Source organism: Salmo salar, chromosome ssa02 (assembly GCF_905237065.1).
Source record: "Salmo salar chromosome ssa02, Ssal_v3.1, whole genome shotgun sequence".
In the NCBI taxonomy this organism is placed as follows: domain Eukaryota; kingdom Metazoa; phylum Chordata; class Actinopteri; order Salmoniformes; family Salmonidae; genus Salmo; species Salmo salar.
Genome location: NC_059443.1, coordinates 9,249,081 through 9,355,000, shown reverse-complemented (window position 1 = coordinate 9,355,000; position 105,920 = coordinate 9,249,081). Strand labels below are relative to the sequence as shown.

Here is a 105,920-nt window from a genome sequence, read left to right as displayed (position 1 = left end):
TCTTCCACTCTCTCTCTGGGTGAATCAGCTCATCTAGAAACGAGTGTTTCCTAGTCATGTGATGTGGGTCCATGTACTTGTTGTAAACAATGGGCTCCTGTCCTGCACCAGGGTCAGGGTAACCCCTCTCTGTCTCTTTCTGTCCCATGCTGTCAGTGTATGAGTCAGAGTGGTAGGGGCTTCCATGCTTCTCTCTTATAGCTTGGCCTCATTCATTCCCTTTTGCAGGACAAAATCCAATATTAACATCTAACATCATTCAATACTTCAGAAAAAATGGATCAAGTCCCTTACCAAAGTAAATGTCCCAGGTTTCTTATAACCCTCTGAAACTGAAAGGTTTCTCAGTTACCGCCCTCTGAAACTGAAAGGTTTCTCAGTTACCACCCTCTGAAACTGAAAGGTTTCTCAGTTACCGCCCTCTGAAACTGAAAGGTTTCTCAGTTACCGCCCTCTGAAACTGAAAGGTTTCTCAGTTACCTCCATCTGAAACTGAAAGGTTTCTCAGTTACCGCCCTCTGAAACTGAAAGATTTCTCAGTTACCTCCATCTGAAACTGAAAGGTTTCTCAGTTAACGCCCTCTGAAACTGAAAGGTTTCTCAGTTACCGCCCTCTGAAACTGAAAGGTTTCTCAGTTACCGCCCTCTGAAACTGAAAGGTTTGTCAGTTACCTCCATCTGAATCTGAAAGGTTTCTCAGTTACCGCCCTCTGAAACTGAAAGGTTTGTCAGTTACCTCCATCTGAAACTGAAAGGTTTCTCAGTTACCTCCATCTGAAACTGAAAGGTTTCTCAGTTACCGCCCTCTGAAACTGAAAGGTTTCTCAGTTTCCTCCCTCTGAAACTGAAAGGTTGCTCAGTTTCCTCCCTCTGAAACTGAAAGGTTTCTCAGTTATCGCCCTCTGAAACTGAAAGGTTTCTCAGTTATCGCCCTCTGAAACTGAAAGGTTTCTCAGTTACCGCCCTCTGAAACTGAAAGGTTTCTCAGTTACCGCCCTCTGAAACTGAAAGGTTTCTCAGTTACCGCCCTCTGAAACTGAAAGGTTTCTCAGTTACCGCCCTCTGAAACTGAAAGGTTTCTCAGTTACCTCCATCTGAAACTGAAAGGTTTCTCAGTTATCGCCCTCTGAAACTGAAAGGTTTCTCAGTTACCTCCATCTGAAACTGAAAGGTTTCTCAGTTACCGCCCTCTGAAACTGAAAGGTTTCTCAGTTACCGCCCTCTGAAACTGAAAGGTTTCTCAGTTACAGGTTTATAACCTTCTGAAACTGAAGGGTTTATCCCCTAAGATACATTTTAGTGGACGCTCTTATCCAGAGTGACTTACAGGAGAAATCAGGGTTAAGAGCCTTGCTCAAGGGCACATTGACAGATTTTCACCTAGTCGGCTCGGAGATTCAAACCAACGGCCTTTCGGTTACTGGCCCAACGCTTTTAACCTCTAGGCTACCTGCCGTTTCTCAGTTACATGTTTCTTATAACCCTCTGAAACTGAAGGGTTTATCAGTTACATGTTTCCTATAACCCTCTGAAACTGAAAGGTTTATCAGTTACATGTTTCCTATAACCCTCTGAAACTGAAGGGTTTCTCACTTACATGTTTCCTATAACCCTCTGAAACTGAAGGGTTTCTCACTTACATGTTTCCTATAACCCTCTGAAACTGAAAGGTTTATCAGTTACATGTTTCCTATAACCCTCTGAAACTGAAGGGTTTCATCAGTTACATGTTTCCTATAACCCTCTGAACTGAAAGGTTTCTCAGTTACATGTTTCCTATAACCCTCTGAAACTGAAGGGTTTCTCAGTTACATGTTTCCTATACATTGGGTTTTTCCCCTACAGTAGATGTGTATTCATAAACTCTTTTTCTTACTGTGTCTGACGTTGTTTCCATGTTAGGGTATTCCTGATGGTATTTGCTGTAAATATCCCTGAAACAACTGCATTCTTCCTCCATCTGGCATCTCAGTGACCGTACTGACCACCATACAGACACCAAATGATTCCCCAGACTATGGCCACCACACCACAATGCACTGGCCCGTTCAGAACAATCCCAGAACAGACACATCTAAAACCAGCCTGATCAGGCGACTGCATATAGAAGATACATTTAGCAGAGGCTTACGCCATAGCTGAGGTTTAACTGTGAACACATGACACAAAACAGATGATTTTCTGATGATCTCAACCAAAACACTTTGAAATGGATGAATCTGTACTATAGAATAAAGTTGACCAACTAAAAGGTACTTTAGTTTATTAACCTTATCGACAGAGACAATACACGCTGCTGAACCTTTCTGTAAATCTGCCATATTTAGCCAGCTGGCTGATGTTCAACTGTATTCCCTGAAAATGCTGAAGTGGTGAGTCTTCCTACCCATGCTCCTCCTCTCCAGCGAGGTGGGGAGTCTGATGACAGGTTAAGTCAGGTAAAACAGGCCTGTCTCTCTCAGCACAGCCTTATGTCTGTCTTTACTGGCAGACAGTGATTTCTTCTCCTCCAAGTCAAGGGGATGTAATTCCAGCCCTGTCCTCTCCTGTACAAAGAGTCTGTATAGGGGTGTCAGTCAGGCTTACTGATGGCTTCCACATCCAATATTCACCAGGCCTGCGTCCGAAATGGCGCCCTATTCTCTATATAGTGCACTACTTCTGACCAGAGCCCAGTGGGAATAGGGTGCCATTTGGGACACAACCCAGGTCTTCTTCCAACCAGTGGTAAAACTACACAGGCCTGACTGGACACATGCTGGCTTAACACAGAGCTGCTTTAATAGAGCTGCCTTAACACAGAGCTGTTTTAACATAATGCTGGCTTAACACAGAGCTGCTTTAATAGAGCTGCCTTAACACAGAGCTGTTTTAACATAATGCTGACTTAACACAGAGCTGCTTTAATAGAGCTGCCTTAACACAGAGCTGTTTTAACATAATGCTGACTTAACACAGAGCTGTTTTAATAGAGCTAACTTAACACAGAGCTGCTTTAATAGAGCTGCCTTAACACAGAGCTGTTTTAACATAATGCTGACTTAACACAGAGCTGCTTTAATAGAGCTGACTTAACACAGAGCTGTTTTAACATAATGCTGACTTAACACAGAGCTGCTTTAATAGAGCTGCCTTAACACAGAGCTGTTTTAACATAATGCTGACTTAACACAGAGCTGGTTTAACATAATGCTGGCTTAACACAGAGCTGCTTTAATAGAGCTGCCTTAACACAGAGCTGTTTTAACATAATGCTGGCTTAACACAGATCTGCTTTAATAGAGCTGCCTTAACACAGAGCTGCTTGAATAGAGCTGCCTTAACACAGAGCTGTTTTAACATAATGCTGGCTTAACACAGAGCTGTTTTAACATAATGCTGGCTTAACACAGAGCTGTTTTAACATAATGCTGGCTTAACACAGAGCTGTTTTAACATAATGCTGGCTTAACACAGAGCTGCTTTAATAGAGCTGCCTTAACACAGAGCTGTTTTAATAGAGCTGCCTTAACACAGAGCTGCTTTAATAGAGCTGCCTTAACACAGAGCTGCTTTAATAGAGCTGCCTTAACACAGAGCTATTTTAACACAATGCTGGCTTAACACAGAGCTGCTTTAATAGAGCTGCCTTAACACAGAGCTGCCTTAACAAAATGCTGGCTTAACACAGAGCTGGCTTAACACAATACTGGCTTAACACAGTACTGGCTTAACACAGAGCTGCCTAAACACAATGCTGGCCTTAACACAATGCTGGTTCAACACAGAGCTGCTTTAAGACAATGCTGAGTTTAACACAGCGCTGCCTTAACACAATGCTGGCCTTAACACAATGCTGGTTCAACACAGAGCTGCCTTAACACAATGCTGAGTTTAACACAGAGCTGCCTTAACACAATGCTGGCCTTAACACAATGCTGGTTCAACACAGAGCTGCCTTAACACAATGCTGAGTTTAACACAGCACTGCCTTAACACAATGCTGCCTTAATACAATGCAGACTTAACACAGAGCTGCTTTAACACAATGCTGGCTTAACACAGAGCTGGCTTAACACAATGCTGCCTTAATACAATGCAGACTTAACACAGAGCTGCTTTAACACAATGCTAGCTTAACAGAGAGCTGGCTTAACTATAGGTCTGGCTCACATACTATAGGTCTGGCTCAACAAAGGACAGACTATAGGCCTAACTTCTAGTCCAAGACATCATGTTTTACACTTCTAGACTGCATGTTTTAAAGATAACAGCACGCACAGTGAGAGGGAGAGAACAAGAGAGAGAGAGAGAGAGAGAGAGAGACAGGGAAGGAGAGAGAGAGAGAGAGGGAAAGAGAGAGAGAGAGAGAGAGAGAGGGAAGGAGAGAGAGAGAGGGAAGGAGAGAGAGAGAGAGGGTAAGAGAGAGAGAGAGAGTGCGAGAGAGACAGGGAAGGAGAGAGAGAGAGGGAAGGAGAGAGAGAGAGAGAGAGAGAGAGGGAGAGGGAGAGGGAGAGCGAGAGAGAGAAAGGACAATAGTCTATGACTAATTAAATCAGATTCTAGTCATAGGAGTGTGATTCAGTGAATAAAGCATTCTAATAGTTGCATGGTGTTTCTGACTTCTGACCTCTTAGAGCAGGATGAACAACTTTGCTGAGGGTGGGGCCACAAAACACAGGAACTCATCATGAGGGGCCACAGTGGCACGTTGGTCTGCGCACCCACATCCACCCCTGGGTGTGTGTGTGTGTGTGTGTGTGTGTGTGTGTGTGTGTGTGTGTGTGTGTGTGTGTGTGTGTGTGTGTGTGTGTGTGTGTGTGTGTGTGTGCTTGCTTGCTTGCTTGACTGCATATGTACGTGTGATTCAGGTGTCAATTATCTTTCTGATACAATGAAAGAAAGAAAGAGAGAGAGAGAGAAAGAGAGAGAGAGAAAGAAAGAAGAGAGAGAGAGAGAGAAAGAGAGAGAGAGAGAAAGAGAGAGAGAGGAAACAACATCAACTCAAGACACAGGTCAGTGAAGGGGAGCGCTTGCACAATGAAGGCGTTCCCCCCAAAAAGCTGACATCACCCCAGGGGTACGGGACGAGGGTCTATGACATCATGGTGGGCACACCCAACACCCATCCTGACTAGTTGCACAGCACAGAGGTCTGAACTCAACAGCTCACAGATGTACAAACGTCAACAAGCCTTAACGTTAAACTCCCAGACTGGACACACACTGGAGGTCTCCTTTTGGAAAAGAGTTTTTGAACGTCAGGAAACCTTTTTGAACGTTCATTTAATCAGTAAGAAGCTGACTGAAGGATAACTGAACAGTCCTCTGACCCTCCTATACCATTATGAACCCTGTTCATCAGCCTGTATGAGGACTTTAAATTCACACCTTTCACGCTGAATTCAATCATACCCCTGTTTTTAACAAGGCTTTCAGTTGCAACCAGGTTGAAACCATGTGTGACTTTCCGACGGTGAAAGAAAGACAGGGACTATTCTGGAGTGAAATACTAAACGGCTGTAAAAGCAGCCGGGGCCATCAGAGATGACCTCATCCCTGCCCCGCGGGACCCTCTTGACATGCTCTGCTGTGGGACAATACACAGCCAACAGCTAAACATGAATCGCCTTGTCAGTAACACACACACACACACACACACACACACACACACACACACACACACACACACACACACACACACACACACACACACACACACACACACACACACACACACACACACACACACAGATCCAGATGTAACAGAACACTGGTGTGACCTCAGAGACTACACAGGGATGCCAATCACAGGGCCACTGCTGAGAAGGACATCCTCATATCACTGTAGTGAATATCACACAGAGCAAAGACAGAGTAGTTCTCTAGTCTAAGCACAGAGGATAGAGATGGAAGCATTTCAAACTAAAGCATACTAAAATAGCACATTTGACATGTACTGTATTTGACCCAGGTCTAATGTTAGTTAATGTTTTGGTTAATCCAGGCGGTGTGGACTGGAGGCCTCACCCTAGCTGTCTGTTGGTGGAGGGGGCCTGGGTGATGACAGAGCTGGACTGGGGAGAGGGCAGGCCCTGCTGGATCACTATGCTGTTGTCATGGTTCCCCATCCGAGAATGATGCTGCTGGTTCTGGAGGTTCTGGCCATGTAGAGATATATTCTGGAGAGAGGGAGGGAGGGAGGGAGGGAGAGAGCAAGCGAGAGGAGGAGAGGGAGGGAGGGAGGGAGGGAGGGAGGGAGGGAGGGAGGGAGGGAGGGAGGGAGGGAGGGAGGGAGGGAGGGAGAGGAGGGGAGGGGAGGGAGGGAGAGAGCAAGAGAGAGGAGGGGGAGGGAGGGAGGGAGGGAGGGAGCAAGAGAGAGGAGGGGGAGGGAGGGAGGGAGGGAGAGGAGGGGAGGGAGGGAGAGAGCAAGAGAGAGGAGGGAGGGAGGGAGGGAGGGTGGGAGGGAGGGAGGGAGTGAGCAAAAGAGAGGAGGGGGAGGGAGGGAGGGAGGGAGGGAGCAAGAGAGGGGAGGGGAGGGAGGGAGGGAGGGAGGGAGGGAGGGAGGGAGGGAGGGAGGGAGGGAGGGAGGGAGGGAGGGAGGGGGAAGGCGGGGGAGGGAGAGAGAGAGAGAGATGAGGGGGAGGGAGGGAGGGAGCAAGAGGGAGGGAGGGAGGGAGGGAGGGAGGGAGGGAGGGAGGGAGGGAGGGAGGGAGGGAGGGAGGGAGGGAGGGAGGGAGGGAGGGAGGGAGAGAGATGAGGGGGAGGGAGGGAGGGCAGGGGGAGGGAGAGATTGAGGGAAAGAGGAAGGGAGGGTGATGGTGAGTGTGAGGGAGAGTGGCAGAGTAAGAGAGGGAGAGAGAGGAAGGGAGGAAGGAAGGAAGGAAAAGGAGGGAAGGAAGGAAGGAGAGAGAGAGAGAAAGAGAGAGAGAGAGAGAGAGAGAGGACCTAGTCAGAACACATTGTCAACAGCCAACTGCAATAATGTGTCTTTAAGTTAATTTAGTTTATATGTTAAAGTCCCACAGCTTCACTGTAATCCCTGTACTGCTCAGTCACTTTCCTCACCAAGAGCCGGAATATTTAAAGCAGCAATCAGCAGTTGAAACAATAGCAAAGTTATCTCCCTATCACTGTTTAGGTAAAAAGCTGAGGGTGGATGGGACTGAAGAAATGTAACCACTCTCAAATTCAAAGACAGAGCTATAGACGCAAGGACCGACCATCCATGATATCAACGTTATAGTTGTAACCATGTTTTTAGGCTATATAGTGTTTGTTTACATTTACTTTGTTTACAAATATTGGAGTAAAACCAGCTTATATTTTCTGATGGGGTACGACAGTTGAACTAAACTCATGAGGAATTTCTAAGTTATATTCTTCAAGAATCAATGGATACATATCATTAACTTATACGTCCCAAAATTGCTATAGCAACTGCTGATCGCCCCTTATTTGAAGGACTACATGTTCGCAAACTATGGACTCATGACTGTTGGGGAGGTGTGTGTGAATGTGAGTGTGTGAATGTGAGTGTGTGAATGTGAGTGTGTGTGGGGGAGGGGGGATTATGAAGGTCTGGTTTTCAGACCAATAACAACAACAGACTTCCCTACCAGAGACTTCTACTCTCTTAGAAAAAAGGGTTCCGAAAGGGTTCTGCGGCTATCCCCTTAGGAGAACCCTTTTTGGTTCCAGGTAGAACTCTTTTGTCCCTCTGTGGAAAGGGTTCTACCTGGAACCCAAAAGGGTTCTACCTGGAACCCAAAGGGTTATACTTGGAACCAAAAGGGGTTCTTCAAAGGGTTCTCCTATGTGGACAGCTGAAGAACCCTTTTTGGTTCTAGACAGCACATTGTTTCTAAGAGCATACTGTTGTGAGCTATGCTCTCTTGAACTTAAACCAACCTTTCTCCTTATCTCTCTCCCCTGTGATATGCTGCCATGCTGTGTACTCCACAGTCCTGCTGAGACTCGCCTCCCACTCGAGCTGACTGAGCACAGCTCTTCAACCATAAACGCCACACCGCCAGACTGTGGGGACTGAGGAGGCTAGACGTGGCCAGGGTGACCCGACTGACACAGACAGCTTCCACAGCCAAACCCAGACCTAGACGTCAGCAGAGATACAGTCTACAGACCAGACCAGACACTGGATCAGCAGTCTGAGAGACAGAGATACAGTCTACAGACCAGACCAGACACTGGATCAGCAGTCTGAGAGACAGAGATACAGTCTACAGACCAGACTAGACACTGGATCAGCAGTCTGAGAGACAGAGATACAGTCTACAGACTAGACACTGGATCAGCAGTCTGAGAGACAGAGATACAGTCTACAGACCAGACCAGACACTGGATGAGCAGTCTGAGAGACAGAGATACAGTCTACAGACCAGACCAGACCAGACACTGGATCAGCAGTCTGAGAGACAGAGATACAGTCTACAGACCAGACTAGACACTGGATCAGCAGTCTGAGAGACAGAGATACAGTCTACAGACCAGACCAGACCAGACACTGGATCAGCAGTCTGAGAGACAGAGATACAGTCTACAGACCAGACTAGACACTGGATCAGCAGTCTGAGAGACAGAGATACAGTCTACAGACCAGACCAGACACTGGATCAGCAGTCTGAGAGACAGAGATACAGTCTACAGACCAGACCAGACACTGGATCAGCAGTCTGAGAGACAGAGATACAGTCTACAGACCAGACCAGACACTGGATGAGCAGTCTGAGAGACAGAGATACAGTCTACAGACCAGACCAGACACTGGATCAGCAGTCTGAGAGACAGAGATACAGTCTACAGACCAGACCAGACACTGGATCAGCAGTCTGAGAGACAGAGATACAGTCTACAGACCAGACTAGACACTGGATGAGCAGTCTGAGAGACAGAGATACAGTCTACAGACCAGACCAGACACTGAATCAGCAGTTTGAAAGACAGAGATACAGTTTAGCTGTGTTGAGGCCAGTAGAGTATAGATATAATTTCACAGGTAAAGAGTTCTTAACATTGACCCATAATGCATTAACAACTACCTTGGAGTCCAATCAGACATCACTGTTCTGAGACTGTGGTGAGTGGTGACGGCTGGTGAGCCACACGTGTCGCAGACACATGACGAGTGTGCAGGTCTGGCTGTCTGTCTGTCCAGCCTGGTCTCGCTGTCTCAAGCTGCTGTCTGTCTGTCTGTCCAGCCTGGTCTCGCTGTCTCAAGCTGCTGTCTGTCTGTCTGTCTGTCTGTCTGTCTGTCTGTCTGTCTGTCTGTCTGTCTGTCTGTCTGTCTGTCTGTCTGTCTGTCTGTCTGTCTGTCTGTCTGTCTGTCTGCCTGTCCAGCCTGGTCTCGCTGTCTCAAGCTGCTGTCTGCCTGTCTGTCCAGCCTGGTCTCGCTGTCTCAAGCTGCTGTCTGTCTGTCTGTCCAGCCTGGTCTCGCTGTCTCAAGCTGCTGTCTGTCTGCGGTTAATCTTTGACTCGGGACCAGGAGGAAACGTGACTCCCTCTATCTGTGTTTCTGAGAGATGAAGTGAGCTGTTTAAACTACAGCAGCTGCCTGAGGGAATCTGATCTCCTGCTGCCTCCTCACCTCACCTGTAGCAGTCAGGTCACAGCCCTTCACCTGCCTGCCTGCCTGCCTGCCTGCCTGCCTGCCTGCCTGCCTGCCTGCCTGCCTGTCTCTTAGAGCAGGATGGGCAACTTTGATGAGAGTGGGGCCACAAAACATAGGAACTCATCATGAGGGGCCACAGTGGTCTGCGTTGGCCTGCCTGTCTGTCGGGGCTCTTGCTGTCACACAGTGGTTGAATCCTGACATGTGAGTGGGATACAAAGAATTCGAAAACAAACCCGATTTTGATAAACTCCCATATCTACTAGGTGAAATACCACAGTGTGCCATCACAGCAGCAAGATTTGTGACCTGTTGCAACAAGAAAAGGGCAACCAGTGAAGAACAAACACCATTGTAAATACAACCCATATTTATGTTTATTTATTTCCCTTTTGTACTTTAACCATTTGCACATCGTTACAACACTGAATATATACATAATATGACATTTGAAATGTCTTTATTCTTTTGGAACTGTGTAATGTTACCTGTTAATTTTTATTGTTTATTTCACTTTTGTATATTATCTACTTCACTTGCTTTGGCAAGTTTCCCATGCCAATAAAGCCCCTTGAATTGAATTATAGGGAAGGGTAGAGTCTACCTGCTGTGAGTGTGTGAGCTAGTTTGTTACAATTGGTTAGGAGTTGACTTGTGTGACTATGTGTGTTTCAGGACAAGGAAGTAGTTACCTCCCTGGAGTGTGTGTGTGGTGGCTGGGGGAATGAAGAATGATGACACTGTGTGTACAGTTACATTTCAACCTTTATTTAACTAGACAAGTCAGTTAAGAGCAAATTCTTATTTACAATGACGACCTACCCCGGCCAAACCCTCCCCTAACCTGGACGACGCTGGGCCAATTGTGCGCCGCCCTATGGGACTCCCAATCACGGCCAGTTGTGATACAGCCTGGTATCGAACCAGGGTCTGTAGTGATGCCTCTAGCACTGAGATGCAGTGCCTTAGACCGCTGCGCCACACGGGAGCCCAAACCTGCATGGAGTGTGTCTGGTGGCTGGGGGAAACAAGAATGATAACCCTGCAAGATAAAGGGGGACTACCCATAACACACCTGTCTGCCTACAGCTGTGGGTTGACCCGGGGTTCCCCTGGGCTTATCTTACTGTACTCCAGAGATAAACACAGGTGAAGGCCCTGTGCACAGCAGTGTGTCTAATTCAGCTGGTGGTTCTAGCAGGAAAACTGAGCATCCAAAACACATACAAACACCTCACACTTAAAACAACGTAAAACAACAACCGAACTTGATTCAATAATTGTGCAGAATAGTGTATCAAACTGAATCAACGAGGCGTTTGACAAGCAGGTTTGTATTTCTTACTCTCATCTTCTCTACCTGAAGAGAAAACCCTGACACTTGGAAAGACAATGGCCAACCTTCATTTAAATAATTGTCATTGTGCAGAATAGTGTAACTGTCATATTGTCTACCTGTTAATCAGGTTAGTTGTCTTACCATCATATTGTCTACCTGTTAATCAGGTTAGTTGTCTTACCATCATATTGTCTACCTGATAATCAGGTTAGTTGTCTTACTGTCATCTTGTCTACCTGATAATCAGGTTAGTTGTCTTACTGTCATCTTGTCTACCTGTTAATCAGGTTAGTTGTCTTACTGTCATCTTGTCTACATGTTAATCAGGTTAGTTGTCTTACTGTCATCTTGTCTACCTGTTAATCAGGTTAGTTGTCTTACTGTCATCTTGTCTACCTGATAATCAGGTTAGTTGTCTTACTGTTATCTTGTCTACCTGATAATCAGGTTAGTTGTCTTACTGTCATCTTCTCTACATGTTAATCAGGTTAGTTGTCTTACTGTCATCTTGTCTACCTGTTAATCAGGTTAGTTGTCTTACCATCATATTGTCTACCTGATAATCAGGTTAGTTGTCTTACTGTCATCTTGTCTACCTGATAATCAGGTTAGTTGTCTTACTGTCATCTTGTCTACCTGTTAATCAGGTTAGTTGTCTTACTGTCATCTTGTCTACATGTTAATCAGGTTAGTTGTCTTACTGTCATCTTGTCTACCTGTTAATCAGGTTATCTGTCTTACTGTCATCTTGTCTACCTGTTAATCAGGTTAGTTGTCTTACTGTTATCTTGTCTACCTGAAACAGGTTTTTTTTTAATCAGGTTAGTTGTCTTACTGTCATCTTGTCTACCTGTTAATCAGGTTAGTTGTCTTACTGTCATCTTCTCTACATGTTAATCAGGTTAGTTGTCTTACTGTCATCTTGTCTGCATGATAATCAGGTTATCTGTCTTACTGTCATCTTGTCTACATGAGAATCAGGTTAGTTGTCTTACTGTCATCTTGTCTACCTGTTTGTTGTCCTCTTCCTCCTGGGCCTTCCTGAACTCCTGTTCTATAGAACAGTCCAGCTCGCTGAACAGACCCACCTCCTCACAGTTCTTCAGGAAGCGCGTCGGGGTCGGCGTCTGGTCTGGAACACAGGAGACGCCATTGAATTACATATAAAACTCACACTAGAATGGATATTAGCATCCTAGCAGGTAGCAACTTGGTCTGGAAAACAATCATTCTAGAAACAGATCAAAACATTTTTAAATATCGTATAAAACAGTACATTTGTAGATAAATCTGCACTGTCTGTTTGTTGCCTGTACTGTTATGATAGTTTGCTGACAAAGAAGAACAGCTGATGAATACGAAGTGGGCAGAGGCAGAGAATACATTGCACCAAGCTAATGGACATTCCAAATGGTTAGAAAAGCCACTCTCCTTTTACATTAGACAGAGATACTACTCTCACTAGCAACATTTCAGTTAACAATGTCCAGACCTCACCTACAGAGAGGGGGGGCTCATTTGTTCCCTTCAGTCAGGCAGTGTTACTCCGCTCAGCATCAGGGGGCAGAGAGACCAGAGAGACTGGATCATGTTTCAGACAGTCCAAGGTGATTTTAGGATCATGTCCTTTTCAAAGGCTAAAAGCAGACTCCACCACGGCCTGTTTATCCATTCTGGCTAGACTGGGGATTGACGACCAAAATACCGTTTGACCAAACCAGTCTGGTTTCGCCATAGGGAGGATGAGAGCTTAACTCTTCAATTAAAACGTTTAGAAACTGGAGCGCAGTATGAGGATGTGACAACTCACCGCATATGTCAGGAGGACAGACAAAACGTTGGTAAAATGAGGTAAGCTTGGGTGTTACATATCAAAAAGAGGAAGGGGCTGGGGTAGTTGAAATCTCTCTGGGTGACACGTTGAAGTTGTTTTAACCCTAAACAGGAGAGTCAGACAGCCAGGTGACATGATCGTCAACCCTCCCACATCCCAGCTGGAGGGCTCCAAGGTTTCAGGAAGAGAAATGGACAGAGCAGTAAGAGAGAGAGGGGGGAATAAGGACACTGACTCGGCCGGGTCAGAAACCTCTCTCCCCTGGTCGCTCAGTGTAAATAATAAAGAAGACAATCTCAGTCAGCATCAGTCTAACACACACACACACACACACACACACACACACCACAGGCGGCCCGTAGCACCTTAGTTTGGGAGGACGGGCTCTTAGTAATGTCTGGAATGGAATTCATTTGAATGGTATTGAGCACATCAAACGCATGGTTTCTATGTGTTTGATACCATTCCACCAACTCCATTCCAGACATTATTATGAGCCGTCCTCACACACACAGCACACACACACACACACACACACACACACACACACACACACACACACACACACACACACACACACACACACACACACACACACACACACACACACACACACACACACACACACACACACACACATACACACACACTGCCTTCAGAAAGTATTCTCACCCCTTGACTTTTTCCACATTATATTGTGTTACAGCCCGAATTTAAAATGTATTAAAATTGATGTTTTTGTCTCTGCCCTACACAAAGTGGAATCATGTTTTTCAAAATGTTTACAAATGAATTAAAAATGTAAAACTGAAATGTCTTGAGTCAATAAGTATTCACCCCCTTTGTTATGGCAAGCTGAAAAAGTTCAGGAGTAAATGGACTCACTGTGTGTGCATAGTGTTTAACATGATTTTTAACATGATTTATTTTGAATGACTACCTCATCTCTGTACCCCACACATACAATTATCTGTAAGGTCCCTCAGTTGAGCAGTGCATTTCAAATACAGATTCAACCACAAAGATTTCAAATAACGCACAAAGGGCACCTATTAGTAGATGGGTAAAATAAAATCAGACATTGAATATCCCTTTCAGCATGATGTAAGTTATTAATTACACTTTGGAATTGTGTATCATACACCCAGTAAGTACAAATATTTCACCATGAGGACAATGGTGACTTTAAAACAGTTACAGAGTTTAACGGCTGTGATAAGGAGAAAACTGAAGATGGATCAACAACATTGTAGTTATTCCACAATACTAACTTAATTGACAGTGTTAAAAGAAGGAAACATGTACAGAATAAAAATATTCCAAAATATGGATCCTGTTTGCAACAAGGCACTAAAGTAATACCGCAAAAAATGTGGCAAAGCAAATAACTTTTTGTCCTGAATACAAAGCGTTATGTTTGGGGCATATCCAATACAATATTTTGAAGCAAAGTGGTGGCTGCATCATGTTATGGGTATGCTTGTAATCGATCAGGACTGGGGAGTTTTTCAGGATAAAAAATAAACGGAATGGAGCTAAGCACAGGCAAAATCCAAGAGGAAAACCTGGATCAGTCTGCTTTCAACCAGACACTGGGAGATGAATTTACCATTCAGCAGGACAATAACCTAAAACACAAGGCCAAATCTACACTGGAGTTGCTTAGCAAGAAGACAGTGAATGTTCCTGAGTGGCCGAGTTACCGTTTGGGCTTAAATCTGCTTGAAAATCCTTGACAATAATTGAAAGTGGTTGTCTAGCAATGATCAACAACCAATTTGACAGAGCTTGAATAATTTTGAAAAGAATAATGGGCAAATATTGTACAATCCAGGTGTGCAAAGCTCTTAGAGAAAGACTCACAGCTGTAATCAATACCAAAGGTGATTCAAACATGTATTGACTCAGGGCTGTGAATACTTACGTAAATGAGATATTCCTGTATTTCATTTTCAAGACATTTGCAAAAATGTCTAAGAACATGTTTTCACTTTGTCATTATGGGGTATTGTGTGTAGATGGGTGAGAATTTTTTTCAATTTAATACATTTTGAATTCAGGCTGTAGCACAACAAAATGTGTAAAAAGTGAAGGGGTCGGTATACTTTCTGAAGGCATTGTTCATACACACGTAAAATCCTAATTTGAGCCAATTTGCTACACTCTTTGAAGAAGAACTGTTTTTGATTCCAAGTAGAACCCTTTTGGTTCCAGGTATAACCCTTTTGGCTTCCATGTAGGCCCCTTTCCATAGAAGGTTCTACGTGCCCCCCAAAAGGGTTCTCCCTGTAACCAAAAGGGTTCTCTTATGGAGACAGCAGATTAACCCTTTTGGAACCATTTTTTCTAAGAGTGTACAGCAGGAAAATAATCCTGCAGCAACAGGAAAGTACAAATATTATGTGAGTTAAAATTAATGGACATTTTTGTAGGGGTTGATACATTTTTCTTAAGGGAAATTACAAACTTCAGAAGACTTTTTAAATCTCAAATACACTACAAGTTTTAAATGTCCTAAATGTCCAGTTTTAAAGGTCTCCTGCAAAAGGTTGATCAAATTTAGATCCTACAGCTGTAAACAACACACACACACACAACACACACACACACACACACACACACACACACACACACACACACACACACACACACACTCACACACACACGGCTTCTGCTGCCTCAGCTGGGCTCTGTCTAGGCACTAAAGATCTGGAAGTATGACTTAGCCTGGGGGTGACACTTGCAGGTGCTGTACACAACCTATAAATCAGGTATTCCTTTGTACTGTGGATCAATATGTCACCCTCAACCACACCCCATCTCCTCCCCTCTGTATGGTGGGGCAGGGAACCCCTCCTCCACCACCCCTCACCCATCCATCTCCTCCCCTCTGTATGGTGGGGCAGGGAACCCCTCCTCCACCACCCCTCACCCATCCATCTCCTCCCCTCTGTATGGTGGGGCAGGGAACCCCTCCTCCACCACCCCTCACCCATCCATCTCCTCCCCTCTGTATGGTGGGGCAGGGAACCCCTCCTCTACCACCCCTCACCCATCCATCTCCTCCCCTCTGTATGGTGGGGCAGGGAACCCCTCCTCTACCACCCCTCACCCATCCATCTCCTCCCCTCTGTATGGTGGGGCAGGGAACCCCTCCTCCACCACCCCTCACCCATCCATCTCCCGCCTCTGTATGGTGGGGCAGGGAACCCCTCCCCCATTCGTGGTGGGGCGGACCCCTCCTCCACCACCCCTCACCCATCCATCTCCCCCCTCTGTATGGTGGGGCAGGGAACCCCTCCTCCACCACCCCTCACCCATCCATCTCCTCCCCTCTGTATGGTGGGGCAGGGAACCCCTCCTCTACCACCCCTCACCCATCCATCTCCCCCCTCTGTCACAGCAAGACTAATGACATCTGTGATGATGACAGGAAGCCAGCGGCATAACCAGCGGCATCTTTGACAAAACACTTATCTTAACTTGGAAAAAGGAAAAACATGAATTCCTCCAGCGATACATCAGTGTCTCATTGTCCTGCTGAGCACTGCAGAACCACGAGGTATGGGTTAGAGATTAGACTCAATACACAACGAGGCTTTCACCGTAGGGAAATGAGGAGAGTCACAACAGAGTCGAGGTACAGTACAGTAGTGAACCACAAACTCTCCCCCAACACAACGCACAGCACAGTTGGCCTGAATTCAGTTGTCAATTCAGTCATTCATTAAGTGAATTTCAATGAATTGACTGAATCCAAAAAACTGAATCAACCCCAACCCTGATGTAGTCTACACAGTACTGTTTGTTTCTAGCCTGATTGACTATATGCCTGGAGCGGAGAGTTTCTACTTCCTGAGGGAGAAATACAACACTCATCTATTCCAGAACACCACGATGGGACCAGACTATTTGTCAAGTTTACGCCCGCTCCCCCTCTCCGGCGCTCCACGTGCCACTTGTCTCATCATTACGCACACCTGCCACCATCGTTACTCGCACCTGTGCCTCATGAGACTCACCTGGACTCCATCACCTTCCTGATGACCTCCCCTATATCGGTCACTCCCCTTGGTTCTTCCTCAGGCGTTAGTGAATCTGGTTCTGTTTCATGTCTGTATGCTTTTCCTGTTTCCTACTATGTTCTAATTATTATTACCTTTTCACTCCCAGCGTACATCTTACACTATTAGACTAGAGGCTGTGTCCCAAATGGCATCCTATTACGGGCCCTGGTCAAATGTAGTGCACTACATAGGGAATAGGGCGCCAGTTGGGATGCAACCTAGAGAGTGAAGTTACAGCATGGGATGTCTGAAGCCGTTTGTCACCTGATAACATGCTGTCGATCTTTATGGAGGGAAACTTCAGAGTCATCTCATGCTTGTGCCGGTGAATCATCAGGTGGTCCTCTGTGGGGAATCGCTGTTGAGACAGAATGATTTCATTTATTTTGGGGTAAAGAAAATGGTACTGTTAAAAAAGAAGAGGACAACACAGGATACAATAAATATATATATATTTTTTTTTTAAATACGTATGTTCTAATGTGGTCCTCCTTGATAAAGAACAAAACCTGTCAGTTCTCTACACACACAGTCTCAAGCCTGGAATCCAGTGATATTTTGGATGATATTCACTAGTGTGAATTCCAGGTTAAAAAGGCATGCAGAGAGACAGTTAAAGGAATACTGCACTCCAGGAACAAATTCCTGTGAATGTTGTGGTTGTCTATGATCACTGAGTAAGAAAACATGTAGTAGTCTATCATCTTCATGTCCCTGCATGTGGACAAAATACCTGAGAGGTTAACACTGAACATACAGTATGAAAAGTCATTTATTAAGTCTACAATGACCTCTATAATCTATACCTTAAAGCCTTATATCACTATAAAATAGGACAATACATATTTGACTTTGATAATTCAGCTGTAAGGTGCATCCTAACAAAAGGGTGACAGACGTGACATGGACTTCTTAACCATTATTCTGTGATGTTTTCACATCTGCAGCAAAAAGCTCCTTTATTTACAGCTGGAGTTTCACAGGAAGTGGGTGCTATTCTGTTTCTCCTGATGTGTGAGGCAGCACCGTGCTCTTCAGGCCCCCTCTCCAACCTCTTCTTCATGTTACAGGCGCTCACACACAAACATGCACGAGCACACACACACAAAAAACACACACACATAAGCAGTGGTGTAAAGTACCTCAGTAAAAATACTTTAAAGAACTACTTAAGTCGTTTTGGGGGGTATCTGTACTTTACTATTTATATTTTTGCAAACTTTTACATCACTACATTCCTAAAGAAAATAATGTACTTTTTACTCCATACATTTAGCCTGACACCCAAAAGTACTCGTTACATTTTGACAGGAAAATGATCCAATTCACATACTTATCAAGAGAACATTCCTGGTCACCCTACTGCCTCTGATCTGGCGGACTCACTAAACACAAATGCTTTGTTTGTAAATTATGTCTGAGTGTTGGAGCGTGCCCCTGGCTATCCATGTGCCATCTGGTTTTCTTAATATAAAGAATTTGAAATGGTTTATACTTTTACTTTTCATACTTAAGTATATTTTAGCAACTCCATTTACTTTTGATCCTTACGTAAGTTTATTTAAAACCAAATACTTTTAGACTTTTACTCAAGTAGTATTTTACTGGGTGAATTTCACTATTTTCTTGAGTCCTTTTCTATTAAGGTATCTTTACTTTTACTCAAGTATGACAATTTAGTACTTTTCCCACCACTGCACATAAGTGTGCACACACTCACACACGCGCCCTCACAAACACACATACACAGACGTGTGTTGACACACTCACCTGAGAACAGCCAGGGGCACTGCACACAAACGGCCTTTCCTGCTCAGAGTTCATCACTCTCACCAACTCCTCATAAGACTACAAACAATGAGAGAGAGAGAGAGAGAGAGAGAGAGAGAGAGAGAGAGAAAGAGAAAGAGAAAGAAAGAGATAAAGAAAGAGAAAGAGATAAAAAATAACAAGGAGAGTTTAGCTCCCAGCTAACATTTCTTTCATTGAGTCGGTCTAGATGACTCTATTTATTGATGTTGTGCCTAAAAATAGCAGGCTTCATAGTTATTCTCAGTCGTAAACATACAAAATATAGTATTCCATTCCCTCCTGGCAGTAGCCTACAGTCAGGTGTTCATTACGTCACACAGAGAGTGACAGGACGCTCTCTGTGTGAAAAGAGCTGTTGCAGCTTCAAGGCAGGGCCTGGCCTGGTCTCTATGACCGGGGATGCGTCTCAAATGGCCCCTATTCCCTATAGGGCGCTGGGCTCTAGTCAAAAGTAGTGTACTATATAGGGAATAGGGTGCCATTTGGAATGCAGCAGGGTGGTAGTGGGAGTTCTATTTCTGAGAAAGAAAACAAGTAGGAGACCATTACGATGCAGAAAACTTTACAGATTAGACTAGTTACAACACATTTATTTAACTAGGCAAGTCAGATAAGAACAAACTCTTATTTACAATGACAGCCTACCCCAGCCAAACCCTAAGCCAGACGACACCATGGGACACCCAATCACAGCCAGTTGTGTTACAGCCTGGAATTGAACCAGAGTCTGTAGTGATGCCTCTAGCACAGAGATGCAGTGCCTTAGGCCGCTGCGCCACTCGGGAGCCCAAGATAATTTATATACATATAATAGTAGGAGCAGATTAGACTAGATTCTACAACACATATAACAGTAGGAGCAGATTAGACTAGATTCTACAACACATATAATAGTAGGAGCAGATTAGACTAGATTCTACAACACATATAACAGTAGGAGCAGATTAGACTAGATTCTACAACACATATAACAGTAGGAGCAGATTAGACTAGATTCTACAACACATATAACAGTAGGAGCAGATTAGACTAGATTCTACAACACATATAACAGTAGGAGCAGATTAGACTAAAGTCTACAACACATATAACAGTAGGAGCAGATTAGACTAGATTCTACAACACATATAACAGTAGGAGCAGATTAGACTAGATTCTACAACACATATAACAGTAGGAGCAGATTAGACTAAAGTCTACAAAACATCAGCACGCATTTAACTGCTATTTCCAGGAATGACTATTTCCAGGAATGACTATTTCCAGGAATTATGTGACCACAGGGACTTGATGTTTAATTCAGACTAGAGGTTGTACATCTCACTAAGTCTTATAACAGTCTAACCTTTACTGTCTTATAACCAACCCCTCCACCCTCAGAACCTTGCCTGACCATTCAGCCCTCTGGGAGACTACAGCCTAACAGCTTAACTGCCTAGTGTTTAGCCTGTGAGAGGGATACATTTTTATTTTAGCTAGAAATCATGTTTTGTCATTGATTAGTGAGCAGGCACCCTTGTTCTTTGGATGAAAATGGGTGGGACATGTTAGAACCAAATGAATCCACGGAGAAGCACTCATACGATAAAGCCTAACACAAATGACTCTTCAAATGTACGCACAGACAACCGTATTAGGCCGGGATTCAATCCGACTGCTCATTCTCGACAACGGTAAATGCTGTATATATCGGCTCAATTGGAAATGGCCTTTAAAAGCCGCATTTTCCACCATGTGTGATCTGATTGAATCCCACAAAATATTATTTTGTGTCTCTCTATTTGAATCAACTAAACATTTGAGTTAAGGCCACACATGACTTGTTTAGCATGAATACTTTCATACATGATTAACATGTGTGATTTTTTTGACCTGTACAGACTATTTCCTCTAACAAAGTCAAAACATTCAAATGGCATGTAAAGTTAACCAGAGCCTTTTTTCTTACAGGATACATCTGTGGCAAAGCCTGCTGGGAAAGGTCTGGACAGGGTCCCTCTGTCAGAGGGTAAGGAGGTCTGGGTCTCTATCTCTCCCTCCTCTCTTTCTCCCTCTCACTCTCCTCTCTCCCTCTCTCTCTTTCTATCCTTCTCTCTCCTTGTCCTTCTCTCTCTGTCTCCCGTGCTTCTCTCTCTTTCTCCCTCATCACGTTTTTCTCCTTCTCTCCTTCCCCCCCTCTCTCTCTACCTCTCTCTCTCTCTCTCTCTCTCTCTCTCTCTCCCCCCCATTCTTCTCTCTCTCTCTCCCTGTCACTCTCTCTTTCTCTCTACCTCACTCTCTCTCTCATCTTTCACCTGGTCTATTTCTATTCATAACAAAGTCTCAAAGATAAACATGCTCCATCATCTCTGAACATGCATGGGCAACATGACTGATATTTTCACCACTCGCTGAAATATGAGAATCACTTTACTACCTAAAACAACACTTTTCAGAGCAACAGCAACAACCTTATCGATCGATTATTGTCTAATTGTACACTTAGTGAGCCTTGGCCACTCCAAGACAAAGAAGCAGGCTCTCCACATACTGTAGGTATAATACTGGTAGTAGACTCTCCACATACTGTAGGTATAATACTGGTAGTAGACTCTACATACGATAGGTATAATACTGGTAGTAGACTCTACACATACTGTAGGTATAATACTGGTAGTAGACTCTACATACTGTAGGTATAATACTGGTAGTAGACTCTCCACATACTGTAGGTATAATACTGGTAGTAGACTCTACATACTGTAGGTATAATACTGGTGGTAGAATCTACACATACTGTAGGTATAATACTGATAGTAGACTACACATACTGTAGGTATAATACTGGTAGTAGACTCTACATACTGTAGGTATAATACTGGTAGTAGACTCTCCACATACTGTAGGTATAATACTGGTAGTAGACTCTCTACATACTGTAGGTATAATACTGGTAGTAGACTCTACACATACTGTAGGTATAATACTGGTAGTAGACTCTACATACTGTAGGTATAATACTGGTAGTAGACTCTCCACATACTGTAGGTATAATACTGGTAGTAGACTCTACACATACTGTAGGTATAATACTGGTAGTAGACTCTACATACTGTAGGTATAATACTGGTAGTAGACTCTACATACTGTAGGTATAATACTGGTAGTAGACTCTACACATACTGTAGGTATAATACTGGTAGTAGACTCTACACATACTGTAGGTATAATACTGGTAGTAGACTCTACATACTGTAGGTATAATACTGGTAGTAGACTCTACACATACTGTAGGTATAATACTGGTAGTAGACTCTACATACTGTAGGTATAATACTGGTAGTAGACTCTACACATACTGTAGGTATAATACTGGTAGTAGACTCTCCATACTGTAGGTATAATACTGGTAGTAGACTCTACACATACTGTAGGTATAATACTGGTAGTAGACTCTACACATACTGTAGGTATAATAGTGGTAGTAGACTCTACACATACTGTAGGTATAATACTGGTAGTAGACTCTACATACTGTAGGTATAATACTGGTAGTAGACTCTACACATACTGTAGGTATAATAGTGGTAGTAGACTCTACACATACTGTAGGTATAATAGTGGTAGTAGACTCTACACATACTGTAGGTATAATACTGGCAGTAGACTCTACATACTGTAGGTATAATACTGGTAGTAGACTCTCCACATACTGTAGGTATAATACTGGTAGTAGACTACATACTGTAGGTATAATACTGATAGTAGACTCTACATACTGTAGGTATAATACTGGCAGTAGACTACATACTGTAGGTATAATACTGGTAGTAGACTCTACATACTGTAGGTATAATACTGGCAGTAGACTCTACATATTGTAGGTATAATACTGGTAGTAGACTACATACTGTAGGTATAATACTGATAGTAGACTCTACATACTGTAGGTATAATACTGGTAGTAGACTACATACTGTAGGTATAATACTGATAGTAGACTCTACATACTGTAGGTATAATACTGGTAGTAGACTACATACTGTAGGTATAATACTGATAGTAGACTCTACATACTGTAGGTATAATACTGGTAGTAGACTACATACTGTAGGTATAATACTGGTAGTAGACTCTACATACTGTAGGTATAATACTGGCAGTAGACTCTACATACTGTAGGTATAATACTGGTAGTAGACTCTACACATACTGTAGGTATAATACTGGTAGTAGACTCTACATACTGTAGGTATAATACTGGTAGTAGACTCTACACATACTGTAGGTATAATACTGGTAGTAGACTCTACACATACTGTAGGTATAATAGTGGTAGTAGACTCTACATACTGTAGGTATAAAACTGGTAGTAGACTCTACACATACTGTAGGTATAATACTGATAGTAGACTCTACACATACTGTAGGTATAATAGTGGTAGTAGACTCTACACATACTGTAGGTATAATACTGGTAGTAGACTCTACATACTGTAGGTATAATACTGGTAGTAGACTCTACACATACTGTAGGTATAATACTGATAGTAGACTCTACACATACTGTAGGTATAATAGTTGTAGTAGACTCTACACATACTGTAGGTATAATACTGGTAGTAGACTCTCCACATACTGTAGGTATAATACTGGTAGTAGACTCTACATACTGTAGGTATAATACTGGTAGTAGACTCTACATACTGTAGGTATAATACTGGCAGTAGACTCTACATACTGTAGGTATAATACTGGTAGTAGACTCTACACATACTGTAGGTATAATACTGATAGTAGACTCTACACATACTGTAGGTATAATACTGATAGTAGACTCTACACATACTGTAGGTATAATAGTGGTAGTAGACTCTACATACTGTAGGTATAATACTGGTAGTAGACTCTACACATACTGTAGGTATAATAGTGGTAGTAGACTCTACACATACTGTAGGTATAATACTGGTAGTAGACTCTACATACTGTAGGTATAATACTGGTAGTAGACTCTACATACTGTAGGTATAATACTGGTAGTAGACTCTACATACTGTAGGTATAATACTGGTAGTAGACTCTACATACTGTAGGTATAATACTGGTAGTAGACTCTCCACATACTGTAGGTATAATACTGGTAGTAGACTCTACATACTGTAGGTATAATACTGGTAGTAGACTCTACACATACTGTAGGTATAATACTGGTAGTAGACTCTACATACTGTAGGTATAATAGTGGTAGTAGACTCTACATACTGTAGGTATAATACTGGTAGTAGACTCTACACATACTGTAGGTATAATAGTGGTAGTAGACTCTACACATACTGTAGGTATAATACTGGTAGTAGACTCTACATACTGTAGGTATAATACTGATAGTAGACTCTACACATACTGTAGGTATAATACTGATAGTAGACTCTACACATACTGTAGGTATAATAGTGGTAGTAGACTCTACACATACTGTGGGTATAATACTGGTAGTAGACTCTACACATACTGTAGGTATAATACTGGTAGTAGACTCTACATACTGTAGGTATAATACTGGTAGTAGACTCTACATACTGTAGGTATAATACTGGTAGTAGACTCTACATACTGTAGGTATAATACTGGTAGTAGACTCTCCACATACTGTAGGTATAATACTGGTAGTAGACTCTACATACTGTAGGTATAATACTGGTAGTAGACTCTACATACTGTAGGTATAATACTGGTAGTAGACTCTCCACATACTGTAGGTATAATACTGGTAGTAGACTCTCCACATACTGTAGGTATAATACTGGTAGTAGACTCTACATACTGTAGGTATAATACTGGTAGTAGACTCTACACATACTGTAGGTATAATACTGGTAGTAGACTCTACATACTGTAGGTTTAATAGTGGTAGTAGACTCTACATACTGTAGGTATAATACTGGTAGTAGACTCTACACATACTGTAGGTATAATACTGGTAGTAGACTCTACACATACTGTAGGTATAATACTGGTAGTAGACTCTACACATACTGTAGGTATAATACTGGTAGTAGACTCTACATACTGTAGGTATAATACTGGTAGTAGACTCTACACATACTGTAGGTATAATACTGGTAGTAGACTCTCCATACTGTAGGTATAATACTGGTAGTAGACTCTACACATACTGTAGGTATAATACTGGTAGTAGACTCTACACATACTGTAGGTATAATAGTGGTAGTAGACTCTACACATACTGTAGGTATAATACTGGTAGTAGACTCTACATACTGTAGGTATAATACTGGTAGTAGACTCTACACATACTGTAGGTATAATAGTGGTAGTAGACTCTACACATACTGTAGGTATAATAGTGGTAGTAGACTCTACACATACTGTAGGTATAATACTGGTAGTAGACTCTACATACTGTAGGTATAATACTGGTAGTAGACTCTCCACATACTGTAGGTATAATACTGGTAGTAGACTCACATACTGTAGGTATAATACTGATAGTAGACTCTACATACTGTAGGTATAATACTGGTAGTAGACTCTACATACTGTAGGTATAATACTGGCAGTAGACTCTACATATTGTAGGTATAATACTGGTAGTAGACTACATACTGTAGGTATAATACTGATAGTAGACTCTACATACTGTAGGTATAATACTGGTAGTAGACTACATACTGTAGGTATAATACTGATAGTAGACTCTACATACTGTAGGTATAATACTGGTAGTAGACTACATACTGTAGGTATAATACTGATAGTAGACTCTACATACTGTAGGTATAATACTGGTAGTAGACTACATACTGTAGGTATAATACTGGTAGTAGACTCTACATACTGTAGGTATAATACTGGCAGTAGACTCTACATACTGTAGGTATAATACTGGTAGTAGACTCTACACATACTGTAGGTATAATACTGATAGTAGACTCTACATACTGTAGGTATAATACTGGTAGTAGACTCTACACATACTGTAGGTATAATACTGGTAGTAGACTCTACACATACTGTAGGTATAATAGTGGTAGTAGACTCTACATACTGTAGGTATAAAACTGGTAGTAGACTCTACACATACTGTAGGTATAATACTGATAGTAGACTCTACACATACTGTAGGTATAATAGTGGTAGTAGACTCTACACATACTGTAGGTATAATACTGGTAGTAGACTCTACATACTGTAGGTATAATACTGGTAGTAGACTCTACACATACTGTAGGTATAATACTGATAGTAGACTCTACACATACTGTAGGTATAATAGTTGTAGTAGACTCTACACATACTGTAGGTATAATACTGGTAGTAGACTCTCCACATACTGTAGGTATAATACTGGTAGTAGACTCTACACATACTGTAGGTATAATACTGATAGTAGACTCTACACATACTGTAGGTATAATAGTGGTAGTAGACTCTACACATACTGTAGGTATAATACTGGTAGTAGACTCTCCACATACTGTAGGTATAATACTGGTAGTAGACTCTACATACTGTAGGTATAATACTGGTAGTAGACTCTCCACATACTGTAGGTATAATACTGGTAGTAGACTACATACTGTAGGTATAATACTGATAGTAGACTCTACATACTGTAGGTATAATACTGGCAGTAGACTACATACTGTAGGTATAATACTGGTAGTAGACTCTACATACTGTAGGTATAATACTGGCAGTAGACTCTACATATTGTAGGTATAATACTGGTAGTAGACTACATACTGTAGGTATAATACTGATAGTAGACTCTACATACTGTAGGTATAATACTGGTAGTAGACTACATACTGTAGGTATAATACTGATAGTAGACTCTACATACTGTAGGTATAATACTGGTAGTAGACTACATACTGTAGGTATAATACTGATAGTAGACTCTACATACTGTAGGTATAATACTGGTAGTAGACTACATACTGTAGGTATAATACTGGTAGTAGACTCTACATACTGTAGGTATAATACTGGCAGTAGACTCTACATACTGTAGGTATAATACTGGTAGTAGACTCTACACATACTGTAGGTATAATACTGATAGTAGACTCTACATACTGTAGGTATAATACTGGTAGTAGACTCTACACATACTGTAGGTATAATACTGGTAGTAGACTCTACACATACTGTAGGTATAATAGTGGTAGTAGACTCTACATACTGTAGGTATAAAACTGGTAGTAGACTCTACACATACTGTAGGTATAATACTGATAGTAGACTCTACACATACTGTAGGTATAATAGTGGTAGTAGACTCTACACATACTGTAGGTATAATACTGGTAGTAGACTCTACATACTGTAGGTATAATACTGGTAGTAGACTCTACACATACTGTAGGTATAATACTGATAGTAGACTCTACACATACTGTAGGTATAATAGTTGTAGTAGACTCTACACATACTGTAGGTATAATACTGGTAGTAGACTCTCCACATACTGTAGGTATAATACTGGTAGTAGACTCTACACATACTGTAGGTATAATACTGATAGTAGACTCTACACATACTGTAGGTATAATAGTGGTAGTAGACTCTACACATACTGTAGGTATAATACTGGTAGTAGACTCTCCACATACTGTAGGTATAATACTGGTAGTAGACTCTACATACTGTAGGTATAATACTGGTAGTAGACTCTACATACTGTAGGTATAATACTGGCAGTAGACTCTACATACTGTAGGTATAATACTGGTAGTAGACTCTACACATACTGTAGGTATAATACTGATAGTAGACTCTACACATACTGTAGGTATAATACTGATAGTAGACTCTACACATACTGTAGGTATAATAGTGGTAGTAGACTCTACATACTGTAGGTATAATACTGGTAGTAGACTCTACACATACTGTAGGTATAATAGTGGTAGTAGACTCTACACATACTGTAGGTATAATACTGGTAGTAGACTCTACATACTGTAGGTATAATACTGGTAGTAGACTCTACATACTGTAGGTATAATACTGGTAGTAGACTCTACATACTGTAGGTATAATACTGGTAGTAGACTCTACATACTGTAGGTATAATACTGGTAGTAGACTCTCCACATACTGTAGGTATAATACTGGTAGTAGACTCTACATACTGTAGGTATAATACTGGTAGTAGACTCTACACATACTGTAGGTATAATACTGGTAGTAGACTCTACATACTGTAGGTATAATAGTGGTAGTAGACTCTACATAGTGTAGGTATAATACTGGTAGTAGACTCTACACATACTGTAGGTATAATAGTGGTAGTAGACTCTACACATACTGTAGGTATAATACTGGTAGTAGACTCTACATACTGTAGGTATAATACTGATAGTAGACTCTACACATACTGTAGGTATAATACTGATAGTAGACTCTACACATACTGTAGGTATAATAGTGGTAGTAGACTCTACACATACTGTAGGTATAATACTGGTAGTAGACTCTACACATACTGTAGGTATAATACTGGTAGTAGACTCTACATACTGTAGGTATAATACTGGTAGTAGACTCTACATACTGTAGGTATAATACTGGTAGTAGACTCTACATACTGTAGGTATAATACTGGTAGTAGACTCTCCACATACTGTAGGTATAATACTGGTAGTAGACTCTACATACTGTAGGTATAATACTGGTAGTAGACTCTACATACTGTAGGTATAATACTGGTAGTAGACTCTCCACATACTGTAGGTATAATACTGGTAGTAGACTCTCCACATACTGTAGGTATAATACTGGTAGTAGACTCTACATACTGTAGGTATAATACTGGTAGTAGACTCTACACATACTGTAGGTATAATACTGGTAGTAGACTCTACATACTGTAGGTATAATAGTGGTAGTAGACTCTACATACTGTAGGTATAATACTGGTAGTAGACTCTACACATACTGTAGGTATAATAGTGGTAGTAGACTCTACACATACTGTAGGTATAATACTGGTAGTAGACTCTACATACTGTAGGTATAATACTGATAGTAGACTCTACACATACTGTAGGTATAATACTGATAGTAGACTCTACACATACTGTAGGTATAATAGTGGTAGTAGACTCTACATACTGTAGGTATAATACTGGTAGTAGACTCTACATACTGTAGGTATAATACTGGTAGTAGACTCTACATACTGTAGGTATAATACTGATAGTAGACTCTACATACTGTAGGTATAATACTGGTAGTAGACTCTACACATACTGTAGGTATAATACTGGTAGTAGACTCTACATACTGTAGGTATAATACTGGTAGTAGACTCTACATACTGTAGGTATAATACTGGTAGTAGACTCTACATACTGTAGGTATAATACTGGTAGTAGACTCTACATACTGTAGGTATAATACTGGTAGTAGACTCTACATACTGTAGGTATAATACTGGTAGTAGACTCTACATACTGTAGGTATAATACTGGTAGTAGACTCTACATACTGTAGGTATAATACTGGTAGTAGACTCTACATACTGTAGGTATAATACTGGTAGTAGACTCTACATACTGTAGGTATAATACTGGTAGTAGACTCTACATACTGTAGGTATAATACTGGTAGTAGACTCTACATACTGTAGGTATAATACTGGTAGTAGACTCTACATACTGTAGGTATAATACTGGTAGTAGACTCTACATACTGTAGGTATAATACTGGTAGTAGACTACATACTGTAGGTATAATACTGGTAGTAGACTCTACATACTGTAGGTATAATACTGGTAGTAGACTCTACATACTGTAGGTATAATACTGGTAGTAGACTCTACATACTGTAGGTATAATACTGGTAGTAGACTCTACATACTGTAGGTATAATACTGGTAGTAGACTCTACACATACTGTAGGTATAATACTGGTAGTAGACTCTCCATAGACTGTAGGTATAATACTGGTAGTAGACTCTCCACATACTGTAGGTATAATACTGGTAGTAGACTCTACATACTGTAGGTATAATACTGGTAGTAGACTCTACATACTGTAGGTATAATACTGGTAGTAGACTCTACATACTGTAGGTATAATACTGATAGTAGACTCTACATACTGTAGGTATAATACTGGTAGTAGACTCTACACATACTGTAGGTATAATACTGGTAGTAGACTCTACATACTGTAGGTATAATACTGGTAGTAGACTCTACATACTGTAGGTATAATACTGGTAGTAGACTCTACATACTGTAGGTATAATACTGGTAGTAGACTCTACATACTGTAGGTATAATACTGGTAGTAGACTCTACATACTGTAGGTATAATACTGGTAGTAGACTCTACATACTGTAGGTATAATACTGGTAGTAGACTCTACATACTGTAGGTATAATACTGGTAGTAGACTCTACATACTGTAGGTATAATACTGGTAGTAGACTCTACATACTGTAGGTATAATACTGGTAGTAGACTCTACATACTGTAGGTATAATACTGGTAGTAGACTCTACATACTGTAGGTATAATACTGGTAGTAGACTACATACTGTAGGTATAATACTGGTAGTAGACTCTACATACTGTAGGTATAATACTGGTAGTAGACTCTACATACTGTAGGTATAATACTGGTAGTAGACTCTACATACTGTAGGTATAATACTGGTAGTAGACTCTACATACTGTAGGTATAATACTGGTAGTAGACTCTACATACTGTAGGTATAATACTGATAGTAGACTCTACACATACTGTAGGTATAATAGTGGTAGTAGACTCTACACATACTGTAGGTATAATACTGGTAGTAGACTCTCCACATACTGTAGGTATAATACTGGTAGTAGACTCTACATACTGTAGGTATAATACTGGTAGTAGACTCTACATACTGTAGGTATAATACTGGCAGTAGACTCTACATACTGTAGGTATAATACTGGTAGTAGACTCTACACATACTGTAGGTATAATACTGATAGTAGACTCTACACATACTGTAGGTATAATACTGATAGTAGACTCTACACATACTGTAGGTATAATAGTGGTAGTAGACTCTACATACTGTAGGTATAATACTGGTAGTAGACTCTACACATACTGTAGGTATAATAGTGGTAGTAGACTCTACACATACTGTAGGTATAATACTGGTAGTAGACTCTACATACTGTAGGTATAATACTGGTAGTAGACTCTACATACTGTAGGTATAATACTGGTAGTAGACTCTACATACTGTAGGTATAATACTGGTAGTAGACTCTACATACTGTAGGTATAATACTGGTAGTAGACTCTCCACATACTGTAGGTATAATACTGGTAGTAGACTCTACATACTGTAGGTATAATACTGGTAGTAGACTCTACACATACTGTAGGTATAATACTGGTAGTAGACTCTACATACTGTAGGTATAATAGTGGTAGTAGACTCTACATAGTGTAGGTATAATACTGGTAGTAGACTCTACACATACTGTAGGTATAATAGTGGTAGTAGACTCTACACATACTGTAGGTATAATACTGGTAGTAGACTCTACATACTGTAGGTATAATACTGATAGTAGACTCTACACATACTGTAGGTATAATACTGATAGTAGACTCTACACATACTGTAGGTATAATAGTGGTAGTAGACTCTACACATACTGTAGGTATAATACTGGTAGTAGACTCTACACATACTGTAGGTATAATACTGGTAGTAGACTCTACATACTGTAGGTATAATACTGGTAGTAGACTCTACATACTGTAGGTATAATACTGGTAGTAGACTCTACATACTGTAGGTATAATACTGGTAGTAGACTCTCCACATACTGTAGGTATAATACTGGTAGTAGACTCTACATACTGTAGGTATAATACTGGTAGTAGACTCTACATACTGTAGGTATAATACTGGTAGTAGACTCTCCACATACTGTAGGTATAATACTGGTAGTAGACTCTCCACATACTGTAGGTATAATACTGGTAGTAGACTCTACATACTGTAGGTATAATACTGGTAGTAGACTCTACACATACTGTAGGTATAATACTGGTAGTAGACTCTACATACTGTAGGTATAATAGTGGTAGTAGACTCTACATACTGTAGGTATAATACTGGTAGTAGACTCTACACATACTGTAGGTATAATAGTGGTAGTAGACTCTACACATACTGTAGGTATAATACTGGTAGTAGACTCTACATACTGTAGGTATAATACTGATAGTAGACTCTACACATACTGTAGGTATAATACTGATAGTAGACTCTACACATACTGTAGGTATAATAGTGGTAGTAGACTCTACATACTGTAGGTATAATACTGGTAGTAGACTCTACATACTGTAGGTATAATACTGGTAGTAGACTCTACATACTGTAGGTATAATACTGGTAGTAGACTCTACATACTGTAGGTATAATACTGGTAGTAGACTCTACACATACTGTAGGTATAATACTGGTAGTAGACTCTACATACTGTAGGTATAATACTGGTAGTAGACTCTACATACTGTAGGTATAATACTGGTAGTAGACTCTACATACTGTAGGTATAATACTGGTAGTAGACTCTACATACTGTAGGTATAATACTGGTAGTAGACTCTACATACTGTAGGTATAATACTGGTAGTAGACTCTACATACTGTAGGTATAATACTGGTAGTAGACTCTACATACTGTAGGTATAATACTGGTAGTAGACTCTACATACTGTAGGTATAATACTGGTAGTAGACTCTACATACTGTAGGTATAATACTGGTAGTAGACTCTACATACTGTAGGTATAATACTGGTAGTAGACTCTACATACTGTAGGTATAATACTGGTAGTAGACTCTACATACTGTAGGTATAATACTGGTAGTAGACTCTACATACTGTAGGTATAATACTGGTAGTAGACTACATACTGTAGGTATAATACTGGTAGTAGACTCTACATACTGTAGGTATAATACTGGTAGTAGACTCTACATACTGTAGGTATAATACTGGTAGTAGACTCTACATACTGTAGGTATAATACTGGTAGTAGACTCTACATACTGTAGGTATAATACTGGTAGTAGACTCTACACATACTGTAGGTATAATACTGGTAGTAGACTCTCCACAGACTGTAGGTATAATACTGGTAGTAGACTCTCCACATACTGTAGGTATAATACTGGTAGTAGACTCTACATACTGTAGGTATAATACTGGTAGTAGACTCTACATACTGTAGGTATAATACTGGTAGTAGACTCTACATACTGTAGGTATAATACTGGTAGTAGACTCTACATACTGTAGGTATAATACTGGTAGTAGACTCTACACATACTGTAGGTATAATACTGGTAGTAGACTCTACATACTGTAGGTATAATACTGGTAGTAGACTCTACATACTGTAGGTATAATACTGGTAGTAGACTCTACATACTGTAGGTATAATACTGGTAGTAGACTCTACATACTGTAGGTATAATACTGGTAGTAGACTCTACATACTGTAGGTATAATACTGGTAGTAGACTCTACACATACTGTAGGTATAATACTGGTAGTAGACTCTACATACTGTAGGTATAATACTGGTAGTAGACTCTAACATACTGTAGGTATAATACTGGTAGTAGACTCTACATACTGTAGGTATAATACTGGTAGTAGACTCTACATACTGTAGGTATAATACTGGTAGTAGACTCTACATACTGTAGGTATAATACTGGTAGTAGACCTACATACTGTAGGTATAATACTGGTAGTAGACTCTACATACTGTAGGTATAATACTGGTAGTAGACTCTACATACTGTAGGTATAATACTGGTAGTAGACTCTACATACTGTAGGTATAATACTGGTAGTAGACTCTACATACTGTAGGTATAATACTGGTAGTAGACTCTACATACTGTAGGTATAATACTGGTAGTAGACTCTACATACTGTAGGTATAATACTGGTAGTAGACTCTACATACTGTAGGTATAATACTGGTAGTAGACTCTACATACTGTAGGTATAATACTGGTAGTAGACTCTACATACTGTAGGTATAATACTGGTAGTAGACTCTACATACTGTAGGTATAATACTGGTAGTAGACTCTACATACTGTAGGTATAATACTGGTAGCCCAGATAAAAGATTGGTCTGAACAGCAGGATCCATTCTCTAATCTGGATCATTTTAATTCATCAAGCTTTGTTCACTAAGTAGAACTCTTCTCATGGTATTATCAACAACTTAAACTAGTCCATCAACTGTTTGACAATGTGATTTGTCTCATGTTCCAAAACCTTCTCTCCAAATGTCAATCAGAAAACCCCAAGACTAACATTCAAAGAGAAACATTTTCTATTCCATTTCCACACATTATGCCTATACTTTATTCCCAAGTCATTACCAGAATAGGAAATATGATTGGTTTGGGGCTTTTCCTTCAGAAATACATCAACTCAACACGTTGAAAAGGAAATTAAAACCATAATACGCACAAAACACTGAAACAAGGGCTCCATGTAAGCCCCAGTGAGTTGTCCCAATTTCTGCTCTCGCCTCTAAATCGCCAGAGCACAACGCCTTTCCCTTCAATGGGGCACTTGGCTTTTATTTGATATAGATGTTTTAGTTTAGCAGAGGAAATTTGGTTACACTTTACATTAACTGGGTCCCGATGTGAGAGAGGGGAAGGATTAGTGAGCGGAGTACGATTTCAACAGGGACCATGGAACGAACTCTTCAGGTAGGGCACATATTACAATTCAAACAGTATGGTGTGTGACAGTGTGTTCGGCGTGTGTGTGTGTGTGTGTGTGCATGTTCGGTGTGTGTGTTCGGTGTGTGTGTTCGACGTGTGTGAGGGGGGTGGGGGGGCCTTCAACAGCGTAGGTTCGTGGTGGGATCACAGCGAGCCCTGAGGCGAGGAACACGGCTTGCTCAGACAATGCTGTATGTGCTGTGAACTCCTCATATAGGTCCTATAGTATGCTGTACACACACAGCACAGAGGGGCCCCTGAGAGGCAACCCTCAATCACTGTCAATCAGCACCTCTCAGTCCCCGCACGGTGTCTAAACTGTGTGTGTGTGTGTGTGTGTGGTGCGTGCGTGCGTGCGTGCGTGCGTGCGTGCGTGTAAACTTCCAACAAGCCTAGTGACACCTCCACCCCAGGGCTTCACCAGTCAACACACTCACATCCACATGGAGGACAACAAGGTGTTAACTAACGCTGAGCACACTCAACCACAGGGCCTTTCTACACTACCACAATACCTGGAGTCAGATCGGCCTTTATTTATAGAGGGGACTGTGATTGTATGGACGGTGTCGCTCACGGCAAATTGTACAAATCACCTTCTTTATAATCATGTTATTAGAGTTTATTATAAAAGTAGGCTATTCAACATCATAAAAATACAAACATGTAGCAGACGCTCTCCTCCAGAGCGACTTGATACGTTTATGTACTTTTTCCCCGTACCTGTCCCCTGTGGGAATCGAACCCATAACCATGGTGTCGCAAGCACCACGCTCTACCAACTGAGCCACACAGGACCCTAAACAACCCAAAGTATAATATGTAAAACCATGAAGATTATAATAACATCACATCTTAATCTATACCTAGTTAAATAGACACAAAACTGGAAAGTGGTTGAATTTACAGCTGGTCAAAAGCACACATGGTGTATACCTGTTGTATTCACTTAACTTCATTGATTAAGTTAAGTTAATTAGTTAACTTAGTTTATTAAGTAAATGTTTTACTCTGTATTACTGTGTCCATTATTTTATACCAATGTGTTGATCATGGTAGCTGATCTATAGTGACAGATTTGATGAATATCTTCATATATAATAATTAAATTAGAAATAAACACATTTTTAAGAAGTATACTTCAGTCTACTCTCTGTCTAGTGTTAGATGTATTTTTTGATATACCCACTATCGGGCTTCAAACACAAGGACATTTGCTACGAAATAATTATTCTGTCAATAACAATGAACTTTTTTTCCAGTCGTACCTCCATCAGTCAGAACAGTTATATTCAGTAGGCCTAAATTCCAGTACTCTCTCTTTCCCTCGCTTATTTAGTCTTATAACGATTCTTTTTTATTTTAAGTTATATGCTTCAAATAATTTGGGTAATGTTCTATTTCATTTAGGCTATTTAATTTGAGTTTTTATTTCATTGATGAAGATGGATTCATCAGATATTATAATGTTGCACATGCATCGTATTTAGTTAAACCACTAACTCAATAATAATAGTTATTAACATCATCATCATCGATAGTGAATATTAATTGCAGAACAGAGGCACCCAGGTAAACTTAGAGAGAGATTGTTTGATCGCTGTAGGCTACAATAAAAAAAAAACTGGAAACTGACAAACGGAGAATGGTTCGCCATCATTTAAACTCAATGACAATCTAATCATAAGATTAAAACATATTTTATACCGCAGGCACTTAACGTAAAGTGTGCCCAGTCAGCAGAACTCCTCTGAAACCTTCAATTGCTCGGCGGCGGTTAATCAAATAGCGACTACTGGCCTGCAGAATGACGTAATGTTTCGGTTAGATTACTCTTCAAAATGAACAGTATTATAGCCTACCACAGTATCATAAACATGTATTGGTATTATGGATGGAATGACAGCTCCTCTTTAGCTACTTTTACCGTTGTCGAGGACCTGACCGTTTGTAAACTAGGTCCGCGTCCCGTCCCGCAGCCCAGTTTGACGCACAGGACAACGTCTAGAATTGGGCTGCATCCATCCATCGATGGGACAGGGGGACAATGACGCAAAATTCTGCAAACTTCAGAATCATTCAAAAATATTACTTTGTAAAGCTCTAGATTTTTTTTTATAAGTCGACACGTATAGCCCACGCTGTGTCAGTATTTGCTGTTGATAACCATTGCCAATTCATTCCTCCAAATATTATCTTTAGTAATTGCGCGCCATAGGCTACCCTGCACTGACGCATCGCTGGATACTACACATAGCTAACCTTCTCACACATCCAGTTTGTGGGGTGAATTACTGTGGTAGCTAGTAGCTACGGCTCTGACAGCTCGCGAGCAGAGAGCAACACTTGACATCTCTGTGTTCAACTTCAACAACATTCAACAGTCAGTCCACGCGCGTCCTGAGACTTCTAAATATTGCACCGAGATGGCAAGCCTGCCACTATACGAAGAAATAACGGACTTAAACACATTTCTGCACATAATACAATATGCACGAGACAACAGAAAATAATATTCAAAGAAATCTGTAGAGCGCCGCAGCATTCTGTTGATACGATTCTCTGAGCAACTTGTCACATCAACCGAAGTGAAAAGAAATAACAATGCAGCTGTACAAAACGAAATTAACAATCCATAATTGCATGTTTATAATTTACTGTAGTGGAAAGCAATTATTTTAACTTACCAAACAAGTGTAGAAAATACGCAGCAGACTCTCAGAAGGAACCACGTTGGACTGAGAAAAGATTACAATACGTTCTATTTAGAGAAGCATTACATCACCCCTCGGTGACGTCACGTGGGATTCCTGAACTTCTAAATCATCGTGGTCCGCTTGGAGGCGGGCTGTTGGGGCGAGCAAGGCAGAGTTTGCAAATGCACGTACGGGACACTGCTGGACATAAGGTACGTATGGCACAAAACTCAGAGGGTACACCACTATCAACTTGCACCAATACTTATTTAAAGGCTACCTTATACAAATGGTTATTCACGTCTTGTTAGCAAAAAAAATGATCAGCCAGAATAGTGGCTGCTTTTAATATGGTAAATAAAGTTTACATTTGAAATTGATATTTAATGATTTAATATACAATGATTTAATAATATAATATATAATGATTTAGTATAGTAGACCGATAGCAATTTGATTCATCTCCAATTACCCAAGTTCACAAACACAAGAAAGTTAGCCTTGAATAGCAGACTTGGACCTTGTCTTGGAGAGAGAGCAAGAGAGAAGAGAAAGAGAGAAAGAGAAAGAAAGAGAGAAGAGAGAGAAAGAAAGATAGACAGAGGGAGAGAGTTTATTTCACTTTTGTTTATTATCTATTTCACTTGCTTTGGCAATGTTAACATATGTTTCCCATGCCAATAAAGCACTTGAATTGAATTGAATTAAGAGAATGTTCTCCTCTCTCCATCCTCTACCTCTTAATAATGAATAATCATGCTGCTGCCTTGAGTAAATAAATAATTGGAGGCATTATATCGACCTTTAAGTGTTGGATTTAAGAGATGCTGTTACACAGACAAAGAACAAGTGAGATATGTTTTCAGAAGTAATGCTAGGTAGGCTAGAGGTAATGTGATGCAGGGGAAATCAAGGACAGACAAAACATCCTCCTGGTTCTACCATCAAATTAAACAACCACCTGTCTGTAGAACATCATCCTGGTTCTACCATCAAACTAAACATCCATCTGTCTGTAGAACATCATCCTGGTTCTACCATCAAATTAAACAACCACCTGTCTGTAGAACATCATCCTGGTTCTACCATCAAACTAAACATCCATCTGTCTGTAGAACATCATCCTGGTTCTACCATCAAACTAAACATCCATCTGTCTGTAGAACATCATCCTGGTTCTACCATAAAACTAAACAACCACCTGTCTGTAGAACATCATCCTGGTTCTACCATCAAACTAAACATCTGTCTGTCTGTAGAACATCATCCTGGTTCTACCATCAAATTAAACAACCACCTGTCTGTAGAACATCATCCTGGTTCTACCATCAAACTAAACATCCATCTGTCTGTAGAACATCATCCTGGTTCTACCATCAAACTAAACATCTGTCTGTCTGTAGAACATCATCCTGGTTCTACCATCAAATTAAACAACCACCTGTCTGTAGAACATCATCCTGGTTCTACCATCAAACTAAACATCCATCTGTCTGTAGAACATCATCCTGGTTCTACCATCAAACTAAACAACCATCTGTCTGTAGAACATCATCCTGGTTCTACCATCAAATTAAACAACCACCTGTCTGTAGAACATCATCCTGGTTCTACCATCAAACTAAACATCCATCTGTCTGTAGAACATCATCCTGGTTCTACCATCAAATTAAACAACCACCTGTCTGTAGAACATCATCCTGGTTCTACCATCAAACTAAACATCCATCTGTCTGTAGAACATCATCCTGGTTCTACCATCAAACTAAACATCCATCTGTCTGTAGAACATCATCCTGGTTCTACCATAAAACTAAACAACCACCTGTCTGTAGAACATCATCCTGGTTCTACCATCAAACTAAACATCTGTCTGTAGAACATCATCCTGGTTCTACCATAAAACTAAACAAACTAAACAACCATCTGTCTGTAGAACATCATCCTGGTTCTACCATAAAACTAAACAACCACCTGTCTGTCGAACATCATCCTGGTTCTACCATCAAATTAAACAACCATCTGTCTGTAGAACATCATCCTGGTTCTACCATCAAACTAAACAAACTAAACAACCATCTGTCTGTAGAACATCATCCTGGTTCTACCATCAAACTAAACAACCACCTGTCTGTAGAACATCATCCTGGTTCTACCATCAAACTAAACAAACTAAACAACCACCTGTCTGTAGAACATCATCCTGGTTCTACCATCAAACTAAACAACCATCTGTCTGTAGAACATCATCCTGGTTCTACCATCAAACTAAACAACCATCTGTCTGTAGAACATCATCCTGGTTCTACCATCAAACTAAACAAACTAAACAACCACCTGTCTGTAGAACATCATCCTGGTTCTACCATCAAACTAAACAACCATCTGTCTGTAGAACATCATCCTGGTTCTACCATCAAACTAAACAAACTAAACAACCATCTGTCTGTAGAACATCATCCTGGTTCTACCATCAAACTAAACAACCATCTGTCTGTAGAACATCATCCTGGTTCTACCATCAAACTAAACAACCATCTGTCTGTAGAACATCATCCTGGTTCTACCATAAAACTAAACAACCATCTGTCTGTAGAACATCATCCTGGTTCTACCATCAAACTAAACAAACTAAACAACCACCTGTCTGTAGAACATCATCCTGGTTCTACCATCAAACTAAACAAACTAAACAACTATCTGTCTGTCGAACATCATCCTGGTTCTACCATCAAACTAAACAACCATCTGTCTGTAGAACATCATCCTGGTTCTACCATAAAACTAAACAACCATCTGTCTGTCGAACATCATCCTGGTTCTACCATCAAACTAAACAAACTAAACAACCACCTGTCTGTAGAACATCATCCTGGTTCTACCATCAAACTAAACAAACTAAACAACCATCTGTCTGTCGAACATCATCCTGGTTCTACCATCAAACTAAACAACCATCTGTCTGTAGAACATCATCCTGGTTCTACCATCAAACTAAACAACCATCTGTCTGTAGAACATCATCCTGGTTCTACCATCAAACTAAACAACCATCTGTCTGTAGAACATCATCCTGGTTCTACCATCAAACTAAACAAACTAAACAACCACCTGTCTGTAGAACATCACCCTGGTTCTACCATCAAACTAAACAACCACCTGTCTGTAGAACATCATCCTGGTTCTACCATCAAACTAAACAACCATCTGTCTGTAGAACATCATCCTGGTTCTACCATCAAACTAAACAACCATCTGTCTGTAGAACATCATCCTGGTTCTACCATCAAACTAAACAAACTAAACAACCACCTGTCTGTAGAACATCATCCTGGTTCTACCATCAAACTAAACAAACTAAACAACCATCTGTCTGTCGAACATCATCCTGGTTCTACCATCAAACTAAACAACCATCTGTCTGTAGAACATCATCCTGGTTCTACCATCAAACTAAACAACCATCTGTCTGTAGAACATCATCCTGGTTCTACCATCAAACTAAACAAACTAAACAACCACCTGTCTGTAGAACATCATCCTGGTTCTACCATCAAACTAAACAACCATCTGTCTGTAGAACATCATCCTGGTTCTACCATCAAACTAAACAAACTAAACAACCATCTGTCTGTAGAACATCATCCTGGTTCTACCATCAAACTAAACAACCATCTGTCTGTAGAACATCATCCTGGTTCTACCATCAAACTAAACAAACTAAACAACCACCTGTCTGTAGAACATCATCCTGGTTCTACCATCAAACTAAACAACCATCTGTCTGTAGAACATCATCCTGGTTCTACCATCAAACTAAACAACCATCTGTCTGTAGAACATCATCCTGGTTCTACCATCAAACTAAACAAACTAAACAACCATCTGTCTGTAGAACTCATACAGACTCTTTCTATCTATGGTACTTCTCCATGTTTATGTCAGGGGGTGGTTTAGGCACACATTAAATGGATGACAGACAAGAGAGGTGCTTAGTGATGGATATGGACAAATGAATTGCCTGTCACTTGTACAATGATCATCCCTTCTCCCTAATTCTGTCACTGTCTTAGATACGGTCATGTTTCAAGACAGAGCAGTGTTATGTTTCCTCTACTCTGCTATTATTTATTTCAGCTGTTAATGTAGGAGCCAGGAGGATAGCTAAATCACCTCATGATCTTGAGTCTTATTCATGCAACTGTTGCAGCTATCCTACATATCATCACTTCATCCTCTGAATTCCACTTAGCATTTTTCTTTATAAATGGGACATAGGCCTAAAGAGACATGAAATGTAATGACATGCAATATTGTCTTTAAAAAAGAGTCTACAGACAGCCCTCCCTAACAGTGTATCAAGAGTTATTATAACCATAATGTCATTTAATAGAAAGGCCATTAAACAATGTAACCACCACTACTACCACCACCAGGATCTTTGAAATTTAAGCTGTACCAACAAAAAAAGAACAGACATCTGGATGGTGAAAAATCATGCAGGTTGGAGGTTATTGTGACCTGCTGGTGGCAGCTTGTAGGCTGGGCTGGGGGGCTGGGATGCTGGGCTGGACTGCTAGGCTGGGCTGGGAGGCTGTGGGCTGGGGGGCTGGGCTGGGAGGCTGGGCTGGGAGGCTGGGGCTTGGGATGCTGGGTTGGACTGCTAGGCTGGGGGGCTTGGAGGCTGGGCTGGGAGGCTGGGGGGCTGGGCTGGGAGGCTGGGAGGTTGTGCTGGGAAGCTGGGAGACTGGGCTGGGAGGTTGGGAGACTGGGCTGGGGGCTGGGAGGTTGTGCTGGGAAGCTGGGACACTGGGCTGGGAGGTTGGGAGACTGGGCTGGGTTGTTGGCTGGGCTGGCTGGGTGTGATGTCTTCCCTCCTCCCCTCTTCTCCTCTCCTCTGTCCCAGCTTGGGGATTAATGACTGTCTCCTCTCCTCAAAGAGAGAGAGATGTTTACCGCTGCACCGTGTCGTCCAGGATGGCTCAGCCAGACACAGGCAGCAGCATTAAGAGGTCTCTGTCACAGAAACAATAACGGCGACTGAAACGCCTCCATAACTCAGGAACCTCTCCCGCCTGGCTCTTTTAAGAAGAGCTTTAATCAACGTTTATGACACCCCTTAGTCCTTTATTGCCTATATATTTCCAGAACAATCCAAACATCATATCCCCGGAGAACGGCACTATTAACGGTAAAAGAGCCATACAGTGAGGGGTCGTTGACCTCCACTAAAGGAGATTTGATCTATATTGTACAGGACGTGGTTTTATCCTTCGTCCTCCTCCTCCTGAATGTGTGCTTTGCTTTCCACAGTGCTTTTGAATGGGATCACCTTGGAAAGGTTTCCTAGTGCACACCCCTATGAAGACAGTGGTGTACTGTACTGTTTAATACCTGGGCAGGGCTGTGGATGTCTTCTCTGTTTGATCTTGTTGATGGAATGTTACAGTATCAGGGTGTTTACCTCTTACCATACCTTGGGAAATGATGGCTGGTTTGTGCCTGCAGGGCTGGAAACGTTGGCATTAGGCTTTATGTAATACTGTAATGCACTACATAGCCTTTACTCTGTACAGTCCCTCAATATGGCAAAGGCTACGTCCCAATGGCACCATATTCCCAATAAAGTGCACTACTTTTGACCAGAGCCCAGGTCAAATGTAGTACACGACATAGAGAAAGGGGGCCATTTGGGACAAAGACAATGCCTGTCTTAGGCAGAGCCAGGCATTTACCTGTTACTGTAATACTACATAGGCCTATGTATTATATTTAATGCATCATCTGTAGCTACATTGATGTTGACTAATGTCTTGGTGCGCTGCAAAGGTACAAAGCGAGGGAATTCATGAGTTTTTATGTCCCGACAATGGAAGGTTATGATATGAGAATGTCATGTTTATAGTATAACGTATTAGGAAGACATTGAAGATTTAGGATATAACAGCAATGTTTTGCTTGTTGGTGAAAAGTTGAGGCTTGTGCAGAACCATACAACCTTAATGTGTAGAGTAATGATATCCAGGTATGCACATAATTATGTCATTAGCAAGTAACCGACTGTTTGTTTTCGCTTGCTCTTTCAAGAGATTCAATTTCATGTGAGGACATATTACAATTGCTCGCTGCGTTGAAAATGCAATATTTCAACTTGGTGTGTAAACTCTGAGCTGCCCTTCCAGCACTGATAACTACGCCAGATTACACTTGATAAATAAACACAACGTATGGATTTGGAATTTAAACAAATACTGGGTTCCCAGGAGGCCTTCTGCTCTGCTAAATCTGTGTGTCTGATACTTTCCTCCTAATGCTTATTTTGAGGGGCTTTGTGACATCTGAAGCTTCTCTGTCTAGCCAAGATATATGGTTTTGCATGAACAGGCCAGGTCAGCCTTGTAAAATAAGTCTTCTCACCTCAATGGGACTTCCTGAATAAATAAAGATTGAAAACAAAATAAAAGAAACATGATTTCAACAGTCATAGAGCAGTTATGGACCAGAACCATGGGAGTGGGATTCAGTAGATACATCCATATGAACATCTGCGGAAGTTCCGATTCCCAATCAAATACTTACAGTAGTCTGTCTACCCCACAATACCACATAGTATAGAACTAGTGTGTAGGTTGGTTTGCCAGAGGTTCAACGTCTTCACTAAATCTCTGATGCAGAAAATCACACATAACAGCTATGACCTCATCCGCTTTTATGAGCTGTAATGAATTGCGCAGTAGTGAATGATGTCTGATTAGTAGCAGCTTTACTCATCAAGAATGACCATGGATAAATAGCCGTGGAGACTGGAGAGGCAACGGTGGCAACATTTCATATGAAAGCCCTTGACTCTCTCTCTCAAACAGTACAGGGAGATGACTGTGATGTCATTATGCCATGATGCTTTCACTGTAAAGATCCCACACTACTCAGCCCAGCAGCCCTGGATTGTGTCCTAAATGACACCCTATTCCCTATATAGTGTGCTACTTTTAACCAGGCCACTTCCCTATATAGTGCACTGCTTTTGACCAGAACCCCATATAGGGAATAGGGTGTCATTTGCGATGCAACCCTGGAAAAAACAGGTTTACCAGCAGCAAGCGTGCTGCTGCCGGTTCTGATGCTGCCTGGGCTGGGCCGGTGAGGAGGACCCAGTCCATTACACCACCACCGGGCACACAACCAGGGCCAAGTCATGTGCCAAAGAACGTGAAAGGAAAAAGTAAGGAGAGAAGGAGAGGTACTGTAGCTTAGGTAGGAATGGATGGAAGAGTTTTACTTACTTAATTAACCCTCTTCTTTCCTATGTGGAACATAAGGCTTCCATGAGAGAGCACTACTGTTGCCGATCTCCTGCCTTTTTGGTGCTAGTTTTCTATGACAGACCACAGTCCTTCCTCACCTCCTACGTACGGTTCTGGATGGAAGGGTGGAGGAAGGGAAGGTACAGCATGGTTCCTTTATTTTTCATGTTTGAACTGACGTGAGAGAGAGCCCATCAGATGTGACAGGGCCTCAGGCCTGCAATCTGAGGTAGACTACAGATGTCACTTTTCCCTGTGGATTGCTGTGTGCACTCATGGTCAAAGTTCTGCACTGTGTCTGTATAACTTTTTGTTGACAACAATGTCTTTTCTTTCTGAAAACAATAAATATGAAAACAATAACTTATGCCTTATGTAGAGGATGCCAGTTTCATAATAATCCTACTTGTATTTAGTCAGTGCTGTAGGAAGCTTTCGCTAGGTAGGGGCCCAATGTATCTTTTTTTTGTTATTTTAGTTTTCTGTCACACACTCCCACCCTGTGGTCATTACCAAGTACTGTACAAGAAAGAAGTGAATGAAACATATTTGAATCTCTCTTAGATGTCTGTCAAACACACAGGTATACACAAAGTGAAAAACAAAACTATAGCATGAAAGAAAGAGAAAGTTAGCCACTACATGTAAACATAAACAACAATATTTTAGAAATATGAATACATAACTAAAAGACTAACTTCAATAGAGGCCAGGTTCAATACTGCTTGAACCCCCATCAACATGGGGGTCCAAACACAAACTGCAAACAAAAATACATTACTGCAGTGGCATAACTTTCTAAGCAATAAATTGTATTTTTGTTTGAATAAACAAACAGTGATAATCAAAGCAAACAGATACATTAATGTAAAATGTACCACGCTTCAAACATTTCTTCAAAAAAGCATTGGTACTCATCAAAATGGTTCTCATAGCAACGATCACACACAGCCACAACACATTTGTCTACTGGACAGTTTTACCTAGAGATCCTAGTAAATTGTTCTAATTCCAAATTCTATGGAACAGACAATCTTTGGTCATCATCATCATGTTCACATGCTCAAGGGACTTGGATGGAGGCACTTTGACGTCAGCAAATATGCACATAAAGATACTTTGAATAATGTGTTTCATACATTGATGATGGCCATAATGTGGTGTTGACACAAAAAAGAAAACAGAAATGGGATATTGTGTTCATTAGCTAGGAGAGATATTATGATATAATTAAAAACACACTGAGTATACCAAACATCGCAGAACATCCTTAATTCGTCGGGGCATGGACACTACAAGGTGTCCAAAGCGTTCCACAGGGATGTTGGCCCATGTTGACTCCAATGCTTCAAACAGCTGTGTCAAGTTGGCTGGATGTCCTTTGTGTGGTGGAATATTCTTGATTCACACAGGAAACTGTTGAGCGTGAAAAACCCAGCAGCGTTACAGTTCTTGCAACAAACCGGTGCGCCTGACACCTACCACCATACCCCGTTCAAAGGAAGGCACTTACCTTTTTTGTCTTGCCCATTTAACCTCTGAATTGTCTCAAGGCATAAAAATCCTTATTTAACCTGTCTCCTCCACTTCATCTACACTGATTGAAATGGATTTAACAAATAACATCAAACCTGGTCCGTCTGTGATGGAAAGAGCAGATGTTCTTAATGTTTGTATATTCAAGAGGAAGAAAATGCAATGACAAACAAATAAAACAACTGAACACATGCTGTCATTTATTTTGGATCAGGTTTGTAGTTATTTACTGTGGCCAAAGGATACAATAACTGCTTGAATTAATTGGCTAACTTAGTCTACAATGTTTCCATAAAATACATATAAATTACTGGTATAATGCAACTGTCTATTTCTTCAAATGTATCCGTTTGATAGCTACATTCCTCACACGCTCACAAAATATAGGTATTTTAGATATTTAAAAATGTCGTTTAGGATGGAATAAAGTTGAGAAGTCGTTTGTGTTTTAGGTTTGGAAAGTGAGGAAATCACGGCCTACCACGCGCTGGTTTAGAAGAGATGTGCCCGTGCCTGCGGTAGAGCTCAGCCGTTGAATTAAAACTCAAAAACCGTTGGCTGTCTTCTTCATCGCCAGGTACCGTGCTATTAGCTAACGTAAGCAAATAATTCACAATTAGATATTAGATAGATATTAATTAGCTTAATATATTAGGGCAATATATTTAGTTTTCTTGTGAATGTGGCCAGTCTCCGACCGCAACAGCATAGCTGACATTAGCGACAGTAGCTAGCTAAAATTAGCTAACGTTAGATGTTTGCTGTTGTGACGACATTTCAGTTTGCTAACTAAGGTTTTATGAAGAAAAAAATGCCAAAGGCCCATGCTTGCTACTTTACTAAATGTCAATAGCGTGTTGTTGACAATGAGCTACTATAGCTAGCTAACATTGACGTTACCATTTCGTTTTTAGGATGGAGAGAGAGAGAGGATTCAACTTCAAGCTGTTGGTGCCTCCTAGAGTCAACCCAATCCCAGGACAGGTTTCTACTGTCAAACCACAGGAAATAGTGGAGGATGGGGGATGTTTCATGCAAACTTTGCAGCAGGTACCTCAGCTTTATGTTTAGTTTGAAATACAATTGTTTGGTATTTTGTCAATATGAATGACTTTACACTGATGTGCTACTTCATTTCTTAGGGTTATAATAAATGTTTGGACAAAGAGTCAAACATGCCTTTTCCCTCTATGAATACGGTTGTGCCAACAAAACCCACCAGATCAGGTATTTTATTACCATATGCATTATACTTGTAACAATGCATATGGAACTTTAATTTCAGAAATCTCACATTATTTGTAACATTTAGGGCTGGTTTGTCAAACCCAGATACTCCATTGAAGGTGCTTTTTAGTCAAGGAAATAGGGATAGGCTAAACCGGTCCCTACAGTTTTATGCAAAATGTATATATTCGAAATCATAAGTTGCGCATGCATCTCGAGTTAGAATTATTTTCTCATAGATTTTCTCTCCCCTCAAAAGATGTATTCAAGATGAAAGTTGTGCCACCAATGGAAAATGAAGAAGTAAGTAAACTTAGTTTGGTGTGAACACAGATAAAAACATAATAGTATGTGATGTGACTTGGAGCTGGTGGGACATGGCGTGGGACGTGGGGGAATAAAACTGCTATAGAGAGCAGAGGGGGATGTTTGCTTTGCCAAGCCCCTTGATTCCTGAAGTTTCCCTATACGTTCACCTGTTTATATTACACCAATGAGTATCAACAAGAGTGGGTCTTTAGAAAACCACTTGGGATGTTGCAAACATTTATTTCTGAAAAGCCGCAATGGTCACGTCAACTGTAGCACGCCACACTATACAGTGCATTCGGAAAGTATTCAGACCCCTTCCCTTTTTCCACATTTTGTTACGTTACAGCCTTTTCTAAAATGTATTAAATAACTTTTTCCTCATCAATCTCCACACAATACCACATAATGACAAAGCGAAAACAGCTTTTTAGATTTTTTTGCAAATTTATTAAGAATTAAAAACTTAAATACCTTATTTACAAAGTATTCAGACCGTTCGCTATGAGACTCGAAATTGAGATCAGTGCATCCTGTTTACATTGATCATCCTTGAGATGTTTCTACAACTTGATTGGACTCCACATGTGGTAAATTCAATTGATTGGACATGATTTGGAAAGGCACACACCTGTCTATATAAGGTCTCACAGTTGACAGTGCATGTCAGAACAAAAACCAAACCATGAGGTCAAAGGAATTGTCCATAGAGCTCAGAGACAGGATTGTGTCGAGGCACAGATCTGGGGAAGGGTACCAAAACATTTCTGCAGCATTGAAGGTCCCCAAGAACACAGTGGCCTCCATCATTCTTAAATGGAAGAAGTTTGGAACAACCAAGACTCTTCCCAGAGCTGGGCGCCCGACCAAACTGAGCAATCGGGGTCACTCTGACAGAGCTCTAGAGTTCCTCTGTGTCGATAGGAGAACCTTCCAGAACGACAACCATCTTTGCAGCACTCCACCGATCAGGCCTTTATGGTAGAGTGGCCAGACAGAAGCCACTCCTCAGTAAAAGGCACATGACAGCCCACTTGGAGTTTTCCAAAAGGCGCCTGAAGGACTTTCAGACCATGAGAAACAAGATTATCTGGTCTAATGAAGCCAAGATTGAACTCTTTGGCCTGAATGCCAAGCGTCACGTCTGGAGGGAACCTGGCACCATCCCTACGGTGAAGCATGGTGGTGGCAGCATCATGCTGTGGGGATGTTTTTCAGCGGCAGGGACTGGGAGACTAGTCAGGATCAAGGGAAAGATGAATGGAGCAATGTACAGAGAGATCCATGATGAAAACCTGCTCCAGAGCGCTCAGGACCTCAGATCATTAAAATCATTAAAATCCAGACGGAAAATATTTACACAAGAAGCAACCTAATATCACACAGTCAAACTCTCAGTCATTTAGTAAGTTCACCATTCAGTTAGTGAAGGTTCACCTTCCAACAGGACAATGACCCTAAACACACGGCCAAGACGAACTCAGGAGTGGCTTTGGGACAAGTCTCTGAATGTCCTTGAGTGGCCCAGCCAGAGCACGGACTTGAACCCATTCGAATATTTCTGGAGAGACCTGAAAATAGCTGTGCAGCGACGCTCCCCATCCAACCTGACCGATCTTGAGATTATCTGCAGGGAAGAATGGGAGAAACTCCCCAAATACAGGTGTGCCAAGCTTGTAGAGTCATACCCAAGAAGACTCTAAGCAGTAATCGTTGACAAAGATGCTTCAACAAAATAAAGGGTCTGAATACTTATGTAAAATGTTTTTTTTACACATTTGTAAACATTTCTACAAACCTGTTTTTGCTTTGTCATTATGGGGTATCGTGTGTAGATAGATGAGGGAATAAAAATACATTTTAGAATAAGGCTGTAACGTAACAAAATGTGGGAAAAGTCAAGGGGTCTGAATACTTTCTGAATGCACTGGAAGCCTAGATCAGAGGTATTCGAAGTCAGGGTCGTGGGGGAATTGGAGTAGGGTCCCCCCAATTCTAATAATAATAATTTTGGGAGGAACAAAAAATTAAGAGTACAAATTATTGTATGGGACAACATACAAACGTTTTTGGGAAAGATACATTGATAAGAAAAATGAACATTTAATGAATTTAAGGTTATTTGTTGACGTAAACATTGAAATTGACTGATTTTAAGGTTGTGTCATCAGATTTGGGGAGGGGTGGGTTCACCAGAAATTCTGGCAAAAAAAAATGGGGTCCCTTCTGAAAGAGTTTGAATACCACTGGCCTAGATAGATACCACATTCTACAACTCACCAGCAAGCCAATATTAGTTGAGTGTTAATCTCTGGTGGACAGACTATGGAAACATAAATGGTACCGTAGGTCTGTCATGATACAACGGGATGCGGGAGATAGCGAGCAGCATTAGTTCGGTTATTTGGAAAAATCAAGATTTGGTGTGGTGTGTCGAATTTCGTAAGGGGAGGGGACATTTGGCCCATAGATTTGCCCGTAACTTGCAAAGAGAGAGGGTAGAGCTCCTCGTTCTATCTCTTCTCTTAACACTTCTTTACCCAGAACTTAATTGAGCATCTGATCAATTACGCTAGACTTTAGTTCTGGGTTAACCGAGATTAGTCGCATATGAGCAAATTAGCCTTTATCTCAATTTAGCCTTTATCTCAATTCTTAGGAGCATTAGTTTTACATAATAGGCTGTGATTCAGAGAAGACTGGAGGAAATAGCTATAGGAGGACGGGCTCATTGTAAAGACTGGAATGGAATAAATGGAACGTATCAAACATATGGAAACCACATGTTTGACTCCATTCCATTTATTCCATTCCAGCCATTACAACGAGCCTGTCCTCCTATAGCTCATCCCACCAGCCTCCGCTGATTATGCATAGATTATGCTGTAGATTTCTGACATGTGTTTTCTAAATCTTCTTAGACCAATTGCAAACCCAGTCAGCTGTATTCAAAACTGTTTGAAGAAGTTCAGAAAGTAAAATATTGGAAAGTCAAAGTGGACTCAGAGGCTGTGCAAAAAGACAGGAAGCTGCAAGAAAACAAAAGAACAATTGAAACCCAACGTAAAGCCATTCAAGAATTGCAGGTATGTACCAATAAATGTACAGGTATAGGCCTATATTGAAAAAATGCAAAAAATGCTGAAGTCCTTTAAAAAAAGAATTATTATTATTATATATCCTATTTTTCCTTTCCTTTATGTTTTAGTTCGGAAATGAAAGCCTCAGCATAAAACTAGAGGATCAGATCAGTGAGAATGATGATCTTCAGAACAAGTATGTATTTGATTATAACATGAAACTGTCACTATAGATTGTATCATCATCATTCTGCTTTTTTCTGTAATGTTTATTTTTCCAACAGAAACAATGCAACACGGAACCTATGTAATATACTAAAGGATACGTTTGAAAGATCAGCTGAGAAAATCCATCTATGTGAGTAAAACATGCCGACTACTCAGCCTAAGGGTACATGCTAGTTGCTTGAATGCGAAATGATGAGATTCTGTGGTCTACGTTGTCCTCAAACCAACCTATGTTCTCTTAGTTGAATCTGAAAGAGAGGAAACCCATCACTTGTTCATGGAAAACAGTGAAACTATTCAGGTGAATATTATAATTTTCTGTTCTTTTGATTAAAATAATATAATTGATATAATTGATTTGTTATCTTCATTAATACAGCATGTATGGCGTCAGTTATATGATGCTAGTGAAAAAGAATATTTGTAAAAACATTTTTATTAATTGTTATAGAGGATGAATGCTGCCTTTGAAAGTCTACGTATTCAAGCAGAAACTGACCGCCATGAAATGCTGAAAGGTATGTATACTTGAAATATATCATCATCAATGCAGTTGTATTGTGTTGTTGTGAACATAACACTAGGCACTTTACACAGTATATAAAAAGAGAACAATAACTCCAATGATGTGAATATTTTACAGTCAAAGAGGATTTGGAAGAATTTGCCGTTTTAAAGGAGAAGTTTGAGAAAGAATTCAGTAAGAAAGAAGAAGAGGTTGGTCTATAACTGACTGAACACGAGAAGAGGACACCCTCTCTGAGTGGTTCCTAATACACACATTTTCGGAAACCTATTGTTGTCACAAACAATATGAACAGTATTTGGCGTTGTGTATGTAGACTATGCAAACTGAAAATGTCTCTTACAGGTTGTGATACTTCAGATGAAAATGAAGGACAAAGAAAAAGAACTTCAGACCATCCTGCTCAACCTCCATGAAACACAAGAGAGTTGCAAACGGTTACAACAGGCAGCACGTAAGATGGCCACTTTTTGTTCATTGATTAGGCCTAGGTCTTATTTGGACAGGACTAGTATTACTAGAGACGTTGGTTATGTAATTATTACCCCAGCATGTGCGTTATTCCAGAGGATGATTTGCGTAGTATGTTTTTCCAAACTGCCTCCTATAACTCATTTTTTTTCTTCATTCAAGGTGTGAAAATATTTAAAGGTCATGTCAAGATAGTAGGCTACATTGATAACTCGTGCTTGGCTGCCAACATTTGTAGGTGTCCTCATAATATTTAAATTGAGGAAGTGTGATCCAAATCATTATTTTAGAGGTCCACGTAGAAGTTGCTCCTAATAAAAATGCCCCACATCCTGCTGATATGAGCTGCTGAACAGTAGACCTATTTGCACTTGAGATGCGAAAGTGAACTTGCCATGTCCAACAAAGTTAACCTCGGGATGCTTTGTGTTCTATTGATCTACTGCCTACTACATCAACAGCCAGGGTTTCTTTAAAGAGACAATCAGCAGTTGAAAAACTAACAATGCCTTCTCCCGCCCCTGCTTTGGTAAAAAGCTTAGGGATGGGGTTAAAGAAGTGTAACCACTCTCAAATTGATAGACAGAACAATGGATGCTTAGTCTGGGCATCCATGATATCAACATTATAGTTGTAACCATGTTCTTAGGCTATATAGTGTTTGTTTATATTTACATTGTTTACAAACAGAGTAAAACAAGCTTATATTTTCTGATGGGGTACGACAGTTGAACTAAGCTCATGAGGCATTTATAAGTTATATTCTTCAAGAAACAATGGCTACATATCGATAATTCACAAATCTCAAAATGGATGTAGCAAATGTCCATACAGAAATGGTTTGTCGAGATTGGTGTGGAAGAACTTGACTGGCCTGCACAGAGCCTTGACTTCAACCCCATCAAGCAACTTTGGGATGCATAGGAACGCCGACTGCGAGCCAGGCCTAATCGCCCAACATCAGTACCCAACCTCACTTACTCTTGTGGCTGAATGGAAGCAAGTCCCCGCAGCAATGTTCCAACCACTAGTAGAAAGCCTTCCCAGAAAAGTGGAGGCTTTTATAGCAGCAAAGGAATTTGGAATTTGATGTTTGACGTGCAGGTGTCCACATACTTATGGTAATGTGCAGCACTTTGTTTTAAGCTTCAATTGATCAAATCAGTTCTATGTTTTCTTGCTCAAACTGCAAGCAATACTTGTCAAACTCTAATGTTACGGAAAACACAGTGATGTCGATAAGAACGAGAGTAGTAATATCAGAGGACCATGGTTATTCTGGCTGGAATTGTTACTCTCCTGCCATGGCAGATTCAGGACTAAAATTACGGATGTGGTGTTTTGTTCTTGTGCACAATTTACATTACGCTCAGTAAAATGAATTCCATCCGAATAGGTCTTGGTGAACTTTTAAATCCATTTCATCCATTTTACTGGAAGTGAAACTTCCTTATTCCTATATAATATCATATTTTACGACAAGAACATTAACATCTTATTTCCTTTGACAGAACAACACCAGGAAGCCCTTCAATGTTCCAAACAAGAACAAGAATCTTTGTTAGAAAGTCTGCAAAGTGCAGAACAGCTCAATGAAGAATGTGAGGTTAGTATGTTGTTTTGTACTCCAATATGCTAATAAAAATTATATTTAAAATGCAAGTTATGCAGTTCATCATGTATATTCCAAGGAGGCATATGTTGGTCATTTTACATTCTAAGTTGTTATTTATCTTTATGTGGCTGTGGACAGTACATAATGAGACAATGGAAAAGTGCATTGTTACTTTAAATCTCTATAGGAAAGTAGAAAAGCTATTGCTACAGCATTAGAGAGCAACAAAGAGGAGAATGCAAAGGTCATTGCCAAGAAAGACTCAAGCTTGGAAGAGCTCAACAAAATAAAAGATCAACAAGCAGACAAGCTTGTACAGATTCAGGCCACAGCCCAGGAATTTCAGACATCATTAACAGTTGAGATACAGAGGTGGGAAATGAATAAAGTTACTATTTTGACCCGTTTGGTGAACCCCAAAATGGTCATCAAGATTCTTATATTACTTTGAATGTTAACTTGTTTCTCAGGGCAAAAGAACTTGAACTGAAGCTTACGGCAGTCACAGAGGAACTTGACAGGAAAAACCTTGAATTAGGTAAAGTATTGCTCGGCTTTGCCTCGTACTTGCGATTGTGCTAAAAAAAGGTGTATCACACACCCTTTCTTGTTACAATTGCTTTATTTTTCGAACATTTACATTTTTTTTTTGCTTGTATGCAACCAGATTAAATATACGTTTTGTTTTCTAGGAGAGATCAAAGAACAGAAAGAAAAGAAAGACAGCCAGCTACAAATCCTTGAAGATGAATTGGTAAAGATTATATGTCCCCTATGTTTTGTGGACTCAAATTGGCACTTCCCTCATAACTGTCATGCCTAGTCCATGGTGAGGTTAATGAAAGAGCAATTATTTTACTCTTGCCTTTAGGATGTCAAAAATAAATCCATACAGTCACTAGAGGAAACAATTAAAGTTGTGGAGACCAGAACATCAGAACTCACCACAGAGCTTGAGGGGAAACATGCTGAAATTCACCAAGTTAAGGTGAGATGATGTTCAGATGATCGTTGTGTGGATACATTTATAGCGCTTCTTATTTAGAAGGATATTGTTTGCATAAATCGTATTATCTTTTAATATTGGAATATGTTGTACCCTTCTAGAATAAAGTGGAAACCATGTCTGCTGAAAACATTTTACTGGAAAAGGCTCTTGGAAATGCTGAAACAATGCAAAACGACTTGAAAGAAAAAGCCAATATGACTGAGGTTTCATTCTATTAATTGTATTTTCCTTGCACAATATTGGCAATGCATATTTATGTTTAAATGTTTTGTTTGACACCTGTACATACATGAGTCCAGGAAAGAAATTGTTAATATGTTGTATCCCACAGAGGAAAATAAAAGAGATTGAGGGGCAGTTATCTGCTGCAATGAGAAGAGATGAAAAATCCATCAAGGAGAAAGAGAATCTAAAGACAGACATTGTACAGCATGAGTGAGTCCTTGGATGTTCAAGTATAAAGTATTCAATAACCTGAGGGATAGTTTTTCTCCATGTCTCTGTAAATAATGCTGATTGTGGATTATTCTCCAGGGTGAAGTATAAGGAGCTATTAGCAAGTTTCAATCAGCTGCAGCTTGAGAAGAAGACTATTCTGGAGCAGATTCAGAATGAATCCTCAGAGGCAAACATTCTGGTAGCACAACTGAAGGTCTGTATGAATTGAACATGTGATGCTGTCTGTATAGAGTAATACAGAATAATTTAGCAGTTTGCTGATAATTCATGGTATTGTGTTGTAATGGGAATATTCTTGTCATTCAGGAGAGCGAGGCAAAAGAGATGAAGATGAAGAAGGAAATTGAAAGACTCCAAGAGGAAAACCACCAATTACGGTCAGTTAAGAGTTAATTGTTTATAAATCTTTAGTAATGATAGTCATTATACAATGTTGCATGCAGCAACATTAGTTTTTTCCCCAAAATCATTCACCTTTTTCCTGTAGAGAGGAATTGAAATCCTTAAATGCCAAAGTTGAAGAGCAAGGCCAAGACACTGAGAATCTGCAGAAGAAACTTGAAGAAAGGGTAAGCAAATCAACTGTCTATGAGGTTGGAATAATACTGTGAAATTGTGAAAATTATGATAATGCCCTTTTAGTGTAAAAGCAGGTTGAAAAGACCGCCTGAAATTTCTGTATGTTTTGGTGGAATGGAGTTTTGGCCTGCCTGATGTCATCACCATGTGGTAAATGAGTTAATAGACCAATAAGAAAGAGTCTTCCAAACCTCTCTGCCAATAACAGCTAGTTTTCAGTTTCCCCCTCCCTACTCAAACCACTCCCAGATAGTCCTAGCTAAATTCTTGCTTGAGAAATTGCTCTTTGCTAAGAAGTTATTTTTGTTTATTTTTTGACCATTTTATTTTAAAACAATCACAGTAAGGTACTTAATTGTTACCTAGAAAATATTTGATATTGAGATAAAACGTCTGTATTGGAACTTTCAACATGATGTCAGTTTAACACTGTTTTTCAAATAAATGATATGGCCAAGTACTGTAAATGTCCAAATCTAAATGCACGTCTGTTTTGTTCTATATTCACACTGATGAGTGATAGTAAATAAAGTTAACTATTTTCTGTTTGACTTCATTCCTATAGTGTGGAGATCTGCAGGCTGAGCTCTCAAAGAAAGATAAACAAATGAAAGCAGTGGAGTCAAAGGTGATTATCAAAGTCATGTCTACACTGGGATTATTTTGTCTTTAATTATCTTATCAAACACTTAGCTTTTTCTCTCTAGCTGTCCAACCTGAAGATAAAATTAGAGAGTAAAACTAAAGTCCAGGACGAATACCAAAAAGAGGTTTGTGTTGACTAAAAAAATCGACTATAAAATGACAAATGAATTATACAGTAATATAAACTGTTCAGCTTTCTATAAACTGTTTTTCATTTACTTGTTTGTTCTCAGAACAAAACGTTGAAGAAACAAATTGCAATTGAGACAGCAAAATCCAGTGAACTTGAAAATGAGGTACCGTGTGGCTTTAAATGGTAATTTACAAGACAAGTGCAACATTGTAATTCAGTTGTGATGCAACATGGTTTTTCATCCATTACAGATAAACAAATTGAAAGAGGAGTCAGAAAATGTTCAACGATCAAATGAAGAGGAATGTAAAAGTTTGCTTGATGACCTTGGAACCAAATCAACATCTGAGGCAGAGCTTCAGAAAAAGGTGCTTATTGGAAGTTAATAATATGGTACATTCTGGTAGATGTGGCAACATACTTGCTGCACATCTTGATCCCTGCAGGTGCAAAAGCTACATCTTGCAGCAACAGATGCCGTCAAGAGTAAGGAAGATACTGAAATCAAATGTCAGAACAAGATAGCAGACATGGTTGCCTTGATGGAAAAGCACAAGGTAAAGTTATCTTTAGGTCAATATCCGCAGATTACACCAACACCGCTGCCATCTTGCATGTTGTATGAAATGTTATCCATGTGTGTTTGTTAACATTTAGTTCTCTGTTGGTATCAGAACCAGTATGACAAAATGGTTGACGAGAAAGATGCAGAGCTTGATGAGAAGAAGAGGAAAGACAAGGAGGCAACTGCTAATAGAACATCACTGGTATGCTACAATATAGTAGAGAAATACACATGAGATCGGATTAACTGGGAGCATTTCAGTAGAGTGTTATACCTCTGCTTCTTGGATATTTTTCTGATTTTTCCTCAGGAATTGGCGCTGTCACAGCAGAAGATTGAGAATGACCGTTTGAAGGAACAACTAAAGAAAGAAATGAACGAGAGGGTAAGTGTGTCATGTCCCATGCTGACAAAGCTGTGTCAAGTGACAAATGTTGTCTATTTACTCAGTCATGATGTCATGTTGGGTTGTAGGAAAGCTTACTACAAGAGATTACAGACCTGAAAAAAGAAAAGAAAATGAGCAGGCAGCTTGAGACACAGGATGAACAGGTAGATATTCAGATATCAGAGCATTACAACAGTTTGTGTTTAAAAGTGTCTGACAAAAATGGTTATTTAAAAAATTTTATATTTACAAATTAGCTGCCTGAGCCAAAGTCCAAAGAAGTTAGGTGTTCTGAAACCCCCAAAATGTCCTCCTCCGCCAAGATGCCTGTGTTCCGTTTGGCAAAAGACAGTCAGAGAAAGACAAAAACTCTGAAAGCCTCTGTAACCCCATCCCAAACCTCAGAGAAAATAGTTGTTGTGACTCCAAACATTAATGTAAGTGATCATGAACTTCTTAAAAATGATTCTGTTCGGGTCAAACATTTTCTGAAATGTTTCTCCACTACATCCATGTGCATCATCACTGTATAATACCTTAGATGAACTGATAGTGTTGATGTGTCAAAGGAAATGGAAAACGAAGCCCCAAAAACTCCATCTTGGAGCTCCATGACTAGAGTTGCAGCAACACCACGAATGAAGGTATTGGAATTGGTTGATTATTTTATGTGTTGTATTCATAATGCATAAGTTACGCTATTCAATAATAAATGATCTGTATGTTGTATGATCACTGTAGAATTGATTAGATGAACTGACGTGGTATTGTATGTTTGATGCGTCAAAGGAAACCGAAGCTCTCAGAACTCCATCTTGGAGCTCCACCAGTATAGTTAGTGCAACACCACGGATAAAGGTATTGGAGTATGTTGATAGATTTTTTTATGTTTAGTATTCATTAACTGTGTTTTTATTTATTGACCATGATATGTGAGCCATTCCCCCAGAGGATTCTCTCCATCCAATTTCTTTGTGAGTGATTGAGTGATTTTCTCTACAGTCTTACAGAATCAGAACTCCTCCATCCACTGGGAAGTCTGTGCCCTGGGGGAAAAGCACCCTGGAGCTTGACCCCAAGTCTGACAGCTCGGAACATAATGATTTATTGGTAAATAACGCTTCAAGATTTAATGAACACACTGCTTGAACTTGGATAGACCTAAAACATTGGATTTGTTTAAACTCAGGATTTATTATCATAACTTTATATGCAAGCTGTATAGTGTGCACATGCACATTTAATTGTGGAAATAATTTAGCTTTACATATCACATCATCTAACTTGGGTCTTTCTGGTTCGTATAATGGCAGAGCATTGCAGTTGCAACTGATCCATTCAAGAGCCGCCTGCAGCCAAGTGTCCCAGCAGCACAGAATCAAAAAGTGGACATATTCAGGAAGGTAGAATGAGCCAGCCTTACATTAACACCAAATACTTGACTTACTTGGCAGTACACCCTCTGCATTATGAAATAAGTTGTGAAATACCATATTGCATTGTATGGTATAGTCTATACTCTGCAACTTGTAAAATATAGTCTGTAACTGAAAAGTAGTTAATGCTGTGATGTCCACGTCAGTATTAGTCTAATGTTTCAGATCCAGAGCCCTGCCATTCAGAAATCACCTGGGAGTACTTTAAAGCTCGCTGCAATGAAAAGGATGCGGGATGCTGGTTGGACATCTGTCACTGGTGCTGAAAAGAAGAAGAAAAAAACAGTTGAAAAGATCTTTTCATAAGAAGCAAGTGCTGTGCTTTTCAAGATAGACTGTTTTCTGTGTGTCTGACAAATCTGAAAACGGTCTATGCTATTTTCATTACACCACTGCTCTCAAGTTCATTCATGTCTATAGTTGTCTGATGCTGGGAAAGCTGTTGACCGAAATAGGAATTTCAAATGCAAGTCAAACAAATTTGAAATGAACCAAGTATGTTATATTGTTTTGTTGTTACTGTTTAGCAACTTTACTCACATTATTCATGGCAAAATATGTCAAATGCTTGTTTTGCGCAAACTTGCCTCCTTTGAGTCTATCAGCATGAATAAGTTAATGTTTTTATGAAATTGAATTTATTTGTTTGTAACATTATTAATTTTGCTTGTGAGGTTTTTATGAACCTATACACTATATATACAAATGTATGTGGACACCCCTTCAAATTAGTAGATTTGGCTACCGCCAAGTGCTGAAGCGCGTAAAAATTGCCTGTCCTCGTTTGCAACACTCACTACCGACTTTCAAACTGCCTCTGGAAGCCACTTCAGCACAATAACTTTTCGTCGGGAGTTTCATGAAATGGGTTTCCATTGCCGAGCAGCCTCACACAAGCCTAAGATCACCAAACGCAATGCAGTCCGATGGACAAATCTGGGTTTGGTGGATGCCAGGAGAATGCTACCTGCCTAAATGCATAGTACCGACTAAAGTTTGGTTAAGGAGGAATAATGGTATGGGGCTGTTTTTCATGGTTCAGGCTAGGCCCCTTAGTTCCAATGAAGGGAAATCTTAACGCTATAGCATACAATGACATTCTAGAAGATTCTGTGCTTCCAACTTTGTGGCAATAGTTTGGGGAAGGCCCTTTCCCGTTTCAGCAGGACAATGCCCCTGTGCACAAAGCGAGGTCCATACAGAAATGATTTGTCAAGATCGATGTGTTAGAACATGACTGGCCTGCACAGAGCCCTGACCTCAACCCCATTGAACACCTTTGGGATAAATTGGAATGCTGACTGAGCCAGGCCTAATCGCCCAACATCAGTGTCCGACCTCACTAATGCTCTTGTGGCTGAATGGAAGTACGTTCCTGCAGCAATGTTCCAACATCGAGTGGAAAGACTTCCCAGAAGAGTGAAGACTGATATAGCAGCAAAAGGGGGACCAAATCCATATTAATGTCCATGATTTTATAATGAGATGTTCCACAAGCAGGTGTCCACATACTTTTAGCGTATATTGCGTTTGGCAACATTGTATGACGTATTGTTATTTATATTACCACCAAATAAAATGATGCTTCAATTTGTTAGTCATTTATTTGTATTTACTCATGGTAATATTCTCCCGCCGACTAATACACCCGTTTTAAACCTTTTAATGTGACCCTCCCTAATTAGGATCCCAGGGGAAACAATGACAAAAAGTAAGGTTCCTACTACCCTATCACATAATTCAAACAGGTATGGTGTTTTTAAAATGTGTTTCCTACTGTTCTGGCCTACAATTCACAATATTACGTCAAGTATATTCTTGACGTTGATTATAAAGTGTGTTATCTAAGGGGTGCTCAACAGGCAATGATATTGTCACTGTCCCTATTTTTCATCGAATTGTTTTATTTTACTAGGCATTTTATTTACAATGACGGCCTAGGAACCATGGGTTAACTTTCCCTATGGGCAGAACGGTAGATTTTTACCTTGTCAGCTCGAGGATTCGATCTAGCAACCTTTCGGTTACTGGTCCAACGCTCTAACCACTAGAATACCTGCCGCCCCACTAGCCCTATTGCCGCAAGTGCTATTCTAAACTCGGAAATGTTCGACTTGCTAACTGGTTGTAGTTATTCACGTGCCGCGTTCAACAAATTTGCAAATCGAAATTTCCGAGTTTCCTAGTTCCGACTAGCACGTGAACATATCCCCTCTGCCCTTTCTCGCTCCACTCTCCCACCCCTTGCTTATGCTCCAGCTGCTAGCGCCGCTGCCTGCTGGTGTCTGTAGCTGACTCCCCTCACTGGCCCACATATTCAATGTACAGGTAGCTTAGACCATGACTGGCATCGCCGCTGCCTCCTTCTTCTCTAACATTTGTAGGTTCGGTGGTTGCGGACTCCACTTCGAATCGTTGGCTGAACTCATCGTGCACATTGAGGATAACCACATCGGTAAGCATTGAACGAACCAAACAGAAACAGTCAATCTGCTTACTCCACTTCTGCAATTGCCCTGTCTAGAGCTAGCTCGAACCAGTTAGCTAGCTATAGCTACTTCCTGCGTCTGACAGCGCTGTTGTTAGGTGTGGTATTGATGGGACGTTTGTCTTTACATTTTGTTTACTTACTGTCACGCTATAGCATTGCAATGTATAGCAACAAACTGCACGATTAGGAACCATCTCGCACTTCGGGAGCGCCAGTAGGTCAATGCATTCAACGTTTAAGCACGGAACCGTGTTGAGATATTGCCATTTGCAGCCCTGTCTGTTTGCAGCACTAGGCCTAGGCAAGCTACGTTGCAAACACTTGCTAGATACTGCATCTAGGCAGCGCAATGATAGAACGAACAGTGGTGAAAAAATACTACATTGTTATACTTAAGTAAAAGTAAAGATACATTAGTAGAACATGACTCAAGTAAAAGTGAGTCACCCAGTAAAATACTACTTTAGTAAAAGTATTTGGTTTTATGTGTACTTAAGTATCAAGAGTAAAAATGTAAATCATTTCAAATTCCTTATTAAGCAAACCAGACGGCACCATTTTCTTGTTTTTTTATTTATTTACGGCTAGCCAGGGGCACACTCCGACGTAATTTACTAACGAAGAATGTGTTTTTAGGGAGTCTGCCAGATCAAAGTGCGTGAATTTTTCTGTCCTGCTAAGCATTCAAAAGGTTAAGTACTTTTGGGTGTCAGGGAAAATGTATGGAGTAAAAATTAAATTTTCTTTAGGAATGTAGTGAAGTAACAGTTGTCACAAATATAAATAGTAAAGTACAGATAGCCCCAAAATCTACATAAGTAGTACTTTAAAGTATTTTTACTTGAGTACTTTACACCACTGAGAACGAACCATTGTTGACAACTTGAGTAGCTTTAAATAAACCTAATTGAAGATCAAGCTCCTTGGTAACTAGTTAGTTTGTTGACAATTACTGTTTTTACACTGTGCTAACGGTGCCTTCCTTGTTACTTTGAGATTACAATGGCCATGCGACTCAGATCGCAGTGCAATTTAAGTTTAGTTCCAATGTTATACTCATGCATTATAATTGCATTCAGAATTTGTGAGTCTCACTCTCTCACACATTCACACAAACTGCTAGAGTATGCAGTTGTGCAGCAGACAGTAGAGGAGTACAGAACAGTGGAGGTGAATGTTAGTCACCCTGGGAGATGTGGGCGTGAGTCTTGTCTTGTCGTGCTGCACAGAGTTACTGAATATTGATGAGCCTGGATGTGGGTCACACCAAGCCCCCACCTCTTCTCTCACACATGATGTTGTCCCTCAAGGATCCCAGTAACAGAAGATCCTCCCATATTGATTAAGCTTCTATCATTGTGAACATGATGCCTGTCTCTGATCAGCTGGCAACCATTCCTAAAGACTCCAACCAACCACTGCATTCAGTCAGGCCTGACAGGATTCTGGCTCAAGATATAGGCAGTCTGTCTTGTTGCCTTTTTAGCTCCATGATATCACCCCAGTCCAGAATGATAAACAATCTGGTCCAAAATCAATTGTATCCCTTGGCTGAACCCCAGACAGAGCCCCTTGACACACAGAACCCCAGACAGAGCCCCTTGACACACAGAACCCAGACAGAACCCCAGACAGAGCCCCTTGACACACAGAACCCAGACAGAACCCCAGACAGAGCCCCTTGACACACAGAACCCCAGACGGGACACACAGAACCCCAGACAGAGCCCCTTGACACACAGAACCCCAGACAGAGCCCCTTGACACACAGAACCCCAGACAGAGCCCCTTGACACACAGAACCCCAGACAGAGCCCCTTGACACACAGAACCCCAGACAGAACCCCAGACAGAACCCCAGACAGAGCCCCTTGACACACAGAACCCCAGACAGAGCCCCTTGACACACAGAACCCAGACAGAGCCCCTTGACACACAGAACCCCAGACAGAGCCCCTTGACACACAGAACCCCAGACAGAACCCCAGACAGAGCCCCTTGACACACAGAACCCCAGACAGAGCCCCTTGACACACAGAACCCAGACAGAGCCCCTTGACACACAGAACCCAGACAGAGCCCCTTGACACACAGAACCCCAGACAGAGCCCCTTGACACACAGAACCCCAGACAGAGCCCCTTGACACACAGAACCCCAGACAGAGCCCCTTGACACACAGAACCCCAGACAGAACCCCAGACAGAGCCCCTTGACACACAGAACCCAGACAGAGCCCCTTGACACACAGAACCCAGACAGAGCCCCTTGACACACAGAACCCAGACAGAGCCCCTTGACACACAGAACCCCAGACAGAACCCCAGACAGAGCCCCTTGACACACAGAACCCCAGACAGAACCCCTTGACACACAGAACCCCAGACAGAGCCCCTTGACACACAGAACCCCAGACAGAACCCCTTGACACACAGAACCCCAGACAGAGCCCCTTGACACACAGAACCCAGACAGAACCCCTTGACCAGACCAAAACCATGAGATCCAGTGCATTCGGAAAGTATTCAGGGCCCTTGACTTATTCCACATTTTGTTACTTTAAAGCCTTATTCTAAAAATGATTAAGTCGTTTTTTTCCCTCATCAATCTAATACATTTTTGCAGATGTATTAAAAACCAAAAACAAACATCACATTTACATAAGTCTTCAGACCCTTTACTTTGGTAGCGAATACAACCTCGAGTGTTCTTGGGTATGACACTATAAGCTTGACACACCTGCATTTGGGGAGTTTCTCCCATTCTTCTCTCCAGATCCTCTCAAGCTGTGTCAGGTTGGATGGGGAGCGTCGCTGCACAGCCATCTCCAGAGATGTTCGATCAGGTTCAAGTCCAGGCTCTGTCTGGGCCACTCAAGGACATTGGGTCTTGTCCCGAAGCCACTCCTGCGTTGTCTTGGACGTGTGCTTAAGGTCATTGTCCTGTTGCAAGGTGAACCTTCACCCCAGTCTGAGAACCTGCTTGAGAGCACTCAGGACTTCATCAAGGATCTCTCTGTACTTTGCTCCGTTCATCTTTGGGTTCCCAAGTGGCACAGCGGTCAAAGGCACTGCATTCTCAGTGCAAGAGGCGTAGTCCCTGGTTCGAATCCAGGCTGCATCACATCCGGCCGTGATTGGTAGTCCCACAGGGCGGCGTACAATTGGCCCAGCGTCGTCAAGGTTTGGCAGGGGTAGACCGTCATTGTAAATAAGAATTTGTTCTTAACTGACTTGCCTAGTTAAATAAAGGTTCAATTAAATAAAAATAAAATCTTTCCCTCAATCCTGCCTAGTCTCCCAGTCCCTGCCTCTGAAAAACATCCCCACAGCATGATGATGCTGCCACCACCATGCTTCACGGTAGGGATGGTGCCAGGTTTCTTTCATATGTGACGCTTGGTATTCAGGCCAAAGAGTTCAATCTTGGTTTCATCAGACCAGAGAATCTTGTTTCTCATGGTCAGAGTCCTTTAGGTGCCTTTTGGCAAACTCCAAGCGAGTTGTCATGTGCCTTTTACTGAGGAGTGGCTTCCGTCTGGCCACTCTACCATAAAGGCCTGATCGGTGGAGTGCTGCAGAGATGGTTGTCCTTTTGGAAGGTTCTCCCATCTCCACAGAGGAACTACGGATCTCTGTCAGTCACCATTGGATTCTTGGTCAACTCCCTGACCAAGGCCCTTCTCCCCCGATTGCTCCGTTTGTCTGGTGGCCAGCTCTAGGAAGAGTCTTGGTGGTTCCAAACTTCTTCCATTTAAGAATGATGGAGGCCACTGTGTTCTTGGGGACCTTCAATGCTGCAGAAATGTTTTGGTCCCTTCCCCAGATCTGTGCCTCGACACAATCCTGTCTCGGAGCTCTATGGACAATTCCTTCAACCTCATGGTTGTTTTTTTTGCTCTGACATGAACTGTCAACTGTGGGACCTTATATAGACAGGTGTGTGCCTTTCCAAATCATGTCCAATCAATTGAATTTACCACAGGTGGAGTCCAATCAAGTTGTAGAAAAATCTCAAACATGATCAATGGAAACAGGATGCACCTGATCTCAATTTTAATTCTTATCGCAAACGGTCTGAATACTTACGTAAATAAGGTGTTTCAGTTTATTTTGAATACATTTGCAAACATTTCTAAACCTGTTTTTGCTTTTTCATTATGTGGTATTGTGTGTAGATCGATGAGGAAAACATATTTAATACACTTTAGAATAAGGCTGTAAAGTAACAAAATGTGGAAAAATGGAAGGGGTCTGAATACTTTCAGAATGCCCTGGGTGGAATGCAGGGAGAAGTCCTGGCAGGGTTGTAATCATGGCACCATTTGATTTATGCTACTTTTAGAGGACATCGGTTTAATGACTAGGTCTCTGTCTAGTTTGTTCCACCACATCCTTTATCACTTCGTTTATAAAAATGCCATTACCAAAAATTGTTGAGGGAACACTGAAATACAAATTCAATATATTTGCATTAATGCTGTGTAGACTAGCCCATATCTTAATGCTGTGTAGACTAGCCCATATCGCAATGCTGTGGAGACTAGCCCATATCGCAATGCTGTGGAGACTAGCCCATATCGCAATGCTGTGGAGACTAGCCCATATCGCAATGCTGTGGAGACTAGCCCATATCGCAATGCTGTGGAGACTAGCCCATATCTTGTAGGCCTGTTATTTGTATGTGTATTTAAAAATGGATCAAATTGAGGGGGCACGTGCTTTAGTTTTAATGGTGTGTTCATTTTGCGTGGTGGGGTTTTCTCAGGATCAGTGGGGATTGGAGAGGAGGTGTATGGTGACGAGGCATAGAGCACTACTTTTGACTGGAGCCCTATAGGTATCCTATGGGCCATGGTCAAAAGTAGTGCTCTATAAAGGGAATAGGGTGCCTTTGGGATGTACAGGGGGGGGAGTATTTGATCCCCTGCTGATTTTGTACGTTTGCCCACTGACAAAGAAAGGATCAGTCTATAATTTTAGTGGTAGGTTTATTTGAACAGTGAGAGACAGAATAACAACAAAAATATCCAGAAAAACGCATGTCAGAAATGTTATAAATTGATTTGCATTTTAATGAGGGAAATAAGTATTTGACCCCCTTTCAATCAGAAAGATTTCTGGCTCCCAGGTGTCTTTTATACAGGTAACGAGCTGAGATTAGGAGCACACTCTTAAAGGGAGTGCTCCTAACCACAGCTTGCTACCTGTAAAAAAGACACCTGTCCACAGAAGCAATCAATCAATCAGATTCCAAACTCTCCACCATGGCCAAGACCAAAGAGCTCTCCAAGGATGTCAGGGACAAGATTGTAGACCTACACAAGGCTGGAATGGGCTACAAGACCATCGCCAAGCAGCTTGGTGAGAAGGTGACAACATTTGGTGCGATTATTCGTAAATGGAAGAAACACAAAAGAACTGTCAATCTCCCTCGGCCTGGGGCTCCATGCAAGATCTCACCTCGTAGAGTTGCAATGATCATGAGAACGGTGAGGAATCAGCCCAGAACTACACGGGAGGATCTTGTCAATGATCTCAAGGCAGCTGGGACCATAGTTACCAAGAAAACAATTGGTAACACACAACGCTGTGAAGGACTGAAATCCTGCAGTGCCCGCAAGGTCCCCCTGGTCAAGAATACATATACATGCCCGTCTGAAGTTTGCCAATGAACATCTGAATGACTCAGAGGACAACTGGTGAAAGTGTTGTGGTAAGATGAGACCAAAATGGAGCTCTTTGACATCAACTCAACTCGCCGTGTTTGGAGGAGGAGGAATGCTGCCTATGACCCCAAGAACACCATCTCCACCGTCAAACATGGAGGAGGAAACATTATGCTTTGGGGGTGTTTTTCTGCTAAGGGGACAGGACAACTTCACCGCATCAAAGGGACGATGGACGAGGCCATGTACCGTCAAATCTTGGGTGAGAACCTCCTTCCCTCAGCCAGGACATTGAAAATGGGTCGTGGATGGGTATTCCAGCATGACAATGACCCAAAACACACGGCCAAGGCAACAAAGGAGTGGCTCAAGAAGAAGCACATTAAGGTCCTGGAGTGGCCTAGACAGTCTCCAGACCTTAATCCCATAGAAAATCTGTGGAGGGAGCTGAAGGTTCGAGTTGCCAAACGTCATCCTCGAAACCTTAATGACTTGGAGAAGATCTGCAAAGAGGAGTGGGACAAAATCCCTCCTGAGATGTGTGCAAACCTGGTGGCCAACTACAAGAAACGTCTGACCTCTGTGATTGCCGACAAGGGTTTTGCCACCAAGTACTAAGTCATGTTTTGCAGAGGGGTCAAATACTTATTTCCCTCATTAAAATGCAAATCATTTTATAACATTTCTGACATGTGTTTTTCTGGATTGTTTTGTTGTTATTCTGTCTCATTGTTCAAATAAACCTACTATTAAAATGATAGACTGATCATTTCTTTGTAAGTGGGCAAACGTCCAAAATCAGCAGGGGATCAAATACTTTTTCCCCCCACTGTAGATAATGGACTGGCTGCATGGAGAGGGGATGGGTATTGAGAAATCCACCTGTTCTCTCTGCTAGGCCTGGGAGGCTATATGGCTGATCCACCTGTTCTCTCTGCTAGGCCTGGGAGGCTATATGGCTGATCCACCTGTTCTCTCTGCTAGGCCTGGGAGGCTATATGGCTGATCCACCTGTTCTCTCTGCTAGGCCTGGGAGGCTATATGGCTGATCCACCTGTTCTCTCTGCTAGGCCTGGGAGGCTATAGGGCTGATCCACCTGTTCTCTCTGCTAGGCCTGGGAGGCTATAGGGCTGATCCACCTGTTCTCTCTGCTAGGCCTGGGAGGCTATAGGGCTGATCCCCCTGTTCTCTCTGCTAGGCCTGGGAGGCTATATGGCTGGGTGAGTCTTTCTGCAGAGAGCGAAAGGGAGAGAGAGAGAGGAGGTAGAGAGAGACTGAGGACTGCATTTTGGATCATCAAGTCCCTCAGTCGGGCACCTGATTCCCTTTTTTGTTCAAGCTGGGCTGAAGCACGTCTGGGTACGCTTTCACTCCATAGAGACTAAGGGGGGTTTGGGGTTGTCTGTCAGGGATAGGCTACATGGGGTCTTCCAGTCACAACAAGTGTTCCTCCTGTGATAGCCTAACCATACCACTGTTTAGCGTGATATGGCTGTAGCCTCCATAATGGTGTTTATGTAGTAGAGTGATGTTGTTCCCCTAGATTATGCACCAAGTTGCACACAAGGACAGTTCAAGGAGGCCAGGTCAAGAGGGGATGTTAATAATAATAATTCAAGGTGTTTTTTTTTTTTTACAGCTGCATAGTTAATGTTATTTTTCGGTGTACAAACATTTTTTGATATCTATATTGTAAATACACCTAATTGTAAAAGTTTGTATATTTTGGTTTGGTCCATCGCGGGTTATCCGTACTTACGGACCCTTTTATCGTTCTCTTTTGCCTGACCTTCAGCTAGCAAGGTATGTTGTCCTTGGCGCCGTAATTTGGCAATATAAAACTGTGGTAAAGTTACATAAAGTGCTGTTACGCAATTATATGTTTTGTTACAATGTGAAGAATTATAAAGATTTATGTTAACTTTCACCAAGCTCGCTAATTAGGGTACCTATTGTAACTCGGGAGTATTTGGGACCGTGTTTGAGTGAGTCTCTATGTGCTCACGCAGGTGCCCGAGAGCTGTGACTGCACCGAGGGCTAACATATTGTGTGTTGTCTCTTCGTGTGCAGGTCGAATAAAAATGATTCAACCATCAGAATTCCAGTTGTGGCAGTGTCCTAAGTAAAGGTACACAACGCAGAACGAACCACGCCACAAACTGATGCTGTTGACCCGGATCATTGGTTGCTGCGGAAAAGGAGGTCAAAAAGGGGGGGTGAGTGTAACCGATGTGAAATGGCTAGTTAGTTAGCGGTGGTGCGCACTAATAGCGTTTCAATCGGTGACGTCACTCTCTCTGAGACCTGAAGTAGGGTTTCCCCTTGCGTTTCAAGTGCCGCGGCTTTTGTGGTGCGATGGGTAACGACGCTTCGTGGGTGTCTGTTGTTGATGTGTGCAAGGGTCCCTGGTTCGAGCCCGGGTTGGGGTGAAGAGAGGGACGGAACCTACACTGTTACATTTATAATTTTGAATTTTGTAGAATAAGTCATTATATTAGTAGTGACACAATCTAGGCCTAAACTATCTATTTCAGATGACATTTAAATCCCACGCATTTCCCCAGTATTCGTAGGGGTCCTAGTTTGATTGTTATACATTCAAAATGTTTAGTTGTATTTCTTCAGAAGCTTATATTAGTTACATTTGACTGTGTTGGTGCAGAGAGGGAGCAGATATTTACACTGAGTTAATCTGACCAACAGAGGGAGATGTGTCCACCGTCTGAGAGTGAGACAGCTGGGAAACTGCCTGCAACACTTCAGGTTGCCACAGTACGCAGTGAGACAGCTGGGAAACTGCCTGCAACACTTCAGGTTGCCACAGTACACAGTGAGACAGCTGGGGAACTGCCTGCAACACTTCAGGTTGCCACAGTACGCAGTGAGACAGCTGGGGAACTGCCTGCAACACTTCAGGTTGCCACAGTACGCAGTGAGACAGCTGGGAAACTGCCTGCAACACTTCAGGTTGCCACAGTACACAGTGAGACAGCTGGGAAACTGCCTGCAACACTACAGGTTGCCACAATGGGCTCCCAAGTGGCGCGGAGGTCTAAGGCACTGCATCCCAGTGCTAGAGCCGTCACTACAGACCCTGGTTCAGTTCCAGGCTGTATCACAACCGGCCGTGACTGGGAGTCCCATAAAGCGGTGCACAATTGGCCCGGGTTAGGGTTTGGCTGGGGTAGGCCGTCATTGTAAATAAGAATTTGTTCTTAACTGACTTGCCTAGTTATGGGTCAAGATACACACAGTGAGAGAGCTGGGAAACTGCCTGCAAACACTTCCGGTTGCCACAATACACGCTGGGAAACTGCCTGCAACACTTCCGGTTGCCACAATACACGCTGGGAAACTGCCTGCAACACTTCCGGTTGCCACAATACACGCTGGGAAACTGCCTGCAACACTTCCGGTTGCCACAATACACGCTGGGAAACTGCCTGCAACACTTCCGGTTGCCACAATACACGCTGGGAAACTGCCTGCAACACTTCCGGTTGCCACAATACACGCTGGGAAACTGCCTGCAACACTTCCGGTTGCCACAATACACAGTGACAGCTGGAATATGAGGGCCATTCCTAGAATACAACACCTGAGGAATTCCATATCACCAGGAAGCTGAAGGACATTCTAGATAGTAATCTACTGAGCACTACACAGTCAAACTAGCCTCTCTTGAAAAGAGTTTAGAAAATATCCACTACATATGCTCCAGTTTTACACGTTGGCCTAGCCTACATTATATCTGCAGGTTCTGACCCAATCAATCCACCATCCTAGGGATCCATACTGCTAAAGTATGGAAGCCAACCTGGCCCAGCCCAAGCAAAGGCTCTGGCCCAGCCCAATAGAAAGCCCTGGCCCAGCCCCAGCTAGAGGTTAACAAAGGAACGGGATTGAAATTCTAGAGTCAAATTCGGGACAAGATCGTCAGTCCACAGGAAGTTCAGGAATTTATTTGTAAACAGTTATTTTTGTGTTATAAGCAGTTTTAGGAGGCCACATCATTTTTGAACAGTAACACGGGTTCTTCAATCACTAATAAAAAGAGATATAATTGTGCTTTATCTGCTAGGCAGGCAACGAAAAGTAGCGAGCTAACTGCTCTCTCGTCTAATGAGCAGCCCAAAACGAGTATGTTGCTATGGAAACTCACACATAGCAGAGTGCAGGGAGGGGGGCAGCAGACGGAGTGGAGCAGCTAACAGAGGAAGGTATTTCTACTCGTTAAAATGAGGACATGACAGGAAGGGAGGGATTTTTATCAGGACAGAAAAGTTTTGGGGGTTATAGAACTGTTGCGGGATCGGGACAGTACGGAAAACATTAGACAAGACGGCACAGGAATGCATTTTCACTCCCATGTAAACCTCGAGCCCCAGCTGCCTAGACCTAGCCCAGCCATAACCCCCAGCCCAGGCCCCAGCCGCCTAGACCTAGCCCAGCCATAACCCCCAGCCCAGCCCAACCCCCCAGGCCCCAGCCGCCTAGACCAGCCCAGCCATATCCCCCAGCCCAACCCCCAGGCCCCAGCTGCCTAGACCTAGCCCAGCCATAACCCCCAGCCCAGCCCAACCCCCAGGTCCCAGCCGCCTAGACCTAGCCCAGCCATAACCCCCAGCCCAGCCCAGGCCCCAGCCGCCTAGACCTAGCCCAGCCATAACCCCCAGCCCAGGCCCCAGCCCAGCCCAACCCTCAGCCCTAGCCCAGCCATAACCCCCAGCCCAGGCCCCAGCCCAACCCTCAGCCCTAGCCCAGCCATAACCCCCAGCCAACCCCCAGGCCCCAGCCCAACCCTCAGCCCTAGCCCAGCCATAACCCCCAGCCCAACCCCCAGGCCCCAGCCGCCTAGACCTAGCCCAGCCATAACCCCCAGCCCAGCCCAACCCCAGGCCCCAGCCCAACCCTCAGCCCTAGCCCAGGCCCAACCCCCAGCCCTAACCCAGCCCCCAGACATAACCCCAACCCCCAGTGCCAGGCCCAGCCCAGTTGTGCCGAGCTCAGTCTTGCCCAGCCCTGTCTTTAATATCCTATATCCCTCCTTTAGCCCTCTGATTGTGTGCTGTGCATGTGTCCAAGGTGTTAGCCCAAGGAGGGGGGCTCCCAACACTTCCAACGACTTATTGGAGAATAACGAGCCAATTAGTACTGCCCAGAGTGGAAAAACTCAGCAGCTCCCCTGCCTCTCAACACACACACACACACACACACACACTGATCCCTCTCTTAGGTCTGCTGCCCTGTGCCCGCCTTCGCCTCACAGGAGTGCGAAATCTGCCGCATCCTGCCAAGCGGATTACAACGAGGGTGCTTGATTTGGCGTTTCTTCCTCATCTGGTGACCTGCTGCTCTCAATCACATTCTGCTGTATAATTAGGGAAGGGGCCTGGAAAACAAGCTCACAAGACATTCTTGTCCCCATATTTTCCTTCCATGTTCCAGCCGGGAGCCTCCTGTTTGGGGTTGTGAGCAGTAGGGGGCAGCGGTGGGTCGTTGATGAGAGGCCCCTGTGCTAAAACAGTGGATGCTTATTTGTCCTATTTCAAGTGTGTATTATACGAATGTGTGAATTGTAAATGTGTTTTTGGCATATCCCAACTCCAATTGGAGCAATTTAGGGTTCAGTGTAGAGGTCGACCGATAAGGATTTTTCAACGCCGATACCGATTGGAGGACCAAAAAAGCCGATGCCGATTAATCGGCCGATTTTAATTTATTTTTTATTTCTTTGTAATAATGACAATTATAACAATACTGAATGAACACTTATTTTAACTTAATATAATACATCAATAAAATCCATTTAGCCTCAAATAAATAATGGTTCAATTTGGTTTAAATAATGCAAAAACAAAGTGTTGGAGAAGAAAGTAAAAGTGCAATATGTGCCATGTAAGAAAGCTAACGTTTAAGTTCCTTGCTCAGAACATGAGAACATATGAAAGCTGGTGGTTCCTTTTAACACGAGTCTTCAATATTCCCAGGTAAGAAGTTTTAGGTTGTAGTTATTATAGGAATTATAGGACTATTTCTCTCTATACGATTTGTATTTCATATACCTTTGACTATTGGATGTTCTTATAGGCACTTTAGTATTGCCAGTGTAACAGTATAGCTTCCGTCCCTCTCCTCGCTCCTACCTGGGCTCGAACCAGGAACACATCGACAACAGCCACCCTCGAAGCAGCGTTACCCATGCAGAGCAAGGGGAACAACTACTCCAAGTCTCAGAGCGAGTGACGTTTGAAACGCTATTAGTGCGCACCCACTAACTAGCTAGCCATTTGACATCGGTTACACCAGCCTAATCTTGGGAGTTGATACGCTTGAAGTCATAAACAGCGCAATGCTTGAAGCACAGCGAAGAGCTGCTGGCAAAACGCATGAAAGTGCTGTTTGAATGAATGCTTACGAGCCTGCTGCTGCCTACAATCGCTCAGTCAGACTGCTCTTTCAAATCATAGACTTAATTATAATATAATAAACACACAGAAATACGAGCCTTTGGTCATTAATATGGTAGAATCCGGAAACTATCATCTCGAAAACAAAACGTTTTTCCTTTGAGTGAAATACGGAACTGTTCTGTATTTTATCTAACGGGTGGCATCCCTAAGTCTAAATATTCCTGTTACATTGCACAACATTCAATGTTATGTCATAATTACGTAAAATTCAGGCAAATTAGTTCGCATCGAGCCAGGCGGCCCAAACTGTTGCATATACCCTGACTCTGCGTGCAATGAACGCAAGAGAAATGACACAATTTCACCTGGTTAATATTGCCTGCTAGCCTGGATTTCTTTTAGCTAAATATGCAGGTTTAAAAATATATACGTCTGTGTATTGATTTTAATTAATGCGTTGATGTTTATGGTTAGGTACAGTCGTGCAACGATTGTGCTTTTTTCGCAAATGCGCTTTTGTTAAATCATCCCCCGTTTGGCGAAGTTGGCTGTCTTTGTTAGGAAGAAATAGTCTTCACAGTTCACAACGAGCCAGGCAGCCCAAACTGCTGCATATACCCTGACTCTGTTGCAAGAGAAGTGACACATTTTCCCTAGTTAAAATAAATTCATGTTAGCAGGCAATATTAACTAAATATGCAGGTTTAAAAATATATACTTGTGTATTGATTTTAAGAAAGGCATTGATGTTTATGGTTAGAGCAACGTGTACCTAAGCGATTATATGCAACGCAGGACAGGCTAGATAAACTAGTAATATCATCAACCATGTGTAGTTAACTAGTGATTATGATTGATTGATAGTTTTTTATAAGATAACTTACCTTGGCTTCTTACTGCATTTGCGTAACAGGCAGGCAATGTAAAGCAGGTGGTTAGAGCGTTGGACTAGTTAACCGTAAGGTTGCAAGATTGAATCCCTGAGCTGACAAGTGTGTCGTTCTGCCCCTGAACAAGGCAGTTAACCCACTGTTCCCAGGCCGTCATTGAAAATAAGAATGTGTTCTTAACTGACTTGCCTAGTTAAATGAAGGTTAAAAAAATATTTTAAAAATCGGCCAAATCGGTGTCCAAAAATACCGATTTCCGATTGTTATGAAAACTTAAAATCGGCCCTAATTAATCGGCCATTCCGATTAATCGATTAATGTGACTGGATATATCTACTGAATGTGTTCCTGTTCATAGAGCGTGTAAAGAAAGTTACTGTTGTTTCCTGCTCATAGAGCGTGTAAAGAAAGTTACTGTTTCCTGCTCATAGAGCATGTAAAGAAAGTTACTGTTTCATGTTCCTGTTAATAGAGCATGTAAAGAAAGTTACTGTTTCCTGTTCATAGAGCATGTAAAGAAAGTTACTGTTTCCTGCTCATAGAGCATGTAAAGAAAGTTACTGTTTCATGTTCCTGTTAATAGAGCATGTAAAGAAAGTTACTGTTGTTTCCTGTTCATAGAGCGTGTAAAGAAAGTTACTGTTGTTTCCTGTTCATAGAGAGTGTAAAGAAAGTTACTGTTGTTTCCTGTTCATAGAGCGTGTAAAGAAAGTTACTGTTGTTTCCTGTTCATAGAGAGTGTAAAGAAAGTTACTGTTGTTTCCTGTTCATAGAGCGTGTAAAGAAAGTTACTGTTGTTTCCTGCTCATAGAGCGTGTAAAGAAAGTTACTGTTGTTTCCTGCTCATAGAGAGTGTAAAGAAAGTTACTGTTGTTTCATGTTCCTGTTAATAGAGTGTAAAGAAAGTTACTGTTGTTTCCTGTTCATAGAGCGTGTAAAGAAAGTTACTGTTTCCTGCTCATAGAGAGTGTAAAGAAAGTTACTGTTGTTTCCTGCTCATAGAGAGTGTAAAGAAAGTTACTGTTGTTTCCTGCTCATAGAGCGTGTAAAGAAAGTTACTGTTGTTTCCTGCTCATAGAGCGTGTAAAGAAAGTTACTGTTGTTTCCTGCTCATAGAGCGTGTAAAGAAAGTTACTGTTTCCTGTTCATAGAGCGTGTAAAGAAAGTTACTGTTGTTTCCTGTTCATAGAGCGTGTAAAGAAAGTTACCATTGTCCTAATTTCAGTACTTTTCAAGTGTTTTGAGGACATAGCCTGACATAACCAGATCAGCCCTGGGATTCAAACTGTCAACCCTTACTGGCCCATCTCTCTAACCTCGAGGCTACCACCGCCCATAAATGGAATTACAACTTCAACACCATTTCCAGTGAATATGTTGCAAGGTGGTGTGGCTTCACTGGAGTCTGTTTAGTGGTTCTGCCTACGTTTCCCCTAATTACAAACTCTATACTTCAACTCTGATATGAAAACAGACTTAAGCCGCTAATGTGAATATTGGCCGGTCCACTAAGTCCATTAACCAACCCTCAGCAGGGTTTATCACAACAGGTGCTAATGGATCCTGAACTAAATACTGAATGGCACCCTATTCCCTATATAGTGCACTACTAGGGCCCTGGTCAAAAGTAGTGCACTATATAGGGAATAGGGTGCCATTTGGGACTTAGCCCTGGACTGGCTCTCTAAAACTGACTGGGGAATAACAGGAGCTTTAAGGCCAATTTCAGCCCAACCACCATGTTACAGTAAGCTCCCCAATGTTCCTGTAGTGGTCTAGTAGTGGTTAAACTGACCAATGGTGGGTTTAGTTTGTCCCGGCTCAGATCTCTCTGTGTGTTCTATGGGAGACAGGTCAGTGTAGGACCAGAGAGAGAGAGAGCCTTATCCTCGGTTATGTTGCCCTCGCTGTGTCTCAGGCTGACAGGGATGGAGGTGAGCCCCAGACAGGGAGGCAGGCAGGCAGACAGGGAGGGAGGCAGACAGACAGACAGGGAGGGAGGCAGACAGGGAGGCAGGCAGACAGACTGTCTGTCTGTCTGTCTGCCTCCCTCCCTGTCTGTTTGTCTGCCTCCCTCCCTGTCTGTTTGTCTGCCTCCCTGTCTGTCTGTCTGTCTGTCTGTCTGTCTGCCTCCCTCCCTATCTGTCTCTGTCTGTCTGCCTGCCTCCCTGCCTCCCTACCTATCTGTCTCTGTCTGTCTGCCTGCCTGTCTGCCTCCCTCCCTATCTGTGTCTGTCTGTCTGTCTGCCTGCCTGCCTGTCTGCCTCCCTCCCTATCTGTCTCTGTCTGTCTGCCTCCCTCCCTATCTGTCTGTCTGTCTGCCTCCCTCCCTGTCTGTCTGCCTCCCTCCCTGTCTGTCTGCCTCCCTGCCTCCCTCCCTATCTGTCTGTCTGCCTCCCTGTCTGTCTGCCTCCCTCCCTGTCTGTCTGCCTTCCTCCCTATCTGTCTGTCTGTCTGCCTTCCTCCCTATCTGTCTCTGTCTGTCTGTCTGCCTCCCTATCTGTCTCTGTCTGCCTCCCTCCCTATCTGTCTGTCTGTCTGCCTCCCTGTCTGTCTGCCGGCTCTAACAATGGGCGTGTTTGTAGCTGCTCTCTGCACAGGGGGCTCATTTAGGGGCTCGAGGAATGCACCCCTCAATCTGCTGAGCGGAAATAATACATTTGGGAAGCAGTAACTGGCGCCCCGATTTCTGCACCTGGTGGACCTAATTACATTTACCCCCCCTACCCCTCGCCCCTCCCCTAGCTGACACTAGTGCTGCAGACATTTTAGTCAGTCAGTTAGTCACCCCTACCAGTAACACACACACCGGCTACCACCAGTCCAGTCAGTCACTGCTCTGGCCCTCATTGCTGTTCTCAGTCAGGAGGTGACGAATTCTGACTCTATAACAGAACTGTCTTTATACTGTAGTGGAGCTGTAGCAGTCTGACTCTATAACAGAACTGTCTTTATACTGTAGTGGAGCTGTAGCAGTCTGACTCTATAACAGAACTGTCTTTATACTGTAGTGGAGCTGTAGCAGTCTGACTCTATAACAGAACTGTCTTTATACTGTAGTGGAGCTGTAGCAGTCTGACTCTATAACAGAACTGTCTTTATACTGTAGTGGAGCTGTAGCAGTCTGACTCTATAACAGAACTGTCTTTATACTGTAGTGGAGCTGTAGCAGTCTGACTCTATAACAGAACTGTCTTTATACTGTAGTGGAGCTGTAGCAGTCTGACTCTATAACAGAACTGTCTTTATACTGTAGTGGAGCTGTAGCAGTCTGACTCTATAACAGAACTGTCTTTATACTGTAGTGGAGCTGTAGCAGTCTGACTCTATAACAGAACTGTCTTTATACTGTAGTGGAGCTGTAGCAGTCTGACTCTATAACAGAACTGTCTTTATACTGTAGTGGAGCTGTAGCAGTCTGACTCTATAACAGAACTGTCTTTATACTGTAGTGGAGCTGTAGCAGTCTGACTATAACAGAACTGTCTTTATACTGTAGTGGAGCTGTAGCAGTCTGACTCTATAACAGAACTGTCTTTATACTGTAGTGGAGCTGTAGCAGTCTGACTATAACAGAACTGTCTTTATACTGTAGTGGAGCTGTAGCAGTCTGACTATAACAGAACTGTCTTTATACTGTAGTGGAGCTGTAGCAGTCTGACTCTATAACAGAACTGTCTTTATACTGTAGTGGAGCTGTAGCAGTCTGACTCTATAACAGAACTGTCTTTATACTGTAGTGGAGCTGTAGCAGTCTGACTCTATAACAGAACTGTCTTTATACTGTAGTGGAGCTGTAGCAGTCTGACTCTATAACAGAACTGTCTTTATACTGTAGTGGAGCTGTAGCAGTCTGACTCTATAACAGAACTGTCTTTATACTGTAGTGGAGCTGTAGCAGTCTGACTCTATAACAGAACTGTCTTTATACTGTAGTGGAGCTGTAGCAGTCTGACTCTATAACAGAACTGTCTTTATACTGTAGTGGAGCTGTAGCAGTCTGACTCTATAACAGAACTGTCTTTATACTGTAGTGGAGCTGTAGCAGTCTGACTCTATAACAGAACTGTCTTTATACTGTAGTGGAGCTGTAGCAGTCTGACTCTATAACAGAACTGTCTTTATACTGTAGTGGAGCTGTAGCAGTCTGACTATAACAGAACTGTCTTTATACTGTAGTGGAGCTGTAGAAGATAGCCTGCAGGCTGTGTTGATATTACACATTCACTAGGGGATCTGGTTTTGGGTTGTGTGTGTGTCAATGCCTGTATGTACATGTGAGTGCGTACCTGTGTGTGTGCATTGCCTATGTGTTTTCAGTCAATTTTCACATCTGAGGTTCAGTCATTGTACAATCAGCCGTGTTATTTAAGTCTCTGCAGTAGCAGCAGAGAACAGGCTACCAAACAGTGAAGTGCAGTTTGACTCTGTGGTTTAATTTCCTCTGTGGAAGTGGTGCCAGGACTCTGGCCAGTGTCCCCCACTGCTCAGATCCACCATAAACATGTCACCATGAACCTTGCCACTCCACGCGGTCCAACAGTGTGCTGGGCTGAGGGGGAAGGGGCTGCTGGGATAGGTGACTGACTGGCTGGTTGGTGGACATAAATGTGGGAGGGTGTAGGGGAGGGGGGGTAATGAATGGGTACAGGGGGCGTCACTTCCTGTCTTGCCTCAGGAAGGTGTGTTGTGTGATGATGGTGATCTCCGTCCGTCCTGTGGTTGGCTGGCCCATGCAGTCTGGAGTCTGGACATAGCGAGGGTGTCTCTCTTTAACTATCTGGCCTAACTAGAATTGGGCCATTACGTCATGTCTGCCTCTTTCTGATGCTGCTGGGATGTTTTCAGTCTCACCCTACTACCTTTTACAGGCCTGTCAGTGAGTTTGTTAAAAGCCACAACTAATTGAGTCACTTTGTGCAGTTGTGTTCACTGATTTAAAGTTTTCTTCCTGTACCTGCTTGCCAGTCACTGGCTCAGGAGGGAGTGTGTTGTCTTGATCACAGCATCAGGCGACTTTAACAAAACACCCTAGAACAGACAGACAGACCACCGCTGTGGACCACCTGGGTGGATGGTTTAGCCCTCTCTCCTTTCCAGGGGTCCACATCCTGGTTCTAATGGGGGGGGGTCCACACCCCGGTTCTAATGGGGGGGGGGTCCACACCCTGGTTCTAATGGGGGGGGTCCACACCCTGGTTCTAATGGGGGGGGGATCCACACCCTGGTTCTAATGGGGGGGGTCCACACCCTGGTTCTAATGGGGGGGGGGATCCATACCCTGGTTCTAATGGGGGGGGGTCCACACCCTGGTCCTGGTGGTCTGTCAGGGGGATGGGGGATCAGAGAGGGCCATGGAGGTTTCTGCGCAGGTGGCCCCAGAGGGGAGCGGTTGGTTGGGTTTCTGGGAAGTTGGCCCCTCTAGCTGGCCCCTACCAGACACACGGACACACAGACACACACTTACGCCAGCTGAGGTGTGTGTGATTTATAGTGTGTGTGAGTGGATTGATCCAGGGCTAATAGAGTGGTCGGTGAGCAGCCCTCCATGACACTGCTCTCTGCTCCTGTGTACTGCTCATTATCTTTATTCACTTGTATTTAATCATGGGTCTCATTTCCAAAGGTGCTCTGACATCAAATAAAATATAGAATAACCAGTACATTACATTAGAACATCACAGGCATCATAAACAAATTATTAGTCAATCAAAACAATTGCACACCTCGGTGAACTCATTTTATCATCAGGGTTTTAAAATGATTAGCGGCACCAGGGAATCCAAATGTAATGTATTTTATAAGTGATGCCAAAAATGTGGAGCATTAAAACAAAATGGATTTGCCTAGTTCGGCGGAGGAATCTCAAGAGTTAACCAATCCTGTGAACGGGTTTGGTATCATGTTTTTATACTTTAACAGTGAAGTGAGCTAGATCAGAAGCTTCTACAGTAAAGCTTTGTCAACAGAAAGAGAGTAAAGAAGTGATGTACGGGACTTTAATGAGGACCAGCCAACCTTTTGATACAGGATGCAGTGATGCGTATTAAAACTGTCACCTGTGATAAAGTGAAGGACGCTACGGTAGACTGCACCAAAAGGTTTAAGGTTAGTTGCTGCTGCATTCCGATTAAGGGTGTTACTGTTAAGAACTGGTAGGAGAGTTGACTGTACAATCTGCTTCCTGCTGTTTAGGAAGAGACATGATATATTATATAAAAGAAGCCTCATTTAAATCTCAGCTTCTTAACTAGTTAATCCATATGTTTTTTAAATGTCAAATTATTATCAATCCAAAAGCCCAGATATTTATAGGCAGGAACCTGCTCGATGAAAGAACCATCCACTGCATAAATGTGTAAGCCATCTGAAGTATTTCTACGAGAATTAGAAAACATCATACATTTAGTTTTTACCGCATGAAGAACCAATTTTAAATCAACAAGGACTTTCTGCTAGGTGACAAAATCAGACTACAGCTTCAACAGCCTGGTCAGCCGGAGGGGCAATAGCGTACATAACAGTGTCATCTGCATACAGATGAATGTTACAGGTTTTTGCAGATAGACCAATATTATTTAGATAAATACTTGACACCATCAGAAAGCACAGTGTCCTGTCTGACAGATATAGTTGAAGTTGGAAGTTTACATACACCTTAGCCAAATACATTTAAACTCAGTTTTTCACAATTCCTGACATTTAATCCTAGTAAAAATTCCCTGTCTTAGGTCAGTTAGGATCACCATGTTATTTTAAGAATGTGAAATGTCAGAATAATAGTAGAGAGAGTGATTTTATTTCAGCTTTTATTTCTTTCATCACATTCCCAGTGGGTCAGAAGTTTACATACACTCAATTAGTATTTGGTAGCATTGCCTATAAATTGTTTAACTTGGATCAAACGTTTCGGGTAGCCTTCCACAAGCTTCCCACAATAAGTTGGGTGAATTTTGTCCCATTCCTCCTGACAGAGCTGGTGTAACTGAGTCAGGTTTGTAGGCCTCCTTGCTCGCACATGCTTTTTCAGTTCTGCCCACACATTTTCTATAGGATTGAGGTCAGGGCTTTGTGATGGCCACTCCAATACCTTGACTTTGTCCTTACGCCATTTTGCCACAACTTTGGAAGTATGCTTGGGGTCATTGTCCATTTGGAAGACCCATTTGCGACCAAGCTTTAACTTCCTGACTGATGTCTTGAGATGTTGCTTCAATATATCCACATAATTTTCATGCCTCATTATGCCATCTATTTTGTGAAGTGCACCAGTCCCTCCTGCAGCAAAGCACCCCCACAACATGATGCTGCCACCCCTTGCTTCACGGTTGGGATGGTGTTCTTCGGCTTGCAAGCCTCCCCCTTTTTCCTCTAAACATAATGATGGTCATTATGGCCAAACAGTTCTATTTTTTTGTTTCATCAGACCAGAGGACATTTCTCCAAAAAAGTACGATCTTTGTCCCCATGTGCAGTTGCAAACCGTAGTCTGGCTTTTTTATGGCGGTTTTGGAGCAGTGGCTTCTTCTTTGCTGAGCGGCCTTTCAGGTTATGTTGATATAGGACTCGAGTTAATGTGGATATAGATACTTTTGTACCTGTTTCTTCCAGCATCTTCACAAGGTCCTTTGCTGCTGTTCTGGGATTGATTTTCACTTTTCGCACCAAAGTACGTTCATCTCTAGGAGACAGAACGTGTCTCCTTCCTGAGCGGTATGACGGCTGCGTGGTCCCATGGTGTTTATACTTGCGTACTATTGTTTGTACAGATGAATGTGGTACCTTCAGGCATTTGGAAATTGCTCCCAAGGATGAACCAGGCTTGTGGAGGTCTACCATTTTTTGTCTTCTGAGGTCTTGGCTGATTTCTGTTGATTTTCCCATGATGTCAAGCAAAGAGGCACTGAGTTTGAAGGTAGGCCTTGAAATACATCCACAGGTACACCTCCAATTGACTCAAATTATGTCCATTAGCCTATCAGAAGCTTCTAAAGCCATGACATAATTTCCTGGAATTTCAGGCTGTTTAGTCAGTCAACTTAGTGTATGTAAACTTCTGACCCACTGGAATTGTGATACAGTGAATTATAAGTGAAATAATCTGTCGATGTCTTAACCAACTTGCCAAAACTATAGTTTGTTAACAAGAAATGTGTGAAGTGGTTGAAAAACGAGTTTTAATGACTCCAACCTAAGTGTATGTAAACTTCCGACGTCAACTGTAGTTCCCAAACCACTTGCAAGACGCCTGGTTGAGGCCCATTTCAGACAACCTTTGATTGAGTAGGAGATGGTTGACAGTATCGAAGGCCTTGGACAGGTCTATAAATATAGCAGCGCGGTGATTCCTATTGTCTAAGCAATTTAATATATCATTTAAGACAAGCGCAGCTGCTGAAACGGTGCTATGTCCAGGTCTAAAACCAGACTGGTGCACATTAAGAATATCATTTGAAGTTAAGAAAGTTCTTAGCTCGGAGTTTGCCAGTGATTGTAATATTTTTGCAAGGCAATATAGTTTAGAAACTGGGCGGTAGGTATCTAGGTCAGAAGGATCCCCGCCTTTGTAAAGGGGGAGGACATGCGCCACCTTCCAGATCTTAGGGATAGCCCCAGAAGCTGCAGTAGAAAGGGGTCAAGCGAATCAGCAGAGGTGGATTGTTGGACATACACTTTTTGCAAGGCACTTAATACATCCTTGACTTGAAATGGTTCAAATGAAAAAAATAGTGAGTGCCTGGAAGTGCATCATTCTATTCTATCTGTTTTAGAGGTGAATAAAGGACTCCATCTTGTGGAACTTGAGATATTTTCAGAAACCATTCTTTCAAACAGATGGCCAGCTGAGGCAAAATGCTTATTAACAGCACCACAAATGTCTGTCTTATGGGACCAGAGGCTGTCGTAACCTGCTGGGGCACTGAGGAAGTGTATTTTTGTTGTTTTTACTGTTGTTGATTTGACCACTTTCCAGAATTTAGCTGGATTTCCACAACTCACTGATACACAATTCAAGAAGTATGTTGACATTTCTTTTCTAACCAGAGTAAGACATCTATTTCTCAAATGTCTAAAGGACTGCCAGTCAGAGGTAGAATCAGTCAATCTAGCCTAAGCTAACTTTCTTTCATGAAATCTTTAAGACAATTGATGCGTGAACCATGGGTTACATATGTCCTTTACCCTTAATCTCTTATTTGGGGCATGGTTATCTGCAACAGAGTTAAACAGAGAGGTAAAACTTTTAAGTTTCTGATCGTTAGGCCTCTTAGAGGACTCCATGACTCTGCTCCTGTGTACTGATCATTAGGCCTCTTAGAGGACTCCATGACTCTGCTCCTGTGTACTGATCATTAGGCCTCTTAGAGGACTCCATGACTCTGCTCCTGTGTACTGATCATTAGGCCTCTTAGAGGACTCCATGACTCTGCTCCTGTGTACTGATCATTAGGCCTCTTAGAGGACTCCATGACTCTGCTCCTGTGTACTGATCATTAGGCCTCTTAGAGGACTCCATGACTCTGCTCCTGTGTACTGATCATTAGGCCTCTTAGAGGACTCCATGACTCTGCTCCTGTGTACTGATCATTAGGCCTCTTAGAGGACTCCATGACTCTGCTCCTGTGTACTGATCATTAGGCCTCTTAGAGGACTCCATGACTCTGCTCCTGTGTACTGATCATTAGGCCTCTTAGAGTAGCGAATAGCGGTAGTGATAGTATAGTGGTATTATAGTGGTAGTGAATGAATAGCGGTAGTGGTACTATAGTAGTAGTGAATGAATACCGGTAGTGATAGTATAGTGGTATTATAGTGGTAGTGACTGAATAGCGGTAGTGGTACTATAGTAGTAGTGAATGAATAGCGGTAGTGATAGTATAGTGGTAGTGAATGAATAGCGGTAGTGGTACTATAGTAGTAGTGAATGAATAGCAGTAGTGGTACTATAGTAGTAGTGAATGAATAGCGGTAGCGATAGTATAGGGGTAGTACATGAATAGTGGTAGTGATAGTATAGTGGTATTATAGTGGTAGTGACTGAATAGCGGTAGTGGTACTATAGTAGTAGTGAATGAATAGCGGTAGTGATATTATAGTGGTAGTGAATGAATAGCAGTAGTGGTACTATAAATGTAGTGAATGAATAGTGGTAGTGGTACTATAGTAGTAGTGAATGAATAGCAGTAGTGGTACTATAGTAGTAGTGAATGAATAGCGGTAGCGATAGTATAGGGGTAGTACATGAATAGTGGTAGTGATAGTATAGTGGTATTATAGTGGTAGTAAATGAATAGCGGTAGTGGTACTATAGTAGTGAATGAATAGCGGTAGTGATAGTATAGTGGTAGTGAATGAATAGTGGTAGTGGTACTATAGTGGTAGTAAATGAATAGCGGTAGTGGTACTATAGTAGTAGTGAATGAATAGCGGTAGTGATAGTATAGTGGTAGTGAATGAATAGCGGTAGTGATAGTATAGTGGTAGTGAATGAATAGCAGTAGTGGTACTATAAATGTAGTGAATGAATAGCGGTAGTGGTACTATAGTAGTAGTGAATGAATAGCGGTAGTGATAGTATAGTGGTAGTGAATGAATAGCGGTAGTGATAGTATAGTGGTAGTTAATGAATAGTGGTATTATAGTGGTAGTGAATGAATAGCGGTAGTGTAGGTATAGTGGTATTATAGTGGTATTATAGTGGTAGTGAATGAATAGCGGTAGTGATAGTATAGTGGTAGTGAATGAATAGTGGTATTATAGTGGTAGTGAATGAATAGCGGTAGTGTAGGTATAGTGGTATTATAGTGGTAGTGATTGAGTAGTGGTAGTGAATGAATAGCTATAGTGGTAGTGAATGAATGGCAGTAGTGGTATTATAGTGGTAGTGAATGAATAGCGGTAGTGGTACTATAGTGGTATTATAGTGATATTATAGTGGTAGTAAATGAATAGCGGTAGTGGTACTATAGTAGTAGTAGTAGTGAATGAATAGTGGTAGTGATACTATAGTAGTAGTGAATGAATAGCGGTAGTGGTATTATAGTGGTAGTAAATTAATAGCGGTAGTGGTACTATAGTAGTAGTGAATGAATAGCGGTAGTGATAGTATAGTGGTACTATAGTGGTAGTGAATGAATAGCGGTAGTGGTACTATAAATGTAGTGAATGAATAGCGGTAGTGATAGTATAGTGGTACTGTAGTAGTGAATGAATAGCGGTAGTGGTACTATAGTAGTAGTGAATGAATAGCGGTAGTGAATGAATAGTGGTAATGGTACTATAGTAGTAGTGAATGAATAGCGGTAGTGAATGAATAGTGGTAGTGATACTATAAATGTAGTGAATGAATAGCGGTAGTGATAGTATAGTGGTATTATAGTGGTAGTGATTGAGTAGTGGTAGTATAGTGATAGTATAGTGGTAGTGAATGAATAGCGGTAGTGGTAATATAGTAGTAGTGAATGAATAGCGGTTGTGTTAGTATAGTGGTATTATAGTGGTAGTGATTGAGTAGTGGTAGTATAGTGATAGTATAGTGGTAGTGAATGAATAGCGGTAGTGGTAATATAGTGATAGTATTGTGGTAATTCAGTGGTATTATAGTGGTAGTGAATGAATAGCGGTAGTGGTACTATAGTGGTAGTGAATGAATGGCAGTAGTGGTAGTATAGTGGTATTACAGTGGTATTATAGTGGTAGTGAATGAATAGCGGTAGTGGTATTATAGTGGTAGTATAGTGATATTATAGTGGTAGAAAATGAATAGCGGTAGTGGTATAATAGTGGTAGTGGTACTATAGTGGTATTATAGTGATATTATAGTGGTAGTGGTACTATAGTGGTACTATAGTGGTAGTGAATGAATAGCGGTAGTGGTACTATAGTAGTAGTGAATGAATAGCGGTAGTGAATGAATAGCGATAGTGGTACTATAGTGGTAGTGAATGAATAGCGGTAGTGGTACTATAGTAGTAGTGAATGAATAGCGGTAGTGATAGTATAGTGGCAGTGAATGAATAGCTATAGTGGTAGTATAGTTATATTATAGTGCTAGAAAATGAATAGCGGTAGTGGTACTATACTGGTATTATAGTGGTAGTGTGGTGATATTATAGTGGTAGAAAATGAATAGCGGTAGTGGTATAATAGTGGTAGTGGTACTATAGTGGTATTATAGTGATAGTATAGTGATATTATAGTGGTAGAAAATGAATAGCTGTAGTGGTACTATAGTGGTATTATAGTGGTAGTGAATGAATGGCAGTAGTGGTAGTACAGTGGTAGTATAGTGATATTATAGTGCTAGAAAATGAATAGTGGTAGTGGTACTATAGTGGTATTATAGTGATAGTATTTGTAAGTTGCTCTGGATAAGAGCGTCTGCTAAATGACGTAAATGTAAAAATAGTATAGTGGTAGAAAATGAATAGCGGTAGTGGTACTATAGTGGTATTATAGTGGTAGTGAATTAATAGCGATAGTGGTAGTAAATAAATAGCGGTAGTGGTAGTATAGTGGTATTATAGTGGTAGTGAATGAATAGTGGTATTATAGTGGTAGTGAATGAATAGTGGTAGTGAATGAATAGTGGTAGTGAATGAATAGCGGAAGTGGTTATATAGTGGTAGTGAATGAATAGTGTAGTGATATTATAGTAGTAGTAAATGAGTAGTGGTAGTGAATGAATAGCGTCAGTGGCACTATAGTGGTACTATAGTGGTAGTAAATGAGTAGTGGTAGTATAGTGGTAGTAAATGAGTAGTGGTAGTATAGTGATAGTAAATTAGTAGTGGTAGTATACTGATAGTATAGTGGCAGTACATTAATAGTGACAGTGGTAGTAAATGTATAGTGATAGTAAATTAATAGTGGTAGTGGTACTATAGTGGTAGGGGTAGTATACTGATCGTATAGTGATGGGGTAGTATAGTGGTAGAACAGTGATGGGGTAGTGGTAGTAAATTAATAGTGATAGTGCAGTGATGGGGTAGTGGTAGTAAATTAATAGTGGTAGTGGTAGTTTAGTGATATTATAGTGGTAGTAAATGAATCGAATCAAATCAAGGTTTAGTTGTCACGTGCGCCGAATAAGTGAAATGCTTACTTACAGGCTCTAACGAATAGTGCAAAAAAGGTGTTAGGGGAACAATGGGTAAGTAAAGAAATAAAACAACAGTAAAAAGACAGGCTATATACAGTAGCGAGGCTATAAAAGTAGCGAGGCTACATACAGACACCGGTTTGTCAGGTAGTATGTACATGTAGATATGGTTAAAGTGACTATGCATATATGATGGACAGAGAGTAGCAGTAGCGTAAAAGAGGGGTTGGCGGGTGGTGGGTGGGACACAATGCAGATAGCCCGGTTAGCCAATGTGCGGGAGCACTGGTTGGTCGGCCCAATTGAGGTAGTACACTGCTCAAAAAAATAAAGGGAACACTTAAACAACACAATGTAACTCCAAGTCAATCACACTTCTGTGAAATCAAACTGTCCACTTAGGAAGCAACACTGATTGATAATAAATTTCACATGCTGTTGTGCAAATGGAATAGACAACAGGTGGAAATTATAGGCAATTAGCAAGACACCCCCAATAAAGGAGTGGTTCTGCAGGCAGGGACCACAGACCACTTCTCAGTTCCTATGCTTCCTGGCTGATGTTTTGGTCACTTTTGAATGCTGGCGGTGCTTTCACTCTAGTGGTAGCATGAGACGGAGTCTACAACCCACACAAGTGGCTCAGGTAGTGCAGCTCATCCAGGATGGCACATCAATGCGAGCTATGGCAAGAAGCTTTGCTGTGTCTGTCAGCGTAGTGTCCAGAGCATGGAGGCGCAACCAGGAGACAGGCCAGTACGTCAGGAGACGTGGAGGAGGCCGTAGGAGGGCAACAACCCAGCAGCAGGACCGCTACCTCCGCCTTTGTGCAAGGAGGAGCAGGAGAAGCACTGCCAGAGCCATGCAAAATGACCTCCAGCAGGTCACAAATGTGCATGTGTCTGCTCAAACGGTCAGAAACAGACTCCATGAGGGTGGTATGAGGGCCCGACGTCCACAGGTGGGGGTTGTGCTTTACAGCCCAACACCGTGCAGGACGTTTGGCATTTGCCAGAGAACACCAAGATTGGCAAATTCGCCACTGGCGCCCTGTGCTCTTCACAGATGAAAGCAGGTTCACACTGAGCATGTGACAGACGTGACAGAGTCTGGAGACGCCGTGGAGAACGTTCTGCTGCCTGCAACATCCTCCAGCATGACCGGTTTGGCGGTGGGTCAGTCATGGTGTGGGGTGGCATTTCTTTGGGGGGCCGCACAGCCCTCCATGTGCTCGCCAGAGATAGCCTGACTGCCATTAGGTACCGAGATGAGATCCTCAGACCCCTTGTGAGACCATATGCTGGTGCGGTTGGCCCTGGGTTCCTCCTAATGCAAGACAATGCTAGACCTCATGTGGCTGGAGTGTGTCAGCAGTTCCTGCAAGAGCAAGGCATTGATGCTATGGACTGGCCCGCCCGTTCCCCAGACCTGAATCCAATTGAGCACATCTGGGACATCATGCCTCGCTCCATCCGACTGTCTAGGAGTTGGTGGATGCTTTAGTCCAGGTCTGGGAGGAGATCCCTCAGGAGACCATCCGCCACCTCATCAGGAGCATGCCCAGGCGTTGTAGGGAGGTCATACAGGCACATGGAGGCCACACACACTACTGAGCCTCATTTTGACTTGTTTTAAGGACATTACATCAAAGTTGGATCAGCCTGTAATGTGGTTTTCCACTTTAATTTTGAGTGTGACTCCAAATCCAGACCTCCATGGGTTGATAAATTGGATTTCCATTGATTATTTTTGTGTGATTTTGTTGTCAGCACATTCAACTATGTAAAGAAAAAAGTATTTAATAAGATTATTTCTTTCATTCAGATCTAGGATGTGTTTTTTAAGTGTTCCCTTTATTTTTTTGAGCAGTGTATGTACATGAATGTATAGTTAAAGTGACTATGCACATATGATAAACAGAGAGTAGCAGCAGTGTGAAAAGAGGGGTTGAGGGGGGCACACAATGCAACTAGTCCAGGTAGCCATTTGATTACCTGTTCAGGAGTCTTAGGGGTAAAAACTGTTGAGAAGCTTTTTTGTCCTAGACTTGGCACTCTGGGTACCGCTTGCCATGCGGTAGTAGAGAGAACAGTCTATGACTGGGGTGGCTGGAGTCTTTGACAATTTTTAGGGCCTTCCTCTGACACCGCCTGGTGTAGAGGTCCTGGATGGCAGGCGCTTAGCCCGAGTGATGTACTGGGCCGTACGCACTACCCTCTGTAGTGCCTTGCGGTCAGAGGCCAAGCAATTGCCGTACCAGGCAGTGATGCAACCAGTCAGGATGCTCTCGATGTTGCAGCTGTAGAACCTTTTGAGGATCTCAGGACCCATGCCAAATCTTTTTCGTTTCCTGAGGGGGAATAGGCTTTGTCGTGCCCTCTTCACGACTGCCTTGGTGTGTTTGGACCATTCTAGTTTGTTGTTGATGTGAACACCAAGGAACTTGAAGCTCTCAACCTGCTCCACTACAGCCCCGTCGATGAGAATGGGGGCGTGCTCGGTACTCCTTTTCCTGTAGTCCACAATCATCTCCTTAGTCTTGGTTACGTTGAGGGATTGGTTGTTATTCTGGCACCACACGGCCAGGTCTCTGACCTCCTCCCTATAGGCTGTCTCGTCATTGTCTGTGATCAGGTCTACCACTGTTGTGTCGTCTGCAAACTTAATGATGGTGTTGGAGTCGTGCCTGGCCATGCAGTCGTGGGTGAACATGGAGTACAGGAGGGGACTGAGCACGCACCCCAGTGGAGCTCCAGTGTTGAGGATCAGCGTGGCTGATGTGTTGCTACTTACCCTCACCACCTGGGGGCGGCCCGTCAGGAAGTCCAGGATCCAGTTGCAGAGGGAGGTGTTTCGTCCCAGGATCCTTAGCTTAGTGATGAGCATTGAGGGTACTATGGTGTTGAACGCTGAGCTGTAGTCAATGAATAGCATTCTCACATAAGTGTTCCTTCTGTCCAGGTGGGAAAGGCAGTGTGGAGTGCAATAGAGATTGCATCATCTGTGGATCTGTTTGGGCGGTATGTAAATTGGAGTGGGTCTAGGGTTTCTGGGATAATGGTGTTGCTGTGAGTCATTTACCAACCTTTCAAAGCACTTCATGGCTACGGATGTGAGTTCTACGGGTCTGTAGTCATTTAGGCAGGTTGCCTTTGTGTTCTTGGGCACATGGACTATGGTAGTCTGCTTGAAACATGGTGGTATTACAGACTCAATCAGGGACATGTTGAAAATGTCAGCGAAGACACCTGCCAGTTGGTCAGCACCTGCCCAGAGCACACGTCCTGGTAATCCGTCTGGCTCCGCAGCCTTGTGTATGTTGACCTGTTTAAAGGTCTTACTCACGTCGGCTACGGAGAGCATGATCACACAGTCGTCCGGAACAGCTGATGCTCTCATGCATGCCTCAGTGTTGCTTGCCTCGAGCGAGCATAGAAGTGATTTAGCTCGTCTGGTAGGCTCGTGTCACTGGGCAGCTCGCAGCTGTGCTTCCCTTTGTAGTCTGTAATAGTTTGCAAGCCCTGCCACATCTGACGAGCGTCGGAGCCGGTATAGTATGATTCAATCTTAGCCCTGTATTGACACTTTGCCTGTTTGATGGTTCGTCGCAGGGCATAGCAGGATTTCTTGTAAGCTTCCGGGTTAGAGTCCCGCACCTTGAAAGCGGCAGTCACTGTTGGGACGACGTCCTCGATGCACTTATTGATAAGGCCAGTTACTGATGTGGTGTAATCTTCAATGCCATCGGAAGAATCCCGGAACATGTTCCAGTCTGTGCTAGCAAAACAGTCCTGTAGTTTAGCATCTGCTTCATCTGACCACTTTTTTATAGACCGAGTCACTGGTGCTTCCTGCTTTAATTTGTGCTTGTAAGCAGGAATCAGGAGGATAGAGTTGTGGTCGGATTTACCAAATGGAGGGCGAGGGAGAGCTTTGTACACGTCTCTGTGTTTGGAGTACAGGTGATCTAGATTTTTTTCCCCCTGGTTGCACATTTAACATGTTGATAGAAATTTGGTAGAACTGATTTAAGTTTCCCTGCATTAAAGTCTCCGGCCACTAGGAGCGCCGCCTCTGGGTGAGTGGTTTCCTGTTTTCTTATTTCCTTATTTTGTTATACAGCTGACTGAGTGCGGTCTTAGTGCAAGCATCTGTCTGTGGTGGTAAATAAACAGCCAGGAAATGTATAGCTGTAAACTCTCTATATACTCTACTTCAGGCGAGCAAACTCTAGAGACTTCCTTAGATTTCCTGCACCAGCTGTTTACAAATATGCACAGACCCCCCCCCCGGTCATACCGGAGTGTGCTGTTCTATCTTGCCGGTGCAGCGTATATCCCGCTAGCTGAATATCCATGTCGTCATTCTGCCACGATTCCGTGAAACATAAGATATCACAGTTTTTGATGTCCCGTTGGTAGGATATTCGTGATCGTACCTTGTCTAATTTATTGTCCAATGATTGCACGTTGGCGAGTAATATTGACGGTAACGGCAGCTTTCCCACTCGCCTTCTCCGGGTCTCCTGACCAGGCATCCGGCTCTTTGTCCTCTGTACCTGCGTCACTTCCTCTTGCAAATAACGGGGATGTCGGTCCTGTGGGGTGTTTGGAGAATGTCTTGTGCGTCGTCTTTGTTGTAGAAAACATCTTTGTCTAATCCGAGGTGAGTGATCGCTGTCCTGGTTGTGACGGCTCCGCTGCTGAATGTGACGGCTCCGCTGCTGAATGTGACGGCTCCGCAGCTGAATGTGACGGCTCCGCAGCTGGTTGTGACGGCTCCGCAGCTGGTTGTGACGGCTCCGCAGCTGAATGTGACGGCTCCGCAGCTGAATGTGACGGCTCCGCAGCTGAATGTGACGGCTCCGCAGCTGGTTGTGACGGCTCCGCAGCTGAATGTGACGGCTCCGCAGCTGAATGTGACGGCTCCGCAGCTGGTTGTGACGGCTCCGCAGCTGAATGTGACGGCTCCGCAGCTGGTTGTGACGGCTCCGCAGCTGGTTGTGACGGCTCCGCAGCTGGTTGTGACGGCTCCGCTGCTGAATGTGACGGCTCCGCTGCTGAATGTGACGGCTCCGCTGCTGAATGTGACGGCTCCGCTGCTGAATGTGACGAATGTGACGGCTCCGCTGCTGAATGTGACGGCTCCGCTGCTGAATGTGACGGCTCCGCTGCTGAATGTGACGGCTCCGCTGCTGAATATGGGTTGTAGAAGAGTCTACTTGAGTAACTGGGATATGTTTGTTTTTTTCCCTACTAAACAACATAGGCCTAGTTGAATGTACTGTCTGTAAGTCACTCTGGATAAGAGTGTCTGATTAACACTTTAGCCTACTCTGAATAAACATAAAGACCTATAGCTATAGCCTATATGATCCATTACAGTACGGAGGGAATCATGGCAGTGAAGAGGGTTTCCTACTAAGGCTGGTGGTGCATCTGTTAGCCATTACCCCAGCACGGCTTCGACGTGTGTTTTGTGTGTGTGTGTTTTGTGTGTGTGTGTGTGTGTGTGAACACTGTGTGTGTGTGTGTGTGAACACTGTGTGTGTGTGTGTGAACACTGTGTGTGTGTGTGTGAACACTGTGTGTGTGTGTGTGAACACTGTGTGTGTGTGTGTGAACACTGTGTGTGTGTGTGTGAACACTGTGTGTGTGTGTGTGTACACTGTGTGTGTGTGTGTGTGTGACCACTGTGTGTGACCACTGTGTGTGACCACTGTGTGTGTGTGTGTGTGTGTGTGAACACTGTGTGTGTGACCACTGTGTGTGTACACTGTGTGTGTGTGTGTGTACACTGTGTGTGTGAACACTGTGTGTGTGTGAACACTGTGTGTGTGTGTGAACACTGTGTGTGTGTGTGTGTGTGAACACTGTGTGTGTGTGTGTGTGTGTGTGAACACTGTGTGTGTGTGTGTGTGTGTGTGTGTGAACACTGTGTGTGTGAACACTGTGTGTGTACACTGTGTGTGTGTGTGTGTGTGAACACTGTGTGTGTGTGAACACTGTGTGTGAACACTGTGTGTGTGTGTGAACACTGTGTGTGAACACTGTGTGTGTGTGTGAACACTGTGTGTGAACACTGTGTGTGTGTGTGAACACTGTGTGTGTGTGTGAACACTGTGTGTGTGTGTGAACACTGTGTGTGTGTGAACACTGTGTGTGAACACTGTGTGTGTGTGTGAACACTGTGTGTGTGTGTGAACACTGTGTGTGAACACTGTGTGTGTGTGTGAACACTGTGTGTGTGAGAACACTGTGTGTGAACACTGTGTGTGTGTGAACACTGTGTGTGTGTGAACACTGTGTGTGTGTGTGAACACTGTGTGTGTGTGTGAACACTGTGTGTGTGTGTGTGTGTGAACACTGTGTGTGTGTGTGTGAACACTGTGTGTGTGTGTGAACACTGTGTGTGTGTGTGAACACTGTGTGTGTGTGAACACTGTGTGCGTGTGTGCGTCCACTGTGTGTGTGTGTGTGTGTGAACACTGTGTGCGTGTGTGCGTCCATGAGTGTGTTAGAGGGAGTGTTGTACTCTTACCACTATGTCCATCCACACACAGACCAACTCCTCTGACCAGACCCACTGTCCACTTTCACCATTCTGCACACACAGACCAACTCCTCTGACCAGACCCACTGTCCACTTTCACCATTCTGCACACACAGCCCAACTCCTCTGACCAGACCCACTGTCCACTTTCACCATTCTGCACACACAGCCCAACTCCTCTGACCAGACCCACTGTCCACTTTCACCATTCTGCACACACAGCCCAACTCCTCTGACCAGACCCACTTTCACCATTCTGCACACACAGCCCAACTCCTCTGACCAGACCCACTGTCCACTTTCACCATTCTGCACACACAGCCCAACTCCTCTGACCAGACCCACTGTCCACTTTCACCATTCTGCACACACAGACCAACTCCTCTGACCAGACCCACTTTCACCATTCTGCACACACAGCCCAACTCCTCTGACCAGACCCACTTTCACCATTCTGCACACACAGCCCAACTCCTCTGACCAGACCCACTGTCCACTTTCACCATTCTGCACACACAGCCCAACTCCTCTGACCAGACCCACTTTCACCATTCGGCACACAGACCGCAGGACCTCAGATGGGAAGATGGGGCAAAGGTACTAGGGTGTGTTTTGGTGCAGATGACACGTACCTACAGTGAGGGGAAAAAAGTATTTGATCCCCTGCTGATTTTGTACGTTTGCCCACTGACAAAGAAAGGATCAGTCTATAATTTTAATGGTAGGTTTATTTGAACAGTGAGAGACAGAATAACAGAAATCCAGAAAAACACATGTCAGAAATGTTATAAATTGATTTGCATTTTAATGAGGGAAATAAGTATTTGACGCCCTCTCAATCAGAAAGATTTCTGGCTCCCAGGTGTCTTTTATACAGGTAACGAGCTGAGATTAGGAGCACACTCTTAAAGGGAGTGCTCCTAACCGCAGCTTGTTACCTGTAAAAAAGACACCAGTCCACAGAAGCAATCAATCAATCAGATTCCAAACTCTCCACCATGGCCAAGACCAAAGAGCTCTCCAAGGATGTCAGGGACAAGATTGTAGACCTACACAAGGCTGGAATGGGCTACAAGACCATCGTCAAGCAGCTTGGTGAGAAGGTGACAACATTTGGTGCGATTATTCGCAAATGGAAGAAACACAAAAGAACTGTCAATATCCCTCGGCCTGGGGCTCCATGCAAGATCTCACCTCGTGGAGTTGCAATGATCATGAGAACGGTGAGGAATCAGCCCAGAACTACACGGGAGGATCTTGTCAATGATCTCAAGGCAGCTGGGACCATAGTCACCAAGAAAACAATTGGTAACACACAACGCCGTGAAGGACTGAAATCCTGCAGCGCCCGCAAGGTCCCCCCTGCTCAAGAAAGCACATATACAGGCCCGTCTGAAATTTGCCAATGAACATCTGAATGATTCAGAGGACAACTGGGTGAAAGTGTTGTGGTCAGATGAGACCAAAATGGAGCTCTTTGGCATCAACTCAACTCGCCGTGTTTGGAGGAGGAGGAATGCTGCCTATGACCCCAAGAACACCATCTCCACCGTCAAACATGGAGGTGGAAACATTATGCTTTGGGGGTGTTTTTCTGCTAAGGGGACAGGACAACTTCACCGCATCAAAGGGACGATGGACAAGGCCATGTACCGTCAAATAATGGGTGAGAACCTCCTTCCCTCAGCCAGGGCATTGAAAATGGGTCGTGGATGGGTATTCCAGCATGACAATGACCCAAAACACACGGCCAAGGCAACAAAGGAGTGTCTCAAGAAGAAGCACATTAAGGTCCTGGAGTGGCCTAGCCAGTCTCCAGACCTTAATCCCATAGAAAATCTGAGGAGGGAGCTGAAGGTTTGAGTTGCCAAACGTCAGCCTCGAAACCTTAATGACTTGGAGAAGATCTGCAAAGAGGAGTGGGACAAAATCCCTCCTGAGATGCGTGCAAACCTGGTGGCCAACTACAAGAAACGTCTGACCTCTGTGATTGCCGACAAGGGTTTTGCCACCAAGTACTAAGTCATGTTTTGCAGAGGGGTCAAATACTTATTCCCTCATTAAAATGCAAATCATTTTATAACATTTCTGACATGTGTTTTTCTGGATTGTTTTGTTGTTATTCTGTCTCATTGTTCAAATAAACCTACCATTAAAATTATAGACTGATCCTTTCTTTAGTGGGCAAACGTACAAAATCAGCAGGGGATCAAATACTTTTTCCCCCCACTGTAGCTAATGTTGTCCATGGACAACATTGGGCCCCGTAGAATTACATAAAGAACACTTCATTGAATAAGATCTCTATGTTGGGCCCACCCACAGTGAACGCTCTCCAGAAAAGCTGCAGAAGTGGTTTTTATGAGGGGTCACAGGTCAGATCTAGTGTAAATCTGGGGCAACACCTCAGTGGGAGAGCTTTGAAGACGTTCACGGAGTGCTTCTGCTTTATAACAATAAGTCAGTGTGACCTCAGGCGGATACCAGGGTGTGTTTTGGTACACACACATAACATGTTGCTTCTTGCTTTGCTCCTTTACTTGAACATGAAAAAGACTTGACTATGTGATCTAAAGACCCTCCAACTGCACTTAGTGTTATCTATTGATTAGATATGCCAGCGAGGCAAACACCATACACAGTGGCATATTGATACACTCTGAATCAGGCTGTTTAGTGCAGGGCTGGAACAAAAGCCTGTCCACTCAAAAGTGGTACTCCTGTAGTTTAGAAGAACCCTTCCCCTAAAGGCTGTGGTTGCTTGGCTGTGTTCCAAATGGCCTATAGGCGGAGCCCTATGGGCCCTGGTCAAAAGTAGTGCACGATATACTGAATAGAGTGCCATTTGGGATATAACCTTTGACCCTTGGGGCCACATGCTGCCAGTTTTTCTCTACTTGGCCACGGGGGGGCAGCACTTTCCCATAGCCCAGACCAGGCAGAGGCAAGGCAGGCACTAGGTAGGCAGGCAGGCACAGCTGGTGAGTGGCAGACACAGGGTGGTTTTATGGGGCATCTCCCCACTCCCACATGGCATGGCAGTGGGGAGGTTGTTTGAAGTTGGGCCTGGTTCACCTCAGGGTGTGAAGGGAGTGAGAGATGAGGGAGAGAGAGAGAGGTTGTCCGTTGTTTGGCAGCACTGCAGAGCCGAGCCAAACGTCTGGAGCACAGCATGGGAAAGCACAGTGTGTGTGGAGTGTTGTCTGGTACTATGGGCAATATGGAGGCTGCATAGTTAAAGTTGAATCAGATCAGAAGACTTATGAGAAAGCCAGTGCCAGCCAGTGCCATGGAAGACTTCATTAAATACGTCGTATAGCCTAGATTAGACCCAGCCTTCTTTGTTGTGAGTTTTTAATAAAAAGCAAATTTATCTAGTTTGTTGATGAGATGTGAGAGAGGGGTTTGGATACGAGGTGGTTTGTGGACTATCTCCAGCGGTGCTTAGCTTGAGGACGACGACTAGTCTAGACGGGCGCCCATGACATCATTCGTTAAACATCGTCACACTAGCTAGCTACTGTTGTTTTGGTGAGTGACACACACCCAGTCCGCACACACAACCACTCCTGCCCCTCTTGACCACATGCAATTGTTATGAAGACTGTGTAGTGGCACCTTTGTGGCTGTGTGTGTGTCATGTCTGCTGTTATATGATTAGACTAACCTCTCTCTCCCTCCACCTCTCTGTCTCTCCCCTCTGTCTCTCGTCAGACACAGATCCTCATCAGTTGGAGAAACAGGAGCAGCAGCAGCCCACATATGTTGCCCTCAGCTACATCAACAGGTGAGCAGGCTACTAGCCTAACCTATACTTAACAAAAATATGTATGCAACAATTTCAAAGATTTTGCTGAGTTATAGTTCATTAAAGAAAATCAGTCAATTAATATAAATAAATGAGGCCCTAATCTATGGATTTCACATGACTGGGCAGGGGATCAACCATGGGTAGGCCCACCCACTGGGGAGCCAGGCCCACCCAATGGGGGCCCAGCCAATCAGAACCAGTTTTTCCCCACAAAAGGGCTTTATTACAGATGGAAATACTCCTGAAGAATTCTATTTGTTCAGTGTATATACCAATCAGACCTTTAACCATGTCTCAAAGGATCATGGTTCTGAAATCCCTAATGAACGGTATTCTTATGGTTCAGTTTAAACTGTCCTAACTCTGACCAGAAAAGGCATGAATGACCAAATGTCATCAGTAAATAGTAGATTAAACTGTTATCTCAGTATGACCGTGTGGAGGTTTGTGTTTGAGGTCTAAGTCCATGCAACAGTAGAGGTGTGATGGAGGTAAGAACATGCCTTAAGCTCACTCCACAGCTAGCCTGAAGTGTGTGTGTGTGTGTGTGTGTGTGTGTGTCAGTTCCATCTAGCAGCAGTCAGCCTCATCTGGTGGATAAGTCAGTTTAATTGTGTTAGCGTTGGGTAACAGGATGTTATATAGTCCTGGGTCCTACATTACTAGACCAAGATGACATTTCAATCTCATCCCAGTTCTCCATTCAATCACCATATCAAAGAGGTTTAAAGGGCTGAGGCACTCTGAGGCAGCAGTGTGACTGTATAATAGAGGGACTAGCTACCACTGTCTGTCACCCTGTCTTTAGACACACATCTTGATGTGGTTTCAGCTTTCAGCTGTTCATTTCACTTCTGCTTTAACAGTGTCTGTGTGAACATTTCAATTTTATGACTTACGTTTACAGAATATTTTACAATGTAACAATGTTTAGTCTTAGATATAGGCCTTCTGTTAAACATGAAGTTTGGTCAGAGATATAGGCCTACTGTTAAACATGAAGTTTGGTCAGAGATATAGGCCTACTGTTAAACATGAAGTTTGGTCAGAGATATAGGCCTTCTGTTAAACATGAAGTTTGGTCAGAGATATAGGCCTACTGTTAAACATGAAGTTTGGTCAGAGATATAGGCCTACTGTTAAACATGAAGTTTGGTCAGAGATATAGGCCTACTGTTAAACATGAAGTTTGGTCAGAGATATAGGCCTACTGTTAAACATGAAGTTTGGTCAGAGATATAGGCCTACTGTTAAACATGAAGTTTGGTCAGAGATATAGGCCTACTGTTAAACATGGGAGTGGTTTGAATGAGTGATATACTCCGAGCATATGTTGTACAGTGACTTCAGTGATATACGTTTGTAACGGAGGAGGTTCTGTGAACAACCACGCTGGCATGATGAGACTAACCTTGCCTAAGCTCCGACTTATGTTAACTCCCTGAGCTAATAGCTAGGCTTTAGCTCAGCAGGCTAGCACACCCTTGTGGCGCGCAAACCGAGTCGGTCATGTATGATGTGTGGTTGTGTGTCCTCTCCTCTTCCCTCTCTCTCTGGCTCCTCCCTTGCCCAGGTTTATGACAGAGGCAGCGCGTCGGGAGCAGCCTGAGAGGCTGAAGAGGAAGGTGCACCCCAAGCTGTCTCAGTCTCTGACAGGCAGTCTCCCTCGTAGCAGTAACGTCTCCCCTCCTCCCAGACGCAGCAGTGGGAACCTCACCCCGCCTGTCACCCCTCCCATCACACCCTCCTCCTCCTTCCGTAGCAGCACTCCTACAGGTAGGTTACCGTGACAACAGAGTACAACACCGTCATCTAGGAGGCAGGTGTCAGTAGTTTATGTAATATGGATTATGTCACTTCATTGTCCCATATTTTGGTTTGGATCAGGAAATGCCTCTTAAGTTTCAGGAGAAGACATGGAGGTAATTCAGGGAAGTTAGGTGCTGTAATGTCTCACCGTAGGGTCCTTAGAGAAGCATAGAGGGTTGACTCTCTGTCAGTTGGTATAGTCATACACAGGGAAGGTACTGGGCTTATTTCATCAGAATCTCATCATTTTAAGTTGCCATGGTATTTGCTTACTTGTGTTCTTTGTTTGTGTCTTTCCCACGTTGCCACTTAGTAAGATATGCTGGGTTTTTCTCTCGTAGTTGCAGCTCCTTGTCTCTTTGGTTCTTGTGGTTGTGGAGCCAAATCTTATTTTGCATTGCCTTAACCCTGGGACCTTGTGAAATGGGCTAAATTCTTTCCCACAAAACAGCATTTTTTCAGTCTCTCCACAAACTTGGGCTCAGTAACAAGGCAACAGTAGAACCCTGTGGGAACCCTACAGCCAGAACACATGTGGAAGGCTTGAGTCTGAATCTGTCTCGGCACATCAGCCGGTCCAAAACCCTTGAGGCTAGGATGCCCATGCCAGCCATAGGATACGGCCCAAATGGCAGTCTATTATAGTGCACTATGGGCCTTATGGGCCCTGGTCAAAACTAGTGCACTATATAAGGAATAGGGTACCATTTGGGACTCAACCTTAGTCATTAACTGTGCTTGAATCAGAGCAGAGTACTGGAGCTGCTGAAATAGGAGTATTACTCAAATTGTTTATGGACGGCAGTAGGCACGTTTTATGACAAATCGTATTCTGGTGTGTGTGTGTGTGTGCACGTACCTGTGTCTGTGTTTCTCCCCTCCAGGCAGTGAGTATGATGAAGAGGAGGTAGACTATGAGGAGTCAGACAGTGGTGAGTCCTGGACCACAGAGAGTGCCATCAGCTCAGAGTCTATCCTCAGCTCCATGTGTATGAATGGAGGAGAGGAGAAACCCTTCGCCTGCCCTGTGCCTGGCTGCAAGAAGAGATACAAGGTGGGCCAACCGCACTCAGTCCATGAATCAATACCATGTGTAAATGCTCTGACATGTGATCAGATGATTGCAACCAGATAATACAAGACGCATGTTATTACCGAGTGTAAATGGGGTCTCGTATCCTCTCCCTTGCACTGCCCCGTGAATAGAGCCAGGGGTATTCCTGACCACGTGACATGACCAGGAAAAGCCTCAAACAGCTTTTAACTAGAGCCCTGAGTTAAACTAAGAGCCAGAGTGTTTATTCATCAGGTCATGTGGTCAGGAATGTATCCTGTCTCTACCTACCTGTCTGTGAATATTGGCTAGATACATAGTCTATGCTTTCTGTTCAAGTGACTGCTTCTCCTTCTCATAAGACTCCAAATGAAAAGCATCCATTACCCTCGATGTTGGTTTGGTCCTAAACGGACCAAGGCTCTGCATGCAGATAAAGCAACAGCTCACGGCACAACGCCTCTCCCCTATTTGTCCTAGATAGTTTGTGTGTATCTACTGATATGTATGCCACGTGTGCCTTTTTACAATGTTTTACTGTATGTAGTTCTGTCCTTAAGCTGTTCTTGTCTATTAATGTTCTGTATTATTATTTCATGTTTTGTGTGGACCCCAGGAAGAGTAGCTGCTGCTATGTGATGTCTATATAACGTCCCAGTTCAAACGGATAGCAAACAGCACCATCGACTTCCTGCTGTTGACAAAACAGGGTGTTACAGCATGTCAACATCTTGAAATGCATACATCCACGTCCACTGCAGTGATTTATGGACCTTTTCAAGGATTTTCCATTCCCATCTGGGTTGGCTGTCTGTCCGGGATAAATGGTGCTCAGCTTGAGAAGGTGGCATTGCTGACGTGAATGACAGGATTATGGCTGATGAGACAGTTAGTAGACTCTAGACCTCGTGTCAAAGTCATTCCACGTAGGGCTGAGTGCCTGCGGGTTTTCCCTCCTCCCCTGACCTCCCCTCACCTGATTATCTAGGTCTTATTTGAAAGGAATAAAATAAAACCTGCAGACACCCTGCTGTACAAGAAACAGGATATATAGTTAGTAGTAGACTCTAGGCTGTACAAGAAACAGGATATATAGTTAGTAGTAGACTCTAGGCTGTACAAGAAACAGGATATATAGTTAGTAGTAGACTCTAGGCTGTACAAGAAACAGGATATATAGTTAGTAGTAGACTCTAGGCTGTACAAGAAACAGGATATATAGTTAGTAGTAGACTCTAGGCTGTACAAGAAACAGGATATATAGTTAGTAGTAGACTCTAGGCTGTACAAGAAACAGGATATATAGTTAGTAGTACTCTAGGCTGTACAAGAAACAGGATATATAGTTAGTAGTACTCTAGGCTGTACAAGAAACAGGATATATAGTTAGTAGTAGACTCTAGGCTGTACAAGAAACAGGATATATAGTTAGTAGTAGACTCTAGGCTGTACAAGAAACAGGATATATAGTTAGTAGTAGACTCTAGGCTGTACAAGAAACAGGATATATAGTTAGTAGTAGACTCTAGGCTGTACAAGAAACAGGATATATAGTTAGTAGTACTCTAGACTGTACAAGAAACAGGATATATAGTTAGTAGTAGACTCTAGGCTGTACAAGAAACAGGATATATAGTTAGTAGTAGACTCTAGACTGTACAAGAAACAGGATATATAGTTAGTAGTACTCTAGGCTGTACAGGAAACAGGATAAATAGTTAGTAGTAGACTCTAGACTGTACAAGAAACAGGATATATAGTTAGTAGTAGTACTCTAGACTGTACAAGAAACAGGATATATAGTTAGTAGTAGACTCTAGACTGTACAAGAAACAGGATATATAGTTAGTAGTAGTACTCTAGACTGTACAAGAAACAGGATATATAGTTAGTAGTACTCTAGGCTGTACAAGAAACAGGATATATAGTTAGTAGTACTCTAGACTGTACAAGAAACAGGATATATAGTTAGTAGTACTCTAGACTGTACAAGAAACAGGATATATAGTTAGTAGTAGACTCTAGGCTGTACAAGAAACAGGATATATAGTTAGTAGTACTCTAGGCTGTACAAGAAACAGGATATATAGTTAGTAGTACTCTAGACTGTACAAGAAACAGGATATATAGTTAGTAGTACTCTAGGCTGTACAAGAAACAGGATATATAGTTAGTAGTAGACTCTAGGCTGTACAAGAAACAGGATATATAGTTAGTAGTACTCTAGACTGTACAAGAAACAGGATATATAGTTAGTAGTAGACTAGGCTGTACAAGAAACAGGATATATAGTTAGTAGTACTCTAGGCTGTACAAGAAACAGGATATATAGTTAGTAGTACTCTAGGCTGTACAAGAAACAGGATATATAGTTAGTAGTAGACTCTAGGCTGTACAAGAAACAGGATATATAGTTAGTAGTAGACTCTAGGCTGTACAAGAAACAGGATATATAGTTAGTAGTACTCTAGGCTGTACAAGAAACAGGATATATAGTTAGTAGTACTCTAGACTGTACAAGAAACAGGATATATAGTTAGTAGTACTCTAGACTGTACAAGAAACAGGATATATAGTTAGTAGTACTCTAGACTGTACAAGAAACAGGATATATAGTTAGTAGTACTCTAGGCTGTACAAGAAACAGGATAAATAGTTAGTAGTAGACTCTAGGCTGTACAAGAAACAGGATATATAGTTAGTAGTACTCTAGGCTGTACAAGAAACAGGATAAATAGTTAGTAGTACTCTAGGCTGTACAAGAAACAGGATATATAGTTAGTAGTACTCTAGGCTGTACAAGAAACAGGATATATAGTTAGTAGTACTCTAGGCTGTACAAGAAACAGGATATATAGTTAGTAGTAGACTAGGCTGTACAAGAAACAGGATATATAGTTAGTAGTAGACTAGGCTGTACAAGAAACAGGATATATAGTTAGTAGTACTCTAGGCTGTACACGAAACAGGATATATAGTTAGTAGTAGACTCTAGACTGTACAAGAAACAGGATATATAGTTAGTAGTAGACTCTAGGCTGTACAAGAAACAGGATATATAGTTAGTAGTAGACTCTAGGCTGTACAAGAAACAGGATATATAGTTAGTAGTACTCTAGACTGTACAAGAAACAGGATATATAGTTAGTAGTACTCTAGGCTGTACAAGAAACAGGATATATAGTTAGTAGTACTCTAGGCTGTACAAGAAACAGGATATATAGTTAGTAGTACTCTAGGCTGTACAAGAAACAGGATATATAGTTAGTAGTAGACTCTAGACTGTACAAGAAACAGGATATATAGTTAGTAGTACTCTAGACTGTACAAGAAACAGGATATATAGTTAGTAGTACTCTAGACTGTACAAGAAACAGGATATATAGTTAGTAGTACTCTAGGCTGTACAAGAAACAGGATATATAGTTAGTAGTACTCTAGGCTGTACAAGAAACAGGATATATAGTTAGTAGTACTCTAGGCTGTACAAGAAACAGGATATATAGTTAGTAGTACTCTAGGCTGTACAGGAAACATGACATATACAGTGCCAGTCAAAAGTTTGGACACAGCTACTCATTCAAGGGTTTTTCTTTATTTTACTATTTTCTACATTATAGAATAATAGTGAAGACATCTAAACTATGAAATAACACCTATTGAATCATGTAGTAACCAAAAAAGTGTTAAAGAAATCGAAATATATTTGAGATTCTTCAAAGTAGCCACCCTTTGCCTTGATAACAGCTTTGTACACTCTTGGCATTCTGTCAATCAGATTAGTGGAACGGTATCAAATACATCAATCACATGGTTTCCAGGTGTTTGATGCCATTCCATTTCCTCTGTTCCAGCCATTATTATGAGCCGTCCTCCCCTCAGCAGCCTCCTCTGAACTCAATATACTTTAAAATGAGTAAAACCATTTTGAAACTGCGTAAAAATGATATTGGACCTACATTCATATACAGTATCTTGACTGTGTCCAGCTCACTGATAATCACTACATTCATATACAGTATCTTGACTGTGTCCAGCTCACTGATAATCACCAATAAAAAATATAAGACAATGTTTTTGCAAATTTTTACAGAGAGGAAATATATTTTCAGTGCAGCCCCCGGAGAGCGTTGAAGACCGAATGCAGCCCCCGGGGCTAAATGAAATTGACAGCCCTGCTCTAGCCTGTACAGGAAGCACGCAGAGATGAAGGACGTTGTGTTGAGTTAGATCAGCTGACATAAGACATCTGGACAAAGATTCTTGAATCCTTTGTGAGATGGAGAAATAATCAAGTATATTTTTATTCTGTCACTGGGCTGTACAGTAAACATGCAAAGAGCTGTGTAGAGCGTTGAGTCAGGTTTAGTGTACTGAAGACATCTCTAGGTGAATCTAGGCTACTATAGTGTGGTGAGAGACTCATGACTGTAGGACTCATGACTGATGACTCATGACTCATGACTGATAGGAGACTGATCCAGTGTTCTCCAAATCCAGTTGAAGACCCTGATTGGTTGAATGTGTGAATCAGGGCTAGATCAAAGGGCCCTGTACACACCCAGTAGCACCCCAGGACTGGAGTTGGCGAACACTGGACTAATTCAAACTTAGCTTACTCTGTACTGTACCCTCCCCCTCATTCAGAATGTGAACGGGATCAAGTACCACGCCAAGAACGGCCACCGGACACAGATCCGCGTCCGCAAGCCCTTCAAGTGCCGCTGTGGGAAGAGCTACAAGACGTCCCAGGGCCTGAGGCACCACACCATCAACTTCCACCCGCCAGTCTCCACCCACATCCACAAGATGCAGCAGTAGCACCGTCCCCGCAGAAATAGAATCACTTCAACATCATCCTGTTCTAGTGATTCTGTTTCTATGGACCCACCATCACCAGAAATGGCTGTGTCCCATTCCAAACACACACGCACTTTCCTTCTTCTTATTCCAGTACACTACTCTTTAATTGCATGCTTTAAAATTACCTTATTTGTATTTTAAATTTTTTGGAATGTATTTTCTTCACAGCTGTATACTTTTTTCACATTTGAGCGATCATGTGTCTTTTTGATAATGTTTTTGGCACATAGGGCTTGCTGTTAAGATGATGCGTTTCAAAGAGAGCGTATTGCCACGTTCAAAACACCTCGGAACTCTCCGACTTCAGTGCAGGGATCTTTTTTTTGTGACTGGGAATTCCGAACGGTCATCCAACTCGGAATTCCAAGTCCGAAACTCTGGCATCTTTCTAGAGCTCTGACTTTCCCACCTGAAAATCACTGACGTCATGATTTGACCTGTTTTTTTCCCGCGAGTTCCCAATTGTCTTGAAAGCACCATGAGTCAAGGTTCACAGCCATGCTTCTGGGCTGTGTTCGGCAGAGCAAAACATGGTGGAACATTTACATACAGATATGTTGTGTACATCGCAACCTAATGAATTTGACTCGAGCGTTCAGGTAA

General features: G+C 42.4%; 3 protein-coding genes and 1 long non-coding RNA gene across 7 annotated transcripts in view; 2 read left to right on the top strand and 2 right to left on the bottom strand.

Moving 5' to 3' along the window:
- LOC106590734 (cyclic AMP-responsive element-binding protein 5-like) overlaps positions 1 to 37,233 on the bottom strand; it is a 90,909-nt gene extending 53,676 nt beyond the window's left edge. The window contains 5 exon segments of the mRNA XM_045697189.1: positions 6,010 to 6,161; positions 11,957 to 12,078; positions 17,112 to 17,205; positions 18,618 to 18,695; positions 37,145 to 37,233. Coding sequence (XP_045553145.1) covers positions 6,010 to 6,161; positions 11,957 to 12,078; positions 17,112 to 17,205; positions 18,618 to 18,671 — 422 coding nt within the window. The 5' untranslated portion in view covers positions 18,672 to 18,695; positions 37,145 to 37,233.
- Positions 37,234 to 46,460: 9,227 nt separating this feature from the next.
- On the top strand, positions 46,461 to 59,448 carry LOC106597336 (synaptonemal complex protein 1). 4 transcript variants are annotated; one of them, XM_045697182.1, is made up of 35 exons: positions 46,461 to 46,570; positions 46,908 to 47,043; positions 47,136 to 47,220; positions 47,480 to 47,523; positions 50,451 to 50,615; positions 50,738 to 50,805; positions 50,894 to 50,967; positions 51,080 to 51,138; positions 51,289 to 51,355; positions 51,481 to 51,554; positions 51,709 to 51,817; positions 53,346 to 53,440; positions 53,637 to 53,821; positions 53,920 to 53,987; positions 54,142 to 54,203; positions 54,321 to 54,437; positions 54,557 to 54,661; positions 54,790 to 54,893; positions 54,993 to 55,110; positions 55,224 to 55,294; positions 55,405 to 55,486; positions 56,062 to 56,124; positions 56,204 to 56,266; positions 56,375 to 56,437; positions 56,526 to 56,642; positions 56,721 to 56,831; positions 56,949 to 57,041; positions 57,150 to 57,224; positions 57,314 to 57,391; positions 57,485 to 57,664; positions 57,797 to 57,871; positions 58,017 to 58,085; positions 58,230 to 58,337; positions 58,541 to 58,630; positions 58,829 to 59,448. In XM_045697182.1, the coding sequence occupies exons 2-35, from the start codon at positions 46,909 to 46,911 to the stop codon at positions 58,967 to 58,969; spliced, it is 3,213 nt and encodes a 1,070-aa protein (XP_045553138.1). In that variant the 5' UTR covers positions 46,461 to 46,570; position 46,908; the 3' UTR covers positions 58,970 to 59,448. The 4 variants fall into 4 exon arrangements, with proteins under 4 accessions (XP_045553138.1, XP_045553141.1, XP_045553139.1 ...); XM_045697183.1 differs by having other exon boundaries at positions 46,481 to 46,590; positions 57,551 to 57,664; XM_045697181.1 differs by having other exon boundaries at positions 46,481 to 46,590.
- Positions 58,540 to 61,566, bottom strand: LOC123727815 (uncharacterized). Its single transcript, XR_006759742.1, has 2 exons — positions 61,295 to 61,566; positions 58,540 to 58,925 (listed from the first exon to the last, which is right to left on the bottom strand). It is a non-coding gene; the product is annotated as an uncharacterized lncRNA (long non-coding RNA).
- Positions 60,594 to 105,492, top strand: LOC106597023 (juxtaposed with another zinc finger protein 1). The gene is made up of 5 exons (XM_045697195.1): positions 60,594 to 61,118; positions 97,495 to 97,567; positions 99,165 to 99,367; positions 100,285 to 100,454; positions 105,102 to 105,492. Exons 1-5 carry the CDS (start codon positions 61,004 to 61,006, stop codon positions 105,273 to 105,275), a joined length of 735 nt encoding a protein of 244 aa, XP_045553151.1. The 5' UTR covers positions 60,594 to 61,003; the 3' UTR covers positions 105,276 to 105,492.
- Positions 105,493 to 105,920: the final 428 nt, after the last annotated feature.

Coding starts and splice junctions, on each gene's coding strand:
- LOC106597336 (XM_045697182.1), top strand. CDS start 46,909: ATGGAGAGAGAGAGAGGATTCAACTTCAAGCTGTTGGTGCCTCCTAGA. Junction 50,616..50,737: donor AAGCCATTCAAGAATTGCAG/GTATGTACCAAT, acceptor TTTATGTTTTAG/TTCGGAAATGAAAGCCTCAG. Junction 54,204..54,320: donor AAATCCTTGAAGATGAATTG/GTAAAGATTATA, acceptor TCTTGCCTTTAG/GATGTCAAAAATAAATCCAT.
- LOC106597023 (XM_045697195.1), top strand. CDS start 61,004: ATGACTGGCATCGCCGCTGCCTCCTTCTTCTCTAACATTTGTAGGTTC. Junction 61,119..97,494: donor CATTGAGGATAACCACATCG/GTAAGCATTGAA, acceptor GTCTCTCGTCAG/ACACAGATCCTCATCAGTTG. Junction 97,568..99,164: donor GCCCTCAGCTACATCAACAG/GTGAGCAGGCTA, acceptor TCCCTTGCCCAG/GTTTATGACAGAGGCAGCGC.